Source organism: Felis catus, chromosome C2 (assembly GCF_018350175.1).
Source record: "Felis catus isolate Fca126 chromosome C2, F.catus_Fca126_mat1.0, whole genome shotgun sequence".
NCBI classification, from domain to species: Eukaryota; Metazoa; Chordata; class Mammalia; order Carnivora; family Felidae; genus Felis; species Felis catus.
Window position 1 is genome coordinate 13001174 of NC_058376.1, and position 143544 is coordinate 13144717.

Consider the following 143544-nt stretch of genomic DNA (forward strand, 5'->3'; position numbering starts at 1 on the left):
TGCACTGTCAGTTCCAGCCCGATGTGGAGCTTGAACTCATGAACCATGAGATCACGACCTGAGCCAAAGCCAAAAGTCAGACAGGCGCCCCGTCTTCCAGAGTTTTTTATGAGAAATTGGACATTATTCAAATCTTTGTTCCCTTGTGTGTAATGTGTCATTTTCTTCTGGCTGCTTTCAAAATGTTCTCTTTATTTTTGGCACTTAGCTATAAAGTACCCCTAAATGTGTACGTATTTTCTTCATATTTACCCACATTTATCCTGCTTAGAGTTTGCTAAGCTGGTTCAATCTGTAAATTTATGTCTTTTACCAAATGGGATACATTTTACCCATTATTTATTAAATATTTTCTCTACTCCACCCCAATCTATTCCAGCTCTCCTGAGCCTCCTATTATATGTATGTTATACCTTTTGATAATTTTTCAACTGGTTCCTGAGGCTTTGTTTATTTCAATTGTTTTTTCTCTGTTGCCCTCCCCCCCCACCCCCCCCACCCCCATTTAACAGATCCATAGTTTGGATCCATAGTTCTATGGTTCTATCTTCGAGTTAATTGACTATCATTTCCATTCTATTCTCAATCACATACAGGGAACTTTTTTTTTAATTTAATTTAATTTTTTTAAATGTTTATTTAGTATTGAGAGATAGAGACAGACTGCGAGCATGGGAGGGGCAGAGAGAGAGAGAGAGGGAGACACAGAATCCGAGGCAGGCTCCAGGCTCGGAGCAGTCAGCACAGAGCCCGACGTGGGGCTCGAACCCACAGACCGTGAGATCATGACCTGAGCCAAAGTTGGATGCTTAACCGGCTGAGCCACCCAGGCGCCCCATGGGAACTTTAAATTTCAGATATTATTCTCCAGTCCTAGAATTCCTATTTGACTCTTTTGAAAAATAATTTCTAGTTCTTTGTTTTCCTTTAAGTCAATTAATATAGTTCAAAAGCTGCTTTAAGATCCAAGTCTGCTAATTTCAACATCTGTTTGGTGTCCGTTGATTGCTTCTTCTCTTGAGAATAAGTGATATTTCCTTGGCTCTTCCTATGTTGGGTAGTTTTTTTTTTTTTTAATTATTATATCCTGGATATTGTAAAGTTTATGTTGTGGAATTCTGGCTTCTGTTACGTTCTTTCACAGACAGTTGATTCACTTTTGCTTTTTTTGTTTTAGCATCCAATTAATTTGGTTGAACTCAAACTACAAATTCACCTCCAATGCTCCAAAGCCCTGCTGTCATTCCTGGGACGGGTTTTTTTTCAACTGCACCACAATAACAGGAGGAAGTGTGAGTCTCTCCCCTACTGAACGGTAAGCTTGTCAAAAATAGTAACTTGGTCTTATTCATCTTCGTGTCCTTCGCATATAGCTTACTGTTGCACACGGTGGACCTGCCATGATGCTGCATGCATGAAAAAGCTAATGAACCATGTAATTCAGGAAACATCCACCAAATCAGGACACTGTTACTGCGAAGATTCAGGAGCCAGGAGGGAAAAGCTGAGAGCTTTGCATGCGTATACAAACTTTCACCTTCCTGGGCTTCGTGTAATTTTCAGTCGTTAATCCACTACCAAGAATCTGGGTTTCAGTTACATCTAATCTTCAATATTTGTGCCCTCATATATTACCTCCTACAGAGTACACATTGTAGCAAAATCCCATTATAGTAAAATAAATCAGCAGATGACTGTTCCATCATTCCTTTAGCCACATTTCCATAATGTGGGAATAATCTAAAAGGTATACATTCGTGCCCACAGCTCAAGACTACTTTATTTCTTCATTTGCTAGACCTTGAGTGCCTGTGCTGTGATAGGTTCCAGAAATATGAAAATTAATAAGCACAGTTCCTGTCCTCAAGAGGTGAGGGTTAGTCATTTAATTGGTTATTCGTAGATCCTACAAGTATGTATTGAGAACCTATCTTGTGCTGGGAACTTTGCTAGGATCCGGGGACACAATAATGAGAAGATGGGCAATTCTGTGCCCTCAGAGAGTTTAGGGTTTCTCTGGAAAGCATTAACTCCAGGAGAGCTTTTCCCATATTACACTCATTCAAGTATCACCCTCACATTTTGTTTCTACCTTGGCCTATACATGTACTGCTAATTCATGTTTTATCTGTCTCACTCTTCAAAAGCTTAAGTCAATTTAATTTTAAAAGAAAGATTATAGGGGCACCTGGGTGGCTCGGTCCGTGAACCGTCCAACTTTGGCTCAGGTCATGATCTCATGGTTCGTGGGTTCGAGCCCCACATTGGGCTCTGTGCTGACAGCTCGTAGTCTGGGTCCTGCTTCAGATTCTGTGTCTCCCTCTCTCTCTCTGTTCCTCCCCTGTTTGCATGGTCCCTCTCTGTCTCTCAAAAATAAATAAACACTTAAAATTAAAAAAAAATACATACAAGATTATATCACAGATTGGATATGCTACTTATGCTTTTCAAATTCACATGAGCATAAATGCCTAATTGTTAAAAAGCAAAATGACTAAATGCAAAATATCAAGTATCACATGTCCCACGCTCCGAGGAACACCGCTTTAAGTCTGTTAAATGTTGTAAAAGAGACGTTTGTGAAGTGCAAAAAGTGTAATGGGAATATAAAAGGGACTATTAATCCTTCCTGTGTTTATACAAGGAAGGCTTTGCAGGAAAGTCTTTTTGAGGGAAGCGACAGTATCCTCTTTACTGTCTCATCCTCCATGGCAGTCAGAATAATGTCCCTCCTCTGGTCCAATCCACATTTTGGTCTGAATGCATACGTGTATTACATTACAAGGTGCAGGGGAATTAAGGTGGCCGATAGAATTCAAGGAACTGATCAGTGGGCCTGAAGATAAAGAAATTAATCTGGATGGTCTGGATGGGCCCAGTGAAATCACGAAGAGCCTTAAAAGCAGAAGAGGGAGACAGCAGAGGGTCAGCCTGATTCGATGTGACAAAGAGGCTGCCATTACTGCAGGCTATACACATGGAGGCCGGGGGACCATGGGCCTCGGGCCCGTGTGCCCTCTAGAAGCTGGAAGAGGCAAGGAAATGGACCCTGACCTCCAGAAAGTCACACAGCCTTACCAACACCTTGATATCTGCCCAGCAAGGCCTGTGTTGGATTTCCCACCAATGGAACCATAAGATAATGGATCCGTGCTGTCTTAAGTCACTGAATTTGTGAGCATTTGTTATAGCAGCCCTGGGAAGCTAATGCAACCCATAGCACCAGATGCATCTTAGGTTTTGGCTAAAAGTGAATCAAACAGAATGGAGTCTCCCCTTTAAGTTCGTGAAGGGCGAGGGCCTCATCTTTTTGTCTATTGTAGACCTGGTGCCTACAATCGCACGTAGCAGACGGTTGGCCGCAGTGACTCTTTTCAGCGAGTTCTGAAGAAAGGCACTGTTTGCGCCGGATGATCAAGAATGGGTGGAAGTTTCCAAGGCATGGAAGTGGATTGAAGAAGGGCTTTGAAAGTGAGGGAGATGCTTGAGCAAAGACGAGAGAGGGAGACACGGAATCCGAAGCAGGCTCCAGGCTTTGAGCTGTCAGCCCGGAGCCCGACGCGGGGCTCGAATCCACGAACCGTGAGATGGTGACCTGAGCCGAAGTCGGACGCTTCGCCGACTGAGCCACCCAGACGCTCCGTGTTTGTGATGTGTTTAGAGAAATAAACTACCATGTGGCAGAAGACAGCATGCTCAGGGAGAGTGAGTGATACAAATCCAGGGCAGTGTCAGGGTGGGGCAGGAAGGGCCTTGTGTTGGATACCCAAGAGTTTGATTCAAGTCCTGAGGCCGCAGGTAGCCACGTGTCCATCTTGTGTGAGGCAGTAAAGGCAATATGGGCTTGCCCTCTCTGGAGTCGTAAGCTGGAATCTTATGTTTCTGGAACCAGGATCTGCGATCCATGCAGAAGTCTGGGGAGAAGGCCTGACCCTGAGGACTTGGATTCTTGGGCTGGGGGGGTCAAGTGTTGCACGTGAGCAATGGCCAGACAGAGGAAGGCAGCAGCCTGAGAAGCTGGGTGACCCTCACGCTCCCTGGAACTTCCTCCCTGCAGGAGCCGACAAGCTGTCAAGGTTCCGTCATAAACCCCACACTCCATGTGTTTGCAATGTGGCCGAGGAGACGCACAGGGGAATCGGGGGCTGGGGTGTGAGGGCTTACTGCTGGAGGCACCGCTTCCTCTCTCTGCCCGTGCATTTTGGAGAGAACTTATTTTGCTTTCTTAGAGTTATGGTGTGGAATAAAGGGACAGTAATGAGTTCCAGATGCTTTTATTTTTCTCCTTCTATAATTGGAAACAAAAATATAGCATGGCTTTTAAATCGAAAGTGCCAGAGAGGAATGATGCTTTTAGCTCTGGGGTTTTAGCTGTGATTTAGAGCCCAGCGTGAGGCTGTGGCCCTCATCACTACACAGCAGCTCGCCCGCTCTGCTCCCTGCAGACCCGGCTCAAGACTTTAACTCAGAACCTGAGTGAGGTTCAACCGTGAGTCCTATTTTAAGAGACTCTAATACACGAAATGCAAACTTGCGACGCAGACAGATTTGGGCAAAGTGAGCCTCCGCGTATTCAAAGGATGATTGTTTTGCGGAAGATCCCCACCCAGGCCTCTTTTAATTGGAGCTCCCCCCAGCGCACCTAAAACTTTCCCCACACGCCATTAATTTCTGAGGAGCGGGACAAAGAACCTTCTGGCCGAAGCGTTCCAAGCGTGAAGTGCTGAGTGAAGATCAATTAAAAAGTCAAGGGACCAGAATCTTGAAGTATAAAGTGATCCGAAGAAGAAAGAATGCTTGAATTACCCTGGGCTCATTCATGCCGCACCCAGCTTTACGAAAGTCATCGTGTGACAGCTTGACTGTGAGTCCTAATTGGAATTAGAGCCTCCTTGTAAGTTAGACAAAGAGATCGTCCTCACCATGCAGGAGGAAATGCCGATTGTTAGACTCAGGTCTTTAGTTGCTTTTGGACTCAGGTCTGTAGGTTGCTTTCCTTTGGCCAATTGCTGCTACAAAATGGAGCAGTGGGGAAGGCAGGATTCAGACGGAGACCGTGGGAAAGCAGTTGGCCTCCACCTACGAGACATAATAAGACCAGATTACGCTTTCTCCGGGGAGATAATCTTTAACACAAAGCAGATCCCAGCCCCCGGTTAAACAGCAGGCCAGCAAGGGAAGATAAAACTAAATGGCCACTCAATCCTTATATGATTTGCACAGCACACTGGTAAAAATAGGCATTCTGGACCCCAGAGCTGAAATTTAAGACTGGCCTCTCACTTTTCGTTCACGGCAAAGCAGAAAGCTCAATTGCCCTTTGGTGCCAAGACTTTCAGGTCAGTCTCGATGAGCAAGAGGCTGTCTCCTGATCCTCTCCCTGCCCCTTCTCCCATTGCTTTTTATATTTCCCTCTCGCAGCCGCGCAAGTAACTGCTCTTCAACACATCGGGCTGCCATCCATCAAGTACTCACCGCGTGCTGGCCCCCTTACAGTGGTGTGCATCATTGTCCACGATGACTGCCGTTCTCCAAATTCTCGATCAGCCAATTCCAAAGCACAGAGACTTCCCGTGTATCCTGCTCTTAAAACATGTGTAGCCAGTGATGTGGGTCTAAAGGGATTACTCAGTGGTTCTTCACATTTTGAAAATCTGACCAAGGCTGGGGCTCCACCCTGAACCTCTCCAGAACCTCTGGGGCCTCAGCCTTTGTGTCTTAAGTCTGCACCCTGTAATTCAGATGCATGGTGGGCTGGAGGACCAGTGCGAAAGCATCTCAGGGGCTTAGGGGACCATTCGGAGAGCGGACCCCTTTCCAGGGAAGCCCTCTACTCTGCTGTGGGTACTGAAGCCTGCCTGCCGCCCCTCATTGGGCCTGAGAGAATAATAGGGGAGACCAAAGCAAGAGGCAGGTGACTTGACCCTAGTCCGGCTCTATTCCTGACCTTCTGAATTGGGCCAACTCCTTCCTTTAAATCCTAGAGCTAGGCTTCTGCCCCTTTCCTCTGTCTTTTGTTCCTATTGTTTTCTGGACGCTTGAGGGGGCCCTCCAAGAAGTCTTTCCCAGCCCTTGTGAGAAACTTGCTGAGCCTTAATAACACAGAATGTAAACTATGGAAGAAAAGAGGAGGAAACTTTAGTAGGAGTCACCTACTCCTCCCAAGGCAGGAGAGCCCATCCCCAATAATGTAGGGTGTTCTCAGTTCCTTTTCTTCCAAATGGCTGGGATTCATCTTGTCTCCCCATCTTCCCGTTTTGTTGGTGTCTCCATCGAGTATTGATTGACAAAGCCCATCCCCCCAGGGGCAGACACTCCACACTGATGTGACTTTCTGGGTCGGGGGATTCTTTGGGCTCTAACCTCCTGGCCCACAGGGGCTGTCTGGGGGATTGCCAGAAGCAAACATCTAAACACAGACATGAACCTGCTCTTCCCCTATGGGTGAATTTACTTCAAGTCGAGGTCCCCTGAGAAAGATGTGGAATGTATGATTTTTCTGAAAAAATGACTATATAGTCATGATCGCCTTCTTGGAATTTAGCTTAAGTAAATAATTAAGGATGTGTTCCCACAATTCGTTATAAGGGTGTTCACTGTTGCATTATTCTTACTGAACTAACCTGGAAACAACCTAAATGGCCAATAGCAGAGGATTGGGTGGATGAATCATGTCACGACGAAAAATCATGGTATACATTCCTGCTTTGGGACACAGAGAGTTATTTATTGTATTTTAATGCTAAAAGCGGGTTACAAGACAATATGGACATTATGATCTCATTTTGGCATCTGGGAAGATACATATCCAACTATTAATAATTGCTATCTCTGAGCTGGGGCTAAAGGGGGTTCTCATTGCCTCTTTTTTTGCTTGTTCATATTTTCTAATAATCATAGTAGTTAGTAAAGAGTGCATAGTACCTTGTTAATTGGGACAAACCTAATGTTGGTGTTGAGGGAAGGCAGGTGTCTGAAAGTGAGGCAGAAACAAGAACATAGGCGCCCTGTGGGACCCCCAAAGGCATAAAGGCCGTGCTCCCACACAAACTCTACCCGCCAACCACCGTTGACATCAACGGGCATTACATGCGTTACTTACTAATGAGACCTCCATAGTTTTTCATTAGTTGAAGAGAACACAGATGGAACGAGACCCCACCGTGGCCACACCATTTCTGAGGTTGCCAGAAAGAGTTGCAAATCTTCGAGACAAAGAGATCCAACGCAGAGGCCGGCTGAGTTGAGAGATAGACTCCTACTGTTGGAGTTGGCCAGGGAAGCAGTCTCCTAAGTTTGGAATAATTGAGATAAGAGACAGGTATTGAGCAGATATAGTCACAGTATCACTTTCATTTCTGATAAAACTAGATTTGGAGACCGTGGTTATTCCTCTTAGTCAAGTGGGCCTGATGAGACCTCACCCTGGAATCAGGCTGCAACCGTGGCTCTGTCACTGGTGGCACGAATAGCTTTAGGTGTCCCCTGGATGTCCTGTCCTCACCATGGAGCACCCCCCCCCTCAGTCGAGCAGAGCTACCCCAAAGAAGGGATGGCCCCAATTCTCCAGGGAAATACCCATCAGTCCCAACACCTCCCCGGGGGTGGGAGAAGGAAAGGAATAAGGAGAACAGGCCCCCAGAGCCTGTTCCTCTAAAGGAAGGGTCTGCAAACTCCTCCCTGGGGGCAAAATCTGGCTCTCAGCCCATTTTTGTCGGTGAGTTTTACTGGCAAGCACACACATTCGTTTATGAATTGTCCAAGGCTTCTGTCCTGCTCTAGCAGCGGAGTTGAGGAGTCGTGGCAGAAACCGCGTGGCCCGGAAAGTCAAACATTGCCGGCCTCTGCTCTACAGGGTGTCTCTCTGGGAACACCCCGGGAGAGGGGCATGCGTCTTCTCTAACATCCCTGGCTACGTCCAGTGCAAAGTGTCCTGGCCTCTCTCCTCTGTCTGGCTTTCCAGCTTGGCCCTTGTTGCCATCCTGGGCATTAAAGTTCAGCAAGGCTCACTCCTCAGCCCGTCTCTCTCGCTTCACATTCTCACGGTCTCCTCTTGGGTGTCCCAAGGGCCTTTCAAATCGCACAAATCTTAGCCCAGGGTGACCGTAAAATCTATGGGTTCAAACCAGGACATTTCTGGGGAATAACATTTCTGGACAAGACTCTGAGATAACAGGCATAATGTGGATTGTCCCAGGGACAATGGAGAAGTCAGATCTTTTTTATTTTATTTTATTTTTAAGTCTGTTCATTTATTTATTTATTTTGAGGGAGTGCAAGCAAGCGGGGAGGGGCAGAGAGAGGAGACAGAGAATCCCAAGCAGGGTCTGTGCTGTCACCGCGGAGCCTGATGCGGGGCTCAAACCTGCGAACCGTGAGATCATGACCTGCGGCCGAAGTCAGACGCTTAACCGAATGAGCCACCCAGGTGCCCCGAAGTCAGATAATTTTAAAGGAAAACACGAATTATCTTCTTTCCCTGAACCCGGCTCCTTCTCAAGAGTTTCCAGTGGCTCTGGCGTCATCATTCTGCCCATGGTAAAAACAAGAAGCCCAGGCCCTATCCTTTACACCGCCCCCTCCCTCACCACCCACCTCCTCTCCGTCACCAGGCCAGACTGCCTGCCTTTCTTTAGAATCCACCCACTTCTCCAGTCTCAGCTGCTAAATCCCAGTCTAAACCACCACGATTTCTTGCTTAGGCTATTCCAGAGACTCCTCCCTGGCCGAGGACCACTGGCTTCTGCCCCTCTTTTTCACGGATCCCTGTGAAACTTTAGTTTGATTGGGCCACCCCCCTGCATGAAACTCATAGTCCCCATGCCTTTAGGATAGAGATGCCAGTCTTCTTTCTTTCTTTCTTTCTTTGACAGAGAGAGAGAGGGAGAGAGAGAACAAGTGGGGGAGGGGCTCAGAGAGAGAGAGAAAAAAATCTCAAGCAGGCTCCACACTCAGCATGGAGCCCAATGCACGGCTTGATCCCACAACCCTGGGATAGGACCTGAGCCGAAGTCAAGAGTCAGTCACTCAACTGACCGAGCCACCCACGTGCCCTAAGATGCAAGTTCTTCCTCTTGGACTCTGGGGCAGCATGGGCTGCCTTCCACCCCCACCCAGAACCCTCCTTCCCTTCTGCCCTTTGGGAATGCTTGAACACATGCTGCACCTTCCTCCTTCTGGGTCTTCCTGCAGACGTTTCCGTGTGACTTCCCCTATCGGAGTCCGAGGCCGTCTAACCCTCACTCCCTCAGTGTCCACCCTAGGCTGTGACCGCGTCATCACCTGTCACCATGCCCTGGGCTCTGCAGGCTGTAATGACAGCGGCGTTATTTGCTTACTGACCATCTCTCCCACCGTAAGCTGCCTGAGGACGGGGTTCTTATCCTTTCGCTCACCGTCGTATCTCAGCATCTATAGCAGACACTCAAGAAATATCCATTGAAATAATGATGACACAGGAAAAACAGCCTCCACGATTTCAGAGTTTGGGGGCCTCCGTTTAGCCCGGATGGAACATTGCTGGTTTTCTGTGGCTTCTGTGACAAATTGTCATAAACGTGGCCGCTTACCACAACAGAAATCTCTCTTCTCACAGTTCTGGAGGCCAGGAGTCTGAAATTAAGAGGTCAGCCGAGCCACAGTCCCTGTGTGCGCTCCGGGGGAGAAGCTCTTCCTAGCTTCGGTGGCTGCAGGCGTCCCTTGGCTGGTGGCCACGTCACTCCAATCTCTGCATCCACCTTTACACCACCTTCTCCCCCTCTTTGTTCAAGCATCCTCCAAGGACGCTTGTGATGGCACTGTGGAGCCACCCAGATAATCTCCTCTTTTCAAAATCCTCAGCGTAAGCACATCTGCAAAGACCCTGTGTCCCAGTAAGGTCACACTGACAGGTTCCAGGGATTAGGATATGGACACATCCTTGGGGGTGGAGTGGGGTCGTTTCAACCCATCAGAGGGACATAAGCCTAGATTTGGCCCAACGGGTCTTGGGCAATTCAGGGTCAGGATCTTGGCAAACTAGAAGACAGAATAGACTCAGCGATCGTGGGAGAGAAACATCCTTATAATTCTTCCCACCGGAGCCAAAACGGACACTATTATTGTCCCCTTACCCATTCTTGCTTTCCCTGCCCACAAAGACCACTCCCCAGGCAGAAGGCTTGGGTGAGAGCTAGCTCTTACTGAACCGTTGAGATGCTTGCCTGACAAGTCAGTGGAAAGGAGCCAGAACAAAGGACCCACATTTGCTGCACAATATTGGGCAAATAGCTTCATCTCTCTCAGCCTCCTCTGTAAATCAAGTTCCCTTTCCTCCAGGGAGCAATTGGGATGTTTTCCTGTCATTTCTCATGCATCTTGGGGTAACAGTATTAATACAAAACATCATTATTATCTGCCAAGTCAGTGCCTTTCAAGGACTGAATCTTACTCCCAGGGCGACTTCGCACTGCCCTCAACTCTCCGGCTGCCTTTGAAAATAACAACAAAAATCCACCCAGACCTCTCAGTCGCCACACACCTGTGTCTTTTGTACTTCCACGAGGTGTCCTCCTCCAGGGTTTCAGTGTAACTGGAGCCTCCAGAACCATCCACAGTCTTCTGCCGCCCTGGGAAACATCCCTTCGTGGCTAGGGCACCAGAATGCATTTTGGAAGGAACAGCTTCCTAAGAAAACTGAAAGGATGCAAACATAGGCGCCTGGCCGGGAATAAATACTACTGTATTTTTAGAAACCTGGGTCCTTTTATTTTTAGGTGAGGAGTTTGATTCAATTTCTATAAATCCAGTTGTCCTTTTGGGGTCTAACTTCAACTGAGCATTTTGGAGCTTCTAGGCAGCCTTTCTGAAATGGCAGGCCTCCTGGCTGTGCTATTTAGGAGGGAGAATTGGGGTGAGGTTCCATTTTTGGCAGAGGGTAAAAATAAAGAGTTTTCTTCTGAGTGGGCCCCTCTCCGAATCCAGCCTGGCTGCTCGGTCTACACTGGGCACACGTGCACAGCATATGTCAGGCTTACCGCTGCAGAGAGAATGAATCACTCTGCCTGGCGCTTTTCGGAGGAGCTTTAAATCATGCTGCTCCAACAACATGTAAAGCAGCGTTTGATTTTCTGGGAGGGAGGTTTTGCAACTTCTTTTTGCAGTAACATATGAACAGTCAGTACCCACTGTGAGGACTTCAGAGAAAACAAACTAAAAGATGACCGTCGGATGAGTTCCCTGCCACAGGGAGCTCCCAGACGTCTTTCCTGTGGGTGTCGGCGTGGTGGCAGCCTTGTGAGAGGGCAAGGTCCTTCCCTCCATCAACAAATATTTCTGGAAGCCCCCGGTGTGCATTGGGGTTGTGTAAGAAACAATGAGCTAGGTGTACATAGCCGTGTGTTTGCTTTTAATGAAGTGGGTCACTCTCAGCTCCTCCAAAATCACAATCCCAGCAGCAAACTGGTTCATGATAACCAAGTTCAAGTTCAAGTTCAAGTTCAAGCAGGGTCGGTTTATCCATTGCATGCATGTGCTTCCCTCCCTCCCTCTCCCCTACAAGTGAAGGGGGCTGACCTCATCTGTATTACAATTTTGGGGAGACTTTGGGGGTTTGGGGAGATTCTGGAAAGTTAGACCGAATCGAATTTTGTATCTGCTGGGACACCTCTCCTCTGGGACACTCCAAGTTTGGGCTCAAAGCCACTCAATCCCCTGGGGGTGACCCTGGCAGAGGTTAGTTGCAATCTGCCAGGGTCCCAGTGTGAACCCCCAAGGTGCCAAAGCTCCAGCCTGCCTTAGAGGCCTGAGGGTGTTCTTGAGGGGCAGGGCTCGAGGCCCAAAGGAACAAAAGTGGGTCCATCTGACCACAGCCCAAAACAAGAGGCAGGAGGTCCTGGTGATGATGCTCCGTGGCCTGAAATGTAGAAGGGCGCAGAGTGACATGTAGTCAAGAGCCCAAACCAGGTGCTGGTGAGGCCAGAGGGGGGGAGGGCGGCAGTGAGAAAGGGTTGAGAAGGTGGGGGAAGCAGAGGAGGGGAGGAGGAGGACTAGGAGGGAGAGAGGAGAGAGTCTTCCTGCTTTTATGTAAGAATTCCACTCTTCTACGAGAGGAATGGTGTGTGCAGACAGGGACGGGGCGAACTGAAGAGAGGCCTGCCCCAGGGAACCCCGGGGAGGCGGGGAGGCTGGCTCACCTAACTGAAGAGGAGACAGGGGAGGACTTCCCTCCACCACCCACGGGGGCCCCGTGGGTACCAGGGGACGTGAAGGGACGCCCGAGGGGACACGCTAACAGAAACGTCAACCCTCACCAGCACCTGCTGCTGTGCTGAAGGGGTCCTTTTCCTCACGGGAGCTTTTTCAGCCACTCACTAGTGCCATTCTGATCCTTCGTGGCCGCTGCTGCGATCCTCACCGGACCTCCAAGCTCACACGTGCACGCACACACACACGAGTCATTTCCTGGAAAAGTCAGCAGCTGAAGCGCTCTGTCTTCAGAACAGGGTCACCCCAAGAGCAGGGAGCTCCAGCTTCCTTCTCAGAGGGGCTGGCCCTGCACACCCCCCCTCCCCCCGGGCCTTCGAGATCCCGCCTCCGTGTAGCCACCTTGGGTTTCTCAGCTCCATCCAGAATGGCTTCGTCCCTCGGGCTCCCGTGGAATTTTCTGGAACATAGTACTCAGACTGACAAAACCCAAGGAGGTGTTTCTCCAAGCACAGAGCCGGACGGACCAGTGCCAGTTTCTCTGCTTTCCCTAGTCAGGCATGGGTTGGGTCTGATTCGTGTTCGGGCTGCCTTCCCAGCAGGAAGATGCAGATGCTGCCTCGGGGAAGACAGAGCAGGCCGGGGATCCGGGGGAAGCCCCCTCTCCGCCGGTGGCTTAGGGCGCCCGAAGTTGGGGTTTCCGGCCCTTCGCTCTGTTCTGAGCCATCAGGGGGTGTCTTTGCTGCTATCCCACCAGACTGGCCGGCTGTGAATTTCGGGGACACAGGAGAATCACCTGCGAAGGGTCTCCCAGTGAAACGCTTGCCTGTGTTTGCACACAGCCCCCCCACCCCGAAGATGCCCACATCTGTTTGAGACAGGAAGCAGTTAATTCTCTTTACTGACAGGCAACGAAATGCCAAAACAGAAAGAAAAGAAAAGCAATGCAAGCACCAGGCACATACTACCTCTTTCTGCTTCCCTTGTATTATTAGGGGCCCAGAACTCACCGTCTCTGTTCTTAGCTGTTTTTAAACAAATGGCCACTGTTAATCTCGTGTCCGTTCTGTTGTACTATTAAGGTCTGAGTGCCCTCGTCTTCCAGTCTCTTCTTTCTGGAAGAGTCTGGAATAATCTTTCTCTTGAAGTGTATGCTTCCCTAGGAAAGCCCAGGGTATTCAAGGAAAGAGCCCAGACTCGGGGATCAGACTTAGGCATGAATCTTAGTGCAGCTCTGTGTCCTTCGGCAAGTGATTTAATATCTCTGAGCCTCAGTTTACTCATCCATGCATGGTTGAACCAAACTCCATCGCCTACTAGCTGTGTGACCTTGCACTAGTTACTTAACCTCTCTGGGCCTTAGCGATCTTTTATAATATGGGATAAACGCTGGTATCTATCTCGGGGTCGTTGCTATTATTAACTGAGTGACTATGTGCAAAGCAATTAGCACGGTGCCTGGCACGGAGTAAGCATGATGGGAGCGTTTGCTGTTAGGATCACAATGGGCTGCTATGGGGACCGAATGAGATGACGTGTGCCAGGCACCTGGCACATGGTAGGTATGTGCCCAACCCACCCCTCCTCCCAGCCTCCCCAGCATCCTCGGCTTCTTTCTCGTTCTCTCTACGAACACATTCTCAGCCAGGTGCCTTTCCACGGCAGGCCTTCCACCCTGGTCTTTCTCTTAGCTGCCCTGCCCTATAATTTTGCACTGTCCTGTGTGTCGGCACTGACCCCAGCATCTCCTGTCAGGACGAGTTACTCTCTTCAGGCTGAAGACGAATGGGTGACTAAGCATTCCTCTCACAGAAACCAGTCCTACTCTTCAGCACAAATAATATTCGGCAAGAAAGTTAACCCCAAATATAGCGTGGCAGACTAAATATGGCCATAGGTTCTTCGTAGCTCAAGAACTGCAGTCTATTTGCCCATCCCTCCAAATTGGGCTGGCCTTGTGATTTTCTCTAATGGATGCGGTGAAAGTGACTCTCCAAACGAGAACACAGCCCTGAGGATGTCACATAAGGAAGCTGGTCCAACCTACTGAAGATGAGGGGCCGTGGGATGAACAGAGGGGTCCCAGGTGAGGCGGGTACCAACCACTTCTAGTAAATCCCTCACCTGTCCTGTGGTCGGTTGTCTCTAACTCAACCTGACTGGCATCCCAGAATGGAGAAGGTAGACAGAATTCTTCAGAGGCATTTCTTTTGGAAAAGGTATTCAATTCCACGTACGTATCTTGAGGTCTTCTCGAGGGAGTGTTGGGAGCCAGAGATGGGGATGAGATGCAGGTTTTGGTACTGGAAGGGTTAATTCAGGACTGCCGAGCATTTTGGAGCATCCATGGCGAAGGGCACGCCCTGAATGGAAAATGCTCTCTATTAAATTGCAGCTGGGGCCGGGAGCAGAGAGGGAGCAGAGAGGGACAGCCACATTTCATTATTAGGGTGAGTGGAATGTTCTCTGAATTGTTCCATCTCTGCCATTCCAGCGTGATTGAATTCTGCACACGTGTTAAAGACTTTGGAGCCCACGGACATGGAGATCAGAGCAAGGCTGGGTCTGCCGTTTCAGTCAGCATTAAACTGTTTTTGTTTTTGACGAGGACTCTGTCAAAAGGAGTCCAGAGCCCAGGGTCGAAAGGAAAAGCACCAGGGTGGCAAAGGGAATTCACACAATCTGAGCAATGCAAGTCTTTTTCCAAGCCCAGAAGAAGTATGTGTTTAAGGAAAACAAGAATACCATGGTGGCATGTAGTGATGAAAAACTTGGTCTTTGGGGTCAAAGAGATCTAAATTCAAATTCTGCGTTTGCCATTTACTAGCTAGCTGTAGCAGTTATATACTGCTGTGTAACAAACCACCCCAATTCTTAGTTGCTTAAAATAACCACCATGTATTTGTTCAGAATTCCACAGTTGGGATTGGGCTCAGCGGGGAGGCTCTTCAGCTGGTCTTTGTGAGCGGTCGTTCATGTGGCTGCAGTGAGGGCTGGCTGATCTCAGATATACTCACTACCATGCCCTGGGGGCTCAACAGGAATGTCTGGAATAATTGGGACTGCTGGGCGTCTTCTCCATGTGGTCTTTTTTCCACCTGGTCTCTCATCCTCAAGGAGGCTACACAAAGTGTCTTCACATAGTGGAGAGACGGTTCCAAAAAAGGGAAGCTCCAATGCACACGTGATTATCAAACCTTTGCTTGTATTACCTGTGCTGATGTGCAAGGCAAGTAACATGGTCAAGTCCATAGTTAACATGGGGTGGGGGGTGAAGATTATACAAGGATGTGAATCCTGGGAGGTAGAACGCATTGGGGAATTAACATAACAATCTCGACACTAGTGACCCTGACCAAATTCTGATCTTTCTGAACCTTGGTTGGTTTCCTGACCGGTAAAATGGGAAAATAACATGCGTGTTCATTGGAAATAGACTGGATTCATGTAATAAAAACCCCGCAATAAGTATGGTGTGAGTGATCCAGGGGTGATTATTTTCTCCAGGGGTAGGTGGTTGGCAGTGTTAGCCCAGAGACTACATGATGTCAGGGTCTAGGTGTCTGCAATTCTCTTGGCTTTTTCCTCGGGGTAGGAAGATGGCTGCAACAACTCCAGTCCTTCCAATGCCTTTCCAGGAAGCAGGAATGAGTAGAGAAAATAGCAAAAGGCAGGCACCAGCTGGGTCAACTTGTCTCTGAAAGAGCTTTCCCAGAGCTCTACCCACTCCCATCTCATTGACCAGGACAGTGTCACATGACCACCCCCTAACTGCAAGGGAGGTTAAGAAATGTCACTTTTAAAGCTGGGTCCAGAACCCAAATAAAGTTAGTAACAAAAGAAAAGAGTATGTATTGGGTAGGCTCCTAGAAGTAAGTGCCAGCCCTCACCCCTACCTCACAAGGTTGCCTTCCACATAGTAAGTGCTCATTAAACAGCAGCTATTTTCTTATTTAGTTGATAGCTTCTGCTGGCTAGCTGGCGCATCTGAGGGGGGAAAGAGGGAGCTCTGAGCTGTCCCACGACTCTTCCCTTCCTGGTGTCCCAGTCATTCCTGTAACAGCACATAACAAACCGCTCCAAATCTCAAGAGGGTAAAGCAAGCCTTGTTTTATCCACAGGTAGGCTGGACCAGTCTCTGGACTCTGCTGGGCTCATTCATCCCTCTGGGGTCCGCTGCGGATCAGAGAGACGGGTCAGGGCTGCAAAGCGACATCAGAAGGACTGGACACAGGCAGAGGTGAAAGATTGCAGCCATTCTGTAATCAGTGTATCCCAGGGTGAGGGATGCCATAGTGCCCTGATGTCATGGAAGGACCCAAGATAGTCTGTTGACTTGTGAACTGCACCTCCTTGGTCCTGCTATTTCCCTCACCGGAGCTTCCTTGGATCCTTTGTTTTCTGCAGAAACTTTCACGGACCGGCTCTTACCTTCACTTGCTCAGTCCTCTTGCTGTCCTCCCCTGACGTCCAGGGAGCATCAGGACATCGGACAGAGTGTTTTCACCCAGGAGCACCTCACGGCTCCTCCCTCTGGCCCACACCCACTTGTGCCTGGTCACTGTCTCCCATCAGCTGGCTCTTCCCCCGTCAGGCTCAACATCTGGGAGGCACAGGTAGCCCTCCCCCTGAACAGCTGGGGGCCCTGGGGCGAGGCCCCCAAGGCTCCTGAGAGTTTTCATCCTACAGGCCACCATTTAATACTAAAGACACCTTCTCCTCTGGCGTTTTCTTAACAAGCCCAACCCAGCGAGGACACACAGCCAGATCAGCTCCCTGGGGCTACAGCCCTTGGGCAAACCTCACAGACCCTGGAGCCAGGTGGCCTGGGTCCTAAACCCGGCTCATCTATCACTCATTTCCTGTGTGATTTGGGGCCCATTACTTCCTTCTCTGTACTTGGGAGCAGTGTTAACCTGCCTCATGGGTCATCATGAGGATTCATCGAGCTCCCAGACCAGTGCCCGCCCAGACCAGTGCCCGGCACACTGCGACATTATATATGCGACGGTCCTTGCCATATTCGCCACTTTTTATTAAAATGGACCTCTCGGGGCGCCTGGGTGGCTCAGTCGGTTAAGCGTCCGACTTCAGCCAGGTCACGATCTCACGGTCCGTGAGTTCGAGCCCCGCGTCAGGCTCTGGGCTGATGGCTCAGAGCCTGGAGTCTGCTTCAGATTCTGTGTCTCCCTCTCTCTCTGACCCTCCCCTGTTCATGCTCTGTCTCTCCCTGTTTCAAAAATAAATTAAATGTTAAAAAAAAAAATTAAAAATAAATAAATAAAATGGGCCTCTCTTTTTGGTCCTTTTCATTATGCAGCATTAATCCCGGCGGCTGCTTGGATTATTTCCTTTTACATTCATCCATTCCTCCCCCTTTCTTCACCGATTCAAACCCTGCCTGCGTGCCTTCCATATATTGGTATACACCGCGTTAGACACAGGGGACAAAAAAAATAAAATAAAAATAAAAAATCAGTCAGCTGTGGTCTTGGTCCTCATCAAGACAGTCCAGGAACCCAACTCTTTAAAAACCCCAACGGCCAAGAAATACAGGAGAGGATGACAAGAGCCTGGGTCAGGGCAGGGGGAGGTTGTGAGAGCCCGGTGTGGAGAAACAGCATTAACTGTTTTAGTGCTCCGAAATGCCGCTACAACAAATCACGCCGGGGGAACTAGGCCATTACCTGCGGCTTACAAATATTTTGGCTACACTTCACTCGGATTCTGACTGTAACCGGATTTGACTTGTATTTAGTGGCTCCGTTTCCTCGGGGTTGAAAGAGAGGTCCCATCTTTCAGGAATGAGACTTGACAGCCAGTAGCATTTCCAGTCCGTGAAGCACTTATAGGAAGGAGGACCATCCCGTGGCACTGGCTGTAACTCACTTTGTTGAGGCCAGATTGCAGTCGTGGAGGGGTTTTAAGAACCACTCATCTAGATTTTTATTCGAGAAGTCCGTGGCCCTAGATTAAAAAGGCAAAACAGTGCTAAAAAGCCTCTTGGGGGACGCCTGAGTGGCTCAGTCCATTAAGCGTCTGACTCTTGGTTTCGGCTGAGGTCATGGTCTCACGGTTTGTGAGTTCGAGCTCTGCATCTGGCTTTGTGCTGATAGTGCGGAGCCTGCTTGGGCTTCTCCCTCTCTGTTCCTCCCCTGTCACGCTCTCTCCCTTTCTCTCAAAATAAATAAACTTAAAAGAAAAGCTGCTTGAAAACAGTGGTCCCTTGCCCCCCACCCCCTCAAAAGTTCTTCTCCCTTGAGGCGAATACTCCCCAATCTTTTGAGGTGTCCTTCTGGTATCTTCCTTTGGGTTTCTAAATAACACGTGCATATTGCAATTTCTTGCTTTCTCTGCACTGGATGTTGGTATACCCTGCTATTGTATTGCATAGTATTGGTGTTTATAGCCCAATACTCTTACTTTCTCTGTGCCCCAGCCAGCTGATTTGTTTCTATAATGATGTCTGGTCAAGTTAGCATCCCGGATTTGTATTATTTTGGCCAGGTAAATATCAATCACAGATGTGCCATAGAACTCACCAGGATTACTTTTTCTTTTTCATACCTACCATTAATAATTTCCTCATTTAAAAATTTTGCTTACGTTTTCATGTCCTTACCGTTAATTGGTAACGTTGCCTCTACCAGGGCTGAGATTTCTTGAATCCCTGCATATCAGGTTTCGTTTTTATCCTAGATACACCTCTTCTAGACAGTTTCTAGACCTGCCTCCAGGAAGAGCCCAGACGACAATTCTGTCATTTCTTTTTACACTCATCATAGGATTTCCCTTCAGGACCATTCTGGGGGTTCTTTTAACTCTTCCCCATGTTGAATCCTTTATTTCTTTAACTTCATATCATTTTTTTTTAATTTTACTTCCTTGTTTTGGTGGAGTGTTTTAGTAAATGGAGTTTATAAATAGCTAAAAAAATAACTTCATTCTACCTCCACACTTGATTGCTAGATTAGCTGGTGTGATACTTAAAGTTTTTCTGGTTTTTTTTTGTTTTTTGTTTTTTTTGCTTTTGTTTTGTTTTTAGAGAGAGAGAGAGTACGAGTGGGGGAGATGGGCAGAGGGAGAGGAAGAGAGAATCCCAAGCAGGTTTCACACCCAGCATGGATCCCAACTTGGGGCTCAACCCCACAACCCCAGGATCGTGGCCTGACCCAAAATTGAGTTCACACTCAACCAACTGAGCCATCCAGGTGCCCCAGGGAATTTGGTGTGATGGTTAAGTTTATGCATTAACTTAACTGGGCTAAAGGATGCCATATGGCTAGTAAAACAGTATTTCTGGGTATGCCAGTGAGGGTGTTTCTGGAAGAGATGAACATTTGATTCAGTAGACTGTGTAAAGAAGACCCATACTTACTGGTGTGAACAGGCCCAAACAGAACAAAAATGAGAGAAGGGTGACTCCCCACTCTCTCTTCTTGAGCTGGGAGATCTATCTGCTCCTGCCCTTGGATGTCAGAGCTCCTGGCTCAGGCCTTTGAACTCTGGACTCACACCAGTGGTACCTCGGTTCTCTGTCCTTCTGCCCGAGGCTGAACTCTATCACTGGCTTTCCTGGTTGTTCAGCTCGCAGACAGTAGACTATGGGACTTCTAGCCTCCGTTACCATGTGAGCCAACGCCTATAAAAAGTCTCTTCTGATCTGTATCTGCATCTATAGCGGTAGATAATCTGTATTTATATAACCTATTGGTTCTGGTTTTCTGGAAAATTCTAACACAGCTGGGTATAAAACTTTAGCTTACAAATAATTTTCACTCCTAGTTTGAAAAGCATTTTTCCCTTATTTTCCAGATTCCATTATTACTTTTCATCATTCTGATACCATTCTGATTCCAAGCCCTCTATATGTTTCCTACTTTTATTTTTTCCTCCCTGGAATTTTAGGATACTTTCCTGTGCCAGTTCTTCTAAAATCATGCAATCGTTTGCCTTGATGTGGGTCTCATTTTCATTCTTCATGCAGGAAACTCAAGTTAGCCCTTTCAATCTGGAGACACATGCTTTCAGTTTCGGAAATTTCTCCTGTATTCGTTCTTTAAGAAAATCTTTCCCTCTATACAATTTTTTCTTTCTAGAACTCCTATTATGCAACGTTCGCACCCTTTGACTCACAGACTGAAATTGTCTTAGCTTCTCTTTCCAATTTTACTTTTTTTTTTTTTTTTTGTCTTTCTGGGTGATCGTTTCCACATTATCTTCTAATCCTTCTATTATTTTTTTTTCCTTTTCCATTGATTTTTTTTTTTTTTAATTTCTGTTCTCAACGAACTTAGGGCTGCCAGGGAGGAGGAAAATGGAGGGGTGGGCAAAATAGGTGAAGGGGGGAGGGAGATACGGGCTTATAATTGTGGAATGAAGAAATCGTGGGGACAAAATTTACAGTATAGGAATACGGTCAATGGTATTGTAATAGTGCTCTCTGGGGACAAACGGCAGTCACACTTGTGGTGGGCACAGTACAACATGCAGACTTTCCAGATCACTATGTTGTACACCAGACACTAATGCCACATTGTGTGTCAACTGTACTTCAGTAAAAAATAAAAAGAGTTCTGTTCTCATATTTTAAATTTCCACAAGCTCTCACTCATTCTCTACATTCTACAAATATCACCTCTCCTTTTTAGGATCAGCTTTTTGTTTCAAACACGCAATACCTTCTCATCTTTCTGAGGATAACTTTTTCAAGTTTTGTTTTAAAAATGTTCTACTCCAGGGGTGCCTGGGTGGCTCAGTCGGTTAAGTGTCCAACTTTGGCCCAGGTCATGATCTCACGGTTCGTTTGGGCTCTGTGCTGACAGCTCGGAGCCTGGAGCCTGCTTCGGATTCTGTGTCTCCCTCTGCCTCTGCCCCTCCCTAGCTCACACTTGCTCTCTCTCTGTGTCAAAAATAAACTTTAAAAATAAAATAAAATAATAAAATAAAATAAAATAAAATAAAATAAAATAAAATAAAAATGTTCTACTCCTGGGGCGCCTGGGTGGCTCAGTCGGTTGGGCAGCCGACTTCGGCTCAGGTCATGATCTCGCGGTCCACGAGTTCGAGCCCCGCGTCGGGCTCTGTGCCGACAGCTCAGAGCCTGGAGCCTGCTTTGGATTCTGTGTCTTCCTCTCTCTCTGTCACTCCCCCATTTGCACTCTGTCTCTCTCTGCCTTTCAAAAATGAATCAATGCTAATAAATAAATAAATAAATAAATAAATAAATATGTTCTACCCCTTTACAATAGCCAAATTGTAAAGCAGTCCAAGTGTCTATCAGTAGATGAATGGATAAAGATGTGGGCGTTGCCTGGGTGGCTCAGTTGGTTAAACATCTGACTTCGGCTTAGGTCGTGATCTCACGGTTCGTGGGGTCAAGCCCCACATCCGGCTCTGTCTGACAGCTCAGAGCCTGGAGCCTGCTTTGAATCCTCTGCCTCCTTCTCTCTCTGCCCCTCCCCCACCTGCACTCTGTCTCTGTCTCTTTCTCAAAAATAAACATTCAAAAAGCTAAAAAAGAAAAGAAGAAGTGGTATATATGCACAATGGAATATCGTTCATCCATAAAAAAGAATGAAATCTTGTCATCTGCGACAACATGGATGGAGCTAGAAAGTATCATGCTGAGCGAAATAAGTCAGTCAGAGAAAGACAAATACTGCACAATCTCACTCATGTGTGGAATTTAAGAAACAAAACAAATGAGCAAAGGGGAAAAAGAGACAGAGAGAGACAGAGGCAAACCAAGGCTCTTAAACCAATGGGCTCTTAACTATAGAAAGCCAACTGATGGTTACCAGAGGGGAGGTGGGTGGGGAATGGGGGAAGTAGGTGATGGGGACGAAGGAGCGCACTTGTCGTGACGAGTACCAGGTGAGGTACGGAAGTGTTGAGTCACTACACTGCGCTCGTGAAACTAATATAACAACAATTAATAATAATTATCAGAACTAAAACCAAATAAATAAATAATAACGGAGACGTTCTGCTCCTGCCCCTCTCTCTGTCGTTTGAGTTCCTCTTACCTGTTGTCTTTTTCTGTCATTCACACTAGAACTTTTCCCTCAGATGCCTGGTGACACCTGGGTGCCCACGTTTTAGTCAAAAGTGAAGCACAAGGATTTCTTTTGGGGGCGATGAAATGTTTTGGAAAGAGACAGAGGTGGTGGTTGCACAATATTGTGAATGTACCAACTGCCGCTGAATTGCTCACCTTAAAATGGGTAGGTTTATACTATGTGAATTTCATCACCATTTTTTTTTTTCTTTTCGCAGAGAGGAGGGGTACATCCTGCTTTGGACTAGGATCTCTGTTGTGCCTGGGTTGAGCCCATTGACTGGTAGACCTGACCCCAAGGGATTGGCCAGGAATCTTGTCATCTCACTGGGGGTTTCCAAGTGTCAGTATCTGTTGGCTTTTCCCACTGGACAGTTCGGTTTCCGCAGCCAGGAGTGCTCCAACTTCCTGCCTGGGTTGCGGTGCAAGCCTGGATCCCAGTGTTCGGGTGTCTGGGAGCTCCAGAGGGAGTAAAAGGCACTCTGACTTTCTCCCAACCTTCCTTCCCTCAGTGTGCTATCTCACCCCACTAGGCTCCTCCCGGTACCTCTGAGTCCAAGGCACTTGGGTTCAGCTTCTCCAGGAGTAAACTCTGATGTAGGTCTGGCCGGGTCAGGGAAGGATAATCTCCGGGCTGCATCCATCTGGGAGGTCTAGTTCTTTCTTGTGCTGATATCAGTTATAGCCCCACCCACATCCGTGCTATCCTGGGTTCTTGGGGCCTCCAAGTCTTGAGACCTTCCAAATTTCTGCTTCTTTCTTGATACTCAGCTGCCTATGGCTACCTCCCTGGACACAGGTTTCTTCATTCTGCTGACCAGGTTGTGTATCTTTTTTTTTTCCAAGCACAAAGATGCCATCTTGGTGGCTGAAGATGTTCCTCCAGCAGGTTGCTCCTGAAGCTCCAGCTTTCGAAGGAGGGCCGTGTAGTGAGATGTGTGAGCTAGGGTAGGGGTTCAGAGTTAGGATTTAGCCTTTGCTCTGGCACCAACCGGCTGCTTGTACTTGAACATGGGACAGGACTACTCTTCACTCCAGTTTTGTGACTATTTTTCTGAACTGTGAAATGGTTAGTTGCAGGCAGATGCCGTTTCCAGGACTCCAAGCCAGGGCTTGGGCAGAGGCCTTTCAAGATCAGGTGTATGGCCCCCTGGGAAGTCGAGAATTGCTGGGAGTCCCTTTGAAACCCAGGGCAGTCATTTAATCCGGCCCGCACCTTTGGAGCAACATTTTCAGCTAAAGGTACAAAGTGCATTAAAAGTAAAAGAATACTTGAAACACAAGAGAATCCCCAGGGGACAGAACTACTGACCAGAACGGGTGACTTAAAACTTAACCTGTTGGCTGAAATTGATATGCTTTAAATTTTCATGCATCAGGGATGGCTCATAGTTTGGTCTTATGTTCTTCTACTCGACCACTCTTCTCCTTCCTTAGATCACATCCTGGCTCTCCCTGGCACCACACAAACTTTCCAAATTGCAGTGGGAACTAGGGTGTCTGCAGGACTATACGCAAGAGGGGCTCAACGGCATTTCGGAAAAGCCAAGCCAAGGGGCGCCTGGGTGGCTCAGTCGTTAAGCGTCCGACTTCAGCTCAGGTCATGATCTTACACTCCGTAAGTTCAAGCCCCGCGTGGGGCTCTGTGCTGACAGCTCGGAGCCTGGAGCCTGCTTCGGATTCTGTTGACTCCTTCTCTCTCTGCCCCTCCGCCTCTCACTGTTTCTCCTTCAAAAATAAATAAACATTAAACAAAAATTAAAGGGGCGCCTGGGTGGCTCAGTCGGTTAAGCGGCCGACCTCGGCTCAGGTCATGATCTCACGTTCTGTGAGTTCGAGCCCTGCGTCAGGCTCTGTGCTGGCAGCTCAGAGCCTGGAGCCTGTTTCAGATTCTGTGTCTCCCTCTCTCTGACCCTCCCCTGTTCATGCTCTGTCTCTCCCTGTCTCAAAAATAAATAAAACGTCCAAAAAAAAATTTAAGAAAAATTTTAAAAAAATTAAAAAAGAAAAGCCAAGCCAAATCAGTGAGGCAGAACAAGTATTACTATTCTAAAATGTTACAAAAGGCATCCTCATTTACATACAGACCATCCTGGAGGGGATGGGGGGGAGCCAAAGTGACTCAGCAGGGGAGGCTGGGGCGGTGAGGTGGGGGTGGGGTGTCTGGGGTCCAGAGAGAAATAAACAGGATCTCCTTCCGGACGTTCACAAAAAATATGCAGAGCCCTTTAAAGCTGCATTCACAATCTAAGCTACTTCTGCGACTCTGTTGTTAATTTTAGAAAATAAGAATTGGAGGAAAGAGCGTGGTTGGGTTTCATAAGTCTTGAGAGAAACTTCCCTCTGGCTTGTGTACCTCGAGTGGCTCTTTTCTTCCCCGCCTCCGCCTTTCGCTCTCCCCTCCTCCCAGTGTTACCAGGCTTTCTCCGTAAAGCTCCCATCCTCCACCCCTCCACCGGTTCCCCACCTCCCTCCCCGCGCTGGGGGGCTGTGGGAGACACGCAGACCTCCCCCCTCGGTCTGCCTTTTCCTCTAGCCCTTGGGCCTCTCCTGGCTGCTTCCGGGCTGACCTCTTAGCTGTGTCCGTGAGGCCTCCGAATCCACCCCTTTGGCTCCCTGATGTTTACCTTCCAAGTTGAAAAGTTTAATTGCAGCCCCAAGTGAGGCCTAGGAGGCGGAGCAGGGCTGGGGGGGTCGGGGAGGGAGGAAGTAATAAGGTCCCGACCGTCAGGAGGCCGTCCATTGGCCACCGAGGGGCAGTGACTGTGCCCGGGGTAGGGTGGGGGCCCTGGGGTGCCCACTGCTGATTATGATTAACCAGCCCGTGAGAGCCAAGGGCTGCTCATTCCTTCTCTGAAAACGCACGTTTCCCCCCCAAACCCTTTAGCTCGGGACTCTCGCTTTTTTCTTTCTAGGGCCAGTTCTCCAATTCCATATGTCGGCTTTAACTGAGGAGTGCTTGGGGAGCACAGATGGCGAGGAAGAAGCTCAGAGGTAAAGTCGCACTGTCCCGCTGCGTCCCAGCAAAACCTTGGTGGTTTGGCGGTGACATGTTTGCAGTGGCCTGGAAGGGGAAAGAAGGGAAACTCTGCTTCCTTGGACGTATGAAATCCAGTCAATCTTTTTGCCATCCTTGAAAAATGAAGGGGTCGGTGAGCTTGCTTTTTAAATTTTTTTTTAATGTTTATTTTTGAGAGAGAGAGAGAGAGAGAGAGAGAGAGAGAGAGAGCATGCGCAGGGAAGGGGCAGAGAGAGCGAGAGTGAGGGAGACAGAATTGGAAGCAGGCTCCAAGCTGTCAGCACAGAGCCCGAGTTGAGGCGCGAACTCACGAACCGTGAGATCGTGGCCTGAGCCCAAGTCAGATGCTCAACTGACTGAGCCACCCAGGTGCCCCGTGAGCTTGCTTTTTAAAAGAGAGGTGTTTTCTAAGCATACCTGTAGTCCAGAGGCCCCTAGAGTGCCTGTCGAAGTGCCTCCAACTCCTGAGCCAGGGGAAGTGGGCATCCAGGTGAGGCCTCCCTGGAAGTGGCGTCCTGAGTTCCTAGGTTCGGGTGGGGAAGCGCCTGGGGAAGCGCTTGGATCCCCCATTCGTTCCCCAGCTGGTTCACTGTGCTGTCTGGAACCATCAGTCTCTGCTCGGCTACTTCCTTATGCGCAAGGTCTGCAAGCGGAAAATCAAAACGGAGATGAATTTTTCCAGCATCTGAGGTCTAAGGAGGAAATGTTTTGCCACGTGGGCCATCGCCTCTGGGCAAGGTGGGATTGGCCGGAAGGTCAGTTGTTGGGCCCGCTTCTAAAGGCGTTGGTGCCTCGGTTTCTCCATTCGCTCCCCCTTTGCTATCAACCGGTCCTAAGCAACCAGGTCGGAAGGCATTTAATACTTGTATTCACGGAGATTCCCTCCTCTACCAAATTACTCGGCTCCGCTGAACGTCGCAAGCAGGACCTTGACTCTTGGTCTCTCATCTTCACCTCTGCATTGCCCCATTTTGGCGACAATCCTGCCGAGTCAACACAGCCAGGATCCCCGGCCTTTGCTATCTGGATCCAGTTTCTTATCCTCCACCATCCCCCCAGAGGATTTCTGATCCCCTCAGCCTGCCTTCAGCAAGAACCCTCCTTGGTCCACTTAGCAAGAATCTCCCTTTACCCCTGATGTTTCCTCTTAATGATATCCATCCACTGGCTCCCACCCTGCCCCGTGGCTATCAATCTCATGCGCCCATGTGGTACTCAGACTTGAGTCCAATGCTCCCCATTACTGTGGTCCCTAGTCCTTATTGCCTTGAATAAAATCTTCCTTGCCGTGATTTCACAAGGGTCATCGAATAATTTTTTTCGTTAGTAGTATTTATGTATTTATTTATTTAAGATATTTATTTATTTTGGGGCAGAGCGCAAGCGGGGAAGGGGTAGAGAGAGGGGGACAGAGGATCCGAAGCAGGCTTTGCACTGACAGGCTGACAGCAGCGAGCCCGATGGGGGACTCAAACTCACAACCTGCGAGATCATGACGTGAGCCGACGTCGGAGGCTCAACCGACTGAGCCACCCAGGCGCCCCAGCAGTATTTTTGATGTCAAGGGCTCTCACTACTTGTAATATCGGCCCGTGACAGAGCTGTTAGGATTACTATTGCTATCTCACAGATAAAGAACTTAAAACTCAATTAGGTCAGGTGACTCACCCGACTCACCCGACAAGTCCAGGACAGGCAGTCACCCCCCCCCACCCCCCACCACCTGGGTCTTCTGACTCCCACATGCTTGCCTCCTACCAGAGGCAGAAATGAGGTGCTCTCTAGTTTGAAGAATGCTCGGAGCCAAGAGAGTTAGTGTCAGCGCTGAGTCTGAAGTATGACTTTGATGAATTCCCTGCCCCAATCAACAGGGACGGTTGTCTCTGCTAAGACAGGGAAGAGCCACCCCTTATTATGTAACAGCAGCTGCATTTCCCAGGAAGATCGCCATCCTTGCAGCATCTGAGCCTCGAGAGGCGCACTGGGAATGGACTGTTGGATATTTTGGGCCACAGCTCTACCAGGGGAAATAATCTGAGTGATTGGAAAGAGCTTTTTTAAGCCCACCACGTCCTGTGAGGAGGTTGTGCGTCATCGGAGACATCACTTGGGTCTCAAAGGCTCTGTAAGCCTCCCCTTCTCACCAGCATATTTCAAGCTTATTGCCACTGGGCCAAACCAGGAGATAAAGGACACTCTGGGGAAAAAAAGAAATGGGTTTGAAAGGAGCCAGGAGACCCTACCATTAAGTCAACAAATTCAAAAAAAAAAAAAAAAAAAAAAGAACAGAAGAGAATTTGTAGTACTCACCTGTGCTCTGCTGGGGTCTCCAGAAAGGTGTCATTAAAGTAACGGCAGTGGTTTCGAGATGAATTTGATCCTTATAAAATGATCCAGCGAAGATGTTAGAGAGACAGTCTGGGGAAAGAAAGGAGGAATCATGTAACCTGGGTCCAAATTCTGCATCAGTTACTAACTACTCACTTGACCTTAAATATGTCACCTCTCCTTTCCTGTCCTTAGCTTCCTTATTTGTACAACAAGGTAGTTGGGCAAGGTGACCCCACTTTTTAAGGCTCCTATAACCACCTGACACTCTTTAGCCCTCAATTTCCTGCCACGGCACCAAGGAGAAGGGTCGTGGCAGGCTGAAGCTATTGCCAATGAGCAGACAGAATACTTACCAGCATCCTGTACCCAAACACACTAAGGAAATAATAGTGTCACTGCCCCACCCAATTCACATCCAAATGGGGATTTAGAGTTACAGAGCCTTCCATGCACATTGTCTGAACTATTATGGTAAGCATTTCAGTTTCTTCCCAGGCTACTGGGAGACCCGACACAGATGTGAGTATATGAAAAAGATATGTTCTTTCACCAACTGGGAGAAGCAGAGTGAGCTTCCAGAAGCTGGCCATGATCAGGCCTGGACCAGCTGCTTCCCAATACAAGCTTTTGATTAAACCCTGAGGTGATGATTCCATTTTTGTGGTTATGTGTTTCTATCCCTCCTTCTCTCCCTTTATTCCTTCATTCATCTACTCATCCACACATCTATCCATCCATCCATCCATCTCTCCACCATCATCCATTCATCCATCCATCTATATACCCATCCACCCATCTATCATCCATTTATCCATCCACCCACCCATCCATCCATCATCCATCCATCTATATACCCATCCACCCATCTATCATCCCTCTATCATCCAGCCACCCATCCATCTATCCACCCATCTATCCATCCATCATCCATTCATCCATCTATCAATCCATCTATCCATCCACCCATTCATCCCTTTATCTATTATTCTCTAAAAATATTTACTGAGCACATAGTTGTAGGGGTTATGGAAAGACCTGTGTAGGATATTAGGGACAGGTTGAAGATGGGCCCTTGTACCAGAAGAGTCCTTTTTCAATCTGGGAAGACACACTTCTGCAGCAAACATTGTGCAGCTAGAATCACCAGTGCTGATAAGGAGACAAGAGAGTCATGGGGCAGTCTTTGCCCTTCTTTCTCTCTCCATCCCTTTCATTCTCTTGGACACCTATATAGCAGGTCTATCTCTGTCAAACTTCTTCTTTAGCTGCAAGTAATTATGTGGTCACATTTACACAGCAGAGAAAAGAATGGTAGGGAGCCATTTCACAAAAGAACACTACTGAACTGCTTCCTGAATGATTGGCATTAGTATTGCAGCTGGGCCCTCCTCCTTGACCAGAGGAAGGTCGCTGTAGTAAAATGGGCCCTTAGTTTTCTCAGAGCACATTAGTATTTTTTTTAAAAAAATGGATGTACCCTCTTTTGGACACCTCTTCTGGAGCTTCTTAGTACGATTCTCATTCAACTTGTTGTCTTATCATTAATATACTATAAATGAATAATTAAAAGGATAAGCACTTGCTGTGATATTCTCCCTGACCATCCCACTTTTAGGATGGTTGTGGTAAACTGGAGTTTGTCAGAGGGAGATGATCAGTATGGTGAGAAGGACATGGGCTAGAGATCATGCCATTGCATCAACAGCCTCCGATGGTGAACATCCATACCATGGGGACCTTGCAAGAAGAAGGAGGATGTTTGTCATGGGTTAACCTAGAAGTTCAAAGCTAAGACTAAATTCCAAGGCAGATTGTAGTGCAATATAACAAGCTACTCTTCAAAATAATCAAAATGTCCGTCAAGTGAAAAATAGATGAACAAGATGTGGCATATCCATATGATGAAATATTATTCCATGACAAAGGGAATGAAGTGCCGATAACCTGCTACAATATTGATGAACCTTGAAAACACTGTGCCAGACGCAAAAGGGGACGTATTGTGTGACTCCATTCATATCAAATAGCCAGAATAGCCAAACCCAGAAACAGAAAGTAGATCCGTGGTTGCCTGGGGCTGGGGGTGGGGTGGTGGTTGGAAGAAAATGGGGGGTAATTGCTAACGGGCATGGGGTTTCTTTTTAGGTGATGGAAATGTCCTAAACCTGGGGTAAGGTTTGCACAATCCTGCGAATATATGAAAGACCACTGACTTGTACACTTTAAATAGGTAAATTGTATGGAACATAAATATCTCAAAAAGGCTACTATAAAAATTAGTTTGCCTGTTTTTAAAGTCTAAAAAAACCCGAAATTACCTTTTAACAAAGAGAGTGAAAGAATACAGTAGCAAGGTGCTCGACCCGTGGGAAGTCCTGGATGCCCTCTGTCTCACTTCCGTCCCCCTGACTTGTCCGGCAACAAGAAGACTGAGCTGAGGAAATAAGAACGCTTGTCATCCCTGGAGATACCAGCAAACACACGGTGACCGTCCGAAGGGAGTTGTAGAGGGTTCCTACAGTGAGGAGAAGGATGGGTCTGAGTTTGAATTTTCTTGAAAGTAGAGCCTTGAAGCCTAGAGTCGGGGCAAGTGATTGATCTGGGAGGCAATGCCAGGAGCCCATAGTTTGCAACACGACAGGGGAGGCAGGGAAAGGGGAGCTAACATAAGGAGCATTGTCAAGGTCGCCGCTGTGGTCCTCTTGAGAAGCATACAGAATGCTTCTGCAGGTGCTCTGTTTGAAGGTGGGGGCTGGGCCACCCATCGACCAGCTCTTCTCCCCACCGACTGAGGACTGCCCCACACTTCCAGGCTGTACTTGGTTAGGAGCCAAAGGGACCACCACAGGGGCCCGGGGTCTGTGCACCCCATGCCTGGAGTGAGATGCCGTGAGTGAAGTGAGCCTGAGCTCACACAGAACTTTCCAGCACAGCTGTGACTGAGGGAGATGTGTTACAGGCACCAGACACATCGGCCATCGTGGGCAATTTTGGCTCAAATAAGCAACCTAGAGCATATGACTAACATTTTTCAAAAATGAAGTACAATAAAATAGAAGTGATCGAATGTATTGCATCTGAGAAATATCATTTCAGGAAATTTTTGTTTCATTACATGCTAAACATGTTTGCATGCATATGTATGTATTGGGGGGGCGGTATAAGAAGTATTTGTGTCCACGCCTCGCAGAGAAAAATGCTGCTCTGCTAGAAGAATCTAAATTCTTTCGGGAAGGGAAGTTCAGTTTAAAGTAAGGTTTTAGGTTGTAGGGCAGTAACTGGATGAGAGGTATGTCCTGGTAGGAAGAACAGGAAAGAGGTACGAGCCCAAGGAGATCTGGGCCCTGGGCTTGTCAGTTTCTTAGCAATAACAATCTAGGACCACCTACCTTATGAAAAGAGATTTAAGAAATTGGCTTATGCAATTATAGGAACTGGCAAGTTCAAAATCTGCAGAGGAGGCCACTAGGCTGGAAACTCAGGCAGGGTTTCTATGTTAACAGTATTTTTAAAAAATATATAATTTTTTAAATGTATTTTTGAAAGAGAGAGAGACAGAGAGACAGAGCATGAGCAGGGGAGAGGCAGAGAGAGAGGGAGACAAAGAATCGGAAGCAGGCTCCAGGCTCCAAGCTAGCTCAGAGCCCGTCATGGGGCTTGAACCCACGAACCACGAGATCATGACCTGAGCTGAAGTTGGACGCTCAACCAACTGAACCACCCAGGTGCCCCCTATGTTACAGTCTTGAAGCAGAATTTCTTCTTTCAAAAATCTGATTTTGCCTTTCAAGACCTGCAACTGATAAGATGAGGCCCACCCACATTATTGAGGGCAATCTTCCTCACTTACTAAAAACTGATTATAACTGTGAACCCCATCTACAAAAATACCTTCACAGCAACACCTAGATTCAAGTTTGATTAAATCACTGGGTGCGATAGCCTAGCCAAGCGGACACATAAGCACGACCATCACACCTGACATGCAGGGATTTGGACCAATAGAGCTCTTGGTTCCTTTCAGTTCTGCAGCACCTTGAATTCGAGCTCATTCTCTGACAGCCTCAAAGCTAAATGCTTTGAGAATGGACTTTGCAGCCGGAGGCCTGTGCTGCGTTATTCTGAAATTCCAGAATATTCCATCCCAGCCCTGTCCCTAGTTTTACAGGTGAGGGAACGCAGGTACAGAAAGTCCAGTTCATTCTGTAGAAGTCCCGCCACGAACTTGTCGCCAAGCCCTTGCTGTCAGTGACACATTCTGTCATTCTCAGACAGCATGCAAAGGGTTCCAAAATGGTAGTTTGCTCTGGAAAAGTAGGGAAGGAAATACTCTGTTTTAACAGAATCTCGACATTACTGTGAGTGGTTCTCATTCTCTTGAACAAGGGGATAGTTGTGTTTTCATTTGATGGTGAACATTATTGAGAGCACATTTCCTACAGAGAACAGGCCTGGGATCCTTCCTTATGGGAGGAGGAGAAGGACTTTTCCAGAAGAAGGAGAGGGCAGCAGCTGTTCTGGGAAACTGAAGCCACTCTGCCTTGGGTGGGTTTTTCCCTCATCAGAACCAGATGTGCAAATGTGTCTGGGCCCCTCCACCTCGCCACAGGGTGACCAAGCCCGGAAGGGGGGATATGGCCTCAAGAAGGCTTTTCTTCGAGTTGGATGCCTGTGATCCCCTGGTGGAGGCTGGAGGAGGGGGCCCTGTGGCTGGGAGTGCACTGGCCTCTCTCCCCGTTCCTTCCTCTGTGCTCTCTGGCCTTCTAATCGTTTAAACATGGAAGCGACCAGGTCCCCATCTTTACGCGTGCTCAGTTCTTACTCTAGCATCGTTTTGGTAAGGTTCACATTGGTCAAGGCCCCAGTCTCTCGTCTGTGGTTTGTAAAGAACTTAGCTTAAGCTGTACTTTTATCTGTTATATGTTGAGGATCTGTGTAAGATTTCATTTGAGAAAAACAAGTTCCACAGCATATATACATAATCTGAAAATCAGCGCTGAGGATAACAGGAAATTATTTAAGGTGATAGGCTTAGATGTGATGAATGTAATATAACGTGAAAACATCTGGGGAAAAATTACCCAATTGCATATGACCCTCCAAAATACTCTTCTCAATTCCCTTATTTACAGTCTCCTCCATTAAGAGTCAAACATTCCTGTATACAGTCAGAAATTATTAAAGAAGGAAAGGTATATGTGACACAAGGCAAAACCTGTCCTATTTGGACAAAGTTGGGAGACGAGCTACTGCATAGGGCGGGTCTTACCCGAAGGGGCGGGGCTACTCCAATCTCCCCTCCCCTCCCTCCTTCTCCCCGCCTTGTCCCCCAGCTCCCAGTAATGCACAGCGCGTCTGCCCGTTCCAACAGACCTAGCTGGCTTTCCATCAAATGGACAATAATCTCCCAAGGGGCTCGTTTCTCGCTCAGACAAACATAACGTGTCAAGCCAGGAACGCAACCCACATATTAGGTGGGAGAAAGTACTATTTTTTACAGGAACCTCAAATACCTCTAGTTTCTGATTTTTTCCCCATGTGGATGCAATTAAACAAAATAAAAAGATATTACTTGGCTTTGGAGGGAAAATAAACACCTTCTGAAATTAAAGAGGCTTGGCATGATGTTGACTTTTAGTTGTACTTCTGCTCGTGAGAAATAGTAATTACATTATAACCAGATTTATTCAAAGAAGGCGTTCTGGCGTTTCTCTTTCACCTAAAAGTGGAGTGACCGCCTGACTGCTCCATAGTGGGCCTTTGCTTGTGCTGTTTGGAGTAATGGCGAATAAGTGTGTGCTCTGGCACAGAGGTCGATGCCAGGAATCGTGAGGAGCATCCGGTGAGGAAAAGGGCCAGGACAGGGTGCCCCGGGACAGCTGGGGACAGCACAGCATGGCGGCAGGGGAGCCGGGCTTGGGCTCTGGGTTTCCGCCAGCAACAGCATCACACAGCCACGTATATTTCACCAAGTCCTGCGCGGGAGTTTGTGGATTTCCTGTCTCATGCCTTCTCCCTGCACAACACTCCTCCTCCTTCAATCATACCATTAGGGACCGCAAGGGGGAAGGGTGTTCTCGTCTTGGCCCTGTTCCAGGTCTTCTCTCTTTAGCCTTTCACTTCTGTGGGCACCTGGAGGATAATGATGACCCAGTGCTTGGCTCGGATTTCCTAGTTCCCCACCTTCCTCTACTTCAGCTTCTCCCAGAGAAACCCAATCGCTCCTACCGAGTGTCTCTGCCTGGGGATTTGCAAGCCTTCCCTCTTTTGTCTCCCAGCTCCCTCGCTCTGCGGGCGGAAGTCTTCTCTGCCAGTTGCCTGACGCTCTACGGCAGATGTGGGTCTGGGTGAGGACCAAGGTGCTATGACACAGGTGACTTCAAACAAGAGAAATTTATTCTCACGGTTCTGGAGGCCAGAGGTCCAAAATCAAGTTATCTATCACCAGAGTTGCATTCCCTCCAGAAGTTTCTGGGGAGATCCTGTCCGTTGCCTGTTCCAGGTTCTGACAGATGCCAGCATCCCTGGGCTTGTGGCTGTGTCACTCCAGTCTCCGTCATCGTTGTCACATGTCATCTTCTCCTCTCTCTGGTGTGTCTCTTAGAAGGCTACTTGTCATGGGATTTAAGGCCAATGCAGGTAATTCAGGATGATCTCCTCTCAAGACCCTTAACTTAATTACATCTGCAAAGACGCTTTCTCCAAATAAGGTAAGAGTCACAGGTTCTGGGGATTAGGACATAGACACAACTATTTTTTGGTCTGGAGTTGAGGGGAGGGGTTCACCCTTCAACCCACCATAAGCATACAGGGCTCTTTTGGTTTTATGTGACAAATAAGCGAAAGGGAAATTTGTGTGTTCATGGACACGGCAAGTATAGGGGAGACTCGAGCTTCAAGTGGACCTAAGGGCTCCAGTGATGCTACCAGGGCTCTTTTCTAGCTTTTGTTCCATTTCTCAGCTCTACTTATCTCAGCCAGACTTTGTTCTTTCTGTAAACCTTTCCCATGGGCTGTGTATGAGGTCCCCAGAGACTCACACTCATGACCTTGCAGTTGAAGAAGACAGTCTTCCTGGACAGCTCTATAAAACATTCCCAGGAAAGACTCCGATTGGCCAGCCTGAGACACATGCCTCTTTCTGCCGAAAAAAAAAACGTGTAGAGAGGGACTTTACAAGGACTGACAACCCCCCTCGAACTACGTGGAAGAGTGGAAGCATCGTTCCTCCAAGGAAGGGATGCTGGGTAGGCCAACTAAACCTTCTTCTCCCCTCCACCATTGAATGAGGCACAGCTTTACATCTGGAAGACTCCAGGCCCCTGCTCCCATGCGAAGTAACCAGCCGATAACACCCCACATTGCAAATTTGCATCAGGGAACAGTGGGACTGGCGTGGCCCCTGAAGAAATAGAACTTACTCATGGCCACGTCTAAGAAAGACGCCTATGTGGAGTCTCCAAAACACTCGATGTGGAAAACCTTAAGGAAAATGAGAACCTGTGCATAAAATTTCCAGACAGGTGGCACCTGGATATAATAACTAAAAGGAATCCAGAAAAGTCCTGAATGTCTGAAAATTAAGCAACACGCTTCTAAGTAACCCACGGGGCCAGTAAGAAATCACAATGGGTATTAGAAAATGCCTAATATTTTCTAAGTGCTGAGTAAATTAGGTAATTTACTTAGAGTGCTAAGTAAATTGTGACATGTGACAGCTTGTGGGAATGCAACAAAAGCCACGCTGAGAAGCAAATGTATATCCTTAAATGCATATATTGGTTGGCATGGGGGGCTAAAAAAATGAGATAGATGTAAATTTCAAAAAGCTAGGGGCTTGGCCACGCTGGGGGAATTGTTGCCTCCTGAAAAGTCCAAGCGAGGTTCTGTTTTTGGGCACATCTGGATCGGGGTATCAGAACATGTCACGAGGAGTCCGCTCACCCTGTTTTCCCCACTTGCTTCCATGTTGACTTCGTTCTCGGGTAGGTTCTATTCGTGGGATGATGAAGACACCTCAGCTTTGTGTCCCCCAAGCTTGGCCATTTCATGAAAGGGGGGGGAGATAAACAGTCCTAAATAGCCCCAGAAAAGGCTTCTGGGTTGACTCTGATTTGTGGCGCTGGGGTCACGAGCCCTCCTCTGAAGCAGTCAATATGACTGGGGGTTAAGATAGTCCCATTTGATTTCAACGTGAACCTGATGATTTGGACGTTTTAAAACCCAGCCGTCACCAGGAATCAGCATGCACTCTTCAAAAACAAACCAACCTCATTTGTTTTTGTGTTCGTGGTTTCGGAGGTATTCGTTTTCGAGTTCAAGAGAATGATCCGACACGTGATCTGATTCCCACGAAGCAGGTGATGAAGGCTGCCGTGATATCTTTGCGGTGGAGGAGATGGAATCGTCGTGCACTTACAGCTGAGTTGAGCCAAGCCGGCTCGTTGGCTGCTGCTGATCACTTCACCCTTTTCCTAACTGCCAAGCCATCTGCTTCCAACTGTGTTGATGAGCAGTGTGGCGGGATGCCTCTTCAGTTGACGTTCTCAGGAGAATTCTCTTTAAAGGGTAACCCACAGCTTCTTCTCCTGCTTCTGGCCGAATCTCTTTTCAGCATTTCTCTTGGACAAATCTCCAAGGGGATTTTTTTTTTTTTTTTCAGATTTGAAGACGATAGAAAACAGAAAGACGAAGATAATGTCGTTGATCAGAGAGCACGTTGAACACAGATGCCCGGGGAGGACCCGCGAAGGAGAGAAAATCCAGGTTGGAAAAAAGTGGGTCTCCTCTGACAACAGTCTCTAGGCTATTTCGCCAAAGGGCGCGCTGGGTGCATCTACGGAAGCCCAGGCCAATAGGAGTTGAATCTCACGGTGTTGGGCGTGGCAGGTTATCTTTCTAAGAATTTGTTTGTTTGCGTGCTGTGAAATGATGTCCTAGGAGGAGTCCTGCTAGGGGATGGGGTCCCTGCAGGGGACAGGTACACTGGGTGCTGGCTCTGGTCCGGTAACAGGGACAGCACTGACAAGATGGTTCTCTTGGGGAACTCACAGCTGAGCTGTCTACACTGGCAGCTAACCTCGTGGTTAACCCCCTCAGGCTCTACCTGAGTTTGCTGCCAGAGGCCACTGGCTTCTGAGGAGGAGGCGGGGGGGGGGGGGGGGGGGGGGGGGGAGGGGACTGGTTCGCCTTTTCGGTCTCGTGGGACCAACACCGGAGCGTTGGCTCCCCCACTAAGTGGCTTGAGGGGAGACGGGAAGGGGGCATGTCTATACCAGGAAGGCAACCATCCACTGAGAAAACTAGAACTTCGAGAGGCAGTGAGGAACAGCTTCGTGAGGCAGCCAGGACCAGGCCGCCTGAGTTTGAATTCCATCTCTGCTACCCGAACCTGTGTGAACTCAGGCAAGTGACTTGGTCCCTTCGTACCTCAGTTTCCTCATCCACACAATGAAAGCAGTAACAGTACCTACCTCGCAGAGCTGTTAGGATGCAGTGAGATAATACTTGCGAAGTCATTAAAACAGTGCCCAGAGCGTAGAACATGCTAGAAAAGTGTTAAAAAAAAAAAATTGAGGTTAGATAGACTCTGGTTCATACCCCAGTTCTGCCACTTTCTGGCTGTGTGACCTTGAGAAGTGTCTCAACCACCCTGGGCCACTTCTTCATCCATGAAATGAGACGGGAAGGACGACCCACGGGTGTGGATAGTACGAGGCAGCGTGTGAACTAAGCAGGGCAAGCTGGCCCTCTGTCCACAACCCTGGTTAGTAAGCAGAGACGTTGAGGATAAGCAAGAGTGACTGCCCTTGACCCTTGAAAAACACGGGTTTGAACTACATGGGTTTGAACTACACAGGCCCAAGCATACATGGGTGTTTTCCGATAACTACGGTCCAGTACTATAAATGTATTTTCTCTTCTTTGCGATTTTTCTCAAGAACATTTTTTCTCCAGCGTACCTTATTGTGTATTTATTTGTAATACATGTAACATACAAAATGTGTGGTAATCAATTGATTATGCCATCAGTAAGTAAGGCTTCTGATCAATAGTAGGCTATTAGGAGTTAAGTTTTGGGGTAGTCAAAAGTTACACACAGATTTTCAACTGTGCAGGGTGTGGAGGTCAGCACCCCTCATGGCCTCGTATTTCAAGGGTCAACTGTACTTGACTTCGCGATACTGTTTTCCCCCAAGTTTCCAATAAAAACAGGCTCAGAGCCATTATCATCTTACAGATGAAGAATGTGAGCCCAGGAATAACTTGTTCAGCCTCATGGTGCTTTTCAGGGGCAAACCCGGATTGGAATGGAAGTCTGCTGCCTCTACCCCCACACTCTAAAACACAGGGCACACAACCTCTCAGCCCCTGAAGACTGAATTTATCAGAATCTAAGCATCCCATGAGGAAGATCCAAGGGTCTTAGTGCAACACAAGACTAAATGAGCTGAAACTATGACATAGATATCAAAAAAGTAAATGTGATCATCTCAGACAGTTCTGGGTATGTTCTCATTGTCATCTCATTGTCATCTGCCCCACCCCGGACTGGCTCTGGATATTTGAACACAGTCACATTTGGTTGGACTAAGTTAACTAGAATTTTCCATCGTCCTGGAACGCCTTTAACCAGGGTTTTTGAGATAATTCTTGAAAGGCAAATACTCCAGATCTGGATTGTAACTTCACTGAAACTCACAGATACCGAGGAACAAATTGCCGACATCTTTTCTTTTGAACAACTCCTGACCCATGTTGAACTGCCTACAGTGGCAGAGGAGATGAGAAGACCCAGCTTGGGGGGCTGTGGGCTCTGAGGGTATCCAGCTTGCATCTTTGCCTGGGGCTATGGGATGTAATCCCTCAAGACTGTCTCTTCCCGCTGGAGCTTCAGTGCTGGTTCCAGGCTATTCTCTGAAAGTAACTTCTCCAAGGTAGAACAGCTGACAGAGAGAGAGAGAGAGAGAGAGAGAGAGAGAGAGAGAGAAGCTCATATTCCCAATCCACAAGGGAGTTGGGGTGGGAGAGCCACAATCCAAAAGGAAGGAGACTGTAGCCCATGAGGCTGGATGCTGTGCGGAGAAGGTCCAAGGAAGGGTGCTTCCACAAACAACATGGTGGGAGGAAGGCAAGAATTTCTGATGAAGACTTTTCAGCAACAGGGGAATGGCAGTGATAACTGACGCTAGTGTGCAATTGCGTGTCAGCCATTGTAGTCCCACTCAGCCTTGTTTTATGTGTCTATCTCAGCTTACCAAGACAAAGCAAGTAAAGGATGAAACAAGCTTTCAACAGAAAGGGGTTGGCTCAAGCCTAGCTTTCATGCTTTTCCGAGACCAATAATAACGACCCTAGTAGACAGGAAATGTTACTGTCCCCAATTTACCGAAGAGAAAACTCAGACATATAATCTAAGTATCTTGCCCGCGACAGAGCTGGCATTTGAACCCGAGTGTTTTGGCTCCAGTGCGCCATACCATGCAGAACTGCCGAAGACGTGAATGAGTGGTTGGCACTGGGATGTGGATGTCAACCTCTCTGTCTTCCCTGTGAAGGATTCAGCACGGTCACTCTTGCTTACCGGTTCAGGGTACCGCCTTCTTTCTGGGGCCTGGGAAGAGAGGCTACATCCTGCCTTAAGGCAGACCAGTGATGAAAACGGAAGGCGCAAGTGGAAACAGCTGACAAGGATACGCCAAGGCCATAATAAGGCGGGGGAGGCAGGGGGAGGTGGGGGAGGCGGGGGGGGGGGGGGAGATTCTTTCCAAGGCACAGAGCAGAGGTAAACTAATCTGTCCACAACGTAATTCTCATGACACTACAGTCTCCTCGCCTGTCCAATCCAAGACCAGCTAATGTAGCTTCGTAGGAAGAACAGCCTGAGCCCGTGTCCACATATGCTCTGGAACGCTCAGAAAAGGCCGAGTTACGCTTGGTAACAATGATCCCAACCTAGAGTGACTTACAGCCACGAAAGCTTATTCTTCCTCAAGCTGTGTGTCCATCTTGGGTTGACGTCCCTGATCTTGTCTTGTGTTTTGGAATCTAGGCTGATCAAGTGCCTCCTGCTGCATCATGTCCACTTTGTAGAAGAGGGAAGAGACCCCCTAGCACCCCAGGCACTGGTTCCTAAAGCTTTTGCCTGGACATCACACATGTCACATGACTTTTGCTTGCATTTGTTGGTGAGAGCAAGTGGCAGTGCCCAACCCAATGCTGGGGGTGGGGAGGGTGACGACGGAGCATCATCTCCCTCTGGAAGGACCAGCATCTATTTTTTAATGACACCATCTAAGACAGTCTCAAAGCACGAAACCCTCAAGGACAGGCAAAAATTTCCACCCCTAGCACCATGACCCAAATAAAATGTCCTCGCCCTTTATCATGATGCATCCCGTGGGGAAGAGGGAGGAACAGAAGGGATGAGGGGCAGAGAGGGGACCCCTGGAGGCCAAGAGCATAAATTAGTGATGACAAAAAAAAGGGGACATCACAGCTCTTGCTGGTAAGTGACAAGGATGAGTGCCCTTGGCCCAGAGAGGAGGCAAGGTTGCAGAGACCTGTCCAGAAGGTGGGCCCAGGGGAGGGGAACCTGGCACGGCCTGAAGCTATTGTCTGATTAGAAAACAGAGCAACTACTTTCTGTGACCCAGTTTTCATCCTGGGAGTTTGTAAAGAGGCTGGGGGAGACAAACTTTAATCTTTAAAGGAGCTTAATTTCTCAAGAAAAAAAAAATAGGCAAAAGCACTTCTCTACAGATAAGTGCCGTTCAGTTCAAGGCTTAGAACAGAAAAAAGTAAGTCAGAGAGCAGGCCAGGGCGAGGGGCTCAGAGGGAGCGGTCCCCAGTCTGCTGAGGATATACCTTCCGGGGTTGACTGTCCCAGGACCAGGAGGACAAAATGCAAAACGCAGTGTTGTCCAGCTGAGGGGCCGTGGGGGACCGTGACCACAATTCTCAACCCAAAGCGTGGCACACGCAATCACAAAGACATTTCTGTAAACTGGGCCAGAATATTTTAAATTCAAATGGTCATAAAAATCTGGGATATACGGTCATGGCGCCCCGAGGGCTTCCTACAACTCCTGAAGTTTCCTCTCTGGGATGGAGCCATCTGATCTGACCTCTCCCTGGGCTATCTGAGAATCTGAATATTTTTAAAAGACTTCTGGGCCAGCTTCCTGGACGTAAGAACCCCTCTGGAGGGAAGTGGTGGATTGCATTGGTTAGCAGGAAAAAAACAGGCAACACGAGAGCAGAACTTTCGACAGGAACAGGTAGGTTCAAGTTTAACGCTCGTGGGTTTTGGCGCCCAATGAGCGTGAGTGATAAAAAGCAGATTACTTATTGATCCCCTTAGAATCTATTGAGTCAGATGCTTTAACAGGATGATAATAGGAGTGACTTAAACAAGACAGAAGGTTTAGTATTCTCTCGTGTAAAGTCTGAGCTGTGCGGGGCAGTCTGAGGGGGAGGGCAGGAGCTGTGATCCACCAGGGCGTGGAGGGATCCAGACTCCTTCCTGCACCTGCTCCACTGCTCCCTGTGACGCCATCCTCATTGGAACCGCTTCACTGTCCCCGAGTCCACTTTCCAGCCCAGATAAGATGCGTGGAGGGCAAGCAGCCTCCCTGAAAGGCAGGACCCTGGAAACGGCACACGTCACTTCCGCAACATCACCCCCGTTGCTGGCGCTTAGTCACGTGGCCATGGCCACTGCAGGGGAAGCTGGGAAATGTCATCCAGCTGGGCAGTTCTGTTCCTACCAGGAGGAAAGGCGAGTAGGTCCTAGACCGTGTTCGGTAATCAGTAAACGACATGCATCCCAGTGAATCAATAAACGAACATTGCAGGTTGTCAAAAATCCCTAAGTAGGAAGCTCTAGCTAATCATGGCGATCGTGAATATTTCCCAAAGTTAAAAGCGTTCATTCATAGTCTCCAGCCCCGGGGCCTGTCTGTGGTCCCTGCAAGGCCTTCATGGCCGCTCACCAGCATGGCAGATTCAGAAGGGACATGCCCTTTGGGCACCGGCCCGTCAGCACTTGCTACCTGGTCCTGATGTTCTCCAGTCAAGGCAGCAAAGCCTTCAGAGGTCCTGAGCTACACCATGACCGGGGACAAAACTGAGGAAAAGAGGGAGTCGAGGGGCCCCCGCCCCACACTGAATCTCCAAGGCCCCAGCTGGAGCCATGGGGGCTGCAAGACCCAACGTGCCTCTGTTCAAAACCAAGCCTTCTGCCCATCCTGTGCCTCTCTCTCTGGAGGAACTCGGCACCTGCCTCTCCTCCGTCTCTCTGTCTCTCCATCACTCCCTCCTACAAGTATAACCCCAAACACCCGTGGACGGCAAACCCAAAGCCCCCAGGCAATTGGCAAGGTGGTCCATTTAAGTGTTAGTTTGTGTTTGTGCTTCTTTTTTTATTTTTATTTTTACGGAGGTATAATTAACACACCGTTACATTGGTTTCAAGTACACAACACAGTGATTCAACAATTCCATTCCTGGGCGCCTGGGTGGCGCAGTCGGTTAAGCGTCCGACTTCAGCCAGGTCACGATCTCGCGGTCCGTGAGTTCGAGCCCCGTGTCAGGCTCTGGGCTGATGGCTCGGAGCCTGGAGCCTGTTTCCGATTCTGTGTCTCCCTCTCTCTCTGCCCCTGCCCCATTCATGCTCTGTCTCTCTCTGCCCCAAAAATAAATAAAAACGTTGGAAAAAAAAATTAAAAAAAAAAAATTCCATCCCTTACTCAGTGCTCACCACTAGAGCGGTCCCCGTCAGTCCCCAAACGTTTTCACAGTCTCGCTGACTGTATTCCCCATGCTATATTTTCCATCTCTGTGACGTATTTATTTTGTAACTGGAAGTGTGTGCCTCTTAATCCCCTTTATCGATTTCACCCACCCCCCCCCTTCCTCTGGCAACCACCTGTTCGCTCTCCATATTTAAGAGTCTGTGTTCGTGTTTTGTGTTATTACTCGTCATCCCCATCTCAAGCAGGTAGCCAGGTTTTGTAATTCTTCACCAGAGAAGCAAGCTGGGGCCCCGTGAAGGTGAGTGAGGACGTCCCATGAGCCACAGACGACACCTAACACAGAGGGTTGATCACTGTCCCTAAACTCTTGACATCTCGTCCAGGGCCTTTCCAGCGGTCGATCAGAGTCCCACTAGCGTCCCCACAGGCACTTGGGTTGCCACGGCAACTGCAGCGCCGGCCTTGGCTGTCCAGGCAGATCCCTCACAATGTCAGAAAAGCAGGCTGGCTGTCAGCGGGACAGCGGGTGTCCTGTGACAGTGGGGTGGGAGAGCCAAGCACCGCCCGCAGGGTTGGGATGACAGCACGAGGGCCAGGGCAGTGTCTCTGCAAGTTAAGCTGCTGCTAAAACTGGCAGAGGAGACAAGGTTTGCAGAGCAAAAGGACGTTCAGATTGAGACTGGCCTCCTCCCCCTTCCCTAGGGCCTGCGAGCTGTCTGCGAGCTGCGTCCGGCTGATGCCATTCTGGGTAGCCTGACGCTCCTCATCTGTGCATCTCACTGGGCCTCCTAAGGAGACGGACGGATGGACAGATGGATGAGGGAAGGGGCAGGGACAGAGGTAATGGAGGGAAGAAACGAGGGGACGAGAGAGAGAGGGAAAGAAGCAAGAGAAGGTGTGAGAGGGGAGGAAAAACAAGAAAGGAGGAAGGATGGAAGGAAGGAAGGAAGAGAGGTAGAGAAAGAAGGAAAGAAGGAAGGAGGGAGGGAAGGAAGGAAGGAAAGAAGGGGAGGAAGGGGAGGAAGGGGAGGGAGAGGAGAGGGAATCCTATTAATTCAGTTTAGGGGCTCTGGCATTTCCAATTCAAAATCCCTCTAATCCCAGTTGTTACAGGTTAAATTATAACACTGACCCTCACTGCCACCACCACCAGGGGAAAAAAAAAAAAAGATACGTTGCAGTCCTAACCCTGAGGTCCTCAGCCTGTGCCCTTATCTGGAAATAAGGTCACTGCAGATGTAATTAGTTAAGATGAGGTCATACAGTAGAGTCCACTCAACTCCGACATGACTGCTGTTCTTCTTCTTATTATTATTGAAGCATAATCAACATACAGTGTTACATTAGTTTTCAGTGTATAATGATTCCACGCTTCTATACCTTACTTAGTGCTCATCGGGAGAAGTGTGCTCTTAATCCCCTTTACCTATTTCATCCATCCCCCCACCCACCTCCCCTCTGGCCACCACCAGCTTGTTCTCTACAGTTAAGAGTCTGGTTTTTTTGTCTGTTTGTCTCTGTCTTCTTTATTTGTGTTTCTTAAATTCCACATGTGAATGGGATCTCTGGGATTTGTGCTTCTCGGACTGACTTATTTCGCTTAGCATCACGCCCTCCAGATCCATCCACATTGTTGCAAATACCAAGATTGGTGTTCTTTCAAAACGGGCACAGAGACAAAGGAAGACAGTCATGCAAAGAAGGAGACAGATTGGAATGATGTGACCACAAGCCAAGCAATGTCTGGAGCCACCAAAAGCCGGAAGAGGGGAGGCAAGATCCTTCCCCTACAGGTTTCAGAGGGAGCGTGGCCCCTGCCGACAACTTCGGACTTCTGGCCTCCAGCACTGTGAGACAGTAGGTTTCTGTTGCTCTAAGCCACCTGGTTTATTGTACTTGGTCACAGCAGCTCCAGGAAACTGAGACACAAGATTCTGGGATGGGGGCTAGGGGCCCTCCAAGAAGGTGACCCACAGTGCAGCTGGCTAATCCTAGCCAAAGGTAGGCAGGTCATGGGGGTTGAGTGATCATGGAGAGGGTCCTTGGTGAAGAGCCTACTCTTCGGGTGTGGCAGAAGAGGTGAGGGCCCAGAGCGAGGACACTGGCAGGTGATGGGGCATTCACAGCTCATGACTCTGGAGCCGTCAGCAGACTATGATCCTTGCTCTTGGTGGCCTCTGGATTCCAAAACGGGTGCCCTTTGTAGTTTGGTAGTGGCCATGTTTTCAGAATGCCTTAAATTTGCCTCGTCCTGTCCCCCTCCATTTCTACCACATCCCCTCTTATAAAAACTCCCTTCCCCTACAAGTGCTTTTGTAGCTAGATCTAGAAAATCCTTGGTCATTCATTAAAATCAGAACACATCAAAGTCCCCAGGGGGGGAAACAAACAGCTCCTCTTTCTAGAGCATTTCCAGGGGAACAGGGAGGGCTCTTTTCAGAAAAGTCTACTTGCTTCTTGCAAGAGATGGAGTGCTTTTATTCCAGGCCGGGAAAGATTTTCCTCTCCTGCCAAGAGCCAAATGACGTATCTAAAAAGAAAGATAGGTTTGCAAGGAAGGGAGGGAGAGGGGGCAGGTAGTCTGTTTTTCACAAATCAACCACGAAAATTGTACTTCTTTTCAACCTGTGGTCGGGAAAATGATCATGGGTTGAAAATTCTTGGAATTTCATCAGAGTGGAAACTCTGACTTCAGGATGTTTCAACGTCTTTGACGTTTAACAGACTTTGCTTCTAAAATGCGTTGAAACGAAAACCCTTCAGTCCCTGCTCTCAGAACAAGTGAAGTTGGGAGGACCAAGTATGGCCGAATTGGAGTGAACCCCGGACTCCGGGCTTTCCACATGCCAGGGCAAAACAAGACACTGACATTCCTTCTCCATCAGAAATGTTTATGCTAGGGGGCGCCTGGGTGGCTCAGTCGGTTAAGAGTCTGACTCTTCATTTCAACTCAGGTCATGATCTCACAGTTTTGAGTTCAAGTCCTATGTTGGGCTCTCTGCTGACAGTAGAGAGCCTGCTTGGGATGCTCTCTCTCTCCCCCATCTCCGCCCCTATCCCACTTGTGTGCTCTCTCTCTCAAAATAAATAAACTTAAAAGAAAAAAGAAATGTTTGTGCTACTAAATGTTGTTAATTCTACAGAAAATATTAGCCAAGTTTAGGGTCCATGCATTCTATCCAGAGCATTCTCCATAAAAACTGACTTAGGAGGGCTTTTCTCAAAATACCATTTCTTGGGCTCCACCACAGGTCAACTGATTCTGATTCCTTGGACAATAGGGTACAGGAACCTGATGTTTTTGCAAAGCTCTTCTAGTGATGCTTGCCCACTGTGAAGTGAAAACCACTGGTCTGAGGTTTGGAGGAAAGATAAAGAGAGGAAGAACTCTTACTCGACAAGACGATTCCTGCTGAAAAGGAAACACAGACCAAACACTTCCCAGAAGGAAAAGGTATTCATCCATCCAGAAACACAGATTTCATTTTCCATTTCTTTTCTTACAGCCTGTGCATCAACAAAGTCTCCCTGGTTGGACAGGGCTGCAGGATTGGAAGGGACGGTCCATCGGTTTGCAACACAGTCCTCACCGGGTGGGAGCAAGTTGGCTAAGGAGGCTCCATGGAGAGAACGGTTTCTCGACATGTATAATAAACACAACTGATGTTGCAGCTAAGCCTCATTCTACAGTTTAGAAGCAGGGAATCCCCTCTAAACCCAATTCCAGACCAAATAAGTTGCACTTTTTAAGCCCCGAACCCTTCAATGGCCGTGAATATCATTTGCCTTGTCCAAGGGTGCCATCTTGTTAGCAGTAGGGCTGGGATTCGCCTGTGCGGCTGAGTCTCCTTGCCCTCTCTTATAGGGATGGCAAGAAGAGGAAACAAGAGTTGAAAAATCAGACGGTGACAAAAATTGACTGAAAGTGGATCCTGGACATAAATGTAATACGCAAAGCTAAAACATTAAAAGCGAACAGATGAAAATCTACATGACCTTGGGTATAGTAATGCCGTTTTAGATATGATGCCAAAGAAAGAGTTGAGAAACTCACTTCGTAAAGATGAAAACTTCTGTTCTGCAAAAGACAGTAACAAAAGAATTAGAAGATAAGCCACAGACTATGGAAGGGAGTAAAGGATCATGTGGGGTCCTTACCACAAAATAAATAAAGATTTTCTTAGCCAGAGCACATATAGAATAGATGGAAGTCTGCCCAGGAATAACCTGATCAGGACTCTCTGATCTGTCTCCCCAGCTGTCCTCTCCGTCTTCATAGTAACTGCCCTAGTTTGGGTCCTTAAGCCTCTGGACTATTTCACCCGTGTCATAATTGGTCTCTTTAGCTCATGTATCTTTCCCATATAATTTTCTGTATCACCTACAGTATTCTAAAATTGCATTGTAAAATACAAATCTAATTATGTCAGTTCCCTGCTTAAACCCCTTTGATGGCTCCCCCACTGCCTACAGAACCAAGTCCAATCTGCTTAGCAAAGCACTAGAATCCTGGTCAACTTCTAACTCTCATCTTCCGCTGCCCCTACCTCGTTGCCATAAGCTGTGGGCAGATGAAGTCATTAGCCATTCTCAAAATGTTACAACCTCACACTTCATTGCCTTTGTGGGATGCTTCGCCTGCCCGAGAGGCTCATCCCTGCTTTGTCCATCTAGCGAGTGGATTCAGCTCTGTCTTCAAGGACTGAGGCTCAAGATGTGGCTCCCATGTCCTTCCTCCGTAAAGCGAAGCTTCTTTGAGTCCCTGGGCAAGGTCAGTCACACTGGGAATAGTGAGAAGTTAGCAGACCTTGGAATCAGACACACCTGGTTTCAAGAGCCCACCTTTGCCACTTACCAGCTGGGTGAGCCTGAACAATTTCTTATGCCTCGTTTTCCTATCTGCAGGACAGAGCTAATCATACCTACATCATAACGTTATTATAAAAATTAAGTAAGATATGCATATATAATCCTGACACATAAAAGATGTTCAGCTCATGGAGCTATTATTAAAATTATTACTCTGTGTGAGTTAGGGTAAAGCTACATTGCTGTAATAGAAATACTCTAAAAGAACATCTAAAGAAATGAAATGAACTTTACTTGATAGGGGTTTTGGAATGTGGGTGTAACGTGTGTCAAAGCTCAACAATTATAATTATACAATTACAGTTTGTGCATTTTGTTGTATATCAAGTTTTAATCAAGAGAAAAAACAATTACGGGGGCGCCTGGGTGGCTCAGTTGGTTGAGCATCTGACTCTTGATTTCGGCTCGGGTCATGATCCCAAGGTCGTGGGATGGAGCCCTGCGTTGGGCTCTGTACTGAATGTGAAGCCTGCTTGGGCTTCTCTGTCTCTCTCTGTCTCTCTCTCTCTCTCTCCCTCTGCCCTTCTCCCCTGCTCACGCTCTCTCTCCCTCCTCTTTAAAATAAAAAGAGAGAGAGAGGGAAAACAATTATTGAAGCCTAGTTAATAATATGCATGGTGAAATACTTAGAAATCTGCAATATACTGTGAATTATGTCCAAAAAATAAAAAGGACTGATGGATGAATAGATGGGTGGAAATATGGATAGACGTGTAATAATGAAGAAATGTATAGTAAAATGTTAGTGGTGGAATCCAGGTTGTGAGCAGATGGGTGTCCACTGTGTCACTCCTCTCGCTTTGCTATATGTTTGAAAATTTTCATAATAAAAATAAACAGACTCCATCAGAAAGTGGCTTTCAAACTATAGTTGTTCCCCCCCACCCCAAGTAACAGAACCAAAGTGAGTGTGCCAAGTGTGTGGGCACTTCTGTTCCATCTGTTCCTTCAGGGGTGCCAGGCTGGTGGGCAGGGACTCAATTTCTTCCAGGTTGTCTAGTCATTGTTCCGTCATCCCCTAGACCCAAGGACATTGCCCTCATTTGTGGCCAAAGCGGGACCACTGTGTCTCAGTTTCAAGGAGAAGAAAGAGTGCAGGAGAGTATGCTCATCTCTTAAAGCCTAGACCCAGCTGGAGCCAGCATGACACCTGTCTATATTCCATTGCGAAAACTGAGTCATGTGGCTACATATGACCTTAAAAGAAGGCTAGAAAATATCTAGCTCTAAGCTCAGGAAGAGGGTGAGTGTCTCCTATCCTGGGCTCTGTGAGAACACACCAGGAGGCCATCTATCCCAAATTGTAGTCCTTTGGAACCCCCAGTGGACTTCCTGAGGACACAGTGTTTTACACATGTCGGCATTTCCAAAACTAAACAGGGGGCCTGGCACGACATGGGTCTTAAAGAAATGTTTGCCGAATGAATGAGTTTATGGAAGAATAAATAAAGAGATGAAGTGAAGAGTTCATAGTGCCTTTTGGATCATTTTTCCCCCAGTGTGTGCATCTACTTTTATCTGTGGAAAGCAAGCCATCTCTTGACTGTGTTGAGCTATAATATGCCAACACACTCAAATCAAGCAATTCTTTATTAATTTGGCCTCCCCCCCCCCATCTTTTCTCCTCCCTCAAACTTTATCTTCATGAGAGACAAGAATCACTATTTGCAAAGTTTACCAAACAATACTAGATGCCTTGGGAGGAAAATATTTAACCTAATAAGAATGGAAATGATTTTCTACATTATTAAAGCACTTGAGTAACACCAATTTGTATTTAAATAATGCCAAATGGCATAGGAAAATTGTCTACTCATTACAGTTGACCCATAAGACATCTATTTGGTTACCATCTTTTTAAAAAATTCATGTAACTTTTTGGAAGTAATATAATTGTTTTTCTGCCACTATATTCTGTAATTCTGTCACTAATTCATATGGAGCTCTTTACCAATTGATTCAAATTATTCTGTTTTTTCCTGCACTTCTCCAGCATTTAATCTGAGATTTCAAGAAACATGATACTATTGTAGATGGCATTTAGCTCAAGTATTAATCGGATCGCTATTGAAAAAACAGAATAGGAAATCTAATTTTCTCTCTTGCGTTTCATGGATTTGTCTTACAAAAGCTGCAGAACTGTCTTTTTTAATTCTCGAGTCATTTCTTTCTGTACAAATCAGGAGCCTCCTGCTTTCTTGCATTTACATCAAGGCCTCTCCATGTGGTTCTGTGATAAATAGTGAATTTCCTGGGTTCTTTTTACTGTGTCTGTATACTGGAACTTATTGAGCAAGCTGGTATGATATGCAAATGCTAGCACGAGGAAATGATGAATTCTGATGGTTGAGGAATTGACTCTTAGAAGGAGGATCTCATTTGCATAGGTATGAGCCTGGGGTGTGTGCTTGACAAAAGAAGGTGGTAATACAGAAAAGGGAGGTATTTCTACAAAAAAGATGAACAGAAAGAAGGATGGCTTGACATGGTTTGTGACTGAGGCAGAGATGCCTGCAAAATTCAGTAGTAGAAAGAGACTGTTCTCAGCATGGGGTGACTGAGAAGACACCTGTTAACCAGGATGGGAATAAGAATAGAATGCCCCCAAGGTTTGGGATGGAGATACTCGTTGCTTCCCATGGGAGTTCTGGCCAGGTGGGTTGATGCTGGTGTTCTGCTTTTAGGGTTGCAAAGTTCAGGCATCTCCAAAAACACCCTCAGGCTTAGTAATTTGCTAGAAGGACTCACAGAACTGAGTAAATTCATATGCTCATAGTTATGGTTTGTTATGGCAAAAGGATATAGATTAAAATCAGCCAAGGGAAGAGGTATATGGGCGGGGGCCAGGAGTCATCAGACACAAGTCGTGCCAAGAGCACCTATTTCTCCATGATACAATATGATGTGTGATGACAAGCAATAAATTATTATTAACCAGGGAAGTTCAAGCTTGGCTGTCCAGAGTTTTTATTGGAGCTCAGTCATGTAGACATGGTTATACTCATGTAGTCATAGAGATGGTTGACTGTCTCCATGGCTGACCTTTATCTCCAGCTCCTCCAGACATCAAATTGATACCATATGGCCCAAGGTTCCCCACCATAAATCACATTGTTAGCAAAGACTCTCCGGCATGGCCTAAGGCCCCCAGGTAAGCAAAGGCACTCTGATGAGGCAGGACATCCCAAGGACTTAGAGGCTATCTTCCAGGGGGTAGGGCAAAGGCCAAACCTTTATTCAGCAAGGTAAATCCTATACTGCACACAAGTGTCATTCTTGATCAGGAAGGCCTATCCCCAGGGAAGATCAAAGGATCAAATATGCGGCAGAGGCTCCCATAGAAACTCAACTGTTCTTGTATCCAAGGGACAATCTCAGGATTATCACAGGAGATATAGCCCCAAATCCTGGAAAGGGAAAGCGAGCAGACATGAAGAAGAGGGTCATACCCTCAGAGGGTCGCTGAGATACCAGAAGCTCCTTCTTATTGGGTGCTTATCCTGTGATGCTTGGATGGGTCTCTCTGATTTAAAAAAAAACAAACAAAAAAACCCAGGATTGGAGTGGTCCAACCGAAAAAACTTTTTAAAAATCCAAACAGATAAGTATTTGGAATCACATTGGTTATGATAACTAATCTGAGCACCTGAAAATTTCCAAGCTATATATAGCTTGACCTGGTTATGGAGCAGATAATTATATCCGTGATAACTGACACTCCACGTGTGCTGATGGCCAGGCACAAGACCTGGGTGTGGGAGCAGATTATAGGCTCCAAATGGTATCCAGAGAGGACACCTTCCCTTCTCCTGGGGGTGGGAAGCAAGAGTGACCACAGGTGAATCCAAGCTTCCTCAGGTAGATTCTCCACAAACTCATGAATAGCAGATTCGCGTCCATCCTGCCAAGAAAAAAATCCAGTTCAGAACCAAGATCCTCCCCCACTTCTCAGACCAGGTCCTACTGGATTGGAATGGGATTATTGAGAATTGAATGTCTCTAAGACGAAAATCAGGTGGAGGATCCTTATGTAAAGACTTTCGAGGAGACTGTAGCCACCACATTTATTTAATTGATCTGTGTTTAATACTTACTGAACACATTCTGTGTACCTGACAATGGATTGAGTTTCAGGGGTATCACCTTGAAGCTCACTCTCAAGGAACCCATGTTTCTCCCAAAGTCAAACATATTTATTGAACACCCGCTAAGTGCAAGGAGCGCATTCTCTTCTTCGTCCAGGGTCTATACGGATTACGTGTGGTGCCATCTGACTGCCCCATGAAAGGTAGTAGTTAGGATCTAATTGTCTCTCTACCTCCTCTTCCTGGACCATGTGTTTTAGAGCTTTGGAGAAGCTCTAGAAACCCTGGTGGAAATGCTGATGTGGATAATTAAGGACAGGGTTGAAAAAATCAGCAGTACAGATGATACTAAGGTAACAACTGAAGTCCACTTGACTGGTCAGTTTCATCCCATACAACTTGTTAAGTGTTTTGAGTATCGTCCTGGCTGCGTCTTCTCCTTATCTTCCCTACCAAGAGCTTTCTCTTCTCAAAGAAGAATCTGGTCTTCCTGATGGACAAAGATGATCTCAGAGGACAGTTTCTGGAAACTTCCATATCTCTTCCTGGATGGTAATTCCACACTCCCCCCCCACCCCCACCCCCCGCCCCTGCCACCAGCCCAACTTGACAAGCCCTAGGGATTCATGTCTGGACAGTAAACAAATCTTCACGATCATTTCACTAGTCCATTCTACCTCAGAGCCTAACGTGGTGCTTGGTTGTGACAGGGCTCCTTGTTTGTGAGAAATTGTTCTGAAATCTCCCAACAAGAAACCAAGCCATGTTACGTTGTACTGTATGGGAAACCCACACCATTTCTCCCCCTCTAGCAAGGGTGATCACTGCCAATTCATGGTGCTATTGTGAAGATGAGTCATTTGGGAGCAAGCCAAAATAGGCAAAGAAAGGAAGGCAGCAAACTGGCCTGATGGATTTGGTGGCATTAAATAACACAGATTGAAACGTGGCGTGCTTTGTATTGTCGCGTTTTTAATCCTCGCCGAGAACGCTGATCAAAGAAAAATGTTACCTAGATTTGTGACAGCTGGCAATGTGATTATATTACTCTTTAAGATTTTTGGTCGCTGGGTAATCTACGCACATGTTTCAAAACTCGAAATGATATGCAAATGTTCACATTAAGAAGTCGTGTTCCTAATCTCACATCTACCCTCCTCCTCTAGGTAACCGCTTTTGTATCATTTCATGTTTCTTCATGCAAATATAAGCAGTGCGCCTTCCTCTTTAGTTAGGGGGATCCCCCGTTAGAAACTTAGTTAGGGGGAATCCCCCGTTAGAAACTAGAGCTCGCCTCCCCACCACAGGCTCGGATTAGATACATTTCCAGCCTCCCCTGCAGCCAGGGTGATGACATGTGATCTAGGCACTGTCAATCAAAAGCCCTCTCTCCAGATTTTGAATCAGAAGGTGTTGACATAGCAAAGCAAGCAGGGGGAGAATCTTTTCTACGTCTCACTTTCAGAGACGACGGTGCTAGGGGTTCAAACTGCAGCTTCTCGGGGCCAGTGGGGTCAGCATGCATTTGGAGGCATTGGTGGAGCCAGATGATGGTGAGTCTAATGACACTCCAATTTCAGGGCTCCTCGCTTGCGTGAGCCTCTTCATAGGACCAAAAATGGGTTCCGACACCATGCTCACATGTTTTGATAAAATCTGTAAAAGCAAGCTATTTTTCTGCAATCGGTTAAGACTGCTGTCCCCTTCCATGCCAACCAACCATTTGTTAACACTTCCTTCTGTGCTGCGTGGGGTTGAAGTGGCTGCAGCACTTTGGGGAACGAGCTGGGATACATCTAGTTCAGGCTTAGTGTGACACGTTTATGCAGTTCGTAATTACTTCCATAGCCTTTGCTAACCACCCTGGGGTCACAACGCTATGAGGAACATTTCTAGCCCCTACGGTGCCAATTCACCGAACCTCCGACATGAAGGTACAGGGTGAGGATTTGCACTGCAGTGTGGATGTGTCCTCTGAGCCAGGCTCTGCAACTACGTGGAGAGTGGGCGACAGCAAGAGTTGAAAGGCAGAGTCAGAGGTTGGTCTATGGAAAATCCTCCCAAAGCTTCACATCACAAATGAAATTCGATAGATTCTCCCAAATCTGACAACAATCCAACAACGGTTTGTGACGTTGCCAATGATGGGTATGAGTCGAAAGGAACTTTCAAAACTTGTAAGTAATCTGACACAAAGTTGGATCTCAGCCAGGTGACCAAGTTTAACATCTGATGGGATGAAACTGGTACTTTCTCTGTGTGGTCTTCCTCTCCCAAACCTACAATCCCAGTGTCACCAGGGGAAAATATTAGGCAAACCCAAACTGAGGGACATTCTACAAAATATCTGCCCAGTAGTCCTCAAAATTGTCATGGTTACCAAAAGCAAGGAAAATCTGAGAAACTCACGGTCTGGCAAAGCCCAAGGACACATGATGACAAAATGTAACGGGCTATCCTGGGTGACATCCTAGCGCAGAAAAAGGAAATTAGGGAAAAGCTAATGAAATTCAAATAAGTGCAGAGCCCAGTTAATAGTAATGTATCAGTCAATATTGTTTCATTAGTTGTAATAAATGCAAATGGCGGAAAATGGGTGAGGGGTTATAGGAATTCTATGTATTATCTTCATAATCATCCTGTAACTCTAAAACCATATTAAAAAGACTGCTTTAAAAAAGGCATTTATATCAGCTCTGATAAAAGAAAAACTGATTTCTTCTTTCTATGGAAAATATTATAAAATTAGATTTTATAACCATATTCTTACACAGACTGTGTCTGTGCTGACAGTTCAGAGCCTGGAGCCTGCTTGGAATTCTGTGTATCCCTCTCTCTCTCTCTGAAAAATAAACATTTAAAAAAATTAAAAAAATAAATATTATTTAAATCAATCCCTTTTTTTGCACATATTATCCATCGTTTCTTTCTGCTGGCTGTAAATTAGAATTTGACAAAAAGGTTGGGCCTCATTTAAAGCAGTGCTTCTAACCCTTGGCTGCACGTTAGAGTTCCCTGGGGTCCGGGGTGCAGTAGGGGGTTAAAATATACTGATACTCAATCCCAGAACAGCATCCCCAAGCATTAGTAGTATTTCCAACTCCCTGGATGATCCTAATATTAAGTCAGGGTTGAAAACCATTGAACAGGGTCTGGTGTCCAAGTGGTCCAAATCAGGGATTTATGCTGAGTCCTGATTTTGTGCCCATCGGGGTGCTAAGCCTGAGGGATGCACAGAAGTGTGAAACAGACCATCAAAGAGCTTTCTGTCTGGACATCCTAGAGTGGAATTGGGGTATCTGGTCCTCCTTTAAGGAGAGGCTGAAGAGGAAATTGAATTCAGACTGCCTGCAGAGAGTAACATATGAAATGTGTCCGGAATACCTGTTTTTTGTTTTATCACATCGAAGGGGTGTTGAGAGATTCTGAAAGAGTGTTCTACGAATTCCCAGCAACGTCCAATGAATTTGAGTCTATGAAGAGCCTGCCATCAGACTGCTCAGCGGTGACATTAATGAAGGGAAAGGTGATCTCAAATGGCCTGAGGATGTCCTAGCACCCCACCAGCAACCGTGGGTGTCAGGAAAACAGAAGGGAAAAAAAGAGAAATCCATTCACAGTGGCGACAAAAATATAAAATACTGAGGGGAAAGGCATATAGGAGCTAGGACCAGAATACCACAAACTTTACTCAATAAATTTTTAAGAGCTCACTTTAGAAATAGAAAGAACAGAGTTGGGAGAGCTTAACACTGAAAACATACTTATTCATCCCAGACTAACTCTGTTTACTCATTAGAATTGCAGCCTCTATCCCAATAAGGTTGTTTTTGGAACTTGACAATGATTTCCAAGTTGATTTAGCAGAATGTGTGAAACTGGTCAGTCTGTTTGTTTGTTTGTTTGTTAGAAGAAGGAAGGGCACTTGTTTTGTTGGATATTAAAATATTTTTAAAGCCACAAAAATGTAAATAGACTGATACCATCTTAGAAACCAACAAAGAAAAAGAACAGAATAAAAAAAACAAAGAAAGAACTCTCACTAGACATAAGTAATCAAGAGATAATAAAGATAGCCGTCCAATTAAATGGGGGAAGGGTTGAGTCACCTGATACATGATTTTGGAATAACTGGCTAACCATGTGGAAAAAATCAAGCTAGACTCCCTCCTCATAACATCCATGGTAATAATTTGCGTATGGATCATATATTTTTTAAAAGCATCAAAGTACTGGAAGGAAAATGGGGTAAAAATCTTACATCATCTTGTAATAGGAAAAACGTTCTAAGCGTAACACCAAAGGAAAAATCAATAAAACAACATAGTGGGAGAAATGATTATGAAAAATATTTTAGTTTTATAAATCTAAAAAAAGCACGAGAGGTCAATTATATCTGGGGAAATCGCTGTAATACATGACAAACACGAGGTTTAATATACTTAAAATACAAAGAGCGCTGACAGAGGGCTAGGAAAGAAACAAATAGCTCAGCATAAGAACTATTCTCACGGTAAATGTAAATAGCCAATTAACATATGAAAAAAAGGGTTCAACCTCCTTAGTCAATAGAATGCCTATGGAGACAAAGATGAGCCTCTTTTTGCCTAACTGGGTGAGCAAACAGGGTGTGGAGCTAAGTTCACCCCACAAAATGCAAACTTGTGTGTGGTTGCTAGAAGACAATTTGGCGATACGTCTTCAAAACATTGCAAAGATGCATATTCTTGGGCTCAGAAATCTCCTCTTAGGCGAGTCATTCTAAGGAATGAGGGTATCAAATCACAAAGAGATAAAATTAAGTACAGGTTTAGATGTTAGCAAAACAAGGAAATCTTTGTGTCTTTAAAGAATTACATGCTTGGTGGGGCGCCTGGGTGGCTCAGTCGGTTGAGCGTCCGGACTTTGGCTCAGGTCATGATCTCGCGGTCTGTGAGTTTGAGCCCCGCATTGGGCTCTGTGCTGACAGCTCAGAGCCTGGAGCCTGCTTTGGATTCTGTGTCTCCCCTGTCTCTGCTCCTCCCCCGCCCATGCTCTGTCTTTCTCTCTCCTTCAAAAATAAATAAAAACATTTAAAAAAAGTTAAAGAATTACATGTTTGACATTTCAAAAAAATACTAGAGTAGTCATCATAGACAAACCAGAATCTTGTTGAACCTCCTTTATGCTTTACTATTGTTTTTATATGTTTTTTTTTTTTTTTTGAGAGAGAGAGAGAGAGGAGAGGAGCAGAGGGAGAGAGAGACAGAGACAGAGAGAGAGACAGAGAGTCTTAAGCAGGCTCCAAGCTAAGTGCGTGATGTGGAGTTTGATCCCATGGCCCTGGGTTCATGACCTGAGCGGAATTCAAGAGTCCAAAGCTCAACCAACTGAGCTATCCAGGCGTCCCATTACTTTTATATCCTAATTTGAACTTGACAAGGCAACCGGTGGGAGAAACCACGATACTTTCATTGTTTCAGTAACGTCAACCACACTCTGTATAAAGATGTTCAACTACAGCTCTTCACATCGGCAGTAATTTTCCTGGAAAGACTTTTTTGATAGCCATTAGCAATGCACCATAAATAGGTTATTATTGTTTTTCTGGAAGAATACATGTTTTAGCCTTGTATTCTGACATATTATATTGTTCTTTTATCCTTGCTTTAAAAGAAAAAATCAAACTGCTTGCCTCCCATGGAGGAACAAAGAGTACATTTCTGCAGGGCCCTTATAAATGATGTAAAATCTTCATCTGACACAAATTTGGTGCCATCAGATGGTTACAAAGCCGATATTGCCTTGTTTGTTTTGCTCCTTGGCCTCAGCTAAAACTTCCCGCGTCCGGGGGTGGGGAAGCAACCTTTGGTCAGAGGGTCTCTGGAGCCCGAGGGTCTCTGGATTTGGGGGGCTCGGAGATAGAGGGCAAAGCATGGCAAAACCAGTGACCTGAGTGTAAAGGCTCATCCTAGACGTCAGGGTGGGGAGGGCAGAACACGAGGGATTTGCTTTCCTTCCCTCTGACTTTGACCTTGGCCTGCCCGTTCCCCGTTCTTTAGAGGGTTCACAATGTGGGTGAGGAACCAACCCAGAATGCACGCGGTGAAGGACGTTCATCCAGTAAGAAGTGGAATCCAATGAAATGGTGAAGTTTGGTTAGAATTGCCTAGTTGTCATATCCCGTTCCAAGTGTTTCTTCCCTTCAGACCCTACTTTCCTGAACTTCTCTTTGAGGTGGAGGAACACAACAGGTGCCTCTGCTTTGCTCCCCAGGTCGGGGTGCATGGCATCTGGGAGAGGAAACCAATGTGTGCCTCTGCTTGCTGTCCACATTGCCAGACTGGCTACCAGAAACGTGTTCCACACCGTACTTTATCCTCTACCCCCCGCCCCCACCTCCGCAAGTACCGTGATGCCCACACCCAGGACGGGGAAGCCCCAAGCAGGTGAGTCACCTGTCTGTGGTCACCCGGCCTCCCTGGCTCTGCCCAGCTCACCTCATTCCTCTGAGAGCCCACCACTGCCTGTTCACTCTCACATGACTGCTTAAAACATCCCATTTTGTCCAGGCCAGATGACCAGTCCAAAGAGAGCCCTTAAGTTCTTGGACAGAATACCATTGAGATCTTCCAACACCAGCCCAGGGCACCTGTCACAGCCCACGGGGCCTCATATGTACCCAGCCTGGTCCGACTTTTAATGACAAGACTTGTGGGGACCTCTCCACCTCCCATATGGGCCTCTGGGGATGCTCAGGTTGAAGGACCTCCCAGAAGTTCCAGAAGCAGCTGGAAAACTGAGATCAACCCCTCCAGGGTGGTCCTAATGGGTGTGGAGAGGAAGATGGAGACCCCTGGACACTTTGGGTAATTCTGTGGATTTCTCTAGTATCTTCTCGAGAAAGATGTCAAAGTAATCACATCCTTCAAGCAGAGGAGAGAACAGGGTTGATGGTTAACAGTTTGTTTTTTCTCACAAAGGAGACCACCCGTAAATACTTGCAGCAGCCAAGGACAAGGGGCAGTCAGGCTGGTCCACTCCTCTCAGTAAAGGGCAGATAGACACTTAGAAGCAACCATTTTATCCCAGGGTCCCTGCCACCTCCTGGGGACAGTATTACCTGTCCTGGAAGTCCCTGCCTAGGGCTCCAAGCCCACCTCACAAGCCTCCTGTTACTGTGAGCAGAGTACTGGACCTCTCTGTGACTCACCTTCCATATCTGTAGAGTGGGCACAATAATAGTGCCAGTTTCACTAGATGGTTGTAAGGATAGGTGTGAAATGCTTAGGACAGTTCCAAGCACATAGTGAGGGCTCAGTAAATGCCAGCTACAGTATTGAAGAAGACCAAAGATAAAGACACCTGATTTGCTCTTTGATCCAAAGGGAAGAAAGAGGATACCGTGGATGGAGCTACTGGGAAAGACTCCTACTTTGTTCAAGAGCTTCCCAAAGAGGGGAAAGGTAGCGCTCAGTTCCTCTTGCTAGAGGAGTTCACACTCGGGATGGACAGGTGCAAGCAGAGGTGCCAGAGAGGAGACCAACCAACAAAGGATAGATCTCCTTGACCTCCAAGCTCCTTCGTGTGGAAGCCGAAACTTAGCAAACACTCGGGGGGGGGGGTCTCCCCTGAGCTTTGATGTGCAGGCATAGGAAGGCACAGTACTGCCCCCCTCCCCATGCAACAACCAACTGTGGTAAGTTGGACGTTTATGCGGAAGCTCTAACCCCCAGGACCTTGGAGTGTGACCACATTTGGAAATTGGGTCACTGCAGATGCAATTAGTTAAGATGAGGTCACACTGGAGGAAGGTGGCCCCTAATCCAGCGTGACTGGTGTTTTCATAAAAGGGGGGAGTCAGGACAAAGACGCACACACAGGGGGAGCACTGTGTCAAGGTGAAGGCCGAGATAGGGCTGACACGTCCACAAGCCAAGAAACACCCAAGCGTGCCAGGAAACCACCAGAATCTAGAAGAGCGACTGGGAACAGACTCTCCCCCACAGCCCGCAGGAGGAAGCAGCCCTACTGATCCCTGGGTCTCAGATGTCCAACCTCCAAGACTATACGACAATCGGTCTCTGCTGTTCAAGCTCCCCGGTGTGCGGTACTTTGTTATGGCGGCCTGAGCCCTCTGCAGTGTCAACCCAGAGCTCCTCTCCTCACTGCCAGGGGGACAGCCACCCTTTCTCTCTTCTCTCTGGGCAGTGGGCTATTTTGCACCTTATGCCATGAATACATGCAGGAGTCTGGCAGCCAAAGGGATGCTCGTTGGAGACAAAGCCCTTCTCAGAAGGTTCAGACATGGAGTAGCCGCCAGCTCTGAGCCCCCTTGAGTGAGGCAGCCCTCCTGGGCCCAGGAAGCCCTATAGCTGTGCCTCGGGTTTCAATTACTGCCACGTGGGAGGATGGCATCCCTCTCCCAGGCAGGGGTCAGAGCCCTTCTATTCAGGTAAAAGCACCTGCAGGGCCACAAGGACAAAGGGAGGAAATAGAGAAAGAGACGTCCAGAAAGGCTGGAAAGCCATGATAGGCCTTTGCTCTGCCAGACTCCTAAAGACCTGCTTTCGGGACTGGGCTCCCCTTCTCCAGACACTGGCTTAATTCAAGCCACTAGGGCTCCCCTCCTTGGCCCAGGCTCATGCCAACAGTGTGAGGGCTGAAGGCACCTTTCAAAACCAGAACCTGCCAATCTGTCTCTCATAGATGCCTTGATAAAAACCAGTGTCTTTCCAGCACTTGCTCTGCATCAGGCACCTCGAAGTGTGTGTTATGCCCTTTTTCATCCTCTAACTGCTCTGGAGGTGGGTCCTTTCATTGTTCCATCTTCCACATGAGAACACTGGGGCGCAGAAGGTGGAAGAACGTGCCCACAGCCACTGAGCTGGGCGGCTTCCACCTCGGCTATGCTCCCCGCACTGTGGCAGTCCTTAGGCAGATGGTGGGCAGGGAGGAGTGGGAGGGCCCCTGATGTTGCAAGGAGCAAGGTTGAGGGCTCAGTGTGGGCATTTTGTATCCCTCCGGAGGCCACCGGCCCTGCAGAACATAAACTCACACCCTATGGAGCTTGAGATTCATACAGTCCCCATTTTTCTCAAAAACAGGCTGAGGTCTAGTGAGATGATGTGACCGGCCCCAAATCCCAGAGCAAATTACTGGCTAACCAGGCCAAGAGCAGCTGTCCTGGTTTCTCATCCAGCTATCTTTGTTAAATACCACGTTCTGTCTTAACAAGAGGGAATGGTTTTCTCCTACAGCCTGAGACATTCATAAAGGATGCTGAGAAACCCATTCTGGTCATGAGGCTGTGATGCACTTGGTTGGGTTTGCAATGGCAGATCTTCCATGGAAGTTGGAAAGGCAGGATAGATACTGTGACTCCCAATTGGGACAAGCATCCAGCCTGTTGTAGGCAGTCTCCCTTGAGGAAGACCAAATGTAGGCTGAAATCACCCAAGACCATATTCTAGATGCGGAGCTGAGTGAGCTAACCTTTTGCCGAAAGTCCATCAGTCCTCCAGTGTTTATTGTACCCATCACTGACTAATGTCAGCTGAAGGCAAGGGGATCATTTTAGTACCATGTTCAGAGATAGCTCAGAGAACAGATATCAACTGTTGGTCATTCTTTTTTTTTAATTTTTTTTTTTTGACATTTATTCATTTTTGAGAGACAGAGACAGAGTATGAGCGGGGAAGGGGCAGAGAGAGAGGGAGACACAGAATCTGAGGCAGGCTCCAGGCTCTGAGCTGTCAGCACAGAGCCCAACGCGGGGCTCAAACTCACGAACTGTGAGATCATGACCTGAGCTGAAGTCGAGCGGTCAACTGACTGAGCCACACAGGCACCCCAACTGTTGGTCATTCTTGAGACATGTCTACAAAATCTGTTCATTCATCTGTACATCCATCCATCCACCTATCCATCTGTCCATCAATCCATCTATTAGCCCATCCATCCATCCATCCATCCATCCATCCATCCATCCATCCATCCATTAATTTACTGTGTCCTTACTTTGTGCAAAATATTCTGCTAGACCTTTGGATTTACAAAAGAACAAGATGCAGTTCCTGTCCTTAAAAGAGCTTGGATTCTAGTGGTAGAGTCAGGTTGGAAACCTGTAACTATAATTCCCTCTTTTCAGTGAGGGAAATAACCAAAGAGCTGAGGGCCAGGACTGGAGAGAGTTTCTTGGAGGCAATGATGTTTAGTTGAGGAAGAAGTGGTGAGGCAGAAAGTGGTGGAGAGGGAGCACATTCCAGACAGACAGGTAAACATGAGCAGTAGTGTGGTGCGGCTTTGGCAGGTAATGAGCATGACCCCCGCGTTAGCATGGAGTTCATATTGTGTTTGCAAGGTGTCTCCACAAATTCTGCCTCAATCAATTCTCCAACAACCCTATAAGGTGGGGGAGGGCGGTACCAGGAAAGGAAATGTGGCACTTGTTCAGGGTCATGGAACAGCACCGAACAGCTAACATCTTTTGAGCCCTTGCTAGGTGCCAGGTCTTTACAAGCAATCCATGAGATGTTGGCTCTACTTCCTGGGTGAGAAAACTGAGTCATAGAGAGGTTCATGAATTCACCCAAGGCCATACTAGCTGGTGGCAGAGATCTGGACCAGGCCTTCACGGACCATACATCCATGGTGTCTCCAGTTGATGGGACTGGACAAACTTGGATGATGACATTGGTAGTCATCCTGATACTGGAGCTGAAACCTTGAGTCTTCCCCTCCTCTACTAAACGTTTCTACGAGTTGCTCTCAAATAAGCAGACAGGCTGCCCTGACAAGATCCTGTGAGTAACACAAGGGCAAGGCAAGGCGCCAGCCCTGAGAGAGATGTCACAGGTACCAGAAACAGACCTACTGGAGTAGCAGCCCCAGTTTTGTGCCCCCCAGCCCTTACTCTCCTCTCCCTTCTCTCTCCATATGGGTTTTATCAACAAGATAAAATCAGAGCTTAGAAGCTAAGCAGACTCTATGAGACCCTTTTGCTGGCCACGGCAGCCCCGTCCTGGTTTTCCAGATGTTTTCCAGGCCCATTTCTAGGAGAGGCTGGAGGTAAGGAGTGAGGGCAAGTGAGAAGGGGGCTGGAAGGTTAAGGAAAAAGTGGGTACCAGAACGCCATCTGGGGGGGGGGGGCGGTGGAGAGATCTGCATCAACTGAACAGACACTGCAGGAAGGGGCCTGTCCCTCCTTATCTTCATGTTTTATGACCACCATCATCTCCCCTCTCTCCTCCTCCCTCCACCCCCAGTAACCTGCCCAGTATCCTGACCGTTTTCTTCCCAGGAAAGACTTTAATAAAGCCACAATGAAGTGTTAGGTCAGCCCCATTCATCATTCTGAAATGCAGGCAAACGAAGCCTGGTGAGGCTGGTTAGGGGGGGGGCCTCCAAAGCTACTGGTGATTGGAGGGCCCGTGATTGGGGGAAGGTCTTGGTTTCTTTTCTATCTTACTTATATTTTGCTTCATAAAATGAGTCTGCGGATCAGTATCAAACTGTGAGACCCCCAGAATATTATGACCATTTTGCAGCTTACACTTTGAATTTTGGGACATTTGGGGGGAGGACCCAAACCACTCTTGGGACTGGCAAGTCAAGCAGGTCCTCTCTACGTCAGTACCATATTTGCAGGAGAAAAGAAATTGTGTGATGTGCAGTTATAAGTCAGTGAAAGGGAAAAAAGAGCAATCAGTAGAAGACCGAGTTGGGATTCGAAACCTGGACAGGTTGGTCTAAGAGTCCATGACCTTAACTACCACACCATGGAAGCCATAAGGACTCATGTGTTCCTTTCTTGATATTAAGCACTGGCACTTCAACAGGCATGGCTCATCCAGGCCACTAATCTCATCAAGAGACCCAGAGGGTTAAAACTGGACGCCCTGCTCCCAGATGCAGAACTTGAGGGACAGATGGTAAAAGTCCTGAGGGTGGAAAAAGGACTTTGGTCTGATCTGGAGGCTTGGAGGCCAGCCTAGCAAACTATTTCTCAAAGGGTCCCCTGCAGCAGAAATCGCTGTGTGGGATGGTGAAAACGCTGAGCTCTGGACCCAGACACATAGACTCAGAATTTGGGGAGGTGGGACTCTTGAGAACCCGCGTTTTTAACAAACTCTCCCTCCCCGATGCCTTCCACACTGGCCAGTGACACCGCTGCATAGCAAAGCTGGAGAAGCACCCAGGTGACTGCCTATCCCCAGCTCACAGTTCTGACTCCACAGCTCTCCTCCCAGGGTCCAGGGGTGCCGAGCAGGGGAGTGGGGATACACAGGTGACATCTGACAGCATACAGATCACTCGTGTGTTACAGAGAAGTTGTTATCTATAGGGATTGCTGGGTTCTTTGGGATGTGCATCAGTCAGGGTTCTTCAAGGAAGTAGAACCAATAGGGTATACATACATACAGATGGATGAATGGATGGATGGATGGATGGATAGATAGATGATAGATAGATAGATAGATAGATAGATAGATAGATAGATAGACAGACAGGTATCCTTAGGAAATAGATAGATGACAGATAGATCAGATAGGTAGGTAGGTAGGTAGGTAGGTAGGTAGATAGATAGATAGATAGATAGATAGATCTCCTTAGGAAATAGATAGATTAGATAGATGATAGATAGATAGATAGATCCATTGATCTTAGGAAAATAGATGATAGATAAGTAGATAGATATAGATAGATACATAGGTAACATAGATGCTATCTATCTGAAGAGATTTATTTAAAGGAACACACTCATGCAATTACAGGGGCCGTCAAGTCCAAAATTTATAGACTAGGCTGAAAGACTGGATATTCAGGCAGAAGTTGTTGCAATAGTCTTGAGGCAGAATTTCTTCTTCTCTGGGAAACTTCAGTTCTTTTCTCCTAAAGGCGTTCCAGCTTGTTGAATGGGGCCCATCCACTTTATCAAGGATAATCTCCTTTACTCAAAGTCAACTGATTGTAGACGTTCAGATGTTAACCACTCCTACAAAATAGCATCACAGCAACCCCTAGACGAGCGTTTGAGTAAATAACTGGGCACTGTAGCCTAGCCAAGCTGACACGTAACACTAACTTCAGAGGATGTGTCTCAATTGGTTTAACTTACTTCACCAATGTAGAATTGTAGGGAAAGAACCCTTGTAAAGTAACACACAGTAACATAACTCTATAGTTTATGGCAAGAGCTGACTTCAAAGAAAAAAACTGAGACGCCCACATCTGCTGCCAGATAGAATCTGTTTGAGCTAGTCAAGGCAGAAGGTCACTTCACTAATAAGAATCCCACATCCAGCAAACAGGGGCCTTTCGCAAACCCAAGGGGTTTTCCCTCTCATCCGGCCTCCTGGCAGCCTTCTGGTCTCAAAATGAGCACTTAACTTAAAATGAGTTAAGGTGAGTGTTTATAAGTAACAAGGAGAAGTAAAATTGTGTCTTAATTGCTTTGTCTCCCACCAAATAATTTTCCCATGTATTCTTTCTTACTTATCACGAATTTTTTTTTCAACATTTTTTTTGTTTTTGGGACAGAGAAAGACAGAGCATGAACGGGAGAGGGGCAGAGAGAGAGGGAGACACAGAATCGGAAACAGGCTCCAGGTTCTGAGCCATCAGCCCAGAGCCTGACGCGGGGCTCGAACTCCCGGGCTGCAAGATCGTGACCTGGCTGAAGTCGGACGCCTAACCGACTGCGCCACCCAGGCGCCCCACTTATCACGAATTTTTAAACAGAGGTAGGGTGTGGTTGAGAGAAGGTTAATGTGTTCATCTAGGCTGTGATTCTCCACATGGGTCCATAAGTTTCTTGGGAATCCCCACCATCACACACACAGTTTGCGTGTGAGTGCCGTTTTTTATGTGAAGACAGTCCACGCTTTAATCAGATTCTCAAAGAGGTAAGTGACTCCCCAGTAGGTTAAGAACCTCCTTACAGAGTTTGGGAAGGTACTACCACCTCACTTAGGGAACAGCAAAGTGGCTGATCAATCACCAACCACTAAAATGTGATTAAAAAAAAAAAAACAAAACTTTACTTCTAAGAACAGATTTAGGTTTGCAGCAAAAATGAGTGGAAGGTACAGAGATTTTTTTTATACACCTTCTGCCCTCCTCCTCCCCAGTCGCCTCCATTATCAGCACCCCCCATAGAAGGGTACGTTTGTGGGGCACCTGGGTGGCTCAGTTGGTTGAGCGTCCGACTTTTGGCTCAAGTCATGATCTCACAGTTCATGGGTTTGAGCCCCGCATCGGGCTCTCCGCTGTCAGTGCGGAGCCTGCTTCGGATCCTCTGTCCCCCTCTTTCTCTGCACCTCCCCCACTCGTGCTCTCACTAAAAACTAGATAACCATTTAAAAAAAAGAGGAAGGTACGTTTGTTATAATCCATAAAGCTGGACTGACGCATCCTAATCACCCAAAGTCTCCGGTACACCTTAGGGTTCACTCCTGGTGTTTACATTCTGTGGATTTGGACAAATGTGTAATGACGCGCATCCCCCATGACAGTATCATACAGAGGGGTTTCACTGCCCTGAAACTCTTCCGTGCTTCACATATTCATCCCTGTCTTCCCTCTAACCTCTGGCAACCATGTGATCTTTTTCCAGTCTCCATAGATTTGCCTGTTCCCGAAGGTCATATAGTAGGAATCAGACAGTATGTAGCCTTTTCAGATTGGCTTCTCTCACTTAGTAATATGCATTTAAGTTCTCTCCGTGTGTTTTCATGGCTTGATGAAAGGCTCAGTCCTTTTTAGCGCTGAGAGATATTCCATTGTCTGGATGGACCACAGTGTATTTATCCATTCACCTGCTGAAGGATATCTTGGCTGCTTCCCAGTTTGGGCAATTATGCATAAAGCAGCCGTAAACATGCATGTGCATATTTTTGTGTGGACACAAGTTTTCAATTCCTTTGGGTAAATATCAAGGAGCATGACTGTTGAATCAATATGAATATTATAGATTAGTGAGATTTTCTTTAAGCTTTGACTTGCGATTGAGCACTAATTAGCCCTGTAGATTGAAAGTAGATGGTCCATTCCTGAGAATGAGCAAGCTTCTCTAAGACGGGGATTCTCAGACTGTCAGGGCAGAGGGTCCCGGAGCTGTGCAACCTAGGCTCAGATCCCAGCTATGCCACTTAATGAGCTGTGTGACCTGGGCAAGTTGCCCACCTTCTCTCTGCCATTTCCCCATATGTAAGATGACAACAATAGCAGCACTTGCCTCATTGGGCTGTGAGGTCTATGTGAATTTGCACACGTAAAGTGCTTAGAGCAGCTCTTGGCACAGCATCCACGTTGGATCTGATCAACTGGGGGGGGCGGGTATGTGGGCAGGCCCAGGAATCTGCATTTTTAAAAAAATTTTTTTTTCAACGTTTTTTATTTATTTTTGGGATAGAGAGAGACAGAGCATGAACGGGGGAGGGGCAGAGAGAGAGGGAGACAGAGAATCGGAAACAGGCTCCAGGCTCTGAGCCATCAGCCCAGAGCCCGACGTGGGGCTCGAACTCACGGACCGCGAGATCGTGACCTGGTTGAAGTCGGACGCTTAACCGACTGCGCCACCCAGGCGCCCCCAGGAATCTGCATTTTTAACAAGGTCTCCTGGAAATTACATTTGCAGGCACGTGTAACCACACCATTGTTCGGGCCCCTGGGTGGCTCAGTCGGTTAAGCGTCCAACTTGGGCTCGGGTCATGATCTCGCGGTTTGTGAGTTCGTGCCCCGAGTGGGGCTCTGTGCTGACAGCTCAGAGCCTGGAGCCTGCTTCCTATTCTGTGTCTTCCTCGCTCTCTGCCCCTCCCCTGCTTGTGCTCTGTCTCTCTCTCTCAAAAATAAATAAACATTCTTAAAAATTTTTTAATTAAAAAAAAAAAAGTAGATGGAGTGAGAGCCTGGCCATGTCAGAAGTGGATTAACTCAAAGGTGAAGAAGCGAGGTCTTCCTCCCTCCGAAAGGACTGCCCTCAGCTCAGCATCACTGTGGAAACAGGGTCCACGTCCGCAGGTGGACATCAAGTGGCTCCAGCTGTGTGTGTTGGGGGGGGGTCACAGAGGGCCGGGGGCCACCGTACAATAAGAAGACACAAATCCCGGCACTAACGACCATCACGACCCCAGCTTGGGGCACCTCACAGGTGGAAGGCAGGCTGCTGGACCCCCTACACCCCCTACACTGGCCTTGTACACCAAGCCTCAGTGTTAGAGGCTGAAGAGCTCCACGGCCCAGGGTGGGGACTTGGAGCAGAAAGCCTGGTGCAAACCTCAGCTCGACGCGCTGGGTGGACTGAGCTATTAATTTCCCTGATCCTCAATTTTCCCAGCCTGTAAAATGGGTAGGACAAGAGGAGTTCCTGCCTCAGGCAGCTGCTGTGAGGTTTAAATGAGAAGATCTGCATAAAGCACCAAGCAGAGTCCGGGCACCCTGGGGACCTGAGCGGCGGCTGATGTCACAGTGTTACTGTTATTATTCTTCCTTTAAGGTGGGCGCTCAGGGCTGTGCTCACAGGGCGGAGTCAGGGGAGGAAGAGGAACAGAGAGGTAGGCACCCCCCCCTCCCCGAACAAGGGTGTCTGGGCTCAACGGGAAGGAAAAGGCTTCCAAAATGAGCTCGTGGGAGCACCTGGGTGGCTCAGTCAGTTGAGCGTCCATCTTAGGCTCAGGTCATGATCTTATAATGTGAGTTTGAGCCCCACATCGGGCTCCTTGCTGATGGTGTGGAGCCTGCTTGGAATTCTCTCTCTCTGCCCCTCCTCCCACTCGCTGCGCACGTGCTCGTTCTCTCTCTCTCTCTCTCTCTCTCTCTCTCTCAGAATTAATAAATAAACTTAAGAAAAAAGGAGCTCACATGTGTTTCCCTCCGCACACACTTTAGGGACAGGAACATTCCACAAGTGACCTTCCACATGACCTTGGAAATGCAGCCGTACCACACTGAGCTATAGAAACACCAAAACTCTCCCCAGACATCCTTGCAGAAAAACTGTCTGCAAAGGACAAGGAAGGGTCTTTGGTGAAAAAAAAAAAAAAAAAAATCATTCACTGGAAACATTAACAGTAATTATACTGAGGGACGAAAATCAGGGAGAAATACAAGCAAAGTCTCTTCGGGCTTATTCTAATCCTAATGTGCAAATCTTTGCAGGAATGACTCTCCAGCCTGGCAGCCTGGTATGCTGACGGAGCCTGAGGACAAATCACCTCCACACCCGATTATATATGTAATATGGTTGCACCCCTCTGGGCTGAGGGCCGAAAGCGTCTTATACCAAAGTCATCGCTTTGCCAATGGAGATGTGTAATGCGTAGGAGCTACCTAGGGATGGGGTGGGGGGCGGGATAGGCAGACAGACGTGTTGGTGGATGCAAGCAAGAAGCAAGAGAACAGAAAGGAAAGAGAAGCCCTGATGGGACGAGGCAGGGCTGATGTATGGTGCATGGGGGGTGGATATGTTTGAGGATGGGGCAGAAGGGGAAAAACGATGAGTCATGATGCACCGACCCATCATGATCAGGGGCCATGAACCTGTGAGGGGAACAGGCAAAGGGGAGAACAGGTTGCCTCAGGGTTGACTCCCAGCGCTGCTATTTCCTGCCGGTGATCTTGAGCCAAGTGCTTCCCTAACCTGGCAATGGCAGCAGAAACCCAGCCGGGAAAGACCTCCTAATAATTGAGGAAGATGTTTATAATTATAATAATATTTATACATATATGAATATAAATATATATTTAAAATGTCAGGGGTCCTGTCTCCAAAGCCTGTCCAGACACATTTGTAGGCCCTTTGGAAAAGGCTGGTGAGGAAATGCGGGTAGGTGGGTGCAGGGTCGCAGTCCCCAGCAGAGACCCTGAGGGTCCTCCCCTGGCCCAGGTAGTAGGGCAGCATCTGTCCGCCACATGCTGTTTAGACTGTGAGTTCCTAGAGGGCAGGGAGGGGTGGTGGATGTCCTGGCTGAGATCCCACATTATCCACATGGTAAATATTTACACAGATAATGGGGCAGAGTGGAAACCAGCAAGGGGAGCTCACAACTAGCCCATGGCGTGGCCCAGGGCCTGGTCTCCAGGAGACAGTGACGAATCTCCGAAAATTCCTGGGTAATGAGGTACCTGACTACACATATAGGAGAGGGGTCCAGAGGGGGAATCTTCCCCTGGACAGTCCGTGCAGTTCCTGAACAAAGCACAGCGGCACCCATGTGAATGCCGACTTGGAGACGTCTGCCCCCACCCCATCCACTCACAGGCTGGTAATTCAGGGTAAGCTGGGGAGGCCTCCGTCAATGGCTTGTTGACCCTCGCTGAGAACGACAGTTCTGTGCACGGGGATTTTCAGTGCATGGCAGAGGATCACAGGCCGCTGGGGACACGAGGCCCCCCCAGGACTTACCGGCAGCTTTGGAGTGTGGCTCAGAGAATCTCTGCCCCTCTCTCCCTCTGCCCTCCCGACCCCTCACCCCCCCACACCGCAGAGTGGGAGAAAGTCATGCATGATAAATGTTTGGAAAGGATTAATGCGTAAAGCCAGATCAGATGGTTAGCTTTGGGGAGGGGGGAAAGGGGGATGAAGTTAGATCCTTCATTTCAACCTAGACTAAAATTAATTCCAGATGGCTTAAAGAATTAAATATAAAACATGGAGCCATTAGAAAAGAAACTTCAAAGGTGCTGTGGGTTAGATGAGCCCAGAGATGAGCCTCCCAAACATGAAAGCCAGAGAAGGAGTCACAAAGAAAAGGCTGGCCAGATTTGGAAACAGAAAAACACAAACTTGTCCACATTAAAAAAGATACCTAAAGAAAATTAAAGAGCCAATCAGAAGACACGGGCAACATACACTACAGCGTTCTGGGGATGTGATTATGATCACCCAAGTGCACTGTCGTAAGTTGGTGCAAATTTTCTGGAAAAGCAAAGCGGCACTCTGTATAAAGGGTACCAACTCCACGCCTGCTTTTTGAGGGGCAGGTCCTATTGTGGGGCTCTCTTTTAGGGAACTAGTACAAGCCAAGAAGACATGGAGGAAGATTTACATTTAAAGATGCTCCCTGTAGCAGGACCTCTAGCACTGGGAAGCTGGAGAGGCCCAGACGTCCACTAGGTGGGAACTCATTAGGAAAAGGCACGTCCATGTCAGGTGGTATCGACCAACCAGAGAGAATCGTAACTCAGGGCTTGGTGAATAAAACAATGCCATTTGATATTCAAATCAATCCGGTTTTGGAATTTCTCTCTCTTTCTCTTTCTCCCTCTCCATCTCTCTCCCTATTTCTATTTCTCTCTTGTTTTCTTTCTCTTTCCCCTGGCTGTCTCTCTCTCTCTCTCTCTCTCTCTCTCTCTCTCTCTCTCTCCCTCTCTCTCTCTCTCTCTCTCTCTCTCACACACACACACACACACACACACACACACACAAAACTACAAGGAAATTAACCAAAATATTACTAAAGGCCATCTCTGAAAGATGGGTATAATAATTAATAATTTTTTGTACTTTTCTACAAGGATGTAATACTTCTATGATCAGAAACAAACCCCACTTTCGTGTTATAAAGTACACAGTGAGAAGGAAGCCTGTGTCATGGCCCCCAGGTGACTGACTGCCCAGGCTCCACTAGCTGGCCGCCCTGTAAACCCAACGACACACTCACACGGCCACGGCCCACCCAGGGGCTGGGCATTTTAACAGACCACACAAAATGGTGACAACCTAGGATTCTAGTAAATTCTTCCACAGGGGACCTTTGCGCCAAGTTCCACCCTGAGAGTAACCCCATGTGACCTCCCACCCTGGCTGCTGAGAAATGGTCGGATGGAGTGCCCACAGGCAGCGGGAGCCCCAGGCAACTATGACCCACAGGCCAAGTCCAACCCACCACCTGTTTTGGTGCATCTATGATAAGCTAAGAACAGTTCTTATATTTTATTTTTTTAATTTTCAATGCTTATTTATTTTTGAGCGAGAGAGACAGAAAGTGAGCAAAGGAGGGGCAGAGAGAGAGGGAGACACAGAATCCGAAGCAGGCTCCAGGCTCCGAGCTGTCGGCACAGAGCCCGACGCTGGGCTTGAACTCACAAACCGCGAGATTGTGACCTGAGCCGAAGTCGGACGCTTAACCGACTGAGCCACCCAGGCGCTCCTAGTTCTTATATCTTAAATGATTATATAAGTACCTACACAATATCTTCTATTTTACTTCTTGGGCCACAAAGCCTAAAATATTTACCAGCTGGTCCTGTCCACTCCCACCCCCAACTTGGTGTTTAGCTATTTGGAATTGGAATATATGTGCCCTTCAGGCGAATGTTAGTAACAGTTTTCAAAGAGTAGCGCCTTCTTGAAAACTAAAAAAGAGTGAGATCACCTCTAGTTTGGGAGAGCATATATGCGGGGAGACTCCTTCTCTGACGCCACGGGGCAGGTGGACACTTTTGGTCTCTGTCTTCACCATAATTTGAAATTGCATATCGAAAAGCCTTCACTATATACAAACTTGTTGACTTAGTAATTCTACTTTTCGGCATTTATCCTAAGGGAATACGTATATACGTGCACAAAGACACAGTTACTCAGATGTTCCCCGAAGCATTCGTTGAAGCAGCCTCAAATGCCCAGCAATCAGACGTTTGCTAAACAAATTACGGAACACCCACCTGATGCAGTATTACGAGGCCCTAATGCATACATTACTGACCGACAGGAAAAGGCATTCACATACAGTGTAGAGTAAAACAAGATCTGTAACAATTGCACAGTATGAGCCTACTTTTTGTGATCACTAGCACGCATAAGAAGACCCCCAGGGGAATATGAACAAAAATGCCAACAGTGGTTATCTCCAGGATGGGGTGGTGGATAATTTTCATTTTCTTCCTCTTTGCTTATCTGGCCTTCAGGATTTCTATATAAGGAACATACATTATTTATGCTTCTGTCCCCTTCCCACCCCTACACCCTGACAAAGGAGACCAAAAGCTGTTGAATATACAATCGTACTGACGTGTCTCAAAACACCTTTCAGAGTGTTGTACAAATGTTGTCTGGGATTAATCGTCATCTAGTTTGAAGTGAAGGATCTAACCTTATCCCTCTCTTCCCCACCCAAGGCTAACCAGCTGATCTGGCTATATTGATTGATCCTTTGCAAATGCTTATTAATATGCATGACTGTCTCCCATTGTGTATGTTTTAAATGCACTGTGTCTCTGCTATCTACGGCTGCAAAACGACGTACCCCAAATTTAGTGGCTTAAAATGGCTGCCATCTTGTTATTTGCTCAAGGTGTTGCAATTTGGATGGAGTTTGGTGGGGGAGGGCTTGTCTCTGCTCCACATGGTGTCCACTGGGTAGCTTGACCAGCTAGGGCTGGCTGAAAGGAGTCAAGTTGGCTCATATGTCCGAGGCCTCAGCCGTTATTATTAAGGGAGGGAGGGGGCTCCCCAATTTTCACACAGTCAGCTTGGGTCTCCTCCAGGCATGCTCATCTCAGGGCGGCGGACTTCTGACGTGGCGGGGAGCTCTCCCAGAGTACAACAGCAGAAGCTGTTGGGTCTTTTTTAGAACTAGTCCTTAACTAGCACAAAGTCACTTCTCCCATATGTTATTTGTTAAAGCAGGCCCGGGCCAGGCCAGATTCTTTGGGGGCCACCAAAGGAACAGTCTCCCACACTGAGCACTTATACAAATATTTTAACAAAATTTTCTGGGAATGTACACCAAGAGATTACTAATATAATTTCGATTTCCCTAGACAGGAATTCTTAAACTCAACAATACCTGTGAAAAGATGGTTTGTTACATATCTTACTACTCATTTACACTTCTCGTTTGATACAGTGTGTGTTTGATCAGTTTAAACATCTTAGAACGACTATTTTTACACAGGCCACTCAATAAGATGACTGTCATTAAGATATCATCTACTTATTGTTCCCTAAAAAGCTGCTAATGCACCCATAAACTCAAATATCCAGACTTCTTTAGTGAGACTTAAGGTAGGCTACCTATCGTGGACATAAGTTCCAAAAACTTTCCCAACCAAATCAGAATTTATCACAGGTTGGCAGGAAGGACCTGGGGAGGACACAGACTTTCGGCCCAAGTCACTCTGACTGTGGTGGGCGGGTGAGGTGTTGCCCGGTGGGTAGAGGGCAGTGTGGGAACCTGGAGGGTCAGCAGTGAGCTCTCCTGACCCCTCCCTACCTACCCCCACCTGCACCACCTCCCACAGGACCAGAGTCTTGCTCCTCAGTTGTCTCTGCTCTCTTGGGTGTTCTCCACCACTCCTTATCTGCCGGTTCATTGCCGAAATATAAAACTTAAGTCTGTCTGAGCACCACACATGAACTATCCACCACCATAACTTTCCTCTTTCTCACCCAAGCCCCCTTCGGGAAGGCCTGCATTCACTGTCTGCTCTTCCTCGTGCTCCAGCCCTGCGCCCATCTCCACTTTGAGCTCACCCAGGACCATCACTGCCAAACCCATGGTGGATGCCTTTCAATCATGTCCCCAAACTTCTCTATAAGCACAGAATAAGGATGCTTTGATCCTTCGATCATTCTTCCTGGGACATTCTCCACCTTGGCTTAATTCTCAAGCATCTTAGTTCTCTTCCCATTGCTCTGACTGGCCTCCTTAGCAGGCTCCTTTGTGAGTGCCCTCACCTTGAATGTTGATTTACTCCCACAGGGTGAGGCTTGACCCTCTTTTGCTCTCAAGCGCAGGCCAGAGGTTCTTAATCAGAGTCTGGGACTTTATGATAACCAGGATTCTGGAACCAGGACCCATATGAAGATTTTTTTGAATGTATTATTTTTTCTGGTAAGAGGGCCAAAGACTTCAGTAGATTCTATGGCCATTGCCCTAGGCCATTTCACCTGCTGTCCTGGTTTCATCAGTGCTCCACAGGCTGAAGATTTGAGACGATTCATTGCCAGCCCTACATTTTTCTTAAGCCCCAGTCCTGTGTGTTCAACCATGATGTCTCACAGTTACTTCACTGTCTGTTTTTGGATCCTTTTCCTCTCTTACCAAAGCTCCTAAGCTAGAAAATGGTCTCTTCTCCTCATCCCATATACTCAACTGGTAGCTAACTCCATTAACTGCAAACTTCCCCGTTACTCCTGGGCCCATATCTTTCTACCACCTGCACCTTATAGTCTTGTTCAAGTCAGGAGTCGACAAACTTTTTTTTATAAAAGACCAAACAGCAAACATTTGAGGCTTTGTGGGCCATGTGGTCTCTGTCATGACCAGTCAACTCCGTCATTGTAGTGCAAAGTCTACATAATACATAAATAAATAAATAAATAAATAAACAAACAAACAAACAAATAAATAAATGTGGCTCTGTTTCCATGCACTATTCATGGCCTCTGAAATTTGAATTTTATATAATTTTTACATGTCATGTTATATATTTTTTTCCAACCATTTAAAGATGTAAAATCGATGCTTAGCTTTTGGGCCTTACCAAAACAGCAAGCCACATGTGGACCGTGGGCCATGGTTTGTCAATTCCTGGCTTTAGGACATCACATCTCTTGCCCGAAACAATCTTCCTTCCTCATATTCCCCCACTTAGATCTGCCCGCTATGGGGCTTGTACAGTGATCTTCCTAAGAAAGAAGCTGTGGGCACCACTCTCCAGCTTAAGGGTGGCGCAGTCGGTTAAGCGACCGACTTCAGCCAGGTCACGATCTCGCGGTCCGCGAGTTCGAGCCCCGCGTCGGGCTCTGGGCTGATGGCTCAGAGCCTGGAGCCTGTTTCCGATTCTGTGTCTCCCTCTCTGTCTGTCCCTCCCCCGTTCATGCTCTGTCTCTCTCTGTCTCTCTCTCTCCCAAAAAATAAAAATAAAAAAAAATAAAAAAAACCCTCCAACAGCTCCATCTACCATGGGAGTAGGATTTCTCAACCTTGGACTATTGACATTTGAGGCTGGATAATTCTCTGGTGTGTGTGTGGGGGGGGGTGCTATCCTGTACATTCAGGACGTTCAGCAGCATCCCTGGCCCCTGCCTATTAAATACCAGAAGCATCCCTGTCTCCCTGGGGTGACAATCCAAACTGTGTTCCGATATTGCAAAATTGCCCCTGGTTGAGATCTAGTGATCTGGGAGGAAAGCACAATTTCCCTGGAAGAGCACACAGGGTCCTCCCTGACTCAGCCCTCCCTCTTCCCCGTAGTACGTTGTGTTTGCCATGCTGTTGCCACGCTAAGCCACTTTTGGTGTCCCAAGTTTGGCAAGTGTTTCCCATCTCTGTTCCCACCAGGAAGCCCCTTCTCTTCTGCCTTCTGGGCAAACACCCACTCACCTTGTAGTACTCAGTGCAGCCTGTCTTGTGCATCTCTCCCCCATGGTGACATGACAGCTCTTCCTCCCCTGTGTCCCCACGATCACCCCTACTGACTTTGGCCAAAGCCCCTAAGGTACCTTTAAACCCTTGTTTTCATGTTTGTCTCCCATCTTGAATTATAAGCTCCTTGAGAGCTTGGATTGGGCCTGATCCTCTGTCACCCCGGCACCTGGTTGAGCACATCAATGGGTAAACTGAGGCTCAGTGAAGGTAGAGCCCAAGATCAAGAACTTGTACAGCAGAGCCAGAAGATCAGCCTCACCTAACCCTAAGCCCTCCACCTCCACTCTGCCATGAAGACCCCCAAGCCTTTCTGGCACCTGAAACCTTTGCTCTTGCAAAGAAACAGGAATAGTGTCCAGGTGAGTTGGACAAGTTGAAGAAGACATTTTGGACATAGGTTGCCACATCCTATGCCTGCAGATCCCCTATTAAAGCTCTGGGATTCACTAGCTCTGCCATGGGCAAGGGCAGCCGGGCTTATGGCGTGGCGACAGGCCTCTGCAAAACCCAGACCAAGGTGACCTAAAGGAATGAGGACAGCAGCCTCTCACCAGAGGCCGGGTAATCCACGGTAAGTGGGAAGGTAGTAAACACAAGATGCACCGGGACCCCAGCAACCTGGATCCTTGCGTGTCACAGAGAATTCTATAGCTGCTGTGAGCTGAGAAAAATTACTATAATTAATCTCTGCTGAAGAATAATATTATGACACATGATTTTTGCAGCAGGGCTTCTGAGCCCCTCGGAGCCACCAGCGCCCCACTGCTCGCAGCAGCCGGGTGCTGTCTGAGACGATTGGCTCGGAGGGAGTTCTAGAAAAGCATTCACGGGCGTGAGACGTCAAGCACCTGTTTTTTGTTTTAGAGACCCAGACCTTCATAAGTCGCAGAGGTCGTCAAAAGGATGATGAAACAAAGGCAAGCCGTTGAAAAATGGCCTGCACTTCTGGAGGCTGAGACAGTCCTGCGGGTGCTCGGGAGACGAGGCAGTGCCACCAGCAGAGGCCGTCTGGCGCTGGCAGCCTCCCTCCACCCAACAGTTCGAGCCCCTGGTTTTGACGTGGTGGATGGGGCATGAATGTTCGGCCATCTGGATTTCATTCGGAAAGTTTCCTCCGCCTGAGTCAGGATCCTTCTCCTCCCACACTTCCCTCCCACACGTGCAAACCACCATCACTCTGTGCCGGGGCAGGAAGCAGGAGATGTAAGACCACCCTCTTCTCCCCCCCCACCCCCCCACCCGGGACCTCCACTTGAGAGCACACGGCGGGAGGGACTAGGGAGTCATAGACCCTGATGCGTGGCAGCTGGAAGGCAGGCTGTGACCACCGCTCCAACTGCCCATCTTACAGAGGAGCCTGAGGCCATGGACTGAAACCACCTGCCCCGGGAGGGCCACTTGCTAGGAGGACAGGGGATGGGCTCTAAAAGCCCTGGTCTCTTCAAATGTCCAGCAGAAGAGGATGAGTCCCATAGTGGTGGTATTTCCCCGACAGAGAGCTATGCAGCCTTCAAAATAGCAAGGGCGCTTCTGAGGGGCTAATACGGAACAATCTTCACGATACATCGCAAAGTGAAAAAGAGCAAGGCGCAGACCTTCACCGGGGTGAGGAAGGGACGAAAGAGATGTATTTGCTTGGAAGCCATAATGGCTTGAACTGTGTCCCCCAGAAAGATCCGCTTAAGTCCTAAGGCTCAGTGCTGATGGCTGAGACCTCATTTGGAAATAGGGTCTTTGCAGATGTAGACAAGCTGAGGATCTTGAGATGAGACCGTCCTGGATTTAGGGGGGCCTTAAATCCAAGTATAAGGCGAGAGAAAGAAGACGGTATTTGATTTACAGAAAGAAGGCCACATGGAAATGGAGGCAGAGGTTGGAATTAAGCTTCCACAAGCCAAAGAACACCTGGGGCTACCAGAGGCCGAAAGAAGCGAGGAAGGACTCCTCCCTAGAGCCTTCAGAGGGAGCACGGCCCTGCTGACACCTCAAGTTTGGACTTCTGGCCTCCAGAACCATGAGACAATAAATCAATAAATCTGTGTTGTTTCAACCTTCCTAGTTTGTGGTAATTTGCTATGGCAGCCACAGGAAACTAATACAGAGGCTAACTGATAGGAGTATTTTTGGAAATGAATTTAGATTTTATTGCATATGGGATCAATATAAAAAACCCAGAAATCAATAGTATTTCTATATACCCATAATACATAATTAGAAAATAAAAAATTTAAGCTATCCCACTTATAACAGGGCCAAATATGTTAAATACCTAGGGATGAATATGCAAAAGATATGGAGGACTTATACACAAACATATATTGAACACAAAATATTAAAAAAACTAAAGAAGGTTTAAATAAATGAAGGCATATATTATGCTTACGGATTAGAAGGTTCAATAATGTAAAGATACCAGTTCTCTCCCAAATGGACTGATATAATCACAGTGTACATTATGTGTAACCATAATCAAAATCTGTGTATGTACATGAAAACTGATAAGCTGATTCTAAAATGAGTATAGAAGTTCAAAAGTTCAAGAATGGCCAAGACAACCCTGAAGAACAACACAGATGGAACACTTAATGTACCTGGAAATCAAGATTTATTATAAAGCTACAGTCATTAAGGGAGCATGTTACTGGCAAAAAGACAAGACAAATAGACCAATGGAACAGAATAGGGCATTCAGGAACAGAACCACAAGTACATGAACACCTTTGCTTTTGTTACACAATGAAAGATTCGTGCTGTAGGGACATAGGAGCTTTTTGGTAAATGGTTCTGAGCCAACTGACTATAAGGAAAAGGATTTCTCTTGCCAGCCACCTCACATTGTACATAGAAATCAATTCTAGATCAACCGTAGCTCAAAATGTAAACAGCCAAACAAGAACAATTCTAGAAATACAAGAGAGGAACATCTAAATGGCAGGGGCATAAGCCAAGATTTCTTAAAGACACATAAAACAATTACTATAGTGGAAAATATTGATTTACCATATTTCACCCAAATTGAGAACTTGTATTCATCAGAAGACACTATTAATAAGAGTAGAACGGCAAGCCACAGAAAGGGGTAAGACATCTGCATTCTCCCCACCTGACAAAAGACATATAACCAGACTATATAAAGAAATTCTCTAATGAAACAACAGCAAGATGACCCAAAGGAAAATCATGGTCAAGAAGTTTGAACACCACATAAAAGAGGATCTCCTAATGAGCAGTTTAAATAGAGGGGCACCTGGGTGGCTCAGTCGGTTAAGCAACCGACTTCGGCTCAGGTCATGATCTCGCGGTCTGTGGGTTTGAGCCCCGCGTCGGGCTCTGCGCTGACACCTCAGAGCCTGGAGCCTGCTTCCGATTCTGCGTCTCTCTCTCTCTCTCTCTGCCCCTCCCCTACTCATGCTCTGCCCCCCTCTCTCTCTCTCTCTCAAAAATAAATAAACATTAAAAAAATTTAATAGATATCTAGATAGATAAAAGTTTGTGATAATCCCATATGGCAAATAATACATATCCCTGGAACATTTTTGGAAGTGAATTTAGATCTTACATTTCTCTAAATCATGGATCTGCTATGGATCAGGACTTGCTGAGGCCACAGCGCAAAGAGTTTTCATTATATCCAAAAATAAAGTCAGTGAAAATAAATAAAAAGGTGTGCAGTCTCATTAGTCATCGGAGAAATGCAAATTAAAGCCGTAAGGAAAACCAAACACACCCATCAGAAAAATTTCAGTGAAGAAGACTGACAATACCATTTAGGGGCAAAGATGTGGAACCACTGGAACTCTTGATACCCTGCTAGTAGAAGGTACCCCATGTCTTTATCCAAAGACATGAACGAGAATGCTTGCAGCTGCATTATTGGTAACAGCTCAAAAGGAAGACAGCCCAAGCATCCATTAACAAGAGAATGAGTACAGAAAGCGATGTAGACTCATACAATGGATGAATGCATGGCGGCTGCACTGCAGAAACACAATGTAAGGGACAGAAGACAGCCTCAAGATAAGACAAATCTGTTTCAACAGTAACCTACCAGGCTAGATTTCAGGGTAAAAGAAAGGTCGCAGCAATTAGGAGGAAGCCTAAAAGCCTGATAAATTTCCCTTTCCTGACACCAGGGTTGTAGTTACATTAGTGTGTTCATTTGTGATGATTCACTGAATTGTATGTTTATGATGTTTGCGTGATTTTAAACTGTCTTGTATGTATGTTAGATGTCAATTAAAATTTTCTTCTAAAAAAGTTTAGGGAAGGGGCGCGTGGGTGGCTCAGTCGGAGGAGCGACCGACTTCGGCTCAGGTCATGATCTCACGGTTTCTGAGTTCGAGCCCCCCCTTCGGGCTCTGTGCTGACCGCTCAGAGCCTGGAGCCTGCTTCAAATTATGTGTCTCCACACAGATTTTGTGTCTCTCTCCCCACTCATGCTCTGTCTCTCTCTGTCTCAAAAATAAATAAACATTAAGAAAAAAATTTTTTTTAACTTTAGGGAAGCTCAGACAACCTCCCATAACCCACCCACCCCACCCCCCACCAAATCTGAAAGGTCAAAAAGAGTAATTTCTGAGGAGGTAGAAATTAAAGGGCAGTACATTTTTTTTTTTTAAAGAAATTCTAATTACACCTTTTTCTTCCCTTTCTTCCTCTTGCTGCATAACTTTGGGTAGCAGAAATTTCTCTAAAAGGGAGACAGCAGAGGGTGGGAGAGGGGCAGAGAGGTAGATGGGGAGAGAAGATGAATGAGAGGTATTGGAAACAGAAAAAACACTGCTTGCAACCTTTCCAAATTCCAGCATTTTGAAAAATATAAATGTTCTTGAGGGTTGATGGCCACTCACAGTATAGTATGGATCCATTTATCTTCCTCCCATGCCCACTGCCCTGATGAGTATTCAGGAATGGGGCCATTTGAGTGTAAGGAAGAGAACGTACTATTTTTAAATCAGCCCAGTAGGGAAAGGTCAGGCTTCAACCATAATTGTTACAGGCTACCCCAGGGGCAGCAGGGAAGTTCCAGGCACAGAAGGACATACGAAAAGGGATATTCAAGCCCAGAAACTAGAACCCAGTTTCCCAGCAATGCCAAGTGTCCACCCCACCTGTGTCCCAGCTTGGAGGTCATTAGAGAACTGGTTTCACTCATATTCCCACCTGGGCTGATGGTCTCTGTCTGAGTCTACAGGTGACCGACCGGATGCCCAGCCCAGCTCCGCCCCCTAAAAGCTGTCAACACTGCAGGCTCCGCCAGCCCCACTCTTGAGTGCCTGGGGGAGGGAAACTGGAGAAGCCTGGGTCCCACAGCTCAGGGAATCATGGTGACCTGGGGACCCACACCAGCTTCCCTGTGTCTGCCATTACCTCTTGCGGCGACCCGCCCCGGCTCCCTGAGTACCCAGCCCGCGCACCGCCATCACACCCCTCTCAACCCACCGGCACCAGGCCCGCTGCACCTCCCGCACCCCCGCCAGCAGGCTGGATCCCCACAGGCCTACCTCACTGTGGATGGCTCATCTCACCACCCGGGAGCTCCATCTGGTCAAGAGGAAAATTGCTGCTGCTGGCAAGCATGCTCACGGGGTCCCCTCTGCGCACTGTCCCGAGCACTTCACCGCTGTCGTGGCATGGCTTCCCACCAACGGCATATGGCAGGTACTATGGACTAGCAATCGAATTTCACAGATAAGAAACAGAGGCACAGAGAGGTTCGGTGACCTGGCCGAGGGCACACAGCTAGCACGTAGTGGTGCGGGGAGTCGGACACCCAACCGCCAGGCTGTGCCTAACCTGAGAACGCAGGTCCAGCCACAAAACAAGCCCCGAGGTGGGAGTGATCACACACAGCAGAAAGGCCAGAGGCTTCACAGGCGAAGCTCCCACTCCGGCAGCCCCGCCGGCTGACCGAGGGCGGCTTCTCAGTCCCGGTCTGGGACTCGACGCTTTCAGGGACCTCGGCCCCAGGGCCGCCGGGCTGCGCGCTGGGCTCTGAAGATGCCGCCCTGGACGCTGTGTCATGGGTCAGGCCCGGCTCAGGCCACAGCCAGAAGGTCCCCGCCGAGGTAGGAGCCTGCCCAGCCGCCGCTTCAAGCCTTGAGATCTTGGCCGTCACCTGGTCCTCTCCCTCCGGCTCCGATTCTGCCATCGCTGCCTTCTGCTTCCTTTTTCCTCCTGGACCTGCCGCAGGCCGGGGTGCGACCTCTGGGTCCACTGAACAGACCCAAGTGTGCGGGTCTTCCTCCGCATTCACACCGGGCCCTTTTCTGGCCTGCGTGTGCCCCTCGGGGCCCCCCCGGCCCTACTTCCGAGTTCAGCGTGTGGCTGCCGGAAATGGGAGCACAGGAGGGGAGGGGTGGGGCCGGATTCCGGTTCCGGTTCCGGTTCCCCTCAGCTTTGCCTCCATGATGACAGCTGCTCCCTGGACCCAGATGACACCTATTGCCCTCTTGTCTCCAGGCCCAGGGTTGGGGGCAGTTTCCCCGGTCGCTAGCGGCTGGGCTGAGGGGTCTCCCCAGGCGGTCTCCTTCCGCCACCCCTGCACGTAGCTCGAGAACCCAGCCTTCAGCACGCTCGTCCTCCATGCCATTCGGGATGACAATTCCTTGTTGGAATCTTGTCCCATGTATCAGCCACTTCTCCTTTTGTGTGTCTGTGAGTTAGGCAGCTTCTGTGTATGTACAAATTGTGTGAGCATGAGTTTTCTTTCTTTAACTTAAAGTAATGAATTTGCAGCTTTATTTTTATACTGTCCTCTGTTACACACCAAGAGAGCCTTGTACCGCTTTATCATTTGTGTGTGTGTGTGTGCGCGCGCGCGCGCGCGCCATCAAGGGAAAACTTTAACTGCATAAAATTTGGAAACATCTAAACAGCAAACAATATTTTGAAACAAAAAAGTTTTTTAAAAAACCCAAAATCTAAAAATTGGCTGCAAAATTTAAACTTTCTTAAACTCATCTATGAATTTCGGGCTAATCTACTAAAAATGTGATGAAGTTTGCATGGGGTGTTGTTAAGGGTTTTTTTTTTTTAATGTTTTTTTAAAAATAGTCAAAATTGGGGCGCCTGGGTGGCGCAGTCGGTTAAGTGTCCGACTTCAGCCAGGTCACGATCTCGCGGTCCGTGAGTTCGAGCCCCGCGTCAGGCTCTGGGCTGATGGCTCAGAGCCTGGAGCCTGTTTCCGATTCTGTGTCTCCCTCTCTCTCTGCCCCTTGCCCGTTCATGCTCTGTCTCTCTCTGTCCCAAAAATAAATAAACATTGAAAAAAAATTAAAAAAAAAATAAAAATAGTCAAAATTTATCCAGGTAAATATTAAGTTACTTCTACAGACTTTTAATACCTGCTTTAATACACGTTTCAAAATGGCACACAAAAATTCTCATGCCGTACAGAAATGGCCTTTTTTACTGCAGCTGTCTGCATCCAGGCCAGATTTCAGTGACGGTTACAGTACTAGTGGCCCTTTTATTTAAGTCAAAGTGCAATCGTTATATGATCTAATTCTCGAAGCCCCCTTTGCTGTGAGCTGAGTCAAACCTGTAGGAGACCTTGGATCCCCGAGTCCTCACGGTGTGATCTTCCTCGTTCCTGGGGGGCCCGTCGACCCAGGGGGCCCCCTGACACTTCCGGGCTCTATGGGCGGCAGAGGGAGCAGCAGGAACAGAAGGGCCACTTGGGAAAGGCTGGCAGTGGGACCTGATGTTGGCCAGCAGGTGCCTGTTGCAATCACCGTATTTCCTTAGCTCCTCCAGCTTTCTCTTGGTCAGCACGGTGCCACCCCGCCTTCCCGAGCTCTCTTCTCACGGAAGAGGATGCCCTGGACGCGGCAGCAGGTGTTCCTCTCCAACTCTTTGCAGACGTCTTTGGCCATCTTCTTGCAGAGGCCGCGAATCTGCCACGAGGCGCGCCCATTCTGCGCAGGCTGGACAGTTTCTTCTCGGTTGCCAAGCCGTGCATTTCCTCCCCAAACAGTGTTCTCGGAGGCGGCAGGATGTGTTCTTGATATAACTCATGGAAAACTTGAAGCTTTCGCTTCAGCCGCTGAATCTCCCTTTCGAGCTGTGAGTTTTCACGCCGCAAAGATGCCTCCTCCATTTGGAGACTCGTTATTTACCTTGTAAGCTCTTCATTCATTTGCTTTTCTTCCCACACTTGTCTGGCCACCTCTTGATGTTCCTGGTCGGAACTCTGAAGGGGCACGTTGAGGCCAAAATCATCAGCGACAGCCTTCAGGTCACTTGGGACGGATGGACGGATGGATGGGGTGATCGCCCTTTCCTGCTCCCTCCTCTCTTCAGCCTCCTCCCAGTTCCCGCCATTTCTCGGGTAATCTCGGAGGAGAGGAGGCAAAGGGCTGACCTGCTCCAGGCTTTCTTCCCCCCTCCTCTTATCCTCTCTGCTTCCATCTTGAAATGTCCTGGTCGAGCAGCTCTGGGCTTTGTGGAAAATGAGTGTTATCAGGAAGATCGTCAGTTGTTTTCTTCCTAACTTGCCCTCCACCCTTCTCTGATGCTCTTAGGATGGGGCTCCCCCCCCCGTGACTCGGAAACGTTGAGGAGGCTGGCTCTTCTGTGCCTGTTTCAGGAAGTTGACAGTGTCCCGAAGGGATGACCTGCTCAGGTTTGTATCCGTTGCCGACAAGCACCAGATTTGTAATGTGGGGGGACAGGCCTCCACCCTGGGCAGCCTGAGCACGTCATCGGTCTGTGTCATCGGTCCAGTGTTCTCCCTGCCTTCTCCACAGACTCCACCGTGGGCAGGACACCTTTGGCCTAGTGCCTTCACGCTTCCTGTCGTGTGTCGTCTCTTCGCGATCAAAGCCGGCACCGCAGTTCGTACCGGGATCGCCCAGGGAAACACGGGGTGTCTCAAGCTCCCAGAAATCCCCGGGAGTGCACCCACGGCTGCTCCAGGATTAGCTGGAAAGTGGATCCGGTGGTGGGCATCCGGCCCTCCAGGGCTGCGTAGGGCTCCACGGCTCTGCCTCTGAGTGCCAGCGTCCCACGGGCCACGGCTGACCGCTCAGAACGCTCAGGGGAGTTTCATCCGTAAGATAAACAGGTGCCCGGCAACCGGGGCAGATCAGTTGGGCTGGGGGAGGGGAAGCCAGCCAGGTTCTAGAAAACGGTTCTCTCTTAACTTGGCTCTGAAGTAGACGGTGATCTCACTTCCACAGGCACTGAGGGAGTGGGAAGGGCTGATCCCAGCCTGAAGCTCAGCCACTACAGACCCACCTCCCTCTCTCTGAAACTGCTGGAAACCACTGGTGATTTTTCTCATTCTGAAGTCTGCCTTGATAATGAATATAGCTACTCGCGCTTTCTTTCAATTAGTGTTAGCATGACATAGGTCTTTCCCTCCCTTCACTTTTCATCCAACTATGTGTTTAAAAGTAGGTTTGTTGGGGTGCCTGGGTGGCGCAGTCGGTTAAGCATCCGATTTCAGCCAGGTCACGATCTCGCGGTCCGTGAGTTCGAGCCCCGCGTCGGGCTCTGGGCTGATGGCTCAGAGCCTGGAGCCTGTTTCCGATTCTGTGTCTCCCTCTCTCTCTGCCCCTTGCCCGTTCATGCTCTGTCTCTCTCTGTCCCAAAAATAAATAAACGTTGAAAAAAAAATTTTTTTAAAGTAGGTTTGTTGTAGACAACAAATAGTTCGGTGCTGTGTTTTGATCCACTGCAACAGTCTCCATCTTTGAATTCATGCACCATTGATGTTTAAAGTGCTAAGTGATATGTTTGAACCAATACATCTCTCACGTCTATAACTGTTTTCTGTTCATTGTCTTTTGTTTCTTTTTTTGTCTTCCACTCTTTTTTGCCTTCTCTGGTTTCAGTTGAACATTTTATATGGTTCCATTTTGTCTCCTCTCTTAGCATATCACTTGTACACCTTCAAAATTTATTTTTTAGTAGTTGCCCTTGAGTTTGCAATATACATTCACCACTGATCCAGATCCTTCCAGCAACCTTCCACCATGCGATGGGCAGTACGAATCCCTCACAGCAACACTTCCCCTCTCTTCACACTGTAGTGTCATATCACTCATCCATAAGCTATTATCACAATACATTGTTGCTGTGATTATTCGGTGCGCACTGTTATCCATTAGATCAATCAAGAATAAGAAAAATAAAAATATTTTATTTTACCTTCATTGATTACCTTCCTTCTTCATGCAAATACGAGTTCCTGACCTCTATCACTTTCCTTCCCTCTGAAGAAACTCTTTCGACAATTTTTCCAAGGCAGGTCCAGGGACGACAAATTCCCTCCATTTTTGTTTGTCTGAGAAAGTCTTTCCCTTCACTTGCAAAGGATCATTTGGCCGAGCACCGGATTCTTGGCTGGTGGGTTTCCTTTCAACACTATAAATATTTCGCTCCACTATCTTCTTGCTTGCATGGTTTCTGAACAGAAAGCCAATGTCATTTTTATGCTTTTTCCTCTATGGGTAAGGGGTACCCGCCCCCCAAAATCCTTTCAAGATTTTCTCCATGTCTTTGATTTCTTGCAGTTTGAATATGACATACCTAAGTCCAGTGCTGCTACCACATGTATGCGGCTTTATGACCTCCGTGTTCCTGCAGGATTAGAGTGGGGGATTCCTGAGTGCATGTGTGTGTGTGTGCGCACACACGCGCACACACACACGCACACACGCACACACCAAACTACGTCAAGAAATTCTAAATCAGAAAAAGAGGCCCCTTCGGCATCTATAAATCTTTCATTTTATGTGAACAAGTTTCCAGACCGTGTTTTATGGGATCCTGGAAACCCAAGCCAGGGTGACCCACAGCTACCCTGTCTATCCCTCGGCTTGGCAAATAAACACTTTGAGTTATGCAGTGTTTTGGGTTTCAACAGCACTGCAAAGTCTGGGGGTGGGTGGGGCGCAGTCCCCAACCTGAGGTTCAATAATTCACTAGAAGGACTCAGAACTCACCGAAAGCTTTATACTTAGGGTGACAGTTTATTGCAGGGAAAAGGTACGGATTAAAACCAGCCATGGGAAGAGGAGCACAGGATGGAGTTCAGGAAAGTTCCACCCGAAGAGCTTACAATTGCCCTCCCCCAGTGGAGTCAGGAGAGACGCGGTCTTGCAGCAGAGACGTGTGACAATCTGCCACCAAAGAGTACTGCCAACCAGGAAAGCTTTCTAAACCCTGAAGTCCAGGGTCTTTATCAGGGCTCCTTCGCTTGACCCTCGTTGGCCACCCACGTGATTGACCTCAGTCTCCAGCCCTTCTGGAGGGCAGCTGATACCGAGTGACCCAGAGCCCCTCCCTCCCCAAATCACATTGTTGTAGCTCAAAATCTCCAGACAAACAAACACTCTCCTGCCAGGCACGACATCTGAAGAGCTCAGAGATTCCTCCCGAAGCTGAGGACAAAAGCCAGACCTCTCTTGGGGCAAAGTTGAATTCTTCACCACACAGAAGACGAGATTTCTCTCTCCCCTCAAGGGAACCACACCACACATCCCATCCACTTCTCTGCACTGGGCCTCAATCAGTCTGGACTCACTCAATTCCCAGCCCAGTTGTCTTTTCTGGATCAGACGCCACTCCCACACACTAGTCTAAGTAAGTCCTGAATCCCTGGGGTCCACTAGCGATGCAGGCGGGGGCTGGTGAGAATTGGAGTGTTGTGTACCCCTCTGAAGACCCCCATGTGGAAGATATCTAGATGCCTTAAGTATACAACAAATCTGATTCACTTTTTTTTTATTATTATCTTGGGAATTTGTCATCCAAAGTTAGGTCATGAGCAGATGTAACAGGAACTTGTAACATTATTTGAGGATATTATACTCTCTTATAGAGGACAAGAAAACAAATGGAGTGCATGAAATTAAAGTGAAATACAGAGAATGAGTAAGCAAGCAGCTTGTGAGACGTAAGCAGAATCCATAAGAAATGTTGGGTGTAGATAATAGGTTACTATCCTGTATGAGATGTTATGTGATTGAGAAGGAGGAGGAGGATGGCCTAGCAAGAAGGAGGAGGATGGCCTCCTCCTAGAAGATGGAGGAGGAGGAAGGCCTTGTAGGCCTAGGATGGCCTACAAGAGTACTGCTTGTAGGTAGAAAAGGATGAAAAGACCAAGTCATAGGCATGGGTCATGTCACCTCTGAGTTGATGGTTTTGTCATCCCTGTATGGGCGACCCATCTGTGACACTCAGTGTGTCCCAGCCTGAATCCTTTGTGTTCTTTCCAAGAAATGCAGATAAAACCCATAGCGGTCGAGCAAGCTACCTGGCAAATTACAGCCATGGCCAGGCGCAGTTGTCCCTGCGTCTCGCCAGTCGAACAAGCGTAGGTGGACTCCAGACACCTTCCTCCTGCTGAGCCCCCGTTCAACCTGGGCACCGAACCATCATGGTGGAAGGCTGACGCAGGCTGCAAGAGACAGGACACGTACACGCCACGTAGCCGGGATTCAGGTGGGTGGCCTTTCCACTCACTTGTACACTATCCTGACCGTCGTAACTGCCCGCCCCCCCTTTCTCCCTGCTTCTTGCTGTGAGTTTTAGGTTGATTTAGCAAACCACGGGAGGCCAGCATCTTAATCTGATCTGTGCATTCTCTGTTTGGGGACCACCGGAATTGTTTTCAGGGTAGTGTCCACTGGACCAAGGTGATTTCCCTACATGACAGCAAGGATTAAATGTGACAAATTGCTACAAAAGAAAACTGGGCATATCGCTCAGGGCCAGACCCAGCATTTCACTGACCTTTAAGGAAGGAAAGAAGAACACGTGGGCAGGGCTCTTCAGGCTCTGGTGGCAGCAACTGCTCCCTCACAGCCCAGGGGAGGAGGCTGGATAGTCACGTGAACGTTGAATCAGGCAGCTCTCTGCCTTAGTGATTCTCGCATGGGAGGGAAAAATCACCAAGCCAGGATTTGGGTTTATATTTTGCTTCATACCAATTAAAACATGAGTATTTTACCTTTTAAAAATAAAGTTTATTTATTTTGAGAGGGAGAGCACAAATAAGCAGGGGAGGGGCAGAGAGAGAGGGAGAGAGAGGATCCCTCCGTGCAGAGGCCAACACGGGGCTCAATCCCACCAACTGTGAGATCATGACTTGAGCTGAGATCAAGAGTCAGACGCTTAATCTATTGAGCCACCCAGGTGCCCTGTGAACGTTTTACTTTCTAAAATGAGATAGGGTCACCGTGAACATCTGTGACTTGTCCTCAGAGGAGTTCCACTGGAGAGAGGCTCAGGATCCAGGACTAAAGTTCTTCTCTGTCCGGGTGAAGTGACTAAGAAAAAGAACCTGGGGAAAATGATCTTAGGGGAAGAGAGAGCTCCCCTAAAGAGACTTCACTTGGTCTTGGGGGAAACAGTGGGAACGAAGTGGAGGGAATCTAACCCTGGGGAAAAGTTGGTTGCCAGGGCTGGGGATTGGGTTCCAGAACCTTCCTCCCGTCCTCTCATCCTCCCCACACTATCCCCCACCATACTCTTCTCATCTTTTCCTTAATAATCCTCAATAATTCTAAAATTGTCCTAGGAGGGAGTTAGGGCAAGAGATGTGGCCAAAGTCTCTGAGAGAAACGTAAGTGACTAATAAACGTGAAAGGCTCCACATCACTGGTAACTCCAGCAATAGGAATTGCAAACAATACGATTCCTTCGGAGGGTTTGAAACACCTGAAGGAGATGGTCTCCACTCTTTCCAAGTCAGGAGACCTTTAATAACCCCCTGGGTGTGCCTCAAGATGTAAATGATTCTGATTTCAGAGGCTTTATCTCCTTTTTCACGATAGTGACACAATACTATTATACCAACAAAAGCTGCAGGTATTTGGGGATTTAATAAAAGCATGGTGTCCTGGATTTATTGGAATCGTAACTGAAGGCGGTCTTGCGAGATGACAGTCTTTTTTTTCTTTGCCGTTGTTCATGTGGAGATTCATTTGGAGAAATCAGATCCGACAACCAGCCTTGAGTTTCGCGAGAGGAAATTGTCCCATCTCCATGACGCCCAGAGCCTTCTCTTTCTTTCTCCCTTGGACTGTTGCCCCACCCCCACTCTGTCCTGCCCCTTCACATGTCCACTGGAGCCTGGGCAGTAGAACTAATAAGCTATCGAGACCCAGTTGCCTTCTTTGTCAGTAGCTCCTCCTCCTTCCCTGTCCAGAGAAAACTGAGGTTTGGAGGTTCAGCTAAGAGCTTTCTGGCTGGGTCCCTCTGAAATAAAGCTGAAACTTCTTAGCATCATCTATGAACAGAAATATACAAGATGGAATGTCCACATGGTTTCCCTCACCCTTCACTTGTTGAAGGACAGATTTTTATTCCATAGGCCAGAAGGAATTTCCTCCTCTCTTCCCTCTGTCTCTTGCTATCCACTAGGAAAGAAGTTATCAGTTAAGAAACAAACCGGAAGCTTCCAGCACCGCAGAAATGCCATAGAGCATTTCCCTTGGGCTTTGGTCCATCCACGTCCCACCTCCAAACGTGACAGCTCTACAAAATGTCAGGGAGGCAGATGTGAGGGCCACCTTCCACGGGGAATCTGGCAGATGCCTTGGAAAGTTCTGCAACGTTCCCAACGAGGTGAAGAGGGGGAAATTCTAGGGTTGTGACCGTTAAGGATTTTGGAACCATTTCCCAGGATTAACACAGGCAGATCTAGTAGGATTTCACGGACCACCACTGTCGTGACCACTGGGAAAATACACCAAAACGTTTAAATCAAATAGCAGGACTGCGTGAAACAGAAATGCTGGCAAAACCTCCTATTTGGGGGCTTCTTTTCCAAACTCTTCTAACTCACAGGAGCGGCGCGTTTTGCCTCAAGCCTTTGAAACTAACAAGCGGGCAGCAGGGAGGACCACAGACACAGGCTTTGAAATTCCCCCCCTTTTTTTTTTTAATTCCCACTTGTGTCTGTCCAGGAGCTGCTTGGCAGCACATGGCTGGGGGCAGGCTGGGCACCAGAGCGGCATGCCTGTTCCAGCACCAGATTAGGATGTCTGAGAGGCTACTTCGCTCACAATTTACCTGCCCTCTGCCAACGTGCACTCCCCCCGGGGAACCTCCCCTCCAGTCAGGCGGAAGGGGGCAATGCCCGGGTCGCCCCTGCCACTCGCTCCCCTGGCTCAGAATCAGCGCAGCTGCAGTTGGAGAGATCAAGCTGGAGGAGAGGAATGGGGTGGGGGGCCTGGAAACCCCCATCCTCTCTGCAAGCATGCCAGGTGCATCTGTGAAAGCCAGGGCAAGGGTCTCACATCATCCACGCAAGCACAGAGGCATCGTCTGGAAGCCAGAGGCAAGATTATTGCCCAGGAAGGCTATCTTTTAGGCTGGTGTGTTTTGCTAATGTACCTGTGACCAGCCTCTGTGGGGGACGTTACGGATCCTTGTAAAGCAACTGTATTATCATAATTTGGGGGGGGGGAACCCCTTACTTTTAAAATTCTTATGTTGAAGCCCCCAACCCCCAATATGACTGTATTTATATACAGGTAAATAAAGTTAAATGAAAGCACATCCCATTTTGTACATAAGAAAAGTGAGGTAGAGGGAGATCAAGTAATTTGTCCAATACTCAAGAGCTTTGGTTTTGGACACCTTGATTTTAGACTTCTGGCCTCTGGAACTTAGGAGAATAAATGTTTGTTTCTAAATGTTTCTAAGCCACTCAGTTTGCGGTAACTTTTTTTTTTTTAAGTTTATTTATTTTGTGGGGAGGAGGAGCAGAGAGAGAGGGAGAGAGAATCCCAAGCAGGCTCTGCACTGTCAGCGCGGAGCCAGACGTGGGGCTCAAACTCATAAACCATGAGATCGTGACCTGAGCCGAAACCAAGAGTTGGACACTTAACTGACTGAGCCACCCAGGTGCCCCGGTTTGTGGTACATCTTTATGGCAGTTGCAGGAAACTGTAGCTACAGAAAACTGAGCCGGGGTGGGGGGGGGGGTGGGGATGGGGGGTAGAATCTGTGATTATGGCTTCGGGGGCATGGTTGCAAGGACCCTGGGCAGCTGAGGGGTATTTTAGTGAGTGCGGACAGCAAGGGCAGCTACTGAGGGTCTGAGGTCCAACTGCCCCAACTTCCGTGATAGCCAGGCCAGTCACTGCTGGGGCAACTGTGTCCCTGCAATCAGCCATTGTCAGCTTGAATCTCACGCAAACCTAAGCAAACCCCAAACTGCTGTTTTCTTTGCTGAGCCTCGAGAACACGTGTTAGAAATCAGCGTTCTCTACGGACCTCCTACCGTGATATTTCCAAGACTGGTGGCTTATTGCACCGCAAGGTTGAAAAGGAGCCAAGTGCACACCAGGAAGTCTCTGTTCTCCCCCCTCGGCATCCCCACTGCAGGTCGGCGGGCTCAGGAGGTCACCCGGGACATAAGAGACCCAGTGACCTGCTGGCCTCGCAGCATGGGAGCAGGGAGCACTACCAGGCTACTCGAGCGCTCCTCCCTCCTCCCTGTGAGTCAGCTCGTGGCAGGGAAGCCATGGGCCTTGGGCAGACTAGGAAGCTGCCAAATGAAATGATATTTATGGAGAGGTTTTAGTTACAGGACCACATGCTTTTGTTAAGTATTGGTATTTTGTTAAGCAAATAAAACTGGTGGCCACAAAGATCGCATGTGCAATTTAAAAGGGAAAAAAGGCTAAAAAACTCATATATTCTTGATAATGGTGCTGTGGTTACATAAGATCTCATCACTGGATATAACCTTCGTCGTGAGGACGGCTATCATCAAAACAACAAAACAGCGAGTGGTGGCAAGGATGCGGAGGGATCGGAACCCTGGTGCAGGGCTGGCGGGAAGGTAAAATGGTGCGGCCACCCTGGGACACAACATGGAGAGTCCTCAAAAAATTGACCATAAAACTACCCTATGATCCAGCAACTGCACTTTGGGGTATATATCCAAAAGAAGGGACCGTAGGATCTTGAGCAGATGCTTGTACAACTAGGCTCACAGTAGCTTCCTTCGCAATAGCCAGGAGACAGAAGAAACCCAAGCGTCCATCGACAAACGAATGGGTGAAGAAAATGTGGTCCATTCACATAAAGAACGATTATTCGGCCTTAAAAAGGAAGGGAATTCTGACTCGTGCTATGACGTGGAAGAACCTTCGGGGCATTATGCTGAGTGAAACAAGCTGGGCACAAAAGGACAAGTACTGTATGGGTCCATGTACAGGAGGTCCTTAGAGGAGTCCATTGCAGACGCAGAAGGCAGAGTGGTGGGTTTTTGGGGCTGCAGGAGGGAACGTGGGGGAGGGGGTGTTCGTGTTGAATGGGGACAAAGCTTTCGGTTTGCAAAATGGAAAAAGTTCTGGAGGGGGATGGTGGTGATGGGGGCACCACGATGTGAATGCACGTATGCTGCCGAACCGTATCCTTAAAAATGGGTGAAGTGGTAAATTTTACCTGATGTGTATTTTTCCACAGTTTTCAAAAATGAAAAAGATAATATCTCTGGGGGAAACCAGGGGAAGGGCACATGGAACTCTCTGTGTTGGTTTTGCAACCTGTACGAGCCTTAAACTACTTCAAAATAAAAAGTTAAAAAAATAATAAACAATTTAAAGGGTTAAAATGCCTTTATACATGCACAGGAAAAAGATTCTGAGACTATACCAAATGTTGGTTTTAGGTTGTGGGGATTTGGGGAAACATGTTTTTCCTTTTTTAAATCTTTTAGACTTGCTAAAATGCAACTGTATTCTTATAATTCGGGGTGGGGGTGGACCTTACTTTTAAAAAGTTCTCTGTCGGGGCGCCTGTGGCTCAGTCGGTTGAACCTTGGACTCTTGATTTCAGCTCAGGTCAGGATCTCACGGCTGTGAGATCGAGCCTTGCATCAGGCTTCACTCTCAGTGTGGAGCCTGCTTGTGATTCTCCCACTCCCTCTCTCCCTCTCTCTCTGCCTGTTCCCCGCTCACTCTCTCGCTCTCTTTCTCTCTCTCAAAATAAATAAATAAGCATTTTTAAAAACTTAAAAAAAAAAAGTCCTCTGATACTTTTCTTGCCAAACATAAAAATGTGAGTCTCTTTTGACATCCAAGGGCTAAAACAGAGTCTTATTTTAAGATCTCTAGCCACTCACAAAATTTATTTATAAACAAATATTTATAGATTTGTAAGTCTATATTTATAGAGGAAAGTGCATTTTCACTGAAGGGATTATGACCACCATCCCTCTAATCAGCAGAGAGATGAAACCAAGGCAGACCAGCTGCTAAAAAGGAAACAGGCATCAGTCACGGCCAAGGCTAATGGCGGGATGTTATATTCTGAATGGGAAAGAATGTCATTGCCACTAACAGACTCGTGGCCTTGTCAGTGGCAATCAGGAAGCTTTTCTCTGGAGCTCAATCATGACGTGGCTTGACATCCCGTGTCTTTTCTCGGGCTCCTCTGCCCCTTCCCTCTCCTTCCTCCATTGCAACTCACCACACAAAGTCCAGGGAAAAGTTTTCTTGAGAGGAGAAGTCACTTTGGGAAAATTTGAGCACAAATTCTTACCTCCGAGCTGATAGGCTGTTACAGGTTAAATTGTGCGTCCCTCCCGCCCCCCGTCTGTCCAACAGATATGTTGGAATCCTAACCAACGGTACCTAGAATGTGACCTTATTTGGAGACAACGTCTCTGTAGAGATAATGAAGTCAAGGTGAGGTCATTAGGGTGGCCCTAAATCAGCATAGCCGATGTCCTTAGAAAAAAGGGGAAACACAGAGACGGACACGCACAGCGGGAGGAAAGTGTGTCTAGAAGCCGAGGACAAGTGAGGTTACCAGAGGCTAGTAGATAGACCTGGGACAGAGTCTCCTTTGCAGCTCTCAGGAGGCACCAAACCTGCCAAAACCTTGATCTTGGACTTCGAGCCTCCAGAACCGTAAGGCCATGTTTCTGATGTTCAAGCCTCTTGCCTGTGACTTTGTTATGGCGGCTCTGGCAAACTAATAATACGCTGGCCTTCGCTGCACTTCCAAGCCTGCTGCTCCCCTGACAAACCCATGCTCAGGCCACTGAAAGGTAGGCTCTGCCTTTGGATTCAGTCATTGTTGGTTCAAGCCCTCCTTTCCAGACTCACGTCTGAAGTGACTGCTTTCCCATTTGTACCTGAAAGTTCCGAGCTTGTCATCTTTGGCCCTGTTATTTTCAAGCCGGTCCAGGACTCGACAGACTGACTCCTAACCCATCCTGAAGACCCCTGCCCTCAGTTCTACCTCACCACAGCCTGGAACAGGGATGGAGGACCTAATGATCTTTGGGACCCAAGATGGCAGCCACACTGGGAGCCTGATGGGCAGAAGGACAATGGGTTCCAAACAGCCCGTTTTGCTGCCTTTCGTTTCCTAGGTCAACAAAGTGAGTGGGCACAGTCCCAGATCAGAGTGTGCTTCCCACCCTGCAAGGAGTGGATAGTGGCCCCAAACGCACAGCTTGTGGCTTGGCCCAGAATGAAGGAAATGCACAGTCCAATGCCACAGAGGGGAGGGGGGTTGGTAGGTCAAAATGGAATCACGGGCTCCAACTGTGTGGTTTGGCAACAAGAAAAACTGGCGACACTAACATCTTCAAACCTCAAACCTCCTCTGCGAGGGGAGGAGGGGCCCTCAGAGCGCCTTCCTCACCCCAGTTCTGCAGGACCTCCCTGCCTGTGCACCCCTGACCTGCAGCTCCTTGCAAAACGGTGGATGTTGCTTCTCTGGGCTTAGAAAGGGGGGGGGGCAGAGATACAAAGGGAACCAGCAACTTGCTGTGCACTTTCTTCTCTAAACTAGCTGCATTCTTGGGTGATCTCAGTACACATCAAGTCCAGCCGAAAGTTAGATCCGAAAACCAAAATGAGGTCTCTATTCCATCCCTCGACAAATGTTTGCTGAGCACCTCCTATGCTCCAGACACAGCCGGTACTGGGAATACAAGATGAGAAAGATAAGGTTCCTATGCTAGAAGAGTATGCAGTTGGAGTAGAAGGGGAGAGACAGATGCAGAAACAGACAACCATCCACAAATGCAGTAAGTTCAGAATATATATAAGCAATTATGGGAGAATCAGAAAGGGGCATGTGGTTGACTGAGAAATGTCCCTGCAAAAGATATCCACATCCTAATCCCCAGGACCTGTGTCATTTCTTTATGGCAAAAGGAATTTTGGGGGCACCTGGGTAGTGCAGTCAGTTAAGCGTCCGACTCTTGATCTCGGCTGAGGTCATTATCTCACGGTTCTTGAGTTCGAGCCCCACAAACTCTCCCTCTCTCTGCCCGTCCCCTGCCCACATTCTCTCTCTCTCCCCCGCCGCCCTCTCTCAAAATAAATAAATAAATAAACTTTTAAAAAATTTTATAAGGAACTTTTGATCATAGAGATGATTCGATTAAGGGTCTTGCTATGGAAAAGATTATCCTGAATTATCCAGATGGGCTCCATCTAATCACAAAGGGCCTTATAAGAGGGAGTGATGAGGGTCCGAGTCAGAAAAAGAGGTATGATGAAGGAGGCAAAAATGAGAGTGATGGGTTTTAAAGGGGCCACACGCCCAGGAATACAGGCAGCCTCTAGAAGCTGAAGAGGCAGGGAGGCACATTTGCCCTTCAGAGCATCCAGAAAAGACCGGCCCTGGCAATGTCTTGATTTTAGCCCCACGAGATCCATTTCAGACTCTGACCTCCAGAGACGTGAGAGGATAAATTTGTGTTGTTAAGCCGTTAAGTTTGTGATAATTCGTTACAGCCACCCTAGGAAGCTAATACAGGCCTGTGGCAACCCAGGGGGGATTAGGGGGGATAACGGTTTCTCCTGGTGAGAGAGCACCTGACAGCGAGCATCTCACAAACAGGCAGGAAAGGGGGCAGAGAAGGTGGCAAATGTACAGGAGAAAGTATGAGCCGTTGAGCACAGACGGCCAAAACACAAAGTTGTAGGCAGAGAAGCAATGAGAACAGAGTCTGGGGTGGGGGTGGGGGGTGGTTAGACCGTGCAGAGCCCTGCCTTCTGGCTACGGAGTGGGGATGTTAGCCGATGGCCGTCAGGAAGCTGGAGGAGGGCCTTAAGCAGGGGAGTGACGTGGTCAGAGTTTAATATTAGAGTGATAACCAGGTGGACGCAGGACGGATTTCAGGAGACCAGTTCGTTAGATGCTTGTTGCAGTGGCCTTGACCAGAGACAACAAGGGTGGGTGTATGGGCTACGGAAGGAAGTGGCCTCAGTGCAGGGATGGAAAAAAGCAAAATGTTGAAGTTGGTTGGATGTGGGAGCCGAGGAACAGGAATCAAGCATGACAGCCAGCATTTTGGCCTGGGGGCCTCAGGGCCAATGAAAACAGAGCAGGAGGAAGGAGAGCAGATGGTGAGGGGGACACTGGTAAGTGTGGCTTTGTATGTGTTGACTTGGAGGCGCCTATGAAGTACCTGACAGACTTCCCACCAGCAAGGGCACCCACATTGATGTTCAGGGAGTTATAGATGGTGATCTTATCCACTGAGACCACGGGAGGGGATGCGATGCCTGGGGACGGGAGATGGGGACACCGCCCTTTGGAAAGCAGGTGAGGGAAGAGAAAATCCAGAGGGAGACCAGGAAGGAACAGGCAGACAGAGGAGAGTCACAGAACTAGGGTAGGAAAGTTTCTGGAAGGAACGTGTCTTAGCTTAAAGACCCACCACAGGCTGGGTTTAAACAACAAACATTTCTTGGGGTGCCTGGGTGGCTCAGTTGGTTAAGCACCCGACTTTGGCCTAGGTCATGATCCCCCAGTCCGTGGGTTCAATCCCCGCGTCAGGCTCTGTGCTGACAGCTCAGAGCCTGGAGCCTGCTTCCGTTTCTGTGTGTGTCTCTCTCTCTGCCCCTCCCCCACTCATACTCTGTATCTCTCCCTCTCTCTGAAAAATAAATAAACATCAAAAAAAATTTAAACAACAAATATTTCTTTTCTCCCAGTTCTGGAGGCTGGAGGTTCCAGATCAGGGTGTGGTCGGCAGGGCTGGTTTCTCTTGAGGCCTCTCTCTTTCGCTGGTAGATGGCCGTCTTCTCACTGTACCCTCGCGTGGCCTTTTTTCTGTGCCTCAGCATCCCTGGTTGTGCCCTCTTCTTCTTATAGGGCCACCAGTTCAGTCCCATTAGGGACCACCCTTAGGACCTCCTTACAGGCCCTGTCTCCAAACACAATCACACTGGGGTTAGGGTTGCAACATATGAATTGGGGTAAGGGGGCGGGGTGAAGAACTCAGTCCACAAATAACTAGAGATAGTCCAGCGAAATAAATGGAAACTGTCCACTAACAGGTCTCGTTCGTGGCTTGTTAGTCGTGGCTAAGGGGTTCCATGCCGGGGCTACGGCAGCCCCAGCAGCACGTGACTGACTGACTCGTGGCTCTTGGCTTCAGGTCCTGGGGACACAGGGGAGAAAGAAAAGAAAAGAAGAAAAATGGCCAATATATCTGGCAATGAGGAAAGTCCTAATGATGCTGGAAACCAACTGTAAAGTGAATGGCCCCACGTGGAGAAACGGGCAGATGTGAGGACACTCGCTGGGGTGAGAAGGGGAAAGAGAAAACAGATTCAAGTTGGAATTGTTGTTGGGTCGAGATAGGGTGGCTCTCGTGGCTCATTGTCGTCTATGGGGCTCTATGGAATAAAGCTTTGTGGGGAGTTTGGGGGGGTGCCTCCTGGCCAAATGACACATGGCCCTTCTAAGGTCATCGTGTTAGCGGTTCTCCTCCAGAGAAACAGAAGCAATAGAATATGTATACATATTACATATGTGTGTGTGCACATGTAATACATATGCACGTATATGAGAGAGAGAGATTTATTATGAGGAATTAGCTCATGTGATCATGGAGGCTGAAAAGTCCCACAATCTGCCTTCCACAAGCTGGAGGCCCAGGAAAGCCTGGTGTTACAATTTAGTCTGACTTCAAAGACAGGAGAAACCAGGGGAGCACCTGGTGCGAATCCCAGTTCAAGGGCCAGAGAAGATGAGACTAGATGTCCCAGTTCAATCAGTGAGGCAGGAAAAGAGGGGAGAATTTCTCCTTCCTGCATTGTGTTCTGTTCAGGCTCTCAAGGAATTGGGTAGATGGCTGTCTACACTGGAGAGAGTAATCTACTTTACTGTGTCCTCCAATTCGGTAATGCTAATCTCATGTGAAAACATGCTCCCAGACACCCAGATGCACCGTTTAATCTGACTAGCACTCCAAGGTTAGTCAAGTTGACGGGGGAAATTGACCATCACAGACAGGATAAACATTTTAACTCTGCACCATGAAGATTTCTGTGTGTCCAAAGAGGTGGCCTATGAGGCTGATGAAAGTCAATGACTAATCTTAAAAGGAACTTGCTCCAACCTGTCTGTGCCTGAGTGAGAATGACTGGAGGTTTTAAGAGCAAAGGATCTCAAAGTTTGTATAAAGCAAAACAATGGGCGTGCTAGACATTTGATGGCATTAAAAAGAAGTATTTGGAGGAAAAGCCAAGAACAGATTGCAAAGAAGAGAGGTTTTGTCCCTTCCTTGTCACGGGAGGTTTGAGGAAGGCAGGAGACGGTTCAGCAATGGAGCACAAAGGAATGGCCTTGTCACTCACAAGAGCGATGGAAATACTGAAAGGTCAGCACGGGGGACAATGAATCGTGCGCATGCTGGCTGACGCGTATGTTCACATGGAAGAGAACTTGACCACCGGGGGAATTTCTGTGAAAACTTGCCAAGGATTCTGAATGATGAACTTAAAAGCAAAAAGCCTTGGCATTTGCTCGGATTGTTCGGTGGTGGTGGTGGGGGTGGGGGGGGGTTGAAACAATGAAAAAAAAATAAAATTAAAAAAGCACACATTTTTGAGTGCTCTTTTTTGATCACTGAACGTGGTGTTTCTATTATGATCCAGAAGCAAAGCGTCAAGGTTAGTGGGAGAAAGCTTCCACATCCCTAAGACTGCGAAGAAATACCCATTTCAAGAGCGAAAGTGAAGACAGTTCTCATTTGTTTCTTTAACGTCCGTGACATTGTTCACACTCACAAAACAGAGTGGACCAGATTTTTTTTTTTTATGCATAAACCACAGGCAATAGTTAATAGTTACTGCTTCTACATCATACACTTTGCACCAGAATGTACTGGGTATCTTGTATATATTAACGAAAGAAACTCATTTACCCTATTACCTCAAATTCTTATTTTGCAGATGGTTCTGGGTTTGATGAGGCGTCCACTGATGCATCATGCTAAATGGCAAGAGTGAAAAAAAGAGTGGGTTTCGTGCCTCTCATGTGGAGTTTGTACCGATGGCCCTTGCTAGCCCCTCATCTTTGGAGGATGGAACTGACAGGCTTTGTGAATGGGCCACATGTGGGAGGTGAGGGGAGAGTGCGGTCCAGGATGATGCCCAGGTTGGGACATCAAGGTAGAGTCTGGGATGCCCTTTACCATGGGAGGGAGCACAGGAGAAGCTGGTGTGGGGCATGAGATCATTTAGTTTGAATATACTGAGTTAATGTGAACCTTCTCTGGAGCTTGATAAACATGCCTGAAGCTCCAGAGAATATTCTGTTCCAAAGATAGGGTTGATGAGTTGATAGATTTGAACTGGATTTTGTGGGGGATCACAGGTCACGTCCAGATTCCATAAACCCCTGGGCACAGCATTCCCAAATTCAGCACCCCACCCCCTAGTTGTCCCTCTCTCGGGTTCCTTTCCGAAAGTCTGTGTCAGGAGGGGACCAGAACGTCGACCTGCTTCAATGTCTGCCTTCCTTGGGGTGGGCACGCCAGGCACTTCATGTGGTCAGATATGGATTCCTCTCTTCTCCACCTCTAAGCATCCCCAAGTTTCCCCCTAAAATGTCACTTGCTGACATGCCCTATTCTGGACATCTCAAGACTTTGCAGAGTTGGCTCCCCTTGTGCAGATCTGCCAGGCTTCCGGCCCTGGTGACAGCAGAATAGGACCCTTAACCGGTAGAGTGTGTCGTAGAGTGTCTCCTCCAAAATTCACGACCACCTGGCACCCCAGAATGTGATCTGATTTGCAGATGTGATTGATGAAGATGAGGTCATTTAAGATGGCTCTAAATTCGGAGGCCGGTATCTTTCGAAGTCATGCGAAGACACACATTCTACATTCATGGGGAATGCCACGTAAAGATGGAACAAACATTTAAAAATTAGACCCTGGAGTCAAAGAACGCCAAGGTTTGCCTAGAACCACCAGAAGCTGGAAGAGGCAACGAAGGATCCTCCCTCAGAACCTTCAGAGAGAGACTCTGGCCCTGCTCCACCTCGATTCCAAACTTCCCTTCTCCAGAACCGTGAGGGAATTAATTTCCGCTGTTGGAAGGCACCAAGTTTGTGATCTCTTACAGCAGTCCTAAGAAACTAACGCAGCCCGATAACTGGGATGAGAAGACATCCTACCACCCTGTGACATACAGAATGCACAGATGGACGATGGCCAGATCAAATACGACAGAACCCTGACCCGCGACCGCCGCAGTAACCAGCCTATGAAGTCCAACCCCTCCGCAACCATCAGCCCAATTAGGCCTTGGTCAGTGACTGCCCCTGCTTCCACCTCAGAGCCAACCAGAAAAAGCCAGATGTCCTCCCCTAACCAATCACAAGGGACGCCCCCCTTGTAGTCAGCCTGCTTCCGGCTTCCCCATGACAACCAATCAGGGCACGCCTGAAACCTTCCCTTTATCCCACTGTGAAGCTTCCCCACTCCCCTGCCTGCCGCCGAGTCTCTGTCAGACGCAAGTGACGGCCCTGTCCCCTTCGCTACAGCAAAGCTCTGAAAAATAGCCTCTGTTTGTTCTCGTTGGACGGTCTCCCTTATTTCCACACCTGCGATTTGTGGGTGTGTTGGTTTGCTATGGCTACCGTAACAAAATACCGCAGACTTGAAAGCATACACAACAGCAATTTATTTTCTCACAGCGCTGGAGGCTGGGCGTCCGCGATCAAAGTGCCGGCAGATCGGAGGACTCTCTCTTGGGCGTGCAGATGGCAGCCTTCTCGCTGTCCTCACACGGTCTCTCCTCTGTGTTCTCGCACCCCTGGTGTCTGTGTAATCAAATCTCCCCTTCTTAGAAGGATACCGTCCAGCTGGATTCGGGCCCGCCCTAACAGCCACTCGTTTTTAACCTAATCACCTTTTCAAAGACCCCGTCTCCAAACACACTCGTATCCTGCCATACTGGGGGCTAGGCTTCAAGAGATGAACTTTGGGAGAACACAATGCGGCCCACGTGGGTGGAAGAAGGTCAGCTGGAGCGAGAGAATGCCGTCTCCATCGGCCACACACCAGCCTCGTAAAAGCGCATTATCTGTTTGCAGTTTTTAGATGCTTTGTGCGCAATAGAGCCGGAACCTTGGGGTGACGAGATGGGAGAATGAGGTCATCAGTATTTCAGGGTCAGCATTAGGAAGAGTCTGGGCCTCAGTGCACTGGCCAGTAAACACTGTGTGAGTGGAGGAGGGAGGCCAGGGAGCTGTCCCAGCCTCTCTTATAGTTTCCTCATCTTCTTGCCAAATCTCTAGAAGGTCACCAAAGTTAAACCGTCAAGTGAACGTACGGGCATTTGGCAGATGAGGACAAAGGCTTTGCCACACAGCCAAGGTCTAGGATTACTTGTTTCCAGGTGGCAAATGGACTTACAGTAGGAGGGGGCATTTCTCTGGCTGCCCTCTGTGAAGGACATTGGTACTCAAAGTTAGTGCCCTCTTTATTTTCCGGGCCCATCATTTTTATGTTTATTAAGTATTTTGAGGGCTAGTACCCTGAATTAGGGGAGTATTTCCCTCTCCCTTAAGTGCCTTTCAACCATTCACTAATCTAAATCATTTACATCCTCTCAACATTTATTTTCAATCCTATTCATTCCTCATTCCATCCACCCACCCATCCATCCACTATCTACCATTCACCCACCCGTCTATTTACTATCCATCCATCCATCCATCCATCCATCCATCCATCCACCACCCATTCATCCATCCACTAGAGGCCAATGAGGGTTGGAGTCACAAGACTCACACTGACTTTGTATCTGAATACATGACACATTAGTCCTAAGTAAGAAAAAAAAATTAGCAGGAAGTTATAAAAACTCTGCTCCAAGGAATTGCTCTGTGCTTATTCTAACAACCCACATTTCCTGGTGCCTTTAGAGGACTGCCCCAAATTCCAGAGGACTGAGCCTAGGGCTGGGTGACCCCCAAGGTCCCTGCGATTCTGCAGCTTGGGCCTGAATGTTCCGAAAGCGGGAATGGCTCATGTAATCGGAGCGGTCGTAAGTGGGAAGGACTCTGAATGGGCTCTTTGGCGCTGATTCAGATGACACGATCCGTCTTTTAGTACAGGGGACACTTGTCCAACCTGTGGTGACACCGCATCATTCAGGTGTGAGTAATGGTGATGATTCCCCTATGAGGCATCATTCAGCTTCATGTCTCTTCTAGATTTAGACTTGTTCCCTATGACTTTCGGGAAGCTCTTTATAAGCAATAAGAACCCATTTTCGAGAGGCCATTCACAAAGAGAAAAGGAACACGGCTTGAATGGAAAATGATTTGTGTACCAGAGCGATGCTCCGTTCTGTGCAGATGAAGGCAGGGATGAATCTGAGGGTGAGGACTAAGTGGCAGGGGCAGATTCCTGACCAGGACAGCTCTCCTGAAGCATCGCCACGTCTGCGGATGGCAACCAGCCTTGGAAATCCACTGAAGGCAATACAGGAAGGGGCAGCAAAGAGGAAGGCCAGGTTCTCTCCTCACCTCCCAATCCCCTTAGGTCCAGGCCCTTCCCAACGCCCTTCTCCGGTTCATTACTATGAATGATGCCTCCTTCCAAGCACCTACTGGCCCAGACACCACAAAAAAAGCTCTTCTCTTTCTTGCGGTGGTGAGTTCCTAAAACGAACACCTGTAGCATACGACTCCGGTCCTGGTTGTGCGGACCAGGCAAACTACCTAAACTTACGGGCAGGAGACAACACGACCACGTTCCCGGGTTCTGGAGAAGGGGACAGCAGGAAGCTGAAGGGTCAAAGTCTGCTGTGGCCTGTTTTTATGTGCCCACCAGGTAAGAATTATTTTCACATTGTTTAAAGAGTTATAAAAACAAACACAAACTGAAAACAAGAAGAAGAATACACAACAGGCTGCATGACCGTCCACTAAATACAAAATATATTTACTACCTGGCCCTTTACAGAAAAAGTCTGTGGATCTCTGGGTTAAAGGAAGAAATATGCTTGAAAATAAATGGCACCAGGGCCTAGAGCACCGGGGACATTTGGGAAGGTGGAATTTCACTGCAAAAAAAGAAAAAGACCTCCTGAGAGTAGTTTAGTTGTCAGAAGATGGTCAATGGGATGGAGCATGTGATTTGTGGCCTAATAAGTGTTTCTAAGTGGCTTCCCTGCCGCATTAGTCTTCTACGGCTGCCGTGACAAAGTGCCACAGCCTCAACAACAGAAAGAAATTGGTTTATCTTTAGTGCTAGAGGCTGGATGACCAGGATGAAGGTGTTGGGAGGTTTGGTTTGTCCCGAGGCCTCTCTCCTTAGCTTGCAGACGGCTGCCTTCTCTTTGTGTCTCACATGGTCTTTCCTCTGTCTGGTGTCCCTGTGTCCACATTTCTCCTTCTCCTTCGTTCTCCTTCGTTCTCCTCCTCCTCCTCCTCCTTCTTCTTTTTGTTAGTGTTTATTTATTTTTGAAAGAGAGAGAGTGTGTGTGAGCCAGGGAGGGGCAGAGAGAGAGGGAGACACAGAATCCGAAGCAAGCTCCAGGCTCTGAGCTGTCAGCACAGAGCCTGACGCGGGGCTCGAACTCACGGGCTGTGAGATCATGACCTGAGCTGAAGTCGGACGCTTAACTGACTGAGCCACCCAGGCGCCCCCTAATTATAAGAACACCAGTCAGATTGGATGAGGTCTTACCCTAACGGCGGCCTTATTTTAACTTATCTCCTTAAAGGCCCCGTCTCCAAAGACAACCACATACTGAGGTACTTGGGAGTTAAGGCTTTAATATATGAATTTGGGGGAGATACAATTCAGCCCATAATACCCCCTCCCTTAAATTAAATGAAACGTTAATAATTAACAAGGCTTATCCCTTTAATTAAAACAAATAATCCATACAACACGAAGAAGCGTTATACGTGTAACTATGGGAAAGACCAGTCCAGTCTTAGAGGGCCTTTAAGTGGTAAGCATCTTTACCTTCCCTGTGGCAGAAACAGTAGCTCTACCCCAAATGTCCACATGCGCCCCCACATTTCTCAGCCTCTGGCTCCTAGGAGGGCCATAGGACTAGTTTCAGCCCTCACAGCACACTCGAGGGCAGCAGAGAACCCTCTAGCTCGCAGCCAGAGAATCATGGTGAGTGGATGGAGCCATAGGTAGGAAGCAGCCTGGACCCCCGAGTCACCACACGGAGACGGCTGCTGTGGGACTCAGCCAAATGGCATCAAAGCGTGTGTGGGAAATACCCCTTCACTGGGCAAGTCACAGACATTGGGGGTTTACGTCGTTATCACAGCAAAGCCTCACCTATCCCACAGGCTGGGTTGCCAGAGAAGACATGAACACGGGTGAAGGGGTCACGGAAGGCATTCTCCTCTCAGACCTGCCACGAGTTCACCGCCTAACTTTGGACGAGAAGCCTCATTCCCGTCACAGGCTCGCACCCTTTTCAGCTGGCTCTCGTCACGAGGCCTGAACAGATATATTTGTGTTATTCCCAAGGGTTTATAATGCCGGCCGAGGACTTTCCTTGCAAAATAGCTAATGGGTCGTCTGAGCAGGGCGTATGTTGTGTAAACAGCTCAGACCTATCTTTTTCGTCCACCTGTGAATAACGCAGCCTCCTGACGCCGTCCTCTCTGCCCCGTGCCATGGTTCGGTTTCATGTCACTACGCTTCAGCTGACCCCTGGGTTTGCTCCACATCAAGCTACTCTACAATGACAGAGCTGGTTCCCCAAAAAGCCTCCTTATCCACACGTCAGCTCCGACGTAGATCTCCCCGTGGAAGGGGATTGCCAAGGCCGAAACGCTCCCCACGCTTCCCCCACCCCAGTCCCTCGGTGCCACAAACATCAGATCTCGGAGATAACCGTGTGTCGCGAAAACAGGCCCACAGAAAAGAAGTTCAAACATGTATCCCATTTGTCTTTGGAACCAGATGTCTGAAAAGCTCCCTCGACGAAAAAGCTGCCACAAATAATACACTCATTTACTACTCAGGAAATACGCTCCTTTCATTGAAAAGTGATGACATTACATTGAACCAGTTCCCAGTACTGCTCTGAATTATTCGTACTGAGCCTGTAGCACATAGAGGGTCCTACAAAGAAAACAAATACAATAACTAAGAGGCTTCCGGACCCCCCTTAAAAATATCAGTCTTGTACTCTTTCTGAATTTGTTTCATTTCATGACATGGCTATTTAAAAAATGTTTTGTTGATTGAATCTAGTAAAACCCAACAGCCTTTTAACAGCAAAGCAGATAACAAAGTATCCAGGGGTTGCTGCTTACTTGGAAGATCTGCTGAGAAAGAAAAAGTCTTTCTCTGTCTTCCAGAGTCGGTGGTGGATGGTGGAAAAGAGCGTGATACACAGAATCTTAAGGAGCTGTACAATTCTGATAATGACTTAAAAATGTCTAGACCTGGGGGTGGGGGGGGGCGCCTGGGTGGCTCAATCAGTTAAGCGTCTGAATTCAGCTCAGGTCATGATCTCGTGGTTCGTGGGTTCGAGCCTCATGTTGGGCTCTGTGCTGACAGCTCAGAGCCTGGAACCTGCTTTGGATTCTGTGTCTCCCTCTCTCTCGGCCTCTCCCCTGCTCTCACTCTCTCTCTCTCTCAAAAACAAATAGACATTTAAAAAAATTTTTTTTAATTAAAAAAAAAAAGTTGGGGTTGAAGCACCTGATCTCAGGTCTCTTTCTGTTCTAAAATGTTCTGCCCCCTAAAAGAAAATGGCATCACCACAACTAGATACTCATTGTTGCTTCCCAACCCCATCAAACTTCAGAGAAACTCCACTTCCTCCATGCCAGCCTCTGAGCCACACCGCCCAGGGGGACCCCAGGGTTCCAGCAAGGCGGTTATGTATGAAAACCTTTTGCGAACGGTAATGAATAAAGTCAGAGCTAGGACAATCCAACCCTCCTACTCTACCTCATCACCCTTCTTTCCCGTCCCTCACCAATCCCTAAGGCAAGGACAAAAGCTAGAGATAATGCTCACAGATGTCACTTTTCATGTGCCATTTTCAGAACCTCCAAGAGAGACCCTGAACCTGCTAAAAAAGAAAAGAAAAATGCTGATTTCTCTTGCTCCGCCATTGGCTGTGTGTCGGTCGAAGGAGACTTCTTAGATCACACGTGCTGCAGCTGAAATGAAGCAGTGATGTGGGGGCAGAAGATGCCCTCAAACACCCCACAGCGCGATTCCCACCGTATCCTGTCAGTTGCAAGGCCAAGGACTTTACGGAGAAGACAGGTCAGCGATTGCAACATACTCAGTGTTTGGAGATGTGTCAAATGCAAGTGAATGAAGCAGTCATGGTGAGGGAATAGTGTATTTCACAGTCATTATAAAAGTACATATACTTAATGGTGACATAAATACAGTCCTTACTTACGACCAAATCATACAATTAAAGTGGACTTTTCCTCCTGGACTTCACACGGTGACAGTTCAGTCATTTCCGTCAGTGACTACAGGCTGACTGAGGTCATGGGCACACACTAATGAGAGACAGTCATGGGTCAAACAGACAACATACTTTGTACTTACCAAAGGTCCAGTTTCCCATATAAATATAATAAAATAATAAAGAATTTAACATTTCCTCTTTCATTCGGTTTCATAGATTTGTCAGGTGCTCACATACAAAAAAATACAGTTGACCCCTCCCCCCTTCCTCACTCTCACCTCTCACTGGGTCTGGAATAAACCTGAGTTCACTGTTCAAGCTACCAATGGTGACACGGTCCGTGAGTCGTACGACGGTCTACGGCTGTTCCTGAATCGAGGAACAGAAAGCATGTCCCAATGAGCTTATTTGACAGCGATACGGAAAAAACACTCATGTTCTCAAGGAAAGTACAATACAAGGAAGAGACATAAGGGGAGAGAAGTTCACAAGGCACAGGGACACAGCCCGCGAGTCGGCGAGTCGGCGAATCGGCAGAGCACGACACTTGAAGCCAGCAACCGTGTTCGAAAAGGGTTCCTTCGCTGGTCAGAAACCAGACACGCTTCACGTCAAGTGGAGAGAGGCCGCTTTCAGATGCTTTTCTTCTCTCTGCTTAACAAGCGCCACTTCCAACGGAAAGTTCTGGAACCCGGTCTGGAGCCACACAGAAGAACGACACCACAGCCAGGAGCCTGGCTCCCTCCTAGCAAGCCCCAGGGCCGGGATGATCCCATCGAGGTGGGACACAGCAGCTCCAGGTCTTGTGAAGTCAGCCGAGCCCGGGCATCTCAGTGGCTTCTAGGGTCAGCCAAATATCCACACTTTTCCTTGCTCAGCCAGAAACGTGTGGGGCAGGAAGAGGTCACCGCTGCTAAAGGAGAGAAGCTGAGGAAGCACCCCGGGGCTCTCTGGCACGGGCTGGCTGCCAGGGGAAACAAAGGCAGGCGTTGTTGTTCTCAAGGGCCGCGGCCTGTTTCCGAACCAGCGGGCAAGCCCCGGGGTGACCACAGCTGTGGGTCTGCTCACGCCTGCGCCAGTCAACAGCTGAAGACCTCAAGCCACTGTGCCACCTGTCTCCCGAGCTAACCGCTATCCGGCCTGTGCCAATTCCTCCTCCTTTCTCCAATTTTGCTCATGACCGGGTGGTCGCCACCAAGTGCCAGGGCCCGGGGCCCTGAGAGGAGACGGACCCCAGCAAGCTCCTGCTAGACACGGTCAGACAACACCGAGGTCCACAAAAGGCGCACACGGGGATGGCGTGGACACAGAACCGGAGACGCATCTTTGGTTCGATCCTTGACGAAAGGCGTGAAAACAGCGCGGACTCCAAGCGTGTTTGAGGAATGCCGCTTTCCTCCAAGAGGACACGGTGCTGAGTTTTTGAACACGGTCCCCGCCAGGCAAGCCCTCTCACAGCTCACAGCAAATGAACTCAGCTCTAAGCCACCCTTGTTATCTTGGCAGCTTGAAAGCCGCACTGCACAGAGGCAACGGTGCCTTCCAAACGCATCCAAATTCAACCTCAACCTTTTCTCTTCCTAAATAACCAGCCGTGGCCCTGTCCTATGCCTTCCAGAAGGATCAGGTCATGTTGACACAACGGGAGGGACACGGGGCCAGCTGCGATCAAGCCCTCCTGCAGGCCACGGGAGGCCACCGGCCACTGAAAACATCACGTGGGAGAGCTTTCGTGCCCTCCACGCTCATCCTTGCGTGAAAACGTGAGTTTGGTAGAATCGCTTCTCGTGGTCTCTCCAGCCGGGTTGTTTTTTTAATTACGTTACTTCAATTTGACATCACATAAAGAAACACCATCTTGGGAAAAGATCATTGAACCATCAGCAAGGTCAACCAAAAAAGATGGCAAAGGCGTGTCCCTTTGGGCCCTTCCTTTCACCAGGGTCCCCACCATTTGGATCGGTCTTTGCCCCGATGCCCCCTTCCACTCAGAGGGGGAGGTGCTGCTTCCTGTCTTCCTCAGGCAGCGGGCTCACCAGCGACCACGGTCTGCGAGAGGAAGGGGAGCAGTGGCCTGGACGAGCCACTCTGCGATGCCGCCTTCAGCCCCCGGGTGACTGGCTGACTGCTGAGAAGATCACAAAGTGAGGAAAGATCTCATAACAGTCTGTGATCCGAGAGCCCAGCAGCCGGTGTGGGGTTTTCACCCAGCAGCCCAGCAGTGGGAGGTGGGCAGAGGGTCGTGGGTGGGTGGGCAGAAGGAGGACACAACTGGTTGAAACCGCACCTATAACCACCCCTCCTCGTAAATCCCAGCGACTCCAGGGTCCCTACGCGAGCCTGGGGAGTGCAGGCTTTGGGTCTGTGGGTTTTAGCGGTTCACAGTGGGGACATTCCGTGGCAGGGGGCGGTGAGACCCTGAAGGAGGCTCCCATGAGGCCTTTCAATCTTCACACCCTGACAGATGTGAGGAGCTCTGTTCCACCGCTGTCCTTAGAAACACCCAGAATCCCGCCACTGGCCCGGGTTAGCACTGGCCTTTGACCCCATCAGGCATGTCGAAGGAGAGGCTCACGGGGGCCATGGGCTGCAGGGGGGGCATGCTGGCCTCCAGGGGCCGGTCTGCGGGGGTCTGCAGGCTCTGCTGTCGCTTCCTCAACATCTGTCCGATGCCCATCATGGGGAACCTGCCGCGGCTCTTTACACAATTCGGGCTCCCCAGCGGCTGCGTGGCACCGTTACTGGGAGCTGGAGGTGGGGAGCACACGCCCTCCTCCTTCGGGGGGCTGCTCTTCTCTTCGTGAGCAAAGGAGACCAGAGTGGGATGCAAAGGAGTCTGCAGAGGGGACAGACTTCCGGGCAGTAGGGCCGGGGAGAGCGTCCGCTCACCGGGATTCCCGCGGGCCAAGCCCCCAGGTGAGCTTAGAATCCGATAGTGATGAGACGGGGACAGTGGCTCAGAGTGGTCCTCGCGGTCCACGGACTCGAAGGAGCGCACCAAATCCAGCACCGGGGGGTCTTCCTTGGGGGGGATGCCAGGGCCCCCAGGGCCCTGTGGAGGGGGCTCCGGTCTCTTGACGATCCTGGGGGTCCTGGGGGGTGGGACGGGGATGAACTCCATGGAAGAAGAAGTCACACAATTGGAGTCTGAGGTCTTGCGGAAGATATTGCGGCGGCCGAAGGAATCTGCACGCGAGAAAGCAGAGGAGACCATGAGGACGGCGGTGAGGAGGGCCCTCTCCTGCCTGCCGGGGCCTCCTGCTTCACCGAGACAGACCGTTCCTGGGGAGGCCAGAAGGAAGCAAGAAGCAAAGGGCCCCCCGCGTCCAGCGCTCCCCACAGGGGACCAGCTGCTCTTTCTAGAATGGAGGGGACAGAAGGCCGGAGACAGGAGGCCTCCTGAGTTCTGACGTGCCCACGGCACCACCTTAACATCTGCCCTCCTCCTGGCTGCCTAACATGCGGGACCCTGCCAACGAGTCTTTGAATCAAAAAGGTACCCGACTCAGAAGAACGCCACCAAACTGCTAGGAGCACACCCAGCCCAGGACCCGTGAACTTGGTCCTCAGATAGCCAACACTGGAAGGAGGGTTTCCCTCGTGCTTCCTTTTTTTTTTTTTTTTTTTAATTGTGGTAAAAAAAAAAAATACGTAACATAAATTTCTCATCTTAACCATTTTTAAGTGGATGGTTCAGTAGTGTTAAGCACGTTCACACTGTCGTGAAACAAAACTCTTCGTGTTGGGAATCTAAAAACTCCGTACCCACTTGGCAGTAACACCCATTCCCAGCCCCTGGCAACCTCCATTGGACTTTCTGTCGATGCATCTGACGTCGCTGGGTGCTCCATATAAGCAGAGTCTACGGCATCTGTCCTCTGTGACTGGCTCGTGTCCCTCAGCTGAATGTCCTCCTGGCTCATCCGTATGTACCGAGTGTCCGAATCGACTTCCTTTATAAGGTTCCCTCCTGACTCCTGATCTTACCGGGGCCTCATCCGGTTCTCAAGGGGTGAAACAGTCCTCATCTATATCTTGAGGGCGATGAGCCAATCCCCCTGGCTTCCATCTCAAATTGGCACAGACCGGAATCCAGGGTTGCGGACTGTGCCAGAAAAGAGAGGGGAAACCCCACAGATCTGAAGCTGAGGGAAGTAGAGCCAAGTTCCTGCAGAACGAGCTCTTAGCTTGGCTTTTCTACCATCGCGCGTTCTAGGCCCCTGTCGAGGCTCAGCTACAGGAAGCAGCAGAGTGATTCAGGAGAAGCCGAGGGCGTAGGGCATCCTCGTGGCCTCGTATAAATAAATACACAGATCCCAAAATAAATCGCCTCCTCAGGCCACCACAGGTGCCTGAGAGTCACCAGCAGAGAGAAGCAAAATTTCATCGGCGGCTGACGGCGGACGAATCCGGTGTGACAGCCGGGCACCGCAGCATCTCGTCCCCTCCCCTTCCTGCGATGGCCGTGTCCTCCAAATTTGTGGCCCAGGGTCCCCCTCTGCCCAGTCCTGTGTCCTTCCCTTCTCCGGGTGATGTAGATCCTGAGAGGAAGCCTCCCACCTTCGCCCTGCTAGTCTCCATCTAGAGTCAGCCCCCCAGGGCCCTGGCCGGCACACTCCATCACCCTGGGCAGGAAGGACCTGGTCACCAGCCCCACCCTGTGAGCGCACCGGCCGGCTCCTCGCCTTCCATCCCTATCAGGACGCAGGGGCCTGCATCAGTCAGGAGAGAAAGCTCTAGAGCCAGGCGGCCGGGTTGGAAATCTGGACTCTGCCACTTCCGAGCTCTCTGACTTTGGCCAGTTCTCTCTGCCTATTTCCTCTGCTTTAGTAACGGAGGTGAGAATAACCTCACTGGGGTGAGCTGAGAGCTTGACACAGTGCTTGCCCCATGGCGAGAGCTCGGTCTTAGCAATTACATAGGGCGTCCATGCTTCTAAGCTAACATGCTCTCAGAAGGAAAAACTCAAAGAAACAAATGATACTTGGCCCAGGAAACCGCCAGGAATAGAATCCAGCTCTGGGGTGGCAAAGTTATCCAATGCATCAGCACTGACCTAGACTTTGTTGGGGACATCCATGGGATGTCTCCGTCAAGGGCCTGAATTTGCTGCTGGTTACAAAGCCAGAAAGGAGAATCACTCAGGAGGGACAAGCAGAGTCATCCTGTGAGACCCCCTGCCTTTCTGAAACCTCAGGAAGGAAACGGAATCAAATGGAATTTTCCTCTCTGGCTGAGAAACCAGGTCTCTCTTAGGGTAACACCTCTAGTGCTCGGTGCTATTGGAACCTCCCCAACACTTTCCTGCTTCCCCCACGTCCCTCAGTGCTGTCCCGGAGGAGGGAGCCTCGCATTTATCAGTTACCTGATGTCCCACACTCTGAAAGAGGCGGACAAGCCAACCTATGTATCTCATTTAATCCACCCAGTAGCTCCAACGGGTGGGCTTCCTTTTGCCAGTAAGGGAACCAATTTTGATCCTCTAAGGGTAAGGAGCTTAGCCCACAATAAGCCACAGAGCTGGCTCTGAGCTCCCCCAGCCCCACCCCAGAGCCCAGACTCCATCAACCATGCCTCAGTGTCTCTAGGTGTTCGCTATTCTGGGCAGACTCTCACCACACCATGCCGCCAATCCCCAATTTCTGTCCCTGCAACAATGAACACCTGTCCCTCGTTCCATAACACTGTGCACCCCAATCCTTACTCCTGAAATACCTTATACCCTGATCTCTGCTCCCACAATGCAATGCACCCCACCTTTGCTTTCTCAAACCCTGCCTGCACGGGTGGCCAATACCACCCCGTCTGGACCTCCAGTGTTCTTGGGTTGCCTTGGGTGTGTTCACTGCTTTCCCAGGGCACAGGAATCGTGTATGTCCCAGGGGGTCCGCACAGCCACCCGGGAGGGGTACGCATGGCCGTGCAGCTTAACACGAGTGGTCTAGACTGTACCCGGAGATGACCCACCTTTGTCGGGGAAGCCGGACTTGGGGGCTTTCCGGTCCTTCAGCAGGGCTTTGGTGTTCTGAATGTGCGTGATGAGCGAGGCCGAGGGCTGTTTGTGGGAGGGGAGGTTCCTGTCCAGCTTCTTGGAAAACGGCCGATGAAGAAAATCCCCTCTCTTTTCTTGTTCTTTGGGTTTTTCATCCTTCAAGTCAGAAGTAAACACATGTACTCAGACACACAGACATATACAATGTGACTCCCCTTTGAAGAGTTATCCAAGTGGATTTGAGAAACCCCAGCCTCTCAAAACTCCGTTCTCAGCTGCACGTTGAACAAGGGAGGAGCAGAGGCCCAGCAGATGCCCCAGGGAACCCACCTCCCTCTCCCTGGGCCACAAGCAGGCTTCTGTCATCCCCAGCTCCCCGCACGGCCCTATTTCAAGGTGTTCCAGCAAGGGCAAGTTCATCCCTGGGAGGTCAATTGTTCTAGAACAAGATGAAGGAACTGAGGCAAAACACATGAGGATTTCTGGAAGTCTGCGGTCTTACTCAGAATAGGGCTCTAGGATTCTGCTCACAGCAGTGGTTTTGCAAAGGTAACTTCGCAAATGAAACATAACCATTTCTATCTTAACGTTTACTCTTGTGTGTTCAGTCAGGCCAAGGAGGTGGACGGCAACCCCAGGAGCCCTGCGCCATCCTGGGTGAGTTTCTGACCCTTTTCCGCCCTCGGTCATGCAAGCCCTTGCTTGCGTCACTATGTGTCACTTGTGTCCCTCTGACTGGAGTGAATTTTACTATTTTATGTATCTCCAACCCCACAGCCTCTGGCATAAAGCCAAGCACATAGAGAAGACTTAATAGTTATTGAAATGTAAAAAAAAAAAAAAAAAGCCAGTAGAAACCAAACTGAATTAAAATTGCGTTCCAGCTTCTGGGAAGGGCGATACCACTCAGAAGTTTCTTCTCCAGCCGTAAAGACTTTGATGTTTACTGTTCAACAGATTCAACCGCATCCCTGACCTCACCACCAGATTCACGGTTTTTGCCTTAAACGTGAAGAATATTTACAATTCAAGAGAGCTCATCAACTCCTCATTGATGTTGTTGAAAAGCTTCTCCAGAAGCTTCTCCTTGGACTCGCACAGCCCCTTCCAATGGGGATTTTCAAAGCCTGCCCAGATGGGGGTTCCTGATGCCCAATCGGCGGGTGGGAGAAAACAGCAGGGGAGGAATGGGAAGTGGGGGTGCCACGCCAACCCTGAGGGTCACCGTGAGGGCCCCAGTGCCTTAGGGCCCCAAGCCTGGGCTGCCGTGGCCATCCCCAGTGGAGGGCTGAGGAGGGAAGAGAGGAGGGGTGAAGCTGCACAAACTCCCTCCCCAGCATCCGAAGAGCCTTTTACGGGACGTTGAGTGCCAGGTGCTGCACCGAGAGCATGACCTGGGACAAAGCACAGCTGTCACCCCATCACGGACCAGCGAACAGCCAGAAGCGGGTTGAATAATTCATCTGGGAGCCGAGTGAAAACTCACGCCCTCTGGAAGCCTGGGGCAGGATGAGTCTGGGGCAGAGAGAAAGGCAGACACACGGGCCGGTGAGGGACAGGGACCAGGCTGTAGTCCCAGGGTTCCAGGTGGGCATCCGGGATTCTCGGGAGGAGGCTTGAGCCCCAGGTCATTAGGCAGAATGCTACGAACGGGAAAGGGGGCCACCTGCTCCAGACCATCTGGGTCAAGGCTGCATCCCTCTCCTGGTTTCTGTGACCCCCCAACAGCCCCCTTCTCTAAGGCAAAGGGGAACGAGCTGTCACACCCCCCTTGTGCCCCAAGCATCAAAGGGACGTAACAGGCTTGTCCTGAAAAGTCTGGCAAAATCTCTTCCTCTTGTGCTATTCTTCCTGTCTCTGTTCTAATGAGAAAAATCACCAGTTCCACCTGTTTACACTTTAAATGGTAAAAAAGAAACTGAATGCACTTCTACGAAACCACGTAAAACAGTGTTTGGAAGAAAAGACAAAATTGCAGATTCCCCCCACCCCCCGCCCTTTTCAGGATTGTTTTCTAGAATAGTGAGTACAGGGGCGCCTGGGTGGCTCAGTCAGTTGAGTGTCTGACTTCGGCTCAGGCCGTGATCTCGTGGTTCGTGAGTTCAAGCCCCGTGTTGGTCCCTGTGCTGACAGCTCAGAGCCTGGAGCCTGCTTCCGATTCTGTGTCCCCCCTGCCCTCTGCCCCTTCCCCACTCACATTCCGTCTCTCGCTCTCTTCCTCTCTCAAATAAACATTTAAAAAAGAAAAAGAATGATGAGTACAGCTTCCTTTGGGCTGCTCTGTGATCCCTACGCTTTAGAGGGAGCTGCTCTGCCTTTGGCTTCATGGCTTCATCTTGGCCCCTCCCCAACTCTCTTTGGGTTCTCCAAAGCCAAAGGATCAAGATGCAAAGTTTCTGGGGGGCCAGCATCACCACCCAGCTAGAGTTCATCAGCACTGAGAGGTGTACAGGACATGAATTCCTGTAGAAAGACCCCAAGGTTGGCTCTAAAAAACCTCTCTGGGAACTGACAAAGGGATAGCACCAAACAGAAAGCCTGCTATGGGGGCAGAGGGACGGGGAAATGACCTCAGGAACCCTGCTGGAGCCACCCTGTTGAACTTCATCCCAGGATCCTGCACCCGGGTGTTTTCTCCAAAAGCTCCCAGAACACCCTTGTCCAGCCCAAAGAATGGGTGATTTCATAGTTACCAGTTTCTTACGGGCATGCCAAGAATCCACCACCCAAGAGATCCCTGCCGGGGACACACGGCTGGATCAGTCCGTGTGGATGGGTCACCAGCCCACACAAGACATGTGTTTGTACAACCAGCCAATCTCAGCGCCCTCCAGGCACAGGTGACCAAATGCAACCCATCATCCCATTATACCTTTTCATTTGCATACCCTATTTTCTCCACAAGAGATCTTCCAGGGAGCAGGATGCTAAAGCACCTTATGTAACAGAAACAGATCTTCAGAGGGACTCATTATATTCCCCCTTCGATGTGCCTACACCCACTCCCGTGCTCCCCTCCCAGCAATCCGGCTGCCTGCACGGTCTCTTTGGCTTTCTTCTGAGTCTCATGTGCTCCCCACACCCACCCTGCCTCCCAAACTCCCCAAGGCAGATCGGAGAGGGGGCCACATGAGGCCCCAGAAGCCAGGCCCACACAAAACAGCTTCCGGTTTTCTTTAAACCACTCTCTACCCACTGCACATGTGCACGGACATTTACTAAACCGGACACTTTGAAAATGTGGCCTCAGGGCACCCAGGTGGCTCAGGTTAAGCACCCGACTTCGGCTCAGGCCATGATCTCGCGGTTTGTGAGTTCGAGCCCCGCATCGGGTTCTGTGCTGACAGCTCAGAGCCTGGAGCCTGCTTCAGATTTTGGGTCTCCCTCTCTCTCTGCCCCTCCCCTACTTGTGCTGTCTCTGTCTCTGTCTCTCTCTCAAAAATAAATAAACATTAAAACAACAAAAAAAATGTGGCCTCACAAAGGTTTGTCTACTCAAGACTCTTACAGTGTCACAACTGTTTGATAGAAGAGAGGAAGAAGCCAGGGAGTGGTGGTGCATGGGGCTTTCTGGAGAAAAGTAGGTTCTTGGCCTCTGACATCTGAGCTCCAGAGCCGGTCCCTTTGGGCTCGTCCCTGTGACTCCAGCCTCCTGCGTTCCAAAGAGCAAGAGCCCTCCCCCTTCCTCCCCAGCTCTGCTCCTATAGATACAGCAGGGTACACATCAGCAGCACACGGCCCCATGAGAGAAGTGTTTCCCCACCTGCAACTGAAAGTCAGCTCTTCAGGCATAAACATGAACCTCACATCTCATCTGCGTCACAGTCTGAAAGGCCAACGCAGCCATTTAACAGGGACAGGGGCGGCCACACCTCCTCCCCACCCCGGGCTGCATAAGAGCTGCCTTGCACCCTCACGCGGTGGAAACTGACCACGGATGGCGTGATGCCGCAGCCAAGAGCCTGGGGTCTGCAGGTGAGCTGAAGCTGTTTTCTTTGGATGATAGTCTAGCTTAGCACGGGCTCCTCTGGAGCCTACTGTCCCCTTGCTGACGAGCTAACCTCATGTGACTGGAACGTCAGAATCAGGTGTGGATCGTGAATACCTGGGGCGGCCCAGGTGCCCAGGCATTGCCTACCGGTTGCTTTGGAAAAGCCACAGAGACCTAATTTTGCCACGGGAAAAACACAACGCAGCTGAGAAAAAGAGGACTTCATTCATAAATTAGGCCACTGAGCTGGGAAGCTCTGGACTGTTGCAAACCCCACTTCTCATATAGGTAAAAACATGAATGCACAGCCCAGTGTGCGGCGACAGCAAGACACTTAAAAATGGTCAACAAAGAAAGCACCAGTCTGATCTGAAGGGATTCTGATAAACCCACTCACCATCGGACTCTGCGTTTGAATTCAGGACAAGGAAGGAGGTATGTAGAATCCAGAGCCCTAAGCAGAGATCCACCAGCCCTCAGGGTCACATGTGATGGTTCATTTCAAGTGTTAACTTGACCAGGCCACAGTACCCAGTTTTTGGTCAAACAGCAATCTAGATGTTGCTGTGAAGGTATTTTTCACATGGGATTAAATTAGTAGGCTTTGAGTAAAGCAGATGACCCTCCATAAGGTGGGTGGGCCTCGTGCAATCAGGTGAAGGCTGTAAGATCTGAAGTGTCCTGAGAGAGAAGGAATTCTGCTTCCAGAAGGCCTTGGATTTTGAGCTGAAGCATCCACTATTCCCTGGGTATCCAAGCATGAGACAGACACACACACACACACACACACACACACACACACACACACACTGTTGGTTCTCTCTAGAGAACTCAGACTAACCCATCATAACTCCCATGTTCTTACCTGCACAGCATGGAATTCAAGGTCTCTTGTCCAGGTGTCCAGGGAGGCCTGTGAAAAGCAACATTTTCAACAATTTGAGTAGCTGTACCTGCTGTTTATTCCCTAAACTCGCTCTCCTCTACCACTTGCAACTCTGGGTTTGAGAATTATTCCTTTCAATGTTTAGAGACCAGAAACGAGACTCCTAAACCATCATGCAAGCGGGCAGCAGATGTCCTAATTCAGGCGCCGAATAGATTTCCTAGGTGAGAAAATCTATTTTATTCAAGTCTAAGACATATAACGGAGGAGTGCTCTCAAGGCGACTGAGCTGCTCAGTCAACGCATTCTCTCCGAGAGCAAAAAACGTGCATGAGAGCTCCACCCGGATTAAGATATGGAGCCCAACCGGCCCCACCTGGAACCCCCTCCCCCCCCCATCCCTGCCCTCTCCCAGTCCCCAAAGGGAACTACCCTTCTCATTTCCAACAGCACTGATTGTCTAATCTGATTTCAAACTATTTTTACAGGGTGCACAGATGTGAAATAAGATACAAAGTGAACATTTTAATATTTTACCTTCTAGCTTACTGCCCCTCTTATGGGTGGAATCGTATTCCCGCCCAGACTGGTACCCAAGAGTCCTAACCCCCAGGAGCTCAGCATGTGACCTTCTTTGAAGACAGGGTCAGGACAGGCCTATCGTGTCCCCTTTGATGCTTTGGAGGGGGGAGGAGCACATGGAAAGCTCACTCTCTCTTGCCTTTGGGGAGGGGGCCTGTTGGTGTTGCCTTTACAGAGGTAACCCAGCCCTCCTGCAACGGGTCTGGTATTCTCATAAGAGGGAGAAACTGGACACAGAGGCGCACACACAGAGAAGGCCAAGGGCAGGTACGGGCAGAGATCGGGTGGTGCTTCTTTCCATAAGCCAAGGAACGAAGCCCAAAGACGTCAGCAACCAGCAGCAGCCAGGAGGCAGGGGACAGGTTCTCCCCCACAGCCCGTGCAGGGAACCAACCTTGATCTCAGACTTCCAGCCTCCAGAACTGAGAGTCAGTGAAACTGCTGCTGTTGAAGCCCCCCACCCCACCCCACCCCACCCCACCCCCGGTGTGTGGCACGTTGCTCCAGCGGCTGGTCACACTGATGCCGTCCCTCTGCCGCCCTCCACACAGCTCTCTTCCAAGCCTGCCACGTTACCCTGTGCTACCCAGAAGCCCTCCCCGCTCTATTTTCCACTGCTCTACAAATTAACATTTTTGGGGAAAGATCGTAACACAAATGGCCTCTGGCTCTATGTGGCTTTAATAAGCCAGCTTAATAATGATGACTGGCCCCCCTGCCTCGATCTCCACGGTCCTTGAGGGCCTCTTTTTTTTTTTTTTTGTAGGAAGAGGAGTCTCCGGGGCCCATGCTCGAGGTGCTCTTGGATGAGACACGTGTCCCACTTTCACAGACATATCTGCTACCCTTTAAAGGCAGAGGAGGTGGAGGACGTGGTAAAGTCGTACAGTAACAGCACTGTAATCCCAAGGGGGACGTTCTTGCAACTTAATTCAGCTGCTTTGTCTCGGAGGAGAGAAAGAACTGGGACTCAGAACAACGCAGAGGCCTCGCTCACTCCCCAGCCGGCCTGCGCACGACCTGAAACCCATCCGCCTCTCGGCGGCTTCTCCAGGACCAGCCGACGGCAACTGGAAAGAAGCCCACGGAGGCTCTGAGTGGGCTTTACCTAGAAAACCGGGGCCCTTCCAGATCTTCTTAACACTTTTCCGAGCTGGCCCCATTCCACTCTCTACGTTCCAGCAGAGGCGGGCTGGATGATCCAGTAACAGCCCCTAACTTAATTAGCACAAGTATCACTGCCGTTTGGAGACAACAAATGGATCACAGAGAAGTGAAATGCTCTTTTCCCATTAGTGTTCCTATTTAAACCCTAACCGTTAAATATTTCAACAAATGTTTAAAATGCTCTCCATGTGTTTTCAGGCCAAATGAGATCATCATCCAAGGAAAATAATCTGGGTGAAAGAAAAGGCCCCTTTCCCACCATAGACGCTTTCGAAACAAACAAGCGCAGGGGTCAGGTTCGAGGGCAACCGAGGACATGGGCGTCAGCAAAGTGGAGTGGAGGCCACGTAGGGCACACAGATGGGACGCTGGGTGCATCTGTTCACATGGCTCCTTGAGGCCCTAAAGAGTCAAATGCAGATCCAGAGGCAAGGGAGCCTAGCCGTGAATTCTGCACTCTCTGCACGCCAGCCGAGGTGATAAGCCCTCAGAGCCCGTGACCGTGAGACGGCCCTCCCTGCTTCGGGGCATGGTCATCTGTAAGGACAACACGACTTGCACGCTATGCTCCAGGCGTTCCCCTGCTTTAGTCAAGCTAGCTGTCCTTCCTGGATCATTCCACCTTCTCCCCTTGGGAATCCAATTCTACCGGAGACCCCGGTCAAGGCCCACTTGATTCCTTCCTTTGTTCGTTTAGCAAATGCCAGGCATTGTGTAGACTCTAGGGATACTGTAAGGAGCAAAAGGGACACAGTCCCTGCTCTCATGGAACTCACAGTCCAGAGTGGGAGAAAGACGTGAATCCAACACTCCCTGAGCAAACAAAACATGCACATGGGACAAACCCCGGGATGCAGGATGCGGGCGGGGGTGAGTCTGTGCTGGAGAGATGTGATCCGATGGCAAAGGTCAGAGAATGGCAGGGGTCCGGGATGAAATGACCCTGCCTTGGAATCTGAAGACATAAAATAGTAATCAGCAAAGAGAGCTGAGGGGAACATTCTGGAAGAAGGGGCAGGGTGTGCATGGTGCTGGGAGCCAAGAAAGCACAGAAGTCTCAAGGCCTGCAGGAGCGAGCACGGAGCAAGAAGCAGGGCTGCCCGTGTGGGCCCGGGGGACGAGGCTCGAGAGGCCAGCAGACCACAGTCTAATCTGTGACGTGGTGGCCATGTCACCGACCGTGCCTTCCAGCTTAAGGAGGCATGCCTGGCGTGCACGAGGTGCTCAGTAAACATGTGCTAACTGGAGCAGGGAAGGGACGCGATTCCGTCTGAGCGCGGACGGCTCAGCTCCGGCTGGCGTGCGGAGAAGTGAGAGCCAGGCGTTCACAGAGAAGGGGGTAGACCAGTCAGGGCTGTGGCAGACATCCCCGCAAGAGGCAGAGGTGACAGTGGCTGGGATGGGGAGGGAGGAGAGAGACCAAGGCGGCGGAGGGGATCTGAGAGGTTGAGGAGTCACACTGGCAGAACTTGGGGACGGCCTGGCTCTGGGGGTGAAAAAGTACCTCCAGAGTTCCTGCCCCATACCGAGGGTGGGGCTGCCATTTGGAGACAGACGCTGGGGGCTCCAGGCACGATGGATTGGAGACGCCTTCCCTCACGCAAGAGGAAGCTGAGGAAGCGATTGGCCTGAAGGGTCTGGAGCTCAGGGCAGTGTGGTCCCGACATCACCTCCTGCCCTCGGCCTGAAAGCCAAGCATGACCCACCCCCCAAAGACTCCTCTGCATCCTCATCATGCAGGTGCCACAGCCTGTCTCAGAGGCAGGAGGCCTCCAGGCCGGGGTCAAGGCTAAGCCCCACCCCAGCCATCCCTGGATTTCCGCCCAACTTCCCCCACCCTCACTCCTCCCCAACCCCAGCATCTTTCAGGCGGGGGGCCAACGTCACCCACAGAGAGGTCTACGCTCACTGTCTTCACTTCCCCTCCTCCTCCTCTTCCAGAACCCAGGCCGTCTCTTTCTGCCTTTCCCACTTCTGCCCAGCTGGTCTCTGTAAGGGCCCAGGACAACTAACTGCTCGGCCACCACCACTGACCACTTTGACCGCAGAAAAGGGAAGAGAGAAGTGGGCAGGCCCATCGGCCTCATGTAGGGCATGGAGGAAGGCTCCCTTTTGATTTCTGCTCAAATGAAAAAACTGTTGGGGCACACGGCAGAGGTTGCGAAGGGGAAATCAAGCGGGTTCCCAGGAAGATCACGGAGAAGGCCGAGGGGTCGCATTTGACAAAGCATTGCATGAAGAGTCCTGGGCGTTGGGGGTGGGGGGACACCCTCATCCTGTGCCCCTGGCCCTGGATCCAGATTCCCGGGCACAGTCTCTTCCCAAGCACATATTTGGGGTCCAAATTTGGTACAACTTGCCAAATGATACTGCTTATTTTTTAAAAAAAATTTTTTTTAATGTTTATTTATTTTTGACACAGAGAGACAGAGAGACAGACAGACAGAGCATGAGCGAGGGAGGGGGAGAGACAGAGGGAGACACAGAATCCAAAGCAGGCTCCACGTTCTGAGCTGTCAGCACAGAGCCCGTCGCGGGGCTCGAACTCACAGACCGCGAGATCATGACCTGAGCCGAAGTCAGACGCTTGACCGACTGAGCCACCCAGGCGCCCCATGATACTACTTTGTACTCTGAAATCAAAGGATCTTGGTATTTGAAGTATGTATCTAGCATCAAGTTGTCCTAGGATGCCTATAAATACTTGTTTTCATCCAAAACTTTTTCCTGTCCCTCATTTTACTGCCTCCTTCTGATGCCAAGTGTTACACTCATGTACAGTTTTGAGCATCTCATTTTTACCTTTCGAAGGACTGGCAGTGGTTTCCAACCTTGGCCACTCCACGGAATCTGCCAGGGAGCTTTAAAAGCTACTAACGCGCGCCCACTTTCCCATTCCTGCCCCATGAGTTTCAGGAGAATTATGTGAGGTGCAATCTGGGCATCCAGATGTTTACATTATATATATATATATATATATATATATTTTTTTTTTTTTAATGTTTATTTATTTTTGAGAGAGACAGAGACAGAGAGTGAGCGGGGGAGGGGCAGAGAGAGAGGGAGACACAGAATCTGAAGCAGGCTCCGGGCTCTGAGCTGTCCACCCAGAGCCTGACTCAGGGCTCGAACCCACGAACCATGAGATCACGACCCAAGCCAAGTCAGACACTTAACAGGCTGGGCCACCCAGGCGCCCCTCCCTCGGTGACTCGACCGTGCAGCCACAGCTAAGATCCACAGTCTAACAACTGAGAGACAGTGGCTCGGCCGTACGCCATTGTTTCAGGGACCCAGTTAAGTGACTATTTGTCTCTTGCTGCTTTTCTGTCCCACAATAACCGGTTTCCTTTCCACTTTGCTCTCAAAATGGAAACCTGCTCTTTCTAAGCGATCCTGGATTTTATTTTGGAGGGGGTCACTCACCTCATAGGGCTCCTTGCTGGGCCTGCACTTCTCTATCTGGTAGAGCTGGGTCTTGTAGCAAACGCTGTCCTGGATGTCAGATTTCTATCCGAGGAGAAAGGCGGGGAAAAAGCATGGCTTAACTCACAGGAAATAGAAGTGTCCATTAAGCAGTCATTAATTCTGAAACCAGCACTTGGCTGAGAAAGTGCCGAAAGTGGTTGGCAAGCCAGGTAATCGCAATGCAAAGCCTCGTTGGAGGGTGGCCTGCAGGCATGATGCAGCGAGGGGACAGCCCCGGACCCAGAGTCGGGCAACCTACTTCTGTTATGGCTCTGCCAGGACAGGGCCAGGTGACCCTGGGCACGTCACTGCTCCTTGCTGGCCTCAGTTCTTTCATCTGTACGATGAAGACTACTCTGAGATGTGAAAGCAGAAACCAGATACGTGAGCTCGAAAGAATAACTCATTTTATTGACCTACCAAACAAGATATAGATCTTGCTTATTTCCTTAGTGAAAAACAGCCCGCATCCCTGCCCTCCCCTGCCCAGTGAGCCACAGCAATTCATAACACAGCTTACAGATGACAGAAAACCGTATCTAGGATGATCTAGGTGCACGACTGAGGTGCCGGCCTGTGTGGAGAAAGGTGAATTAAATGACTGATGCGTCTACCAACCAACAAAGAGTCACGGAACGGCCTTCCAGGCTCTCCAACACAGAATCCACACTTCTTGGTTTTAGAAACAGAAAACGAGAAAGAAGAGAGAAAGGGAGAAATGACAGATAAGATAGGTATTTTACTTGTCAGTTCACGAGTTTCGGTCTTAAAATTATACGTGGGTTGTCAGTAATTGGTTGATGAGATTAATAGCCGGGACAGTGCACACGGGGCAGTTAAATTAGCCGTGTGTGGAAATTACTGAGCGGACCGGCTGTAGCTGTCTGTGGGGATTAATTCACCCTAGTTAAAAGCAGCCACTCGCCCAGACCCTAGTTCTCAAGACCAGGTACGTCCTAGGCTTTAAGGGTTAAGTGTGAAACAGACACAATAAAATAACCTCCTCCAGCTGGAACTACATTAGCTGAGTTTCCAGGGAACGTTCTCAGCAGACAAAGCCATGCTCAGCTTTGCAAGACTTGCACGCAACCTTTATGCCGATGCTCAGGCCGGGCAGAGAGGAGGTGCCGAAACCAGCAGATGGGAAGAAACAAAGACAAATTAAGACACAGCCTGAGAGCTTCAGGGATTGCTCAGGAAGAGCGTGAGTAACCAAAGTTCATATCTGTAGCTGTGGAGGCAGAACAGAGGAAGGAAAGTATTTGAAAAACTAAAGTTCCTTGGGGCGCCTGGCTGGTTCAGTTGGTGGAATGTGTGGCTCCTGATCTCGCGGTTGTGAGTTCGAGCCCCGCGTTGGGTGTAGCCATTACTTAAAAACAAAATCTTTAAAAACCAAAACAAAAAACCCTAAAGTCCCCGCCCATTATTGATCGGCATCCAAAGAAGTTCTGCCAAAAGAATGTTTGCTCAGGAAAGTAGTAATTTTTCCTTTAAACATGAAATTGTGAATTTTATAGTCAGTTTCGGCGGAGGCACTTTTTAAAAACTAATTTTTGAGTAACAGTCATCATTTGAGAAAAAAATCAGTGCGTTGATCCTCTTTCCTTCCTTTTAGTTGACAGCTATTTAAATTCTTGGGGCACCCGGACGGCTCAGTCGGTTATGCATCCGACTTCAGTTCAGGTCACGATCTCACAGTCCGTGGGTTCGAGCCCCGCGTCGGGCTCTGGGCTGACAGCTCGGAGCCTGGAACCTGCTTCAGATCCTGTGTCTCCCTCTCTCTCTGTCCCTCCCCTGCTCACACTCTGTCTCTCTGTCCTTCAAAAATAAATAAATATTAAAAAAAAAATTAAAAAAATAAAAATAAAAAAATAAATTCTTAACTACTGTTTTCTACCACAGTCGTCCCCAAATGATGTGACCTTGAACCCGTATGAGTGGAAAAGGTATAGGAAGGGACCTATAAAATATGCATATTTGTTTATAAATTATAAGCATGCACCTCTGTACTAACATATCATGTACATCATAAAACATATAACCAAATAGGGATTTAAAAAGATAAGAAATTGGGGCGCCTGGGTGGCTCAGTCGGTTGGGTGTCCGACTTTGGCTCAGGTCATGATCTCACGGTTCGTGGGTTCGAGCCCCGCATCGGGCTCTGTGCTGACAGCTCAGAGCCTGGAGCCTGTTTCAGATTCTGTCTCCCTCTCTCTCTGCCCCTCCCCTGTTCACGCTCTGTCTCTGTCTCAAAAATAAATAAACATTAAAAAAAAATTATAAAAAGATAAGAAAGTAACAGGGGGCATGTGGTCTTCTTATAAAAGGGAAATGAGAAGTAGCTTCAAGTCCAATTATCTTTAAGTTCATCATCATGGGGGGACAGAGAACCTGGGCACAGTATAAGAGATGCTCCTCATCATTCCTTATAATAAAATGATATAAACAATATACTGTGTCAAAGGTCCTGTCTTTCTGGCCTCAAATTCCTCTCCCGCAGTAGCTCTCCTGTGACTGTGACACCATCCTTCACATCCAGTCTCAAAGCTGCAGATTTGTCCCCATCAGAAGTGTCATCCCAGCAGGGCTTACATGAGACATGTATTTGCCATCCCACCCCCCAATAAAACACCGTTGTTATTTTCAAAAGCCTCTTATTTGTTGAGAATGTTTCTTCTCGAGTACAATTTTTCCTCTGGTGGTTCACCCAAAAAGTACTTCTGTGGATAATTTCCCACTGGAGCAAAATCTAGCAAATTCCCTAAGCTGACTCAGCTTAGAAACACCTGCACTCTCATCCAACTGTTCAACAAACCTCCCAAAGAGCCTCTGTGTCTATTCAGCAATGTTTTGTAGACATCTCCCAAATCCATTTGCTAAAGAGACACACTCTGACCATCTCGCCTTCTGGGCCTTATTGTATGGTCATTTCTGCCAGACAGGGAGAATATCATTTCCCCAACTGTAGGTGGATTTTCATTTTAGCTCTAATCTAGAAACCTCACAAAAGGTTTCTAAGCCTTTTGCGAGATACTGGGTTGACTCTCACATGACTTTAAATAGCACTGAAAATGCACTAGAAGTTCTTCATGTTCTGTTTTCTACATGTGTTCCTAACACTGACAGCCCCATACCATCAGATCTCAGGGCACCACATACACAGGGTGATGGTCACCCTTCGTGACCGTGGATCTGAAATCAAATTTCCGACAGGCTTCCTGACAATTCTCAATCTCTCTAGCAGGCTGACCTCCCGTCAGAACTGGTCAGTCTCCTCTATTTGGAGTAGGAGAAACAGGAGTGGTTTGCACAATTCTTTTTAAGTGGAGAGAGGATTTAGTCAGAAGTAGACACTGAAGCAGTCAATTCCTTCCCCAGGCGCACATGAACTGCTTGTGGCGGAAGACCAAAGGCCACCGACGCATGAGGGTACCACCGTCCACCCCATCCTAGGCTGCAAGACTCCCACGCTTCCTCCCGTGGGACACAGGACACCTGTGCTCTGTCACCCAGACTGAAGGCACCGGGGTCAAGCCAGTAAAGCTCAATTTCATTTTCACCTTCTGGAGAAGTACCAATAAGTAATGCCTTCCTCATTAAATCATGCTTTCGAGATCAATGCCTGAGAGGCTCTGCTCCCCAACTTTTACGACCACAGAAATCCCCAATGCCTTTAACATGGGAACCCAAGGAGCTAAGAGGTAGGCAGAGAAGGCAACGGAGAAACTGAAGGGAAAAGAGGCTTGACTCTCTCACAGTGCTGCCCGGGGCTTAACTCCGAGGGAGGATATTTGAAAAATACCTCAGATAAAAAATGCGAGCTACCTGAGAAGCAAGTTCAGCTACTATTTTATCCCACATTCAGAAACTCAGCCTTCCATTAGTTCAAATTAACAGCTTAGATCAAGTGTCAGCAACTGAGAAACACTCGAGGCATAAGAAGAGCTCCTTTTTCCACCGAGAGCAGAGAAAACAGCCATCAGGGCCCCACTCACCCCTGACAAATAGCGCTCGAGTTTCTTGTTTAAGAGGAAGTAGATGGCGAGGATGTGGCAGGCGCGGTTGGAGAGCACAGTGTTGATCACGTCGCTGTTCTTGTAACCCAGCTTCTCCGTCATGTGAAGCACCACACTCGGGCTCAGGTCCTCCAGGGAAATCCTGCACAGTAGAGAGAGAACCGGTCACTTCCCCACGGCCACCGAGAGGTTCTGGATCCTCCTTAGTGGGGTCACAAACATGGCGGCACAAAGCACAGCCCCCCTCCCCATCCCAGGCCCTTGGAGACACTCAGACCCGTTCATTCATTCATTAACTCACACACACATCATGACATTTCATTCCTAAACACCCCAGTGTGCACCTTTAAGATCCAAGGGCATCTCCTGCAGAATCACAATACCGTCCACCCACCCAACAAAATTTTAATAATTTCTTGGTGTTCTCTAATATCTGGATTATATTCAGATTTCCCCAATTGTCCCCAAATTTGTTTACACTTTGGCGTTGCTTTCTAAAAATGTACTTCTTGGACACGGGTGGAGCCTACATTTGAGTTGGGTGTAAGGTGGGTTAAGAAAGGAGTGCATTCAGAAGCCAATGCAGACGGTGTTTAAAGAAGCACCAAGAGCTCCCACATTCACAAATAAGAGTCTGGGGCGCGGCTGTAGGGTACTGTTATTTTCCCCATTTTACCAATGGAAGAAACTGAGGCCCACAGCCATGAAGTAACTTGCCCCGGGTCACATAGGCAGGAAGTTGCAGCCCCACAATACAAACCCTGACAGCCTAGCTCAGACTCTAGATGCTAAACCTCTACACTCACCAGCTCTCAAGTAAACAGATGTTGTCAAATGGCTGCGGAGAACACGAAAGCAGGCTGAGGAATACAGAGTGTATGTGTGTTGGTAACAGGTACATCATCAAATAGAACTTTCTAAATCCCTTAAGAGAGATACAGATGGGGCACTCTGAGCAGAAGGAAGGCACATCTGGCCCGAGAGCTCTGTAACCCACCCCTCACCCCCAAGGGTCTGAAGACATTTTTTTATGGGACTTCAGACCGTAACACCCTGAGACAGGACAACTCCACACTGGGATACAGAAGAGGAAACTGACTTGCCAAATTCACAAGCCAGCTGAATAGGGCAGCAAGGGCAGACCTAGGTCTGCTGACCATCTTCCCCCACCCATCCATGTAACCTATGACAGCACTCCCTCGCTAGGTATGAGTAAGTGCCATCCAAAGAAAACGGGCCCAAGGAACCATGAAATCCGCCTTCCTCACCCTGTTGGCCATAAAATCACAAATTCTAGACCACAGTGGTGGGGTGGAGAGCGGGGAGTAGAATGACTACTGGTAAAAAATAACTTTTGTTAAAAAAATAATACTTTTGAAGTTTGCCAAAGCACTTACTAATGCCGAAAACTCCATTGTTGGCAACTCCCCAGTAATGTCTGCACGGGAGTGACCCTGCTCCTGGCCAATCAGATGACTGCCGTGTGCCTTGTCCTTGGCCAATCAGACCACAGCCTCATGGCCTTGCCCCTGGCCAATCAGATCAGGGCCACGCAAGGTGCCCCTGGCCAAATGACCCAGCAACACCTTGGAAGCCTGTTCTCCCCAGGAGCAAGCAGGAGAAGGGAGAGCTCTCTAGGAGAAGGGTGGAGGTGAAAAGAGGGCAGTAAACGTGGGCAGGCACTCCAACTCTGCCCTTCATGTCCACTGTCTTCAGAAATAGGAGAGCTCTGCAAAAGACACTGCTGACTCTCTTGATTGAAAGTACTATTTTTTTTTTTTTCATTTGAGAGGAAGAGAGAGAGCATGTGCATGCATGGAGCCCCAGATGGGGCTCTATCTCACAACCCTGGGATCATGACCTGAGCCGAAATCAAGAGTCAGATGCTCAACCGACTGAGCCACTCAGGTGCCCCTATTTTAAACATGTTCAGGGGCGCCTGGGTGGCTCAGTCGGTTGAGCGTCCGACTTCGGCTCAGGTCATGATCTCGCAGTCTGTGGGTTCGAGCCTCACATCGGCCTCTGTGCTGACAGCTCGGAGCCTGGAGCCTGCTTCCGATTCTGTGTCTCCCTCTCTCTCTGCCCCTCCCCTGCTCGTGCTCTCTGTCACAAAAATAAATAAAACATTAAAAAAAAAATTAAAAAAAAAACATGTTCAATTAGTGGCATGTATATTTGGTATTCTGCAGCATCAGTTATTTAATTTGTATCATCTCCTCCTTTTTGGGCAATACAGTCACTAGTCAAACGTTCTGGAACACTAGGTGCAATTCTAAGTAAATTCGCATTAAATCCCGTGTTAGACCGCTTTGGCCCAATTCCTTCCTGTGTTACCCATGACCTCCTTCCCCTCCCACCCACCTGCAGAGCTAACTGGAGGGGTGGGAGACTGTCCAGGCCCCAGAAGGAAGATGGAGGAAGGCAGCCAAGGTCACCTCCGTAAAAATATCTGCTCCCAGAACAGGGAGGCTAGCCTGGCACACGGCAAAACTGTTGACGGACTGGCTTGAAAGTGTACTTTTATACATTTAAATTGTAAATATACAATTTAAAGATATTTTCCTCTTGTGTTTTGGAGATCAACTTGGAAGCCCAAATGACATAACAAAAGGCTTTACAGAAGAGTGATACAAAACGTAAGCCCTTTATTTTATCCATTTCCCAGAAGTAAAACTCTTTTTTTTTTTTTTTTTAATTTCTGAGACAGAGAGAGACAGAGCATGAGCAGGGGAGGGGGAGAGAGAGAGCAAGATACAGAATCCGAAGCAGGCTCCAGACTCCGAGCTGTCAGCACAGAGCCTGACGTGGGGCCCGAACTCTCGGACCGTGAGATCATGATCTGAGCCGAAGTCGGATGCTCACCCGACTGAGCCACCCAGGCGCCCCACAAGTAAAACACTTTTAACAACATCTAAAATAATAAAATCTGAGGCTAGGTATGTTGAGAAGCTGTAAGATATACTTTATAATAAAGCCTATATTCCTTTCCCTGATCACATGTTCTTATTCCATTAACCTGTGTACTGGTCAAACCAGAAAAATAACTACCAGGGGCACCTGGGCAGCTCAGTCAGTTGACCGTCCGACTTTGGCTCAGATCGTGATTGCATCGTTGGGGAGTTCAAGCCCCGCCTCAGGCTCACTGCTGTCAGCGTGGGGCCCGCTTCGGATCCTCTGTCCCCCTCTCTGCCCCTCCCCTGCTTGCGCTCTCTCAAAAATAATTTAAAAAATAAAACCTTAAAAAAAAAAAAACTATCAAAAGCACATTTTTTGCCTTACATGTTTTTCAAAATAAAGACTGTAAACAACATCTGCCTCCCCCAAGAGTTTCGATTTCTGGTTCCAGCACTTTAAAACCCAACATTGGGGTGCCTGGCTGGCTCAGTCGGTTGAGTGTCCGACTTCGGCTCAGGTCACGATCTCGCGGTCTGTGAGTTCGAGCCCCGTGTCGGGCTCTGTGCTGACAGCTTGGAGCCTGGAGCCTGCTTCACATTCTGTGTCTCCCTCTCTCTCTGCCCCTCCCCATTCATGCTCTGTCTCTCTCTGTCTCAAAAATAAATAAAAACACTAAAAAAAAAAAAAAATTAAAAAAACACAACCCAACATTAATCTGCCTCTGGTACGAAATGAGCGACGGGCCACACGTAAATGGAAGGCAGCGAGCTGCTGGTTTCTTTGATACACAGGATCTTAACGGTGGTCCCAACCCAACTAGTTCACATGCAGCCTTTATGCTTCTGACCAAATCCAAAAGGAAAAATCACTGATCTGGCAAAACCAGCAGACGATACCTGGGTTGAAGCTGTAATCCACAAACGCCTATCTGCGACCTGTGGAAAAGCTACGGAACGAGGCGCCCCGGAACGACTCCTTGCGAATGAAGATGCGGCCATCAGGGAGGGGCAGGCTGTGTTTCTACTACCAGAGCCGCTTCCTTCCAACGGCTGCCATGTTGAGTGGATTGGTTATACTCATTTAGGCAGCGATCACATTCGCTTAATGACTCCTGTGGCTGTCACCAGTGCCCCCTCCTTTAGCGGACAGCATACCTGTGTGCTGCCATCTTTCGTGAGCCCTGGTAATGAGGCATGGCTCCTCGGCTTGGCTTTCCAGCTCACGTTGAGGTAATCTTTCTGGTGTCTGTTTCAGGTACGGGCCGAGGGGAGCCAGCGCTGGAAACGAGCAGTCTATTTCCAGGTTCCCTTGGTAACCTAAGTAACTAGACTTTGTTTAAATTACTTCTCATGAGTCAACTGCTAGAATTCTAGATGGCGGCTGAGTGAAACCACCTCAGCCCTGGTGAGTGTAAATCTGGCTCGGTGGCATGGATACGGACTCCACCCACGGCCTCTTAAGTTCTTCTAGAACTTTCTCCCCAAGACAGAGCCCTGCCTGCCCATCCTATTTGAAGAACTCAGGGTGACAGCTTTCCTAAGTCTTGATGGATGTTTCCAGACCTTCCTGGACATCTTGAAAATCTCTGTCCCCCCTTCATCATTGGTCCTTTTGTCCTCATCTGAGCTTCAGACTAGAGTGAGCAGGCCCGGGACCCGGCGTGTGGGTCCCAGTCCTGGAAGGTATTTGACCTTCGTGGTGTTCATGTTTGCTCTAAGGGAACCAAGGTGAGGGTCCTCATGCCTTCACTCGGGTTGGTTAACAATACGTCCGATGAGTAGGAAGGAAGTACAAGCTAATGTTTTCTTATACTTGTTTTCCAATGTGTAGTCACTACAGCAGTGACAGAGACGTGTGGGCCATCACGAGGTGCCCCTCGGCATTTCCATGCCGCGGACCCGGTCCTGCCTGCAAGCCTGCCTTAAAGCATTCTCCTCATGGAAGCTGCTAAAGTGAAGCCTTCGCAGGAAGTCCACAGGGAAACACGGCCTGAAGCGGCTGACCCCTCCTACTGCCTTTTCTTCCTGACCCCAACGTTCTAAGGCAAGGGACTCGGTGCTAAAATAAACATCAGAGCAAACAAGTGTCAGAAGAGGAGCCCAAGGGGTGGTCTGAAAGGGGAGAGGGGCAATCCCGCTGGACTCTGCCTGAGGCTGGCAGGAGAGCCCACGGATGGATCTCACACACTCAAACACAACTATGTACACTCACAGACACAGACACGCACACACACACGCAACCAGATACGGCCACAGACACGCTCGGCACAGACACGCGCCCGCTCGCTCGGGCCACAGCAAGCCTAAATGGTCCCTTTGTGTGAATTAGAAAGAGGTGCCACTCGGTGAAGATAGAAGACGTAGGCCCCCGGGGCACGTCTCACAAGGGGAATGGGGTGTGGAGGGCGGCCTCCACCCACCCTCTACTGGGTGCCCCGTGCAGGGTGCGCTCTGCACCGCTGCACGGGACGGTCCCGTCTACACTTCCTCTCGTGCGCGGAGGTGGGCTAGTCGGTGGCTGTAGGGGCCCGGAGGGGAGGGGGCGGCCAAGGGGAAATGCAGCTGCTCCTTGAATCACGCACAGCTTCCTGCCCAGAAGTGGTCAGGGCTCAGAAGACGGCCTCGTGTGGCCCGAGAGAAGGGCCCCCTCTGCATACACTCGATTACCTGTTGGGATAGGTGACGTTACACGGCACTTTGCCCGTGTAATTCTCATTAAGCCAGCGATTTGCCAGGGCTTGCTGGATATTGGGCCTCTTCACAGGATCCGGTTCCAGGAGAGAGCGCAGGAAGTTGATGGCCCCTGTGGAGACATTCGGCAAACAGACATCCGCGTCACAGGCTGAATGCAGAGGCCACCGAGACTCAAGGCAGGTGCCCGACCACCTCTCCGGAGTCATTGCCAGCATTGACCTATTCCCTGGATCTCCGGGTGCCTCGAGTCCGACGAGTTTAAGGTATCTGTCCCAGGAATACGACTGGTACACGGTAAAGTAAGAGCCGATTCAGGTCTCTCCCCGTGCCCTGCACTTCCCAATACTGCGGTCTTAGCTTGGCGGGTCCATCTCTAAAGGTGAGCCAGAGGGATGTGCGACGTACAGGCTGGTAATACAGGGATGAAAGCAAGTAAAGAGAAAACACTTGGCCTCAAGGTGGGTTTTTGAGTACTCAGAAAGGAACCAGAGAATGAAGGCATTCAAAATTCTGCCCTCTAACTTGACCCTCACCATGCGACACACAGAGTCTCCTGAGACCCAGGGAGGTCGTGCTCTCTTTCTGGTCCTTTCTTTTAAAGCCATTTTGCATGGCCATCTACTTAGTCCCCGGACTCTGGACTGATGACACAGCACCCAGATCAGCTACAGCCCACGCCTGTGTAGCCAGGCCAATCGGAGGGCCAGTCTGGGTTACGGTGTAAGTAAACTCTGTGACTCAATTTAAAAAAAAAAAAATGTTTAATGTCTATTTATTTTTGAAGGAGTGAGAGAAAGAGAGTGACAAGTGGAGGGTCAGAGAGGGAGAGAGAGAGACCCAGAATCCAAAGCAGGCTCCAGGCTCTGAGCTGTCAACACAGAGCCCGATGCGGGGCTCAAACCCATGAGCCACGAGATCATGACCTGAGCAGAAGTCAGACGCTTAACCGAAGGAGCCACCCAGGCACCCCTGTAACTCAAATTTTAAATTCCTTAGTTTGTGTACAATGTTGCAGAAAGCACCACACTATAAAACCACATCTACTTGAGGGGCCCTTTCCTTTTGTGCATTCCCTCAAAATGAAGGGGCAGCTTGGGCAGACTGTGTTGCCAAAAAAGTCTGTCCTTATCTGGCAGCGTTCTGAACTTGGCTGTGGTCACGTTAGTTAGGCTGAGCATGATATGTAAGGAAAGAGTATGAGAAGCAACTGAGAAGCCAGAAGATCCCCACACCCCCTTCCCCTCCGTCCCAGGCAAAAGCCACGGTGATTTTTTCAAATGTCCTGGGTGTCCTTTCATTAAATGAACATTTACAAAGCACCTGCTGTCCAGCCAGACACTAGGGATAGGAAGCTGGTTCATCTCTTAAGGAGACATTTCCATCCTTTACGAGCATAACAATGGAAATAACTACACGACGTGGAAAAAATATTTGAATAATGCACAGGAAGGTCACAGGCTCCAAAGCCGCTAGCGTGACAATAGGCATGAACACATATAGACAAAGAATGCCAGGGACTGATTACTTCCAAATGGAGATGGCCTGTCTTGCTTGAGTTGTGGGACTGTGATTTCGTTTTTATTCTGTACTCCTTATCTTACTGTCGTATCATCTTGGCACTTTAAAAACTATCCTTGGGGCGCCTGGGTGGCTCAGGAGGTTAAGCATCTGACTTCGGCTCAGGTCATGAGCTCGTGGCTCGTGGGTTCAAGCCCCATGTCGGGCTCTGTGCTGACAGCTTGGAGCCTGCAGCCTGCTTCCGATTCTGTGTCTCCCTCTCTCTCTGCCCCTCTCCAGCTCATGCTCTGTCTCTCTCTCTCTCAAAAAGAAAAACATTACAAATAATTTTCTAATAATATTCTTTTATGTAGCCTTGCACATGATATCCAATTTCCAACATACCAAGTAATAGATTCCAGAAAATAATCCCGATTTGCTTGGTTCCCAAACTTTTCTATCCTTCTCCCCAAAGCTATCTTTCAGTTTTCTAACATAATCTAACCTTTCAAAGAAAAGTCGTGAGAATTCCCACATCCTCATAGGCTTTGGCTGTCATTTCGATACCGTTCTTAGAGAACGGTGGGTGTTTTCTGTCATTGTCTTCCGTAGGGCAGAAATCAAGCCATCAAAAGAGGGGCTGATGGTGATGCCAGAATCAACCCAAAAGAAACAATTTTTACCACCAAGTAACTCCTCCAGTGGGTTTCCATACAGTTGGTGTGGTCATCAGGTTATTTCTCTTTAAGAATGTAGTGGGTAAAAAGTACATGTGTAGACACAGTTATGAGGGACATTTAATACTCTGAGGTTTATAGCTGAGTCTCCATATAAAACTTTCCTAAAATGTTGTTCAATGGTCTGAAAAGCAAACAGATGTCAAACAAAAAAAAAAAAAAAAAAAGAGGAAAGAAAGAAAAAAGACGTTTCTCTTTTTGGAACCTTTATCCCTCTTCTCTCGACTCCCGTACATTGCAAGAGTCATCTGGATGCCTAATCAGGGACATCTACTGATCAAATAAAAAAGATGCGGCCTCAATGAATTGAAATGCGGAGGCTGTGAGTTCCGGATGTTTCTGCGACATCTCTGTCGCTTACCCTCAAAGGACCCGTACAAGCCAGGCTACTGCCAGGCTTTTTCAGAGTATGATTAACCAGAAGAGCTAAGAACAGACTGGATGTGCGTTTTCGTTCTATTTTCAGAACCACGCACTCTGCACCTTCACAAACTGCTGATGAGCACAAGTAATTTTAGTTCTGATCTCTACTGATGAATTTTATTTCTTTGGACATCACAAACGTGGCATTACTATCCAAAAAGGACTTTGAAAATATCGTTAGAGTTCTTTGAAAAAGTTTGTGTCGGGGCCTTGAAAATCCCTATGTTTCGTGACCCCAAAGGGATTAAAATTCTCCATTTTCCTGGAAAGCCGTGGCAGGCATGGCCACTCCTTGCCCCCTTGACAGAGAGAGGCGGAGCGTGAGCGGGGGAGGGGCAGAGAGAGAGGGGGACACAGAATCCGAAGCAGGCTCCAGGCTCCGAGCTGTCAACACGGAGCCCGACACGGGGCTCGAACTCACGAACCATGGGATCATGACCTGAGCTGAAGTCGGATGCTTAACCAACTGAGCCACCCAGGCACTCCTGCCCCCGACTCTTCTAAGCTAGGAATTGTGGTCTCCATTCAGGCCCAAGGGTAGGGCTGACCCACACAGAGAGCTCCCTCTCTGTGCTCCACATCATAGGCATTATACACTTCTGGTGCAAAACCTACTTTCCTACTGGACTGGTTTGTGTGAGTGCCGTGACACTGTGCCCAGGGAAAGCGCTATAGGACACAGACAGAGCCATCGGACTTTTTGCAGTGGAAAGCCCATCACTTGCAAGTGGAGTCCCATCCCCACGCAAGTCTCCTTCCCTATCATTTCCTAGGCAAAAGCATCAAGAACAAGAGTTTGACGGTTGAACCTTCTCAAAAATCTCAACTGGCGTCGGCTCAACCCTTACAAAACGCGAACAACTCACCTTCAGCTTCACTTCCGTGATTTCATGGTGCAAAACCCTCTAGATCTGAAGTGATTGTTTGGAATGTGTAAGTACCATCACTGAGATGTAGTGATGTAAAGGTAAATTGCCTGAAAAATGCGTAAGCCATGAAAGGCATTCCTGACCCTGTGATAGGCAAGTGCCAACAACAAGCGGAAAGAGACTGTCTAGAAGCAAGAATTGCAAAGATCCCAAAAGCTTAAGTTATCAAACTACATGGTAGAGATGAGGGGCAATTCTTCGAAAGCATGCATAGTAGACTCACAAGGGCAATAACACTGAGGTTGTTTTGTTTTTTTTTAACTCGGCCAAAATTCTCCCAACTGAATCTAATTGTACGGTACACATGTAGAGATCATTACAAATACGAATGATAGAATCATTAAATTAAAGATGTGTTGGCAAGGCATTTAATGAAATTGGCGTATTTTCAGTTTGGGCATCTCAATTTTGACATTACTCAAAACGTAAAAACGACAGATAATGCCCCCCAAATCTGGAGGAAGGGGAAGCATCTTATAGCAAATAAAATAAGGAAAGGGAGAGAAGCAGCCTGATATATTAGGCAAATCCAGGTTTGGGGGTGAAGCAGACATAAAATCAGAAACAGAGAAGTCACATAAGCTCATTGAGACTCTGTTTCCTCCCTGATAAATTGGGAATGAGAGTACTTACCTTGCAGGGTTGTTACGAGAGTAAATGGTAATGTACAAAGCACTTCTACCTGGCCATTCAGCTGCTCTTGTTACTGGTGAGTGACTATTTGGGGATGTAAACAAGATGGTGCCACACAGTATCACAAATGACGGGGGGCCAGGCTAGTCGGGAAGGAGAAGAGGTAAAGCTGGCGGGGCATAAAGGGCAAAGGGTTGGAGAACGCAGGGGCTGTCAGAAGGCATGGGAGTGATCCCCAAAACTGAAGTCATTCACTGTGTAAACAAGCCAACATCCTTTGCACTGCCCCGGCAGCCAGCCTACAGCTCTGGGCCCCAGTGTATCAGGTCAAGTCCCATCCCTGAGCAGCTGGGCGGATCTGTGCCTTCCTGGGCCACACACTTTGCCAGCAGAGTAAGCAACCTAGATTCCCTGAGCATCTGCTCTGTGTAAACACTATGCTTGGTACCTAGCACGGAGCGGTAAAGCCCTAGTCGAGGAGACACACTTATGAGCCAACTCCAGGGAGGCTAAAATCACTCCGAACATTTCTCACGCATCTTCTTTGGAAGTTCCTCTGGACTATGTTTTAAATACCTTCGGGGGTGCGGCTTTTACTTCTTTAAGGTAAAGTTAAAGTTCCCCATCAGAAAACACTTAGAGCCCAGCCTGCTAAGTCCAGGTAATATTACTAGGGTTAAAACAATGTCAGTTCTGACACAGTTAAGTATGAGTTCCTGGGCTGCTCATCTACCTGCCTTGCCCTGCCGTGCAGCCCACCCCAGGGAGTATCACAGGCCGGACCATCTGCTCCTCCTCCCACAGCCTGTGACTCACACTCATGATGTTCAACAGATATTTCTGGCTTTCTGCCTTCTAGACACACAGTAGGGTTGTATTTCCCCATCTGCTTTAGTTAGGTGAAGCCAGGTAACATGCTTCAGAAAGTTGGGAGTTGTGAGCAAAACGCTGGTGGGAGACTTAATTGCTGATGAGAGGTGGTTCTAGACTTTTCTTTTCCTCCGCATGGGCCAGATATGTTTGAAATGGTGGCTGCTCCATCAGTCTGGGACCCTGACTGACTAGGATGGGCAGAATCCTTCAACTCTTGAGTCAACTCTCCACAGATACATGGTATGAATGAGAAAGAAGTCATTGTTGTCTTAAGCCACTGAGATTTGGGAGCTACTTGTTACTGTGCATTAACCTGGCCCATCCTGACTAAACCAATGAGAAGCAGTTCTCCAGTTCCTCAGGATCTCACTGGGATTCAAAGTGAGCCCTGTCTGCCTTTTCCAGGCATGAGGGTACAAGAGATTCTATCCTCCCTAGCAAAGGGGAAGTACAGACCAAATTAGATCATTACATACAAGAAGGCATTTCATGGGACACCTGGGTGGCTCAGCCAGTTAAGCATCTGACTCTTGATTTTGGCTCAAGTCATGATCTCACAGTTCATGGGTTTAAGCCCCACATGAGGCTCTGTGCTGACAGCATGGAGCCTGCTTAGGAATCTCTCTCTCCCTCTCTCTGCCCCTCTCCTGCTCATGTTCTCTCTCTCTCTCTCTCTCAAATAAATAAATAAACATTTTTTTTTTTAGAAAAAGAATGCATTTCAGCTTGGATTCCATTTGGCAAACATAAATTCAAGGTCGGCTTCATGGATGCTTTATAAACTCAAGAGAAAAATGCATAACAGTAGTAAAATAAAAATGTTGTATTTTAACCGTGTATCATAAGTTGAAATTAAACAATTACTTTTTTTTTTTTTTTTTTTTTGTCACATGCCTTATCTCAGTGAAGCTGAGTTTATTCTAAGGAGCCAATTAAATGATCACCAGGACCAACCTGAGGCCAGGAACTTGAAGTGAATTGTGACCAAAACAAAAGAATGAATTGTGCTAATTTACAGGATCTGAAACCAAATCTTAATACAACCTGTTTACTGAAATGTGAACCACGTAAAGTTTGAGAATACTTTCCAAACACACCCGATGATTTAGTCTAATCGAGTTACTGAAACTATATATATTTCAAAGATTTTGAACAGGCTCAAAACCTCAAATAGCAAGACAAATCACAGACCAAACTTGAATGAATCTAGTATTTCTTTACAGTGAATTGACTAAGCAAAACACAATAGACATGTGATTATAAAAGCTTTTTTTCAAAGTCAACAGTACAATATGGTGAGTTTTAAAGCAATCAAGACTGCATTTCTTTTTCCAAGATCCTTTTGAAATATCGGTTTTGTGCAGAAGGAGGAAGAAGGAAGTCAGGGGTTCAGAATTATAATGGAGAAGAAAAGGGCCAAGGTGAGATGAAGGGTTGCTTAGCGATGGGAAACTCAACCACTCTTGAGTCACGGTTCAATCCTAGGAAAAGGCCTAATATCATTTCTGCAAAACAAATACTACTTCACAGATGGACCAAACCTGGTAGGCGCCCAAGTCCTGAAACCAGGAACCCAAGAGTAGCCGGCACATTACCTGTGGAGAGCTGGGTGGGGAGGGGGTTCATTTCCTTGTCCACCATCTTCTGGTACAAAGCCCTCAGGCTAAAAGGCTCCACTGTGAAAGGCAGGGTCCCAGTCAACATGGCATACATGTTCACGCCTCTGAAAAGAGAGACACCAAAGCATGAGACCAGACTGAGGCCCCCAGGAAGGGAAGACAGATAGGGCACAGGCTTGGCAAAGCTTCAGCCCTGTCCCTTTCATGCTGACCTCAAGGGGCCTTTTTTCTAGAAAACTCAGCACCACACTGAAGCAGCAAAAGTGAAAGGCACGGGTAAAAGCTTCCTTGTAGACTTGGACAATGGACTATGGAGATCAAAGGAGTCTAAGAAACTTCAAGAGCTACCCCCTACGGAAGGGAAACCAGGTCCTTCCTTCTGGAAGGAAGTCCAGACGAAATTATGCGAAAAATACCAGGAGCATGCTAGGACCCTTGAATAAAAGTCGTCTTGCCGTTACGTGGTTTTCCAAGTGTGGCTTACAAGATGCAGCCTGGAGGCGGCCAGACAAAAAAATATATAGGGCAAGACCCTGCCACCGAAGGCAAGCCACAGCCTAGCCAGCAGGCCTGGTTACCTTTCAGCCCTTTGAAACAAAAATCTCAGACCCAAAACTGGCCGGTTGCTCTTCCCTTGAATGCCGTTTGGGCTTTTGTAACTAGAGAATTCCCTCAGGGGGGTGGGGGAGGGGGAGGTGTCTCCTTCCCACTCTTATTTTTTATATCATTGTTCATTGTGAGATTCTGCCACCCGGCCCCGGGCCCAAAACGTCAGATGTGGTCGAAATACCTTCTAAATGGGCTTAACTGCTTACATCCACAGCCAACCTAGCGACATCTTCTTGGAGGACTTTCATTTTCCTGATGTGCAAACCTAATATCATTTTGATGAGATTTCCTGATGGGGATGAAATGCCTGCCTGCCAAGAGGTCTCAAGTGTTCATAAGTGCCCAAGGGAATATGTTTTAAAAACAGGCAATAGGATTTCCAGTCAAAACAAATCCAATGAGACTGATGGAAATTAAAACCCTTGGGGGTCCGTTCCACTGAGGCACCCCTGAATTACAGGGCCCCAGATCATGACAGGGACAGAGCCCGCGGGCTCCAGCCAGAAATCACTCTCATATCGCAGACAGAACGCTAAGCCTCGGCTAAGACGGTGTAACTCAGGTAGAGTTACACGGATTCGTACACATTCTGTTCACAAACATTTGCTGGCTGCCTCTCCCCGCCCCCCAGGCAGTGCTACCGGCGCTGGGTAGGGCTGACCCAGACAAAGCCCTGCCATCTTGGCCTGTAGGGGAGAGACGGTCAACAAGTAACCAAATAACTAAGCACAATCCTTTCAAGGAGCAACGAAAGCGGGGGAGTTAAGAAATGAACGCTGCTGCTTCTGACCACAGAGGGTTCAATTAGGGGAGGAAGAAGTCTACGATAAGTACTTGAAGACGGGTGGCCTGCGGGGGGAGGGGCGAGTATACGCGTGTGAGCTTCTGTGTCTTTTGGATACGGGCGATAAACTGGGGAGACAAGAAATGGAGACAAGAACGAACCAGGCATACACAGAGCCTTTTAGAGCGTTTCCCTATGTATTTGGGGGAACACGTCCCCCAGGATAAGAACAGATGTCAGGTGAATAAAAGTGCCACAGCCAAATGACTGGGGAAGCAGTCAGCTGGTATTAAGTGGATATCAGGGGCTCAGGATGGGGAGCAGGAGCCAGGGGCAGTGAGTGGGCACGCTGCTGGCGAAGTCTGAATGGGAGGGAGAGCGGGCCACAGAGAGAAAGGCTAAGAAGCACTAGGTATCTGAAGTCGATGTGCCAAGTTGCAAACCTGGGAAGCGAGAAGAATGGTGGGAACAGTGTCAGGATTGAGGAAACTGAGGAGAGGGGAAGGGACGGAGTACTGGGGCCGGTGACACATTTGGGGACCTACCACGCAATGCTGCACCGCGGATATGTTTGAGATACAGCTAAACATCCCAGCTTAAGGGATTCTTGGAGACCAATAAGAGAGAAAACTAAAATCCCCCCCCCCCCCACCAACTGTAGAATGTCTGCATCCAAAAGGGTCTTGGACACGTGGCTTTTGTAAATAAGAGCGCCCTCCCCCCACCAAAACATCCACGAAGTTGTTGTTGGAGGCCCCTCAGCAACCTTCAAGACGAGGGTTTCCAACCTCCCCAGTGCAGTTCATTCCACTGAGGGCAGCTCTGGGCACAAGGAAGGCTTCTCACTACAAAGCTGCGGTCCCTCTCTTCTACGCTGAGGTTAAGGGACAAGCCCAGTCCTCTCTGTCCCTGCTCGCTTCTGTGCACCTTTGTCTGGGTCCAACGTTCATACCCAAAGCTGAAGAGCCTGGTACTTACACAATATCATTTTTCCCCACAGGTAAATGTTTTCTTTTCTCAGACTGAGGTACGCAGGACACGTCCTCAGGGGGTCAGCAGCTCCGTTTTTTTATTTTCTTTTGGTGATATACTAGAACATCCTGCAAATCTCAACCCGGGCCATCGGACGGCCACCATATAACCAAGTACACACTGGATTTCAATCTTATAACCAACTGTGTGCTGGATTTCAGTGCTTGCTTTTGCATTCGTGTTTACCAACACGCCATCTTTGCCAAAATATATCACTTTCATTGTCACAGGCTAACGAGAAGAGAACATAAGTGGGCTTCGGGGTGATTCCCAAAGCGTGGTGCTCGGTAGGGCAGCAGCGTGACCTGGAAATGTTAGATCTGCAAATTCTTGGGCTCCACTGCAGACTCATGGGATCAGAAACTTTGTGTGTGTGTGTGGGGGGACTCCGCAATCTGGGTTTTCCCAAGCCTGCCAGGTGCTTTGGATGCGCCGTCAGGTCTGAAAGCCCCTGGAAGGTGAAAATGGTGGGAGAATTGGGTGATCACACGACCATGCGCTGACCAGCTCAGAGCCTGTGCCCGGCAAGAATTACACCCAGAACGCGTCCAGTTCAGTCCCCACAAAGCAGCAGCCACGGCAGCTAACTAATGCTGCTGGCTTTAATATTTTGCGATTCTTTTAGCCTTGGTTATACTTAACTTTGTAAATCAGTTTTCGGGTCTTATTTGTACACAGCCATAAATGAAAAGAATTTAATTTCACATTCATGTACATTAAGCACAATTTAAATAAAAACAACTTGAGTCAACACCGGGGGTTACCAAGAATGTCCTTCCTTTAAAAGAAGAGTATAGGGGCGCCTGGGTGGCTCAGTCGGTTAAGCGTCCGACTTCGGCTCAGGTCACCATCTCGTGGTCTGTGAGTTCGAGCCCCGCGTCGGGCTCTGTGCTGACTGCTCAGAGCCTGGAGCCTGTTTCACATTCTGTGTCTCCCTCTCTCTCTGACCTTCCCCCGTTCATGCTCTGTCTCTCTCTGTCTCAAAAATAAATAAACTTTAAAAAAAAATTTTTTTAAAGAGTATATAACACTCAAGTGTAAAGGCCACTGCCCTATGATCTTTTGTTATTTCCCTTTATCTTTAGGGGACACAGAGTTTCCTATCACAGGTGGAGTGCACAAAATAGTGCAGGATGTTACAGAGGTAGACACTATGGTAATGGAGGGGAATCCAACTGAAGGAGTTGGGTGAATGTAGTAAGCAGTATGAAGCCAGAGAAGCAACTCTAAAACCTTTATGAAAGGTTCTTCGAGGAGTCTTTGAGACCTCTCCTTGCCACCAACAGGCTTCAAAAGACGACATCCCGGGCACTGCCCTTCTCCAGTATCTGGCCGGGACCACAGATAAAGGTAAGCGCTTGTGTTAAAGACAGTGCTGGTGCACCTGCTCAGAG

At 48.4% G+C, this 143544-nt stretch overlaps 1 protein-coding gene and 2 long non-coding RNA genes across 8 annotated transcripts in view; 1 reads left to right on the forward strand and 2 right to left on the reverse strand.

Annotated features, from left to right (window-relative positions):
* Positions 1-4258: 4258 nt before the first annotated feature.
* On the reverse strand, positions 4259-82729 carry LOC109503345. Of its 3 annotated transcripts, none has more exons than XR_006584843.1 (8): positions 81164-82729; positions 37067-37140; positions 29912-30027; positions 27573-27680; positions 25680-25905; positions 7103-7290; positions 5476-5580; positions 4259-5079 (listed from the first exon to the last, which is right to left on the reverse strand). It is a non-coding gene; the product is annotated as an uncharacterized LOC109503345 (long non-coding RNA). The 3 variants fall into 3 exon arrangements; XR_006584842.1 differs by having other exon boundaries at positions 5476-5585; positions 81164-82726; XR_002735805.2 differs by lacking the exon at positions 37067-37140 and having other exon boundaries at positions 5476-5585; positions 81164-82722.
* On the forward strand, positions 24613-26554 carry LOC102900838. Of its 3 annotated transcripts, XR_002162262.3 has the most exons (3): positions 24613-24903; positions 25159-25391; positions 25844-26554. It is a non-coding gene; the product is annotated as an uncharacterized LOC102900838 (long non-coding RNA). The 3 variants fall into 3 exon arrangements; XR_006584844.1 differs by lacking the exon at positions 24613-24903 and having other exon boundaries at positions 24962-25395; XR_002162260.3 differs by lacking the exon at positions 24613-24903 and having other exon boundaries at positions 24962-25391.
* A 24501-nt stretch (positions 82730-107230) lies between the features above and the next one.
* Positions 107231-143544, reverse strand: part of HUNK (hormonally up-regulated Neu-associated kinase) — a 112165-nt gene continuing 75851 nt past the window's right edge. Inside the window, exons 5-11 of one of the 2 annotated variants that reach the window (XM_023238814.2) lie at positions 139702-139829; positions 132988-133123; positions 127406-127568; positions 123369-123452; positions 118173-118220; positions 113292-113472; positions 107231-110510 (exon numbers count right to left, since the gene is read on the reverse strand). In XM_023238814.2, coding sequence (XP_023094582.2) covers positions 109852-110510; positions 113292-113472; positions 118173-118220; positions 123369-123452; positions 127406-127568; positions 132988-133123; positions 139702-139829 — 1399 coding nt within the window. In that variant the 3' untranslated portion in view covers positions 107231-109851. The remainder of the gene's footprint in view (positions 110511-113291; positions 113473-118172; positions 118221-123368; positions 123453-127405; positions 127569-132987; positions 133124-139701; positions 139830-143544) is intronic. The other variant, XM_045036686.1, reaches the window with a different exon arrangement.